A 144,179-nucleotide genomic window follows, 5' to 3' on the forward strand; every position below is an offset into this window, starting at 1 on the left:
TTACAAATGATAGATTTTGTATTTGCCTTAGACATGAAAAAATTTTACCTATCAAGCTAACACATGGATAATCAACTGTTAGTACTTAGTAGTCCAATTGTGGAAAAATTAAATAAGATTAGTGGATGAATTGGGTACAGAGAATTAAGGATTACTAAATTTTCTAACTCAGCATTTTCTGATTTGATCTTTATCATTATAAACTTAGGAGTATATATGTAAAGTCATAAATTTGTCTAAGGAGTTTTGAAATATTATAACTACATCTACAATTCATATCATAAGTAAAAATTTGGATTAGAAGGATTGTTATATATAAATAAAGTTACTTAAAATAGCGAAAGCATTGTTTTTTTAGTTAGAAATATTTAAAAAAAATTCTAATAAAACCTATATATATACTAATATAAAAGTACTTTTTAAATTTTTTTTCTTTAAAAAAGTCAATCCAAATGATGATGAGAACAAATACTCTTTTCATCTTAAACTAACTATTTAAACATAAAAATATATACATATTAAAAAAAATAATAAATACGAATGTCTTTAAAATTATATCATTAGAAAAGTTGTTCTTTAATTAGTACTTATTTATATAAATTAAAAAATATTTAGTCATTAAATTTAGTACGTTATTAAAAAAAATTCATATATAAGTTTAATTTTTAAAAAGATGCAATGATTTTCTTCGATAAGTTAGTTATAATTAATAAACAAGAAGATCAGCACAAATTAAATGAAAATCATCGGAAAAAAATTCTATGATTATAATAGATACGCGCTAAACTGCAAAATCTTCCATTTTAATTAAGGAACTCATATTCTTAATTACCTTGTGTTCCAAGCAACTTTACAAAACATAAATCCTTCACTTGATAGGGTTTTTCTTCACCTAATCAACAATTTTCTGTTAGTGTTGCATTCTACTGACTATGATGTTTTGTGTTCCAAAGCCTTCAACTTTTGTTCCTCCCAAGAAATCTTCAGATGTTACCAACAAAAGGGTACCCAAAAAAAGAGTTTTTTCCGAATTATCCAGCCATGTTGATCGATTCAACAACAACAACAACAACGGTAACAGCGTTGTTCTTGATTCTCGTGCCAACAAGAGAGCAAAGGTGGAAAAGAGTGAAGAAAATTCAAGGATGAAGAAGGGTACTACTACTGATGCCGTAAAGGAACATGAAGACAAGAAGAAACGAGGTTCTTCGAGTATGGATTCATTCAAGAACATGCAGTGTTCAGCAACGCTGAAAAGGTTATTGCTTCATCCAGATGGAGTGTATTTCAAGAAAGGAAAGGCTTTGATGGATTTGGAAAGGGTTCAGCGGAAGCTATGGAACAATTTGTACAACAAAACTGATCAATTTGCTGCTGATATCAGAACGGTGTTTCGCAATGTCATGTCCCAATACCCCTCGGAGCATGAAGTTCATCAAACCGCCGCGAAGTTAAGCGATCTTTTCGAGACAAAGTGGAAGAATTTGGAGAGAAGATGGCTACCTGAGAAGGAAAACAAGTTAGAGAAAGAAGAGCCAAAGCCTTTGAAGTCGAATGCAGGGGAGAAAAGAAAACAACTTTCTCATTCAGATTTCTCAACTGCTATTGCCAAAGCTAGAGTTTACTTGCAAAGGAAGAAACAGAGGGAGATGATGCAGAAAATGGAGAGAACAATTTCCTTTGATGATGCTTTCAAGTCCTTTCAGGATTTGGAAAAATTGTGTGGCCATTCCCTGACACATTATTGGACAAAGAAAAATCCATTGTTGAAGAACCTCACAGGTTTGGTTCTTAGGGAAGAAGATTTTGAAGACAACAACTTTCTTAGTAAGGATTTGGAAGAAGGAGAAGTTTTTTGATATTGTTCAATTTTAGTTGTAGTTAATTTGGAATTGACTTGAAACAATTGTAAGTACTATTATGTTAGCATCAATGACATTGTTTATATGTTTATATTCATTAATGTTACTCTCATCAATGCTACCTCCTTTACTACGTTGCCATTAAGCAGATGCAATGAGTCGCCTCAAGTATTTACACATCTCACATTGTTCCTCCCACATCAAGTATTTACCTTAGCTTCTTTATTTCCTTTTGGAATCCACCCTTTTGAACATTGAGACTTTTGGTTTGGTTTCTGTTTTCTAGAAATTTTAGGGTCATGGTTTTTTTTGGAAGATTTATGTTGGTACATTCTGTTACAGACATGTATTTGAATTTTTGGGATTATTGAATTTGATTTGAATGTGTCATATGCTACTATATTGGTGAATTACCTTGACATTTATATATTGCAGCAGTATGATAAATTGTTTTGCACCATTAAGCCTAAATACTTCTAATCAAGAACAATAATTTTCTCATATTCTTTTATTAGTATTTCATGAAACTAAAAGTCTTTGCTTGACAATGTCAATTTGAAATTATCAAATGATGTCACCTTAACTCAGAACAGTTAACTACTTAAACATATCTGTATAAAAAATCAAAGAGCAAAAATATTATTTTAGCGTATTCAGTTACATATCTGCAAGAGAATTGGATAACTTAAATCTAACTAACTATAATAATCAATACACTATCAGCAAGTTTCCTAATTAACATTGAGCTAACAAACTGCTAAATTGGGAAACTATACAACTAACTGATATAAGGGGAAAATCATGTAACTGTAAAGTTTTCACCCCAAGCCATCAAATAAAAGAAGCAATAAAAAAATAGGAAGACATGTGAAGGCATTACTCTGTATTATGCAGAGTTACATACTTAGATTCCTTTCCTAATCCTAAGCATGTGATTCACACTTACATGTGCATCCACCAATAGTTTTTCTGATAATGTTCAATTTTGAGTGATTGTAGTTAATTTGTAACTGTCTTAAAACAATGATAAGTAGTTTATATGTTTATATGTTTATATTCATCAATGTTAGTATGTTTTTCTTATAAGTGCTGATTTAATAGGTCAAAAAATTGTTCATTTATGTCCAATTCTATATGCTAGTTGGGCATGTTCATGTTTTTGCATATGTTGGGCTCACCAAAAAAGAAAACCTGTCACATATAATCATTATAGAACAGTTCCAGAAAAAGAAAAAGATAGAGATAATGTTTACATGAATCAACATTTCAATTGCGCAGAATCTATTACTCAGTTGTAGTATTGCATGATATTTAGGGTGTTGTATGTACTAATTAGATGCTCTGATTCTGTTTTATTAGGTAAATTAGTTATAGTTCTATTATAACAATTTTTTTGTATAGATGTGAATAATTACTAGGTTTTCTTATAATTTGGATGATGATGCAGAAATACATTGGCCTTTTTTTGTTATGACTATCTTATGTGATGAATGTTATATTTGCATGAAAGGACTTGAATACAGTGATAATTGCCAACCTAACCTAATATTGTTACTTAATCTACAAATGTTGCTTTGTATGTATTAAACTCTATGATGATTTGTATATTAGTAATTTAGTATGACATATCCCCTGAAATGATGTACTTAAATTTTTAGTTATAAAAATCAAAAAATTATTTGTACATTAAAATCAGCTACTAAAATCAGTTATCAATGTATTGTATATAAATATATGTAAGATTTATTTTTAATGTATATTTATATTTCAACATATATTTTATACTAAAAATATATTAAAATTAAACTTATAATGTATTTTTCTAATTTTTTTATATTTTTTATTTTATCATTTTTACCGTCTTTCATTTTGAATTATTTGCCAACTCTGTTTACTTTGCCCTCACCATACCCTTCTACAAGATTAAGATATATGCACTTTTTAAAGTATTTAGATTTAGCGTAAAATACGGTGTGAAATTAAATCTATAAATAAATATGTTTCCACTACATACAATATTGGACTAAAAAAAATGAAGAAAGAAACTCAATTATATATGGTTTTCCAAAAATGGAAATCAGCGCATCATCTGCATCATTGTCTATAACGTAATATTCCATGCCAGGTGATCATTATAAATAAATTAATTAAGTAGTTACGCCAAAGCTCTAAGCCTCTGAAACTCATATTTAATTTTTTTTTTTTTTTTTTTGCCACCGTTTATATATCGGCACAGTTAGGCCAATGACTTCAACACTTCATTGCCATAGGTAAAAACGGATACAGCGAAAAATTAATAGTTCACTTATTATTGAATTTTAACGAATTTGAATTGGTCTAGCACTCTAATTATTAATCTGTTTAAATAAATATTAAGAATGCAAATTTATTAACTAGCCGAGATCTTTAAATAAAATTTAAATTTGTAATAAATTAATTCTTAATCTATCTAATTAAAAGATATAATAAAAAAAAATTTAACCAAAAATAAGAGACTCAAATCTGCAATCTCTTAATTAAGTATGGAGAAATTATGTCATTTGAGATATAATAAAAAATTAAAAAAATATTATTATTAACTTTGTATTTTATATTATATGTGAATTTCACTATTTTGACCCCCTTTAGATCGGCGCAGTTAGATCAATGAATTCAATACTTCATTGCGACAATGCTATAGGCAAAAATCGATTCAGCGAAAAAATAATAGTTCAATTATTATTGAATTTTAATAAATTTGAATTGGATAATTTTAAACAAATATTAAGAATTTGAATCTCATTTTTTATATGTAATAATTTATTAATTAGTTATAAATTTTTAAATAAAATTTAGATTTACAATGAATTATTAGTTCTTTATCTATCAGACTAAAAGATATTGTAAAAAAAATAATTAAATTTGTACTTTATATTATTAATTAGAATTTGAGTTCATCATTACTTTATCAGTCTTTTTAATTTAAAAAAAAATTAGGATTAATTTTAATTAATTAAAAAATATTTATTTTTTATTATTTTAAAAAGATTATTTTTAATATATAAAAGTTATTTTATATTTAGATACATCTTTAAAAAAAAAAAATAAAAACGTCTTTTAATTTTTTTTAAATAAGATATGGTTGGCTTTTAAAACAGTAAATAATTTTTTTTAACAAAATTACTTTTTAAAAAAAATATATATCCAACCATGTTTAAAAATTAAAAAGTATTTTATTATTTTAAATATATTTTTATTTAAATAAGTCAATTTAAACAACACTTAGGACCGTTTGAAAATTTTAAAAATTATTTTTTTAAGTTTATGACTTATAAAAAGTAGTAGTATTAAAGTCAGGTACAAACATAAAATAGTATCTCCTTTTTTGAGCTTATAACTTAATTAAGCTGTTTATTCAAATTGGCCTTAATCCAAATATAAAATAGTGTCTCCTTTTATACATTTAAAAATATGTTTTACATTTTAAATAATAATTAACAAGTCACCCGTAAATAAACCAATTCGTGAAATAAACCGACAAACTCATTTAAACTATTTATTTATTGAACTTTGTTAGGTAGATAACGAGAAATCTTGACAATGTGTACAATGAATTTTGAATTTGGCCCAATACAAAGAAAAAAAACTCAAACAGTTATTTCAAAAAATTAATCATTCCAACCTTAATTTACCAATGGAATTTATCTAAACACCCTCTCCCCCCCTAACCGTCTACTATCTAGTGAATTTATCCTCATCAATCATCCCACTTCTCCAGCATTAGAGGCTCTCTCACCCTCCGTCAAACAACCATTTACGTAGTTATTAAAATAATCACTCGATTACCTAGTGAAATGACCATCTAGCATTTGTTAATTGTATATACTTAAACTGAATCAAACAAAATAACCTTCCAATTAAGAATTAAAATAACCATCTACATACCTAGTAAATTGAATATCAGCATCTAAATTCGTCAATCTTCAACCCACTCGAAATGAAATACACAACAACCCGGACACGAAATCCTCAATCCTCTCTATCAGCCTCTCTGCAAAATTTCCTCCCTTTAGTATCGTCAATCCGAACACTAATGCACTGAAGATCGAGTGGATCCTGATCAGGACCGTCACGAATCTCTACATCATCACTCTGGCGAGGGTTAAGCATCGCTGTGCCACCAGCTTCATCGCCGGTCAGATAACCGTCATCATGAAGATGACGAACGCCAAGCCGAAGAGGAGAACCCACACGGACACCAGGGGACTTTTGTGGCCGCTGCTGCTGTCGGCCTTCCTGGTGAGTGCTATGGCGAGGGCAAGGAGGATTCAGGCCGTAACGTCGTTCAAGGCGGCGACGGCCATGGCGGTAACGGACGTATCGTGCGCGAAGGGGGTGTCTTCGTCGGACGTTCTCGGACAGTTGGCGGCATCGGGTTGCGTTATGGCGGCGGATGGTGGTGATTTTCGTGGCGTTAGTTCGGAAAGAGTGGAAGAGACGGTCGGATAAGAATAATCTGCAGCACGTTCTTCGCACGCGTAAAGTGAAAGAATACGTAACTTTCTCATAACCAAATCCTTATGTTTTTAAAATTTAAAATTCAAAATTATTAAGAATTAATTAAATTAATTATTAACTTATTATAATTTCAAGTTCATTTCTATTATACACATTATACACCAAACTCATTATCTTCCCATACTTTCTCTTAATTTTTTCGTTCTTTTCTCCCATTTTTAACAATATTTTTAACAATCTAAGTCAAATTTCTTAAGTTTTAACCAAAATATTTCAAATTTTAACTCAACAATCTATTATAAAAAATTGGCTCAAAGTTGATACATTAGCCTAAAAATTGATTTTTTTTAGTTTTTTAATAAAAAAATTTTATTTAAATAAAAATAAAAAATAAACAGGGTTGGTTTACACTCATTTAGCTTAGCAGATTTTTCTTAAACAAGTTAGACTTTTATTTTAGAAATTTGTGTATATTTAATATATAGTTGCCTTCTTAATTAAACCAATAAACTTAAATCCATGAATTTGACAATTTTTTTTACAAAAATATAAAAAAATAAGTTTAATTAAACCTAATACAAGAAGTATGGAATAACTTTGACCGTACAATATAGTAGGGTAAATGATCCATAATTCCATATCTACAAATTAGTTCTGAGTTTTGGAACCACATTACCTCCTCATCTTTTAATCTGTATTTATCTATTTGTTTTGTTTGGGTAGCTACCATGCAGTTAATGGAAAATTCTGTCTAGAAACAAGTATCATCAAAAGTTTCCCACTTAATAAATGAATGGTTGTGATTAACCAAAAAGTCACATTTTGAAGCACTTGAAAATGTTCATCCCAAAAGATGAATGAGCCCCTTCTACCTTTTTTATAAACTGCCTATTATATATGGTCCCATGTAGAATTTTGAACACTAATTGAAATAATTGTCGTATACTTGATTCTCTATCTCCATGGCAAAGTGCACAAAAGAAGTTTGGCATAGCATAGAATAAATATAAAAGTGAGTACATGCAATATGGGTGACAATGTGTGTGATTCTTCAACGGGAGATATTTGTCTTATAAAACTTGGTAAAGTTCTTCGTTGGGAATTTATGCTTTGTTTAGTAGAATTTGTGAAAAAAGGAAAAGGGGAAAAAGAAAGTAAGGGGGGATATATAGGAATTAGGAAAGGATAAGAAAGAAATTAAAGCGGTTCCTTCATATTCAATAGAGAAAATAATTAGGTCAAGCATTGTCTGATTGGATTGAATTTTAATTTTATTTTTAACATTTAAAATATTATATTTTTATTTTAAATATTTTATTTTATATTTTTTTAAATAATAGCAAAAAATTGTAATTATAGTGATTGATTATAGTATTGGTTTTAGTCAGTAGTTTGAAAGTAAAAATAATAAGAAAATAAGAGAAAAAAAAAGAATATTTTTAGAAAAAGATTTTAATTTTAAACAGAAAATAAAAATAGAATAAAATAAAATGTTTTAGGATAAAAATAGAATGTTTTAAATGTTAGAGGCAAAATTATGACTTAATAAAAATATTAAAAACTAAAATAATATTTATTTTTAAAAAGTAAGATTAAATTATTATGTTAATTTCTTTTTAAAAATTTAATTCTTGATAAAATGATACTTGAATAAAAGAATAACAGTTCATCCTAGCTTAAATGTTTTTTATTAAGTAAAAAGTACTATATTATTAATTAAATAAATATTAATTCTTTATTTATTATATTTTATATCAAATGACTTAGATTTAGAATTTAGAATCTAAGATTTAGGATTTAGAGTTTAATATTCAATATTCAAAGTTTAAAATTTAGAATTTAAGATTTAGATTTTAGAATTTTATGAAGCGTCGCATTCTTTATTTTATACGGAGCGTATTAGGCTATTAGTATTCACTATAAATAACATCGTAACTCTCTTAAAGGTTAATTTTGCCCAAAATTAAAAGTGTACAAAAATATGGAAGACATTCTTAAAAAAAGGGATCAGGAGATCAGATTTTGATCATTTTTTAAAATATACTTGAAAAAATAAAACAAATTTTCTATCTTTTAAATTTGGTGAGACTAAGTCAAGTTAATTAGTATAGAAACCAAAAACAAGATAAACTAGAATAAAACCAAGGAAAAGGAAATGTGAAATATATGGAACATTATTATGAAAGTATATAACCGAATAAATAAAGTTTAATAAAGCATGCAATATACACGGAAAAGTGCAAAGTAATAATTTCATTATTTCGGAACTTTAATTTTCGTCCTTAGTTTATGCATTTCTTTTTACTATACCCACTCTCATCTCTTTCACCAAACTCTTTGTGGTTATGATTGTAAAAAAGACTTTGATTGAGCACCACAATAATCCGGGAAATTTTAACGTTTTCTTTTTTCTTTTTTTGCAAAGGAAATTGAATGTGCAAATGGACATGTCAATTGCATGAGGGATTCCATGAAGAATAATATTTGTTAAAATAATGAAGATTGGAGTCACAAAATGTTTATTAATGATTATCGAATATGAAATTGTCTTTTGAAATTTGAAATTGACTTTCTAATATTTTTTCTTTCACTTTTGTCCATTAGTATTGCTTGGTGGTTGTTTTTGCTTGATAAAGATAAAGAATTGGGCGTTTGTTAATTATGACATAAGTTTATATTAGAAAAAAAATGGTTTAATTTAGTTAACTTGAAAACTAGATTAATGGGTTCCAAAAGTTTTATGACTTAATTAAATGAGAGCTGTTATACATCTAAATATTTTTTATAACTAAATTTAATTAAATTAGTCTAAATTCAACAAAAATTATTTTTATTATATATAGCGTATACACACGCGCTTCACTAATATAAACGTAATTTCGATTCACTTTGTGTTTATTCTTCGTGCGCCTACTCCTCATTCTTCTATTAGTGATGTTGTTACTGTTTTTTTATTTTTATTTTTTCTTTTTTTTATGTTAATACAGTCATTTTTTTATATTTTTTCTTTTTTTTTCTTGGTTTTATTTTTTTCAAGAGAGTAAATTAAGAAGAATTTTGAAAAAATAAAATAAAAAAGAGAAGATGAAGAAAAAAAGATGAAAAAGAAGAAAAAGACGAAGCGAAAGATGAGGAGAAAGTAGAGAAAGAAGAATTTTGAATTGTGCAGGACAACGAGATCAAATGCACTATGAAATTACATAGAGATTACGACACAGTTAACTCAGAAAATATACCGAAATTACAGGAGTTTCTGAGTTTATAAAACGTACAATTTTTTATTCATTTGTTATTACACAATGGTGTTGTTATAATAATATTTTGGTTCATTTGTCCAGGTGTGTTGTCGATGAACAATTTGTCTCAAAGGTTGGGATGACTTTCAAGACAAATTGAATGGAATGGAATCTAATGCAATTGAATAAAGTGATAATGAATAATTTCATTTTTCTTTGCTAAAAAATTTGGCCAATACTTATCAGTAGCATAAAGTAAACATCAATTAACACACAAATGAACCGAAATTAGTTCAAATTTGAACAAGCAGTTAAAAAAAACTCAATCATCAAATAAATGCATCGAATTTATTTTTGGATCCAATGAACCCCAATTAAACTAAGAAATAAACTGAAATTACTTAAGGAATAAAAAATTTGGTCAATACTTATCAGTAGCATAAAGTGAACATCAATTAACACACAAATGAACCGAAATTAGTTCAAATTTGAACAAACAATAAACAAACTCAATCATCAAATAAATGCATCGAATTTATTTTTGGATCCAATAAACCCCAATTAAACTAAGAAATAAACTGAAATTACTTAAAGAATAAAAAAGTTGGTCAATACTTATCAGTAGCACAAAGTGAACCTCAATTAACACACAAATAAACCGAAATTAGTTCAAATTTTAACAAGTAGTAAAAAAACTCAAACATTAACAAAAACTCATCGAATTTATTTTTGAATCCAAATGAACCTCAATTAAATTAAGAAATTAACTGAAATTAATTAAAGAATAAAAAATTTAGTCAATACTTATCAACAACATCAAGTGAATCTCATTTAATTCACAAATAAACCAAAATTAGTTCATACTTGAACAAGCAGCAAAAAAGATTCAATCATCAATAAAAATATATCGAATTCATTTCTGGATCCATATAAACCTCAAATAAACTAAGAAATGAATCAAAATTATTTAATGATGGCACCAAAGAAAATCAAAACCAATAAAGATGTTAGCAAAATGTTGGTATTATTGGTGATGATGATAACAAAAGAGAAAGATAATGAAAAAAGAAAAAAAGAAGAAGAAGACGCAGCATCAGGGAGGAAGATGCAGCATACACGAATTTGAAAGAAGAAGAAAAAGAAGCGACTGTAGTTAAACATGCGTTCGTGAATTTAAAATACATGGTTGGACTTGATTAGGATTATGACTTGGATATAGAACTTTATTTTAATAAATATTTTGAATTTTTTAATTATTTACTTTTTAATATATTTTTTTTGTTAGAGAGAATAATCTTATATAGACTTACAAAATAATTTAATGGCATCTATTTTTCCCTCTTGGATTTGATGTTTATATCTTAATTAAACTTAAACTTAAAATGAACTTCTAATCAAATTAGCATAATCTTTTACCCGGGTATTTTTATTTGCAATCACCACTTAAAAGATTATCTCTCCTATCAAATGAATGTTTGAAATTTTCATTAAGGTAAATTACTAATTTGAAGTAAAATTTTTCACTTCTATCATAATTAAATTGTCAGATATATTATTTTATATTTTTTATTAATTTAAAATTTTAAAATAAATGATTTCATGAGATGATATTAAAATTTTTACACCCATAAAGACATAAAATTTAATTTCTTTTATTCCAAAAAAATAATTTTAACATAAAACAAATAAAAAAATTTATGTAAAATCCGTATTTCAAATTCAAAAATAAAAAAAAAATCATAAGAAGAATATATTAAATATAACTATTCATATATCAATTTAAGTTTTTGCACAAAAAAAAAAAATGTCATGCCATAAACAAACCATAAGTGGAATAACCTAATCATAGAGGGAGTTCCTTAATAAGTTAATTTATTTATTTATTGTAGTAAAAAATTTCAAATTGAAAGTCATATATAAGATGGTAGTATCTATCTTTTGCCCTCTCCATCCGAATGGGGACACTTTTTGAAGGGTACTTTAAACATGGACCTCTCGTGGGTGCACCTTAATTAACCCATTAACCCCCTTTCACTTTTTGACTTCTAAAGAGGTCGTCATGGGATGAGCCATGAGCATCGCCTCCCACCTTCTTTTTCTTTTTCTTTTTTAAGGAAAAAAAATATCATGTATTATGCATATTAATTGTTATGGGATGTTGATGTATGTTGTGATATCTTATAGGCAGCGTTTATTTATAGAAAAATAAGAACACGGAAATGTAAACAAATGTTGATAGACTATTTTTAATGAGAAACAGGGATAAAGAGAATATATATATAGAACAAATGTCTTTTTTGCAGCGGTTTTGAGTCAAACTGCCGCTAAAGCTTTTTTATATTACAACGCCGTCGCCATATTTTTTTTGCAGCGATTTCGATGAATTGTCGCAAAATTTCTGTTGCTATCTGTCGAGTTTGTTGTAGTATTTGTCCAATATTTTCTTAATAATTATAACGTGTTTTCTTTATTTTATTAATTATTAATAATAATATTTTTTATAAAAATCAAAAGTATTTAGTGTATTAATGTATAAATAGTGTTATTGTAATATATATAGTGTGTAAATTACCATTTAAAATGTTTCACATATTATTTAATAGTAAGTAAATAAATAATAGTAAATCGGCATAATATTCTTTACTTTATATGTAATTATAACAGCCAATTAATCTTTTTTTTTAAAGTTACATGCTATAATGTCTATAGTTATGATGTCCATAATAGTTATAGAATTTTAACACTTAAAAAATATTACTAAAATTAAAATAACATTTTTTTATTCTTTAATAATTTTTTAATTTAAAAAAATTATTACAAAAATTAAAGAAATGTGATTTTAATTTTAGTAAAAACATTGCTAAAATCATATTAATCGTCATCATAACCTCCATAGTCATAGACATGGTAGATATTCTACCTCACTAAAATATGTCTTGTTCTTAAAAGTCAGCTTGTAGTTTATTACCTTAGGCTCTCTCAAGAGTCAAGAGATTGATTAGCCATGAAATAATGGAGCCATTATTTTATTTTTTTTTAATCTTTCATCAGAGGATGGTTTTCTTTTTTATAATATGAATTTCAGTCCTGCTTGTCACCTAAGAATCTAATAATACAGAGTTTCTTTAAATTATAGGTAGAAATAGTTTCTAATAATAAAGCCTACAAAGTCAGCGATGTTGACGAACTAACAAAAATGTTAAAAATAAAGAAAAGGAAAAGCATGCATGTTGTCGTCAAGATTTTTGGCAACAAGCTATTTGTACATTGAATAATAAGGGTTTAATTAATTTTCACACACTATTATTAACATCAAATTGTTGCAATATCAACTAATCAATGCAAAAGAGATATATATAACGAGCCCCTCTGTCCATTGTAACACCCTCACTATCAGAAGTCACGCTTCCGGCTGCGCTACTCTGATTAGCAAGAAGTATTACGACTACTTTACATACTAAATATTAAAATAGGAGCCTGTGACTCAACACTGTATTGCTGATTTCTTAGAAAAACCGAAACAAAACACTTTATCTTAAGAAAAATACAAACAGGCATAGATTCATATACAAGACTCCTTAGATAACAACTCATAATATAATATACGTATAAAACATACAATTCCTATCCCTCTTACAAACTCGTAATAACAAAGACGAGGGAAGAAAATAATCTAATTAATACAACATTTTATAAACCAAACACAGTATATTTCTTCTTAATGCTTCTTCATCCGGTTCCTGAAAAGGTAAAGCTGTAGGGGGGTGAGAACCTAACCACATGGTCTCACCACGGAGTTTCAAAGTTGTCATAAGAAGATATCTAATGAGAAATCTGCTTTCAAGCTTAGTGATTATCATTGCCTTATGAAGCTTTTAAAAAAACCAATAGGTAATCATTCAAAACCTTTTCGAGGAAACAATGTTTAATCTTTCAGAAATCCAAAATCTTTCTTTTCTTATAAGAAAATCTCAATCAGAAATCAACCACGCAATCAAACAACACAATCATTAATTCAGCATCAAAGTTCATTCTCAAATGTAGCACGCCAGGACAAACACAGACAAGACAGACAAGGAAAGCACAAGTAGGTAGCAGTTACAGCAAATAGTTCAAGTAGCAGTTAAGAATAGTTTAGCAATTAGGCAAACCAAAACAAGTTCAAACCCAAGCAAAGCATACAAATGCATATGATGCATGCCTGTCCTATGGCTGATGAGGCTCATCTGTCGGTTATCCAGCCAACCCGACAAGTCTGAATTGTCCTTAGACTGTCCCCCGACGTGCATCCCCAAGAGTCTATGCATAGCTTTATCTCAAATAATCAGTATTGCTCAATGGGGGTAACATTCCCGGGAATTTATATAGTGCCCGGTCACACTTACGTCGTAGGGTCAACAGAGTATCGAGTTCTCAACCTGGTACACGTGGTGGCAAGCCACGGCACTTAATCCAGGGAACCTCGTATCTCAGATATTTCAAATTCATAAGCCAATGAATAATTCAAAGATCATATCTCAACATTCTCAACATCATAATCATTCATTAATCCAAATCTCATTTCCAAATTCATTCAAAAACCATGTTTCAAAGAAATCCTCATCATCTTTCTTTCCATTCCGTTCACTAACAATTCTCAATCCAAAACATAACTTTTCCTTTGATAAATGAAGTAATCTTAAATCATATAATGTTTAAAATTAACATTTTAAAATAACTACTTCAAATGAAACTTCTAATTTTATAAAATTTCGGCAGCATCTCCTCTAAAACCCGGATTCTGCCACCCTTTTCGGGTCCCATCCAAACATTTCTCAAACCTTTTCCAAACCTCAATCATTTTCCAAGATTCAGCTAGTTCCATTATCAAATTATTTTCAAAGCGAATCAGTGCCCATAATAAATCTCTTTTTAAAATCATACCAGTTCAAATACTAAATCGTTTATAAAGTCATTTATAAAGTCACTAACTCAAAATTAAACCATTTTCAAAGCCAATTCCTTTACATCATCAAAAATAGCTTCAAAACCAAGAAAAACCAGTTTTTATAATAAACAACTAAATAGTCTTTCAAACTAATTTCTTTTCAGCAATCACAAACTACTCAAGCAATCAAGCAATCAGTCATTCAGTCCAACAAACAACCATATTTAGAAGACAATTCATAATCACAGACATATGTTCTCTCACATTAATATCTATTTATCACAACTTTGTAATATAAATTATATTTTAATAAAAACCCCTACCTCAGTTAGCTGAGTCCACGTAACTAATCGTGATAATTTCCTTTTCTTTCAATTCATGGCGACAGTGATAACAATAACCCCCACGGGAACAGCAACAGCAACTTTGGAAGGAAATTTAATAGAAACTGAAGCAAATGCAAGGGCAGAACAGAACAGATCATCAAGGGAGCAATAATCAGAATATTGGTTGTAGAACAAAACCAATCTTACCCAAAAGAAATACGGGAATGGAGCAGCAGCTCTGGTACTCAGAAGAACACAGACCAAAGACCAAGGCATACATCCTAGGGGCAGCATTAACCGGGTTAATAGCGACGTCAATTCCAATGATACTCCAGTAACAACGACATCAATAATTCTCATAGCAGTAACCAAGGTTGCAACAAAATAAAGAGTTCAAATTCAATGGAATCGGAAATGGAAATGAATTTAATGGAATTGAAAATAGAGATAGCTTACAATAGGGTTTCCGGGAAGCTCCATCGTTGGTTCCCAACAACCCCAACGGCAATACCCATGGCAGCAGAGACTTTGGCAATTGCAAAACCAGAAGCAGGGGCAGAACAGAACAGTATAGAGCAAGGACAGCAGTATCTTCTTCTGACAATAGCTCCTTCTCTGACGAGCTTCAATGGTGGCAGAACAGTGATCCTAATGGTGGCACAGAACTCACCAATGACCTTGGCAACGGCGGAGATCCTTTCTTCCTCTTCTATGTGTGTGTGTTATGCGATGATGACGGCTTGGGCAGTAGCGGCGGTGTCAACCCAACAGCAGCGACGGCATGGCGGTTCGGCGCTGATGGAAGCACGGCGGGGACGCAGCAGAGGCTCTGTCCTCCACTGGCTCTCGCGCGGTTCTCAGCGGCGATTCACAGCCCCAGCGACGGTGACCGACAGGGCGAGTAGCTTCTTCCTCGCGGTGTCTGGCTCCCTTCGTTCTTGACAGCGTTCGGTGGCAAGGAAGGCATGGCGGCGACGCTGTGCGGTGGCGGCGCGACGGCGGGCTGAACGTGGTTGGGTGTGGTGGTGCGTCTTCTTCCTCCTCTTCTCGCGGATCTCTCTCTCTCTCTCTCTCTTGCCAACAGCGGCGGCGGCGGTGGCAGTGACACCCACTGCGCCGCCTTCCTCTCCTTCCCCTTTCCCCTTTCCTGCATCTCCCTTCCCCTCTCTTCCCTTTCTTTTTTTTTTTTTTTTAACTGATGTTGGGTGTGGTCAAGGGGAACATGTGATGTGGTTAGGGTTAGGTTAGAAGGGGTTAGGGTTTTGGGGTTTAATTTGGGAATAAGGGTTTAATTTGGGACAAAAATGAAATTAAGAATTCTGGGTAAATTGGGGTTTGGTCAATTTTAATAAAATTAAAGTATATTATAAAAATTTGAAATCTAATTTGATCTCTTAAAATTACTTTAAAAATACTACTTAATTATCAATTTACTAATCAGCTTTTAATCATATATTTTAGTTTAAAATTAGAAATAACATAATTTATTTTCTGTTTATAAAAATTAAAATATTAAATTCTAGAATCTCTATTATTTAACTAAATTGTATAAAATTCTTATTCTTTTGCAACTGTTAAGCTGTATAATTTTAAATATAGAAAATTATTCAATAACTATAAAATAAAGTAAAATTTCTAATTTAATTGTCAAAACTTGATTTAATTAGCTTTAATAAAATAATTTCAGGAAATAAAATTTTTAATAACTAAATGAATTGAAATTAATTTATAATAAGATTTATTTGAAAATCCTGGGTCTTACATCCATAAGATTGAGATACCTGTAAAGAAATATTGCAATATAAATAATGCTGATACAATTAGTACAAGTATTTTTTGTAACTAAGTTGGTTTAAATTTAGCAAAAATTACTTATACAATGTAGGTGTAAATTACATATGAATCCCGTTAAGGAGTCAATGGAGTATCTATACAATGTGTACAATAGACTATTTATTTGGTCCAATATGAGTTAAAAAATGAACATCTAGAGTAAAATACTACTAATTTCTCAAACACAATATACATATTATCCAGAATAACCATCCGAGTACCAGAGATAATTCTGATATCCTACTGAATCGAACATCTCTAAACCCTCCATTGTACACATTGTATATATATTCCATTAACTCCCTATATTTCCTCGTTACATATTTATTGTAGTTTTTCTTTTATTTTTTTTGTTCTCTTTTTCTTATTTTTATTCTTCTTATAGAATGAAACAAAAAGAATTTTAAGAGAATGAAACAAAAAAAAGAGAAGAAAAGAAATAGAGGAGGAAGAAAAAGAGGATAGGGTTATTTGGAAAAAAACATCAAACAGAAAAACAGCATTAAAATTTCTTAATTGTGACAAAAAAAAATTTAATTAATTAAAAGTTATCAAAAATAAAAGTAGCCATAAAATATGTGACACCAAAAATTTTTTAACTAATTAAAAGTTATTAGAAATAAAAATAAAATCGTAATATCTTAACCGCAACATATGGAATATTTTAACTATGACACATATTTTTTTTAAATAATTAAACGTTTTCAGAAATAAAAATGGCATTAAAATTTCTTAATCATGATATAAAAAATTTCTTACCCAAATAAAAATTGTAAAAAATAAAAATAACATAGAAATTTTTTAACTATAACATAAATTTTTTTAAACCATAACACAAAATGTGCAAAAATAAATTTATATTGGTCAAAATTTATAAAAACACAATTTCTTTTCATGATGATAACACAATGTTTACGATAATATATATTCTTTTCTTTTAGTTTTCATATCTAACTTTTATTTTATTAAATCTTTAAACTAATAATGAATATTTTATTCATGATATAAAAATTTAAATATTGCTGCTTGATTTTTTTTTTCCTCCTCTCTTCTTGTTATTGTTCTACTTGTTAATAATTGAATGGAACTATAATATATATCGACTTGTTGGTTTACTGAAGAGATAAAAGATTTATACCTATGTACACAATTTGTAGGATTTGATTGTGACTTATAGTTAATTAGAGAACGCTTTTTTGTTGGGTCAATATGGTCACGTAAATTAAAGAAACAGAAAAACATATCTACATGTTATCATTGGCCAGAAAGCATGCATGCCTTAGCTTTCATAATAATTATATTATATTCTTTTCTTCTTAATTAATTTCATCTTTCTTCAAACATGCAATGTTCGCTCATTGCATTGTCAAAATCCCTTTGGAATTTTGGACTTTCGAATAAGCCACCATAATCAATTATCAATCAAACATAAAGTGACGTGAAATAAATGAATAAATAATAATAATTCTTATATAATAATAATAATGAATCAGTTTGAAATAAAAAATAATGCTGATACCATATATTAAATTTAATTTTCATACATCCAGCATAAAAAAATTTATACAGACAATCAATAGTATATTATCACATCAATGAAATAACTAATTTTTAAATACATTATTTAAAAAATTATCTAAATATATAAAACTAATTAAATAATTATATAAAAAAATTTTATACTATAAATATATTAAAATTAAATTATATAATAATGCAAAATTGCACGACGGCTGGATATCATCAGCTGCAAAAAATGTTAGTGTTAAATATCATTATTACCCAATAAATAATTTTACAACTTTAATTTTAAAATTTTAATTACTTAAAAGTTTACTATATATTTAACAATTTAATATATTTGAATACAATTTATATCAAAATACGTTGAATTTTGCATTATAAATATATCAAATTTATATAACGTGACAAATATATAGTTTAAAATGAAGGAATTAAAATTCAAGTGGGATAAAAAAATTGAATTTTTGTAAGGTTAATTATATACTACATTTTATTATTTATTGTTATAATTATATACATTTTTGTTCGTGATTTATAGTAATACCAAATCATCCTTTTGGTGTCTAAACTTTGACAACACTACAGAAAAAAAAATCCTATATCATTATTGATTTGTGATATTATATATACATGTGTGGTTTTTTGAAAAAACAAAATTAAATTGAAAACAACAGGAGGTGGAAAACCAAGATTCTTTTTATTTAATATATGACTCATCACATTATGTTATACCTTCTCTATTATATATGAAGTTATATATCAACAATCATTGAATTGTTTACATTCATCATCACAGTCATGTTAATTATAAAATCATATAAAAAGTGAACGAATCTCTTCTGTTTTTTTTTTTTCCAAAGAAGTTAGGAATAAGACTAGAATCCGCGACTTTTATATGAGTATAAAAAGAATATGATATTTGAATTATAGTTTAGTTGGCTTCTTTTAATATTTTTTCACAAAAAATCAAGAAATATTATATATATGTTTGATTCCTCTACGAAATTGTTTATTTAATTTTTAGTTAGAACTTGGACAGTATATCATAATTTTTTAGGGTATATATATATATATATATATATATATATATATATATATATATATAACGCTTCTTCTTGTATTCCTTTTTTTCTTTTCTCCTCTATAAATAAAGAAGACCAAAGTGGGAAGAATATTTCCCTTTTGAGTTTCATAAAGCAATTTGGCAACTTCTCTCCTTTTTTTTTTCAAGTATGGAATAAAAAAATTTTGGGCAACTTTTAAAATTTATGGTACAAAATTGTGCAACCTTTACCTTACCTGAGGAAAAGCTTAAACAAATAAACCAAAATTCTGAAAAACTTTATGGACTAAAAAGCAATAACAAAGGGAATAAGAGACAGCAAACCTCTTTCTAAGAAAGAAATCCAGAGAATCCCCTTTTAATTGAAAGGAAAATAAAAAAGGATATAAAAGTTTTTTGTTTTTAAACTTTTAGAATATAATGATGATGAACCGAGCAAAACATATATAATAAAACTTATCGGATGGCTCATTTAATTTAATGACTGATTCTCAAAAAATTTAATTATTGAAAATTAAAATAAATAATAAATATTAGAGACTAAACTATGTTTTTATTTTATTAGAGAATAATTTATTTAAAAATTTTGGAACAATTTATTTTTAATTAAAATCTAATTTGTCCGAAATAAATATCCATACCACTCAAATTTAAATAAGAGGAGTGTTAGGGCGCCAGCAGAATTTGTGATGTTTAGTCATCAATTAATCATCATCAATATTTTTAATGGTGTGAAATGACATCTAATTGTGTAAGATTAATCATTTTTCTTTTAATGATTAAGTACTGACCAGATTTCAACAAAAATGCTAGCCTCCTGGACTTTCTGTTTAATACTGTCATCCATTTATAGTCAATACTTGCATGAGTTGCATGCTACAAGTAAAATAATAGTTTTACATTATATATCATGCATACCAATGTAAACAATTTTATAATAAACATTGTCATATAAATGACATTAGTCATTTTAACTTTAAATGAACTTACAACAAAACATATGAGAGCCTAAATAAGTACAAAAGAAACTAATAAGAAAAGGAAAAAAAATAGATAATCTAATAATGTTGCTGCTGAGCTATAAATATAACTAAACATATGCATGTAAATTGAAGTGACATATTTATAATAATCACTTAATAAGAGAACTAAAAAATTGCATGTGCGCATGCTAGCTAGGTACCAACAACTACAATGGCACAATGCACATTGCACTCCAACAACAACAGTAGTGGTCTCAATCTATCTCACATGTAATAATTAATTGTAGTAACTATAAATTTTATGTATCCAATTCAAATAAATCTTTATTATTATTATTATTATTATTATTGATCCAATGTATAAATCAGAATCATCACATTTTTCCAATTTAAAAGCCAAATTGCTACTAGCATATGAGTATAGAGAACTCATGTGAGACTGATGAGAGAGCTTAAAAAATGAAAAATAGAAGTACATATTACCCATATATTTTCACATATATTTTCCCTTTTGCTTCTTATTTTTTGCTCTCCTACATAAACTACATACACATATCTTCGAGTAGGAAGAACATATTATTACTTATTAAAAATCAAAGTATATTTGGTCCAAGTGGTAAGTAGTCCTATATCATTTATATAAAACTAAAACATAGTTTAATTTTCTAATTGCTTTTTTTATGAACACATAAATTCTTAATTAAAATAAAATAATAAGAAGTTCTTGATCATTAGAAAAATAAAACACATAAATTCTTCGGTTGTTCTTAAGTTTAGAATTTAAAATTTTAATTAAAACTTTATATATGTTTATGAAAAATAGTCAATAAGGCTGCGTTTATTTACGGACACGGAACACTGAGACAGAAATAAAGAGATACCAAATCGTGTATGAATAGAGACCGTGTCTAATAAATTAGTGTATTTTATTTTTATCCTGACAAAAAAAACATAAAAATACTAAAAAGAGACATAATTAATTTATTTTATTATTTTTATTAAGTTTTTATAATTATATTTTTTTATTTTTTAAATAAAACATGAAAATATAAATTAAAGTTTTATAATTTATTTTAATTTATTACTAAATAAAATATAAAAATTACTCTTTTATATCTTATTCTCAATATTATATTTTATTCTATTCTTAGAATCAAACTTAGGCGGACTTATTTATCCTTGCAAAAATTTAGATACCAGGCAAGCATTAAAAAAAAAAAAGTTTAAAAATAAAAAAAGGGTCATGTGAAGGGTGGCTAATGGCTTTACCTCTTTGTACTAGTGTCCCACACATACCTTCCCTTCATGGTCTTATAAGTTAGCAACCAACAATGGAGGCTCTTAGATTAACCCCACCACTTTCAATTCACACAAATTCACCACCTTCAACCCCTCCATTCTTCACTAATGGTGGACCTCAATTTTTGGTCCCACACACATGGGGTCATATGCTTTTTTCCTTTTTATTTTATTCCTCCATCTCATTTATATTATATTATATGGTATATATGATATAAATTAAATGCCAATTTCAATTCGCCGTCTCAAATCTCCAATATATTGATCTTGATTTTCTTTTTGTTGTTTAATTGGGAAAAAGGTGAACTCGTTCGTTGGAAAGTTGAGTATTGAATTTCAAGTTTGCTACCTTTAATTTCTTTTTTCTTGTTTTAATAAGAAAAGAAAACATGTGATTTTAGTTAGAATGAATTTGTTATCTTTTATAGCCTCCTTCAATAATAGAAGAGGAAAAGAAACTAAAATATAAAAAAATTATTGATTTCGGTTTTATATACACCCACAAATTTTATAAAATAATTAGAGAGAGGCAAATAATGCCACATTGTAATAATTGATGAAAATCATGTTGTCTTAACAAAACATTGGGATTTGGGAAGAACATGCAACATTTCATTGGGTTCCGAATTAATATTTTGCTAAGCCATGGCTGTATTCTGAAGAACATATATACAATATATATATATATATATATATATATATATATATATATATATATATATATATATGTCCTCTGTTAGATTTTTCATTAATAATAACGTAATTTTTTCCCCAAAAAATTAAACTAATAGTTTTCTAATATAAAGGGTCCGTTAATCTATCAGAATTTTAAAATTTGATTGTGTATGTACATTATGGACCAAAAACAAAAAAGAAAGGAAAAAAGAACGAAGAATATCTTATTTTTCATTTAGCTTTTTTTTTCATAAAATTCAAGAAGTAAAAAACAAATGTCAAATAAATCAGAATTATTTTATTTAATATATATTAATTATTGTCAAGTTCTGATTTTTTTTTTGTTTTCCTAGTATTATTAATATTTTTTAATCTTTTATCAAGACACAGGTTAGCAAAATATAAATTTAATTACATATTTACATTGTGGAAACATGATACAAATCTCTAAAATATTCGATACTATATATAGAGCATTAGAGCCTAACCATTAAAGGGAAAAAGAAAAATAAATTGTAAAAAAAAAAAGGAACTAGTTTTGATGGTTGCCACGTCAAATGGCGTGTGGAAGCAGAAGGAAACCTGTACGGACAAGAGTGGACATACATAATACACTCAGACGATTCATTTCCTACTCCAAAATCCCTATAATCCCCCTCAAAAAATAAAATGAACTAAATTAAGAGTTGGAACTTGGAAGACGAATTAACGTTTTAATATACTTGTGAAATTTTTTCTATTTGATAATAATAATAATAATAATAATAATAATTGTAAGGTAGGTGAAAATATATGGTTAGTATTTATACTCAAATTAACATGTCATGCCTTCTAAGGTTTAATAGTAATAAAATATAAGCGTTTTACTTTCTTTTTTTTTTTCTAGTAAAATTTAAGGATTAAGCTCTTCTAAAATAAAAAAAATTAATAAAAAAGTTAAATTATTTTAATAATCCTTATAATTTTATTAAATTTATAATTAAGTTTCTATATATTTTTTCGTTTCAATTGGATTTTTACATTATTTTTTTATTTTGTAATTAAATCTTTTTGTATAAAAATATTAAAATTATTGAAATATACTTTTAATTTATAAAAAAATATTATATTAATTTTAATATTTTACATTTTCAATTGAAAAAAATATAAGAATTTGATTACAAATTTGATAAAATTATAAAAATCAATAGAGTAATTAAATCGTAAAAAAGTAATAATTATATTCTTGATTAAGATAATAAATTTTACATATCGTAAAAGATACAAATTTAATAATTATTAATTTATTATTTTATTGCTTAACAATTTTTTTTAGTTTAGAATATTTTTAAGGTTTTATTTTTATCTTTGTTATTCATTTTCTCTGTTAAATATAGTATTTGACGTGTCAAAAAATAGTAAATAAAATAGTTATTATATATATTATTTATTCTGTTAATAAAATAATCAATCTCTTAATAATAAAATATTTTACAACAGAATAATCAAATTTTTGTTCTGATAAAATAATAAAATTCTCTTACATGGTTGTTAATTAAATTATTACTAGATATTATATTTGTACCACCTAGCCAGTAGCTTGCAAATATGTAGACAATTTGATTAAGACTTGAATTTGTTGTGGTGACAATTTTTATATTTTTTTTTTAAATTAAATATAGTTGTAATTCTCCAAAGCCCATACACAGAACACAGAGAGACACAAGATTAAAAATGAAGCACTCTCATATATAACTCATCTCCTAAACCTCCTTTTCATTCTTCTCTTCTCTTCTCTTCCATTATCATCTCCATGTCTCTCTAAAAAAACACACACACAACAAAAACAACCTTCACTCTTCAAACCTCATCATCATAAACACCATCTCGTTGTTCTTATAATCTCCATCATCTCGTCAACCGAGATTTCGGCCCAAAACACCATTGGACCATATATCTCGGATCACCAAAAAAAAACAAACCTTCAAAATCTCGTTTCAAGTTTCAAGTTTCAACCATTTCCATGGCGGCTGGTCCAACCGATCGAGCTGCTCCCGCGGCGGCGCCTCTCCACAACCACCTCCACTCTCCGCCGGCGGCGCCGCTCATCGTTCCGGACTCATTCGCCAAGGACGCCATCCTCGCATGGTTCCGCGGAGAATTCGCCGCCGCAAACGCCATCATCGACGCTCTCTGCGCTCACCTCGCGCAATTGAGCTCCGTCTCCGGAGACGACGGCCGTTACGATGCGTTGTTCTCCGCCGTCCACCGCCGTAGGCTCAACTGGATCCCGGTGCTCCAGATGCAGAAGTATCACTCCATTGCTGACGTGGCGCTCGAGCTGCGAAACGTCACCGACCGAGAGAAAAATATCGCCGGAGAAAACGCCGCCGGTGAGATCGCCGATGAGAAGGAGAAGATCGGAGAAGAAAAGGTGACGGAAATCGAAGAGAACGGTGGCGAACATAACGAAGAGTATGAATCTCCGAAGAGCGAAATCACTGATTCAGGTAAATTGCGACTTAAGGCTGCGTTTGGATATAAACTTAACTAATTCACTTTTGAAAAAAAAAATGATTTTGCTTCTCAGTAAATAATAATAAGTGATTATTATTAATTATAGAAACGTGCTCATTATTATTAGAGTGTGAAAAAAAAAAACACTTTATTTTTCAATGCCGTAGGAAATTTTCAAGTAATTCATTCGGTAGCTCCCGGTGGATGGTGTGTTTTGAATTTTGATCAGTGAATTTTTTTTCCTTTTTCTTTTTCTTTTTTTCATAAAAAAAATCTTTAATTTTTTCTACTTTGCATATTGAATGAAAATTTTCACGGATTTTAAGTGTTGATTTTTTCATTTTCTCTCGTGATTCTCATACTTCTTCCAGTTAGTTCTGTTTGGCTTTAAATAAAATGTCAGAAGATGATGGAGTGATTTTTCCCTTTTTTTTTTTGGTGAAAAGGTTTCTCTAATTTTTATTATTACAACTAACTTTTTTAGTTTAAGCAAAACGAAAGGGTAAAACTTTATGCATGTCCTTTTTAAAGACAAAACTTTTATTTGGTTATTTTTCTCGTTGATGCTTTTTTTTAATTATTTTTTAAAAAATATTACTGTTGTATATGTCTGCTTGCTCTACAGTTAAGAAATGGATTCAAACATCAGATCCAATTTTGTGATTTCTTTTTTAAAAATATTTGTTTATTGCTTTGAAGTCAAATTCTGTTGCGTAATCATAGTTAGTATAACATTTGGGGCCTATATCAAACTCTGATGACTGTTCCATTTCATGATTTAAGAATATGAAAATCATTATTATTGTTGTATTGAATGATTTTAATATTAATACAGATCATAGTATTAAACTAAATAAAAAGTAATTACACTTTGAGCATATAGACACTACCTTCGTAAAATAATTATTGAAGTGAGAATATTGATATAATCAATAATTAATATATTTAAACATAAATTATACTATTTATATCATTAATTTTGCCAACTTTTGCCAATGAGAAATCTAGAAGTACATCTCTTTAAGAAGCTTGATGTAAATAAATCCAACATTAATATTACTAAATTTAATAGAACTGGTTAGCATATCTTTTGTAGGAAAGTATTCAACTATATTACTAAAAAAAGTAGTTTTATTAATTTCTTAAATTAAGTTAATGCCAAAAGGTATTCATAAATACAATGATGTTATATCTACTCATCATATTGCTAAAATTTTCCATTTAATTGTTGATTGAGAGTGAAATTCACTTTTTCTCTTTAATAAAGTTTAAAAATTATATTACTTAGAATTATTAATGCTACAAATTAAATTATCATAACCAAAAGTAGAAAACCGTATGATTCAAAAGTGGGCTCTGTAAGCTGTGAGAACACCTATGCAACATGGAATGAGAAAGAGGTTGGTGGAGACCTTCGTTGTCAAGGTTAGTTAAGGGGGTGACACAGAAAAATGATAGGTGGAATATATAAAAATATTAATTTTATAATAAGAAAAAGAGAAAAATATAAAGAAATGTTATGTTACTGTTTTATTATAATATTTTTTGACATATTTTAAAACATTAATATATTATTTGAATATGTAACAGTAGTTTGATTTACTATAAAAAAATTATTTTGATTATTTTGTAATCAATATTAAGACCAAAATAATGAAAGAAAAGGTTAAAATAATTTAAGAAGTGATCTAGAAACATGTGCAATGATTTTTTATTACAAGGGGTGGGAAGGACCACTAGCAAGCGAATGCGTGACGTCATCGGAGGGTGGGTTTTGGGGTTGGTTAGTGTTGGTGGCGAGGGTTTTTGGGTTTTTGAGTTTTGGGTTTTGACCAATTCGGGTGGCAATCCCTATGACCTGTCCCAGTTGGAGGGTCAACTTTGTCTTTTTCTCTCTTCCTACTACTCTGGTGAGGGATCCAATGAATGCTTCATTCATTTGTCACTCAATTGCTGAATTATAAGCAATGAGCCACCCTCTTGAGATTTGGAATCCTGAGAGTAATAAAAACAACATAAATGTCCATCAAATGTAGTGTTTTTTCCGTTTTAATTTTTTTTAAGATATTAAAAATTCAATATATTTATATTGCTACTATACTTCAGCAGTTCATTTAGCTAACCTTCCTAACCAACTCTTCACACATTATTATTATTATTATTATTATTATTATTATTATTATTATCTTTTTTGCTTTGAAATCCACTTTACACTAGCCATGTAACTTTCACAAGGCTCATGGAGTTTTTATGGATCATTTAAGTTAAAAAAAAATTCACACGACCGTGCAAAATTACATGCAAATTGTGTGGAGAGTTGTTGGAAGGAATTGTACATATAGAAATTCTACTTGTCCTAGTAAATTTTGGGATAAGAAATCAAATTTTGAAAAGTAAAAATCTATTTTAAATATCAAATTTATTGAAAACTTGAATTATTTTTGGTAATTATTTCACCACCAAAAATACATATGTACTAAAACAATCAAAATGAAAAAAAAAATTCTGTTTCCAATGTCTCAATGTCTTGACTCTTGAATAGACCGAAAATATTGGGAATAAAACTACAAAAGTAATGAATATTGTATAACATATGAATCTTATATATAATGTCCTGTATTGTTGTCTGTCTAACTCTTCAGAATATCACATTGCCAAAAAACATATAGGTGAATATAGAAACATGCTAGTGCAGCCGAATGCATTTTGTTAAGACAGTAGTCATGTGATGTTAACTTAACTACTGTTATCATGTGTTTGTTTTTGTAGCACTGCCTGCCCCCCCTTGTTTTTTGGAAGTATTTAATGTTCTAACATTGGTGTGGGGAAACCAAAGTAATGTTACTCACTTTGTTGAAGGACGGCAATAAAATGTTTCCTACCAGTCAAACATTCAAAAAAGTGTTTGTCAAATTGGTGAAATGATTAATGAGACAGATTTTGTTTGTAAATGTTTTTTTCAAAGTCCAAGTATATTGTTTCAATACTTAAATTCCTTATTTTTTCCTTGTAAATTTTGTTAGCGTTTTGTTGATACTTACTTTTGCATATTCAAATAATGTTACTCAATTGTTTTAAAGCTAACTCCTCTATGATTGTGTGCATTAGCCATGGTTAATTTATAGTTTAATATATATGGGAATGTGTTTCAGTATAATGCTCTTTTCTGGAGTACTAAAATTTGCATCGATGTTTTATTTGTTCCTTGTGCAGGGTCTCAAGAAATGCAGGGAAGTTCAACGAACAATATTAACATATGTTCCAATCATGAAGAATGTGAAGGAAGATCATCACAGATCAAGTTAACTAAAGGTTTCTCAGCAAAAGAATCTGTGAAGGGGCACATGGTAAGTTACTTTCTTTCATTTCATCATCTTTTTTGTGTATAAACGACACAATTCATAAGAAACAGACAGCTGTTGCTCCATTGGTGACATGCTGAATGCATTTGGCAGGTTAATGTTGTGAAAGGTTTGAAGTTATATGAAGATGTTTTCACTGAATCAGAACTTTGCAAGCTGACAGATTTTGTGAATGAGATCCATGCTGCCGGCCAGAATGGAGAACTCTCAGGTAAGACACCACTAACCTTTGTGTGTGTCTTGTTCTCATGTTCTGTTTCTTTATTTCATGCTGACTTCTATGTTGTCACTTTTTCTTTGGTGGTCAAGTATTAATCAAAACTCAAAAGTTTGTACTTCAATTCTTTACTTCCTTCAGTTTATTGTTGCGGTTATATAATAATGTAAGATGTTTTGTTGTATGCATTTTTTCAAAGAGTGTTAACCTGTTGTTCTTGACTAAATGTAGGTGAAACCTTCATTCTATTCAACAAACAAGTGAAAGGAAACAAGAGAGAGCTGATTCAGCTGGGTGTTCCATTATTTGGACAGATAAAGGAGGACACTAAAAGTAAGAAAGGAAATCTATATAATAGGTTTTCTTTCATTAACAAAAATGTAATTTGGCTTCTACAGTGATGCTGTGTAACCCTGTTTTTCTTTTTCTGCATTTTTGTTATCAGGCAATATAGAGCCAATTCCAGCACTTCTTGAACATGTCATAGATCACCTTATACAATGGAAGTTAATTCCAGAGTATAAAAGGCCAAATGGGTGTATCATCAACTTTTTTGAAGAGGTAAATGTTACCTCCTTTCCTTTCCCTCTTACTCCTCCTTTGAATAAGTAGGTACTACAATCATTTTAAGGCCATAATTGCTCTAGGAAAAAATACAGAGATACTGAGAAACACACACTTGTTTGCATAATAAGACAACACATAAAATATCTCTATCCTAGAGCAAAGTTTGTAAAGACAGAAATACAATTTTTTTTGAATTAATGAATAATGGCATAGCCTTTTGCCAATGTGTATATGATTTTCCTTTTTTTTTAATAGGAGGAGTTTTCTCAGCCATTCCTGAAACCACCACATCTGGATCAACCTGTCTCCACTCTTGTTCTCTCTGAATCAACTATGGCTTTTGGGCGAATCCTTATGAGTGAAAATGATGGAAACTACAAGGGTCCACTCATGCTCTCATTGAAGATGGGGTACATATTAAAGAACTTAATACTCTTTGCAGTCCTAAAATCTTCCATTTATTAATTAAGATTCTAGTCACAATGCTGGATACAAAGGAAGAAGTACCTTCAACATTTATATGACAGCATGTAACTGTAAGTGAATAATGGGAAGTGCAAGCTTCGTAATCATAGAGGATGCATGCTACTATATGTTGATAGACTTGTTATTGAATTAGACTGCTTCTCCTTCTTCTTCTTCTTCTTTCCAGTTTCTTGAATGACAGTACTACACAAGATTATCAGTAGATAATAACTTACATTAGCAGAGTAGCATCTTGTTCTAAGTATCAAGGTCTACAATGTAAATGGCTGAAAGCTTCTGATTGTTAAGGAGTGTGGTATGCATGTGTCAGTAACATTTGACTTCTGTCTATGGATTCATGCCTTATGGTTCGTTGAGCATTTGGTCCTGGTGCCATTCATTTTAGGGCCTGTACACTGTGTTCTTTGTGTTCCTATGATTATCATTATTCTTAGAAAGTTAGAATCATCACTAGAAATGCAATTTTTTCCCATTTTTTCTTCTGCAACCTACTGTGTCTTGTGCAGTGAAATACTGAAGTTTGAAATGATCATATGAAGTACTATTTATGTTTTAAACTTATACTAGTATGGTTCAAGACAATTAACAATATGTGATTAGATGACTAAATAACTTAACATTGCAGGTCACTTCTGGTGATGAGAGGGAACAGTGCTGACATGGCAAGGCATGTGATGTGTCCATCTCCTAACAGAAGGGTCAGCATCACCTTCTTTAGAGTGAGGCCAGACTCAAACCAATCCCAATCACCAACCACTCCAACAATGACTGCAGGTGCAATGACCCTTTGGCAACCAAGCATTGCTAGCCCATATGGTGCTGCTATAACTGGTTATGATGGTATGGAAATGATGATGCCAAAATGGGGTATGATCCGTGCCCCGATGGTGATGCTAGCCGCTGCCCCTGTGCCCCCTATGGTATTGAACCCTCGCAAGCTTGCCGGTGGTGGTACTGGTGTTTTCTTGCCATGGAATGTGCCATCAAGAAAACCTCCAAAGCATCTTCCGCCGAGGGCACAAAAAGGAAGGCTTCTAGCTTTAAGTGCCCCACCAGTTGAACCACACATTGGTGAGTCCACTTCAGAGCCAAGCATAAGTGTTGAAGGATAGGAAGAGACAAGTTAAGTTTTTTGAAGCAGCCTTCAGCTTCAAAGTCCAGAGTAATGTGCATTCAAGAAAAAGGGCGTTGCTAATGCCTTGGCTCTTTGCTCTCTCTACACTTTGGAGCATTTTCTTTTGTTGTACAAACTAGACATGCCTCAAGTGCAGCTAGAGAAGTTTGGTTAATTTTTCATTTTTTCCCCTTCACCCCTTTTAGCCCTTTTATTTCCACAAGAGTAGCGAGTAGTGGTGTCCAACACCTCTACTTTCTTTTTTTCTTTTTTCTTTTACTTCTTTTTGAGCTTCAGTAGAATAGTCAAGCTTTCATATTTGAAGAGTGTGAATTATCTCGAGGGTAGAATTTTGTAAGAATTATAAATTTAAGTTGATCATCTTTTTTTTTTAGACAAATCAAGCTATCACAGTCATGGATTCACGATCCTCTCTACTTTCTTGCTGTTGTTATATGTGCAGTATTGTATTAGGGTTAGTCTTCATCGTGTATTGCTTTAAAGACTGGATCCATCTATGATTCTCAGCTCTTGTAATTACATGTCGAAAATATTTTATTCAGGAAACGTTTTCAACATTACTAATACTCCCAGTGAATTTCTTACTTTGAATCATTATGTCCAATCCTGAGTTTGTTATATTTTATTATATACATGAATAACAGGCTTTGTTCAATAGAAATACTCAGCATACAAATATAGAATACAAAAAAGAGAGAGCAAATATAAGGAAACTTACATATACATATTTGATATTTCTCTTGAGAAACGAACAGAAAGAATTAAATATTTCAAGCCTTAGCACTAGCAGCAGGCTCCTCATCTTCTTCTTCAATGTCCCAACTCAATTCCTCCTCTTCTTCTGCAGCACTAAGTCGCTTCCGCAAATCGATCTTACTAATGTTTGTACTACCACTCTGAGTTATTTTCTTTTCATCAATGCTACTAAGATCCTCAATCTCATCCCAACCAAGTTCCTCTTCCTCTTCTTCCTCCTGATGAAACAAGTGCTTACTTCCATCACTCTTATCTGAAGATTTCACATCATCAACCTTCTTCCTTTCCATTACCATTTTCTCATCAATCTTATTACTCCCAGCATCGTCCACTTCAAACTTTGGCACACCATCAACATTTCCTTCCTCAATAGTTTCCTTCACTCCACCATCGCCGCTACCCACCTTCCGAACACCTCCGGATCCGGATCCGGATCCCTCAACAAACTCATCTACCCTGTTGCCAAGTTCCTTACTTTCCAACAAATTCTCTCTTTTCTCTGTCTTCAACCCTTCCTCATCTGAACTCTTTACCTCTTCCATATTCAATCTCGTTCTTCCTCTTTCATCTACACTTTCACCACCACCAACACTACCCTCGTGTTTAGCTTCAACCCCATCAGTATTATTACCATTACCATCATCATTATCATCATCATCAACTTCCCAACTCAAATCCTCTTCTTCTTTGTTCATCCCCTTCACAATTCTAGCCCTAACATCATCCTCATCTTTCTTCAATCTAGAAACCTTATAATAATACCTTAACCAAAACATATCATGATCAACAATTTTGGGAACAACACTCTTATAAACACCTTCCATTGCCTCATTCTCCTTCAAAAGCCTCTCCATTTCTTCATTCTTCGCATCAATGGAAAACCCTAATTTCCACTCGTTGAACTCTTCCAAATCCTCAGGTTCATCACAGTAAGTTCCAGCATCACCCTGAATATCACGAACTGCAGCATCAAATCTACTGAAGAAGCGTCCACTTCTCTTCTGATCCGAATAATCGGATTGGTTATCAACGACTCGGATCGCATCCTTGCTTTTGGATATGATCTGAGACGTTCCTTTGGCCACGGTGGTTCCGAGCTCGTCGATGACGTGGCCAACGGAACCATGAGCTACCTCGATCTCCTTCTTCAGTCCGGTTCCGAATTCGTGCAGGTCGCGGCGGTAGGTTTCGATTATCGATTCAGATTTAGAACTTAGGGTTTTGATCAGGTCGCCAAATTTCCACGCGCCGGTGTCGCCGGTGGTGGTGGCGGAGGAGGAAGGGGAGGGTTGCGGTGGCGAGGGATTAGGATTGGGATCAGGATTCTCGGAGAATACCGATTTGAAGAAATTCATTGAAGGAATTTGTGGAAGAAAAGTGAGAGATTGGAGTCCGAAGTAACAAACAAGTCAGCTAGAAGAACTTCCAGCTAAGTGTTTTCAGTAGTCAACACAACCTTATTTATAGTCAAACTGAAATGTCAATTTCTTTTATTATTATTATTATTATTATTATTATTATTATTATTATTATTATTATTATTATTATTATTTGTGAAGGGTTAATGTATTAGAAAATTATTAAAATTGCATAACTCAAAACAATAATTTCATTATTTTGATGAAACAATTCTTTTTTTAGTAATTGTTATTTGTTACAAATTAAAATATCATCAAAATGAAATTCAAATTATAAATATTAGTTAATAGTTGAATACCATATTGTTGAAATCCTAAAAGACACAAAATTATTGGGCAAATTTAAACTTTAAAATATAATTATTTATACTTTGAATTTAATTAATCTACTGACAATTTAAAATATTTTATATAATCATCAAGTTATATTTATTTTTTAAAAATTATTTATACGATTAATATAAAAAATAATTATTTTTAGTAATATGATTATATGCAATTAGATATGTCGTGGATTAAGATTAATTCTTAAACTTTAAAGTAGTAGTTATTGCCATCGTTTCAATGAAATTTTGTAAACTTTAATTTTTTTTATTAAAAATAGGAATATTCGAACTCGTAATCTCTTAAATGAGTATAAAGAAATTATGACATCTAAATTATAATTCATTGACTAATTATTCTTTTAATGTATATAAATTTTATAATAAGATTTTAAATATGATTATCGCCTTGTTGGGACACAAATTGATAAGGACATGCATATATATATATATATATATATATATATATATATATATATATATATATATATGGTCAAATGTAAAAGAAATGGCTAATAAAATATTTCCTACCTGAGTTGAGTTTAAAAATTACAAAAATTCTCAAAGCATTAAGGAAATGTTAAAATTGATTGATATATCATGTTCATCAAGGTTAGTGAGGGAGGCTCATCGACCTTGCAACTATATATTAGTCGCTGATGCAAATGATGCCAACATCCAACCTTAATGCCCATGCTTGGAATGTTTCTGATACATCCCAAAATTCAAGTCTTACGAAAAAAAAAAACAAAAAAAAAGGAAAAAAGAAAACATTACAAAAAAAAAAACAAAACAGAACCAACACTTCTCAAAATACTCTATTGCCTTTTGCATTCCTTTGAATGAAAAAGCCTTGATCTTCTTTCTCCCCTTTTAGTTTCCACACCAAACCGCTAAAAAACCTTATTTACTTTCACTTATGCCAGGTTAATAAAAACAATTATCTGCACACCAAAAATCAACCATCATATATTTGAATATATAGCGTTGTTTTACATAATTTCAGTAATCTCCAACCTTGAATTCTAACATAGATTCTATAAGAATGGTTTTTCGGTGGCTGATTTTTGGTGTACAGTGATATAGTGACAAATTAATATAATGGAAATACAAATTACTTGGCATAAGTGATGAATTCATATCCATCTCTATCCCCTTCATGACCCGAATGCATTTTCATGATTCATTCTTCAAAATGATGAATATTTGGACGATAGAGATCATAGGGTGCCCACAAATGATCCACAGTACAAGGCTTTCTTGAATCCAATCTCAACCAAGGCTTACCTTTCCCACTCCAATGAAGCAAACTAATAGGGCCAGGATGGAGGCTCCTACATTTACCTTCAAGGTTGTCCCCTCCTAACCCATGTTGGTTCCACCTATGATCTACACTCTTCAATTCTCCAGCCAAAACAAGAAGAAATGGTGGCAATGATCCTAAATGGTATATCCTCTTTTGCTTTTGAACCGCCATCCACTCCTCCACCTTTTGTGTGTACTTTCCTTCCCTCCATTGATCAACATCCATCACCATAACCCCGGTGTTGAAGTAGCAAGGCTTCCTTCCTTCAAATGTCTTTGATAGAACAGGATCATTCCAGAACAAGTCTGTGAAGTACTCTGTGAAATTCGCATGGCAATACTCCGGTGCAGCGAGTACCTTGCCTTCCAAGTCAACCTCCCAAAGCTTGGCAATGTCATCCACAACCACAATATCTGAGTCAAGGTAGATTACCCTTTTAACATAGCCAGGGAGTATGTCTGATAGGTAAATTCTTGCATAGTTTAGAGGTTGATCCAACGCTTGGCGAATGGATTTCGATATCTTTCCACGTACCCTGTTGGCTTCAAAGCGATATATCTTGAATTTGAGGTAAGGGAAGGTGGATTTGATGCTAAAAAACACTTGGGGTTCAAACCTTGACCATAGGAAATGGAACTCAACGTTTTCTGGGCATGCAGAATGTTGCAAAATGGAGAGGACTGCTGCCATGGTGCCCCTCAGGTAGTTTGAGTCCAATGTCATGGAAATGTGGATCCTATCTTGGTTGCATGTGTCGCCATTGCGAAATTCTGGGGCTTCCCTGAACGAAGGAATATCTGGTACAATCTTCTTAATCACGTCAAAGTGGACACCTATAGCAGTAACGAATCCAGAAAATTTAGATAGCCAAAAACAAATAAGGCAATATAATTATACAAACAAAATATTTTGAGAAAAAAAATTATCTAAAAATCTAACAAGACATTTTGTCAACATGCATGCATATGCACGTATAAATTTGTCTCTAGAAATATACTACCTGAGGTATCAGTGGAGGTAGTGGTGGTGGTGGCAATGACGGCGGAGATAATAGCATGATGGGGGGTGGTGGTAACAAGAAACAAAAGCAAAGGGAAAGGCAAAGACAGGAGGCCAAGAATTGGTGTGTTCTTCCTAAAGGCCATCCTGTCTTTTTCTATGTTGATGGGTGCAAACGGTGGAAGTCACCTCAAGCTGTCTAAGGAGGTGAGAGAGTTGGAGCCATTATGGGTTGCACGTATGTGCTGGCTTGAGACAAAGGGGTTTGGTGTTTTTAGGAGGGAGATTAGAATTGGTTTGCTTTGGTAGGGATAACAGAATTAGGAGGGTTTGGATTAGGTGGTTGGTGAGATTGTAGGGAAGGGAATGATCTTCGGAAAATAAATAATATGAAAGGGTTTATACTATCAACTATGGGGGAATAAGTTGTTTTAATTTTTATAGTGTATACAAAAAATATTTGTTCAATAGAATCTTTTAGGAAGTTGTTTTTGTTATCCTTAATTTTTGCTAAAATAGGTGATGAAAATAGACTAATACTCTAATAGGTTTCTTGGCTAAGGATTTATGTCCCTACCGCTCAAATTTTGGGTTATTAGCTCCAAATGGTTGTTTTTCTTTTTAATGAGAAATGATTTTTACTTTTTAGTATTCTCTTAATAAATATATTACTTGTTAGTTGTTACTATTTTTTTTTTTAAGGTATGGTTTTCATTCCAATTCTTTAAATATTATTTGTTACTTTACCTTTTGATAAAAAAGACCTCTTTAATGGTGAAAAAGAAACAAAAAATTGTGATTTGAATCGGGCTTAGAGTCGTCATCGTTTTTTTTTTTAAGTCCAAAAATAGTTCTATTATTTGTTTGCACTTAAGCAAATGTCAGCTAAAAACATCACTGGTTAATGTTGCCAATGTAACTAACAGCTAAAGATAGCAAAGCATTGAAATCTATCTTGATAAAAATATTCACATAAAACTGAACAACAGAGTCATATCAATTTTGAACTTTTAGATGAAAAAAAAGTACTTAACAAAAAATTGTGACTATGAACTATAGTTCATCTTTTTGATTAGGTGCTTGATAACATTTCTCATCCCAATAATAGGGGAATTTTAACCTTGCTGCAGAGTGAGGCATGGACCAGTCCTCATATATGAACCTAATTAAGAACCAAAACAATCATAATGATTAACAAGTATGATAGATACAGTGCAAAAGAATAAACTAAAATCATAATAAGTTTAAAATTTGAGCTGAGTCGTCAACAATCATCTGTCACCAGAATGATTTAGTATAGTATAAAGATCATCGCAAGATATGAAATGGTTCCTCTTCAGTTTCAATTTATATGATGCATTATCTCCACAATATGGTATTATAAAAAAAGAACCTAAGCATATGGAGTTGTTAATAAACTTCACATTAAAAGGTGAAGGAGGGAAATGAATGACTCGATGAGTAAAGTGAAGTTCATTTTACTCATCAGGCTCCTTCATTCCCCTCCCTTTCTCTCGAAAATCCCAACTTACAAACACATCCTGGGAACATTTTCTGTTGGGGGATAAAAATGAGGTAGTGATTTTCATGAATGACTTTGAGGTGTAACATAGTCCATGAAATTTCCACCTAAATTGAACCTCCAACCAAACATACAGAAAGCCAGTGTGGGAATCCAGTAAATGTGGTTTCTGTGATAGGGAAATCATGATTCCACTCCCATTTTTGATAATGCCACTCCACATATGATATTTTGCATTGTATGTTTGCATGAATTCGTAGGAAAAAAGAGTGACAATATCCATTCCCTCGTTGATATTGTATTTGTTTCCAAAAAAAAAAAAAAAAAAACCTTTAGCATAGAAGAAGCATGAGAAGAAGCCAACACAGAGAAGAAAAAGCATAGCCATGTAGTGCAAGTGTCTTCATTATGGAGGACGCCGCATACTAAGCTACTCAACAAGAAGAATGCATATGCACTTATCAATACGAAAAGAAAGCTTCATTTGTTTGCCATATTTAGCATGATTTGATTTGTATGCATTGTCAAAGCCAAAAAGGGGAAAAAAACGCTTAGATAATCAATCATGTATTGCCAATCGGATTGAATGAATGTAAAACTCTTACAAATGCAAGGACCTGATTGAATGAATGTAAAAATCTTTTCAAATGCATATTAACAAACACTAAATTTACCACTACCAACTCAATAGGAGACATGAAGAAGAAGGGTAACATAAGTCACATACACTTTAATTGGAGGACGAGATATCACAACAAGCACTTGTAAATCCTCCTGCTCATTGGTATTCCAAAGCTGCAATGTAGTTTCTTCATAATTATTATTGTATCTACATCTATTTTAAGTTATGATCCTCATGCAGCACATAAAAAGCTGAATCTTAGTTTCTTTTTTTTCCCCCCAAAAACAAAATTAACCTGGACAAACATCACAGAGTTTGTTTATACGATTTACCTGATGAACATCATTAATAGGAATATGGAATGTGCTATTTTGAAAGACAAAGTGCTCCTTTGGGTTTCCAGGGTATTTTCCATTTGAATCTGATGCAAGATAGAGAGTGCCACTCCCTTTGAGGACAACAAAAACCTCTTCACATGAATGCCTATGAATTGGGGTGTGTGATCTTGGCGCAAATGTTTGAAGCCATACTTCAACCTGTTCCAGAAAATTGCAGCAAGCTGACATGTTATAATCTACCACTCTACCACACGGGTGGATGCAAAACCGGAGTCAATACCGTATAATGACTGGTTTTGGCCTAAGAAATAGTAAAAATCCCGTTTTTGTCTAATTAGAAGTTATAAGTTTATAACAAATTTTTTAACATGAAATCTTAAGTTCCAATAAATAAGAAGGCACAATCATCAAGTTAAATACTATGTTCACATTTAATACTTGAAACCTATCATGGAAGAAATTTGACAGCATGTTTGCCTTAAAAAGACATTTAAGCATAAAGGGGCTGAGTTTAGAGATGACTTAAGACACGGCGCAATTATGTTGTTTGATCCAAGAAGTTGACCTAACCTAGTTGCATAAGGCTTTGTTGTTGTAGTTGTTGGTTGCCTTAAAATTTCTATTTTAAATAACTTCTTTACTGTTGATATATGACTTTTGTTGTTAAATACAATTTTATGGAGTTCAATAAAATGGAAATGAAATTCCTAAGTGACCTCTTTCATTCCATGCAACAATGAACCTGCAACCGTCATATGAGAAAGACCAGGCCGGGCATAGTTATCTTGAGGAATCTCACTGATATTTCGCACAAGTGGTAGCCCTACACATTTGTAGATTTGGAAAAAGAAATGATTAATCCTCTTCGGGGGTCCTTCTAAATATCCTCCTAATTAATAAATGAACAAATAACCCATTGCTTTCTAAAATTTGAAAGACATTGAAAATATATGCTGTTTAATTAATTTAGTACTTAGAAGGATATTTAGCTAAAAAAGCAAAGGGGGGAAAAAGGATACTAACACTACATCATACTCATTCAGAAATAAAAAGGGGAAGGAGGGGGGAATGGTCTAAGAAACTAAGCAGACTGGCATCACAATCCCTCTATCAATTTTAACAAATCATTTTCTTATCCAAAACATGATATTATGATAATCATCATTCAGCATAAAAAAATTGTGGGAGTGAACAAATGAAGACGAAAAGTCATATCTGCAAATGGGTGTATTATATCTAATTATGCTAAAAAAGAGTATCACACGACCCATTTGATAGAATCCACAAAAAAAAAATGCTAGTTTGCACTTTGCAATGAATTATTCAAAATTACATAAGAGACAAATCATATACTAAAATTTAAAGCCTTTATAACAAAATAATCAGCTAGCCATCAAAATTTTCAACTATAGGCGTGTCAAGTCCAATCATCAAACACATGGTATGCAAAGCAAAAAGAGCAAGCTATTAAGTTCACATCAAAGTTCAAAAGGCGTCACAACAGAGGATAACGGTGACGATGAACTAAGCATGAGTAACAACTGAAACTAACCGGTGATAGAGCATTGAGAAGAAACTAGAGCAATTGCAGAGAAAGAGAAAAGCGTCAGCAACAACAGAGTCAGATTCATGGAACATGCCAGCATTTTCTGAGAGTTTCTGCAAAGCAAACTACAGAGTAACCACCACTCCACCTCTTAGATTTGTTTAAGCTATAGTGCACGTGCAAGTCACGTGATTTTTACAGTTTTTTTTTTTAACAAACCGTGATATTTATAGCGTTTTATTTTTTTTCTTTCTTTCTTGGGCTGGATTCTTTTTGTCATATATATATATATATATATATATATATATATATATATATATATACACTATATTTAGGGTTGGGAGTGACTCGAATTGAGTCGAACTAGACTAAACTCAAGCTTATCTCATAAAAAATAAATTTGGCTTATGGCTTGACTCGTTAACAATCGAGCTTATTTTTAAGCTCAAGTTCGGCTTACTGAAAGATCTAGAGTTGGCTTGAGCTCATGAGCTGTCTCAAATAATAAGAATATAATCTAAAATTCTATATCAATAAATTATAACTTATATATTTTAAAAAATATTTTAAAAAAATCGATTTTATATATTATTTATCTATCAATAAATTATAATTTTTTTATGTCTTACATCAAAATTATATATAAAAAATAAATATAAAATTTTAAATAATTAAGATCATTAATATATATAATTATGTATTACTATTTCATATGTATATATAATATTAAAAATATAGATTAAATATATATAGGATATGTGTATTAATAATTATATATAATATATAATCGAGTTAACTCACGAACTAATGAAATGAGCTTATCCAAGTTCAAGTTCGACTCATTTAATTTATGAGCTCAATTTCAGGCTCAAGCTTGGCTCACCAGTTCATAAGTTTAGCTTATCGAGCTATTAACGAGTCGAGCTCGAGTTAGCTTATGAGCTGTCTTAACTCACTTTCAGCCCTAACTATATCTATCTATATTCTATGAGAATATGAAAATATTCTATATATAATTTTCTTTCTTAAAATATTTTTATTATATATAATATATAAAAATATATTTTTATTATTTTCAAGATTTAAACCTAATATCTCTTAATTAAATTATAAATAATTTACCATTTTAAATAATTTTATTTTTATTATATATATATATATATATTTATTAAACCATATAGAAAATTAATAATTACGTTAGTGTTTATTGATACATTTGTATTATTTAAGAAAAAAATTCTAACTTCTCTTCTTGGTCTAGAAAATATACTCATAAGATGTCCTAATTTTGATTTTTATATATCGAAGGCCCAATCAAGTGGCCCAATTTATGCCCAATGTTTTTTCAAAATTCTGAAACTTGTTAATATAAAATGCCATTTTACACTTTTCCAGCATGATCCAGGAAAGGGGGGGAAAAAAACCTTTTAAAGCAACTACATTTTATTGAGTTCCACAGACAACAATGTTGGACAATTGGGAAATTCTTGATATCTTACAATTGAAGGTAAATTAAAATTCTAAAAACGAGGGGGGGGGGGGGGGGGGGGGAACTAACAAATTAGACCATACTTAGTTTTGCACAAAAAATTAATGAAATAAGATTAAACAAATATACCGTCATGTTCTTGCAATTAACGTTAAACCACTTTTTCTTTTTTTTTTATTATCAAAATTTGGTCAATATTTGATTGGTATAAGTATCAAATTATTTTTAATAAATAAATTTTAATAATTCATACACACAAACTTTAATAGATATAAATATAAATTATGTTAATTTATATGTATAAATTTAAATAAATATACGTGTAAATTATGTGTTTTATATATGTAAATATCTATTAATATGCATATAAATTTTTGTTGGTGAAATACTAATTTAAAATAATAATATCAGTTGGTTATGTAGTATTATTATTTCTTAAATTTATTTTTTCTTTAGATTTTTAATAAATGCATAATAAATTTAAATTTTTGTAAATTTTTCTAAAAAAAATTTAATTGGTAATTTTATCATGTATCCTGTGTTAGCAAAACCAAAAAATTAATTATCTCTATATTCTATTTCAACTATATTTCGATATGTATTATGTTTTTAAGGTAAATAAATTTGGTGTAAGAAACGTTTATGCAGGGAGACCAATTGCTATATATTGGATGAGATTAAGAGGGAGATTTATGCTACAAAATTTTGGTTACATCTAAAAGTAGAAGACAAGATTATTATTTGGGTAGATTTTTCTTTGAGAAAGTATACTATCTCTCTTCTATAAATAGTTGGGTTCTTCAATAATCGAAGTTAGTTTCTCAGCTGTTTAATTGGAAACAAATTTAGCGTGCATGGCTCTATAATAATAAAGAAACAAATGTATTCACCCGTGCCATGCACGCGATAAAATTAAAATTATGATTTTAAATTATTTTGTTAAGATTAATTTAAATTATAATAATTTGATTAATAAAAATATAACATGTTATGTATTATTTGTTTTTTCTTAATCTAGTGTTAAATATATTTACTCTAAAATAGTTATTAATTAGTTTTAGTAATCTGTTTTTTTCAATAAATCAAACATATATACTCAATATGACTATACGTAACTTAATAATACTTAGACCTACCAACAAAATTTTATATGTTGTTTTACTTTTAAAACAGAACATATCAAAATTAACTCAAAATAAATATAAATTATTAGAGAATTCTAATGCACAAAATTCTCTAATAAATAATAAATAATTTAAATCTACTAAAAAATAACTCAATATTTTTTTTTATGTCTGCAAAACATATACCCGAAATAATATTATATCAATGTTAGTATACAGTTTTACAATCATCGACCGTATTTACTATACGTGACTCCTTCTTAAAAGTTATTCTACACACTTGTGCAGTTGGAAGATAAATTACTGAACTTTATTTTATTTTTCTAAATTATTATAATTATGCATTATACATTAAATGCTAATTGTAATATTGTAATATAATTATCAATAATGATATTTTTCTAAAATAAATTTAGAAGAGAGAATAGTACTTTCATTTTGGAGGAAAAATGAATTCATGAGAAATTGACACCTCACTTTTATTAGTTGATAATGTATTAAATATTGATTTATATAATTATAATAAAAATATTTCTCTTAATATAATCATGCATTATTCGTTAAATGTTAATTGTAATATAATTATAATAAATATATTTTTCTAAAATAAATTTAGAAAAAAAATAGTGATTTCATTTTTGAGAAAAAATTCATAAGGAATTAACACCTCACTTTTATTAGTTGGAGGAAAAATCCGGTTTTAGTATATTTTGTCATTATTATACATTTTTCTCTAATCATATATCAACTGTTTTCTTTTCTTTGTTTCAGCATTTTAAACCTGGGTTTAACTTTTCGTAGTTCTCACTTCTCAGTCATTCTATTAGATGTAGTTGATAACTATTGAAATTCTTCGATTAATATAGGAGAAAAATATATTATTATATGATAGAATTAATATGAGTATATTTTATTATTAAGTAAACAAAGTTAATATAAAATAAAATTATACATAAAAAAGCAAAGAAAATAAAATTAAAATAGCAAAAGTGATAAAAAGATTATTTTTATAATTTTATTTTGTCATTTTTATGTATAGAAGATTAGAAAATAGTAAATTTTTAATTAAATTAATTTATACTTGTTGTATTCAATTTAAATAAGTAATAAATTATCTTATTTTAATTTATTCATTAAATTTATATATCATAAAAATTAAATCAAATAATTAATATACATAATTTTAAATTGTGTGATGCTTAAATATCTATTCAAATCAATTAGTTGATATAATTAATTCATCATAATGAATTGTCTTTAATGAGTTAAATAAAATAAAGCAGAAGCATGCTACGTTGATTCTATCATTAAAGGTAAAATTTCGATTTTTATATAATAGAATAGATAATATAATAGACGGCGAAAAAGAGAAAGATAAACATTTTAGATCTTAAGTTGTTTTATTTGGATGTTGTAATGTGGGTATCACATTATTTTACTTATTCTACTTTATGGACCTTTTTGTAACTTTATTTCAGTATCAATAGAATTTCACTACCTTTGAGTACTAAATTAAAATTCAAAATGAAACTGACAAAAAAAGTAAAGAGTATAAAATTATTGATTGAAAAACACTCTAAATAATAAAAAATAAAATTAACTTTAATATTAAATTTATTTATACGATTTTAATTTTATATAATAGTTAGATAATAGATTAGTAAAAGTAAAGGGAAGAATGACTTTAATTAATATTTTATAAAATATTCATTTAAAATAATTAAAAAATATAAAATTATGATATTATTAAAAATAATACATTTTTATGTTAAAAAATTATATTTAAATAAAATATTTATAAAATATAAAATTTAGAGTAACATAGTTTCATGAACATTAATCATTAATCAATTATGAACTAACATAAAATTATAATATAATTTTTTTATGAAAAAATAATCAATAATTAATATTAATAAATATAAAAATCATCCAAACACTTTGATTAAAAGTATGAGTGGTTAATTATTATTCATTATTAATAATATTTTGTTCATAACAAAAACTAAAAATATAATTATTCAGATTTAGATTTTAGAAAAATAAACGTATAAATAACAAATGATCTATTTTATCATGTATATGATAAATTAATGAATTAAACTAACTGATATAATGAATTATAATTAATTAATTGGTATAAATTATAATAAATTGTATGATATTTAAAAAGAAAATAAAATGAATAAAAAAATAAAAATAAATAGAAGAATAGAAGACTATAATAAAATAAATTGAATGTGAGTTTTTTTTTTTACAAATTTTATATCACATCCGCTTCAATAATAATAAATAAAAATACATCAACTTAATATCTAAGAGAAAATGATGAGATAAAATCATAACACAATTCTAAAATAAAATCTTAAATTAAACCATAATATCATTGCACAACACAAATTGAAAGTAATTTCACACTACAATATACCACATAAATATGCAAATGACTTAAGCTTAATTACGGATTTTTTTATTTATGCATACATGATAACACCATAGTCTATAAATATTTAATGGATAACATATCATATATTGCTCTAAATGATGAGCATGGGAATTGAAGAGTGTGTGCTGATTTGTGTTCATGATAGTTACTTTCTTGTGATGACGCCTCGTAGGAAGAAAAATAATTGTTGTAAAAGCTACTCAATGAAAGAGTAATTGGTAAATTAATGATATTTTTTTCTAGCATATATGATCTTTTATAGTGGTAAAATAAAAATGGAAGGAATAAAATTTTGTATTTTTATATTAGAAATAAAATTTGATATTTATCCTAATAAAATTAAATAACTAATTAGTTATATCTAAATAAATTAAATAAATTAAATAAAAATATTTTTAAGAATTAATCAAATCAATTAGTCAACACAAATAATTAGTATAATTAATTTTATTTGATATATTGAATTCAAAAAATAAATTAGAAAATAATTGATTGAATTAATTAGTTGATATAATTAATTTATTATAATTGATTGGATTTAATGAATTAAAAAAAAAATAGGAAAATATAGGAGACAATGATTTTTTTAACTAAATTAATATGTATTTATTGTATTTAATCAGTATAAGTAACAAATCATCTATGTTATTATGTACCTTATAAATTAATGAATTAAAATAATTGATATAATAAATTATAATTATTTGATTGATATAAATTATAATAAATTGTGTGATATTTAAATACCTAATCAAATCAATTAGTTGATATAGAAGTATGCCACGCTCATCATGAAGTGCAGAAATTCAATTTTTATATAATAAAAATATATATTCTTATATATATTATAGAAATATGATTTGATTCCATTAACTTGCTTATTTTTTTTTAACTTGCCACCTATATTCAGTATGGAATTTTAATTTTTCTAAAATAAATTTAGAAGAGAGAATAGTACTTTTATTTTAGAGAGAAAATAAATTCATGAAGAATTGAAACCTCCCTTTCATTAGTTGATAATGCATTAAATATTAATTTTATATAATTATAATAAATATATTTTCCTAAATTAGTATAACCATACATTATTCATTAAATATTAATTGTAATATAAATATAATAAAGATATTTTTGTAAAATAAATTTAGAAGAGAGGAAAGTGCTTTCATTTTAGAAGAAAAATGAATTTATGAAAAATTGACACCTCACTTCAATTAGTTAAGAAAAAATATAATTTTAGTATATTAAATAGAAGTATATTATTATTATTATTATTATTATTATTATTATTATTATTATTATTATTATTATTATTATTATTATTATTAGAATAATTAAAAATATTTTCGATTGATAATTGATAAGTAGTTTAATAGTGTATTAAATATGAATTTTATATAATTATAATAAAAATATTTTTTTAAATTAGTATAATTATGCATTATTCATTAAATGCATTCATTTTGGAGAAAAAATAAATTTATGAGGAATTCATACCTCACTCTCATTAGTTGAGAAAAAACTCAATTTTAATATATTAAGTAAATTATATAAATAGAAATACTTGCTAAGTATATATAAAAAAGGAGATATATAATTATATATAATATAATTTCTATATATGTAACAGATATAAATTGTTATAATTATAGAGACTTACTATAATTATATTAAATTTAATTATGAATGTAAATAAATAAAAGTGATAATAATTAATATTATTTTTTTCTTTTTTATATTTAATATTTACTGTAAATATAAAAAATATTGAAAAAAAAAGTAGGTACTGACTTTATTTTATTTTATTTTACGTCATGAAATTTTTTACTAAAATTAATGGAGGAAAAAAATCTTTATGATTATATATCAATCTCAATCACAATAAATAAGATGAATCGATTGAGCAACTAATAAATTTAATGGATAAATGTTATTTTTCATTTATGGAAAAAATGAGGTAACATGCATGCGTATATTAATATAGGAAGAATATATACTCACAGCTTTAAAATCTTCAAGAATATTTGATTGTATTATCCTTCAAGTCAAAAAATCCATCCTTTATTTTCATTAAATATTTATATTAATTCAATTAAATAAGTGTTTTAATAAAAGAAAAGATTATTATTATTATTATTGAAGAATAACGACAACTATCGTTATTAATATTAAATTGATTATTAATATATATATTGAATTATCATTCATATTAAATTAGTTATTTATATATATATCTATATATATATATATTTAAACTTGATTATTTATATTAAATATATTTAATGATTATTAAAAATTAATCATATAATTATCATTATTAATAACCTATTATTAATAATTAATTTATGTTTCTCTAAAATATAATTTTCTATCTTATTATTATTATTATATAGGTCACTATTAAGATAATAACTTGTCACTAATAAAATTTTAGGATAATGAATAAAAAATATAATTATATCAATATAATTAAAATTAATATAATTAAAATAGTTAAATTAAGTAGATTTGTATAAATTATAATAAATTACACAACATTTAAAAAGAAAATAAAATGAATAAAAATAAAATAAAAATAAATAAAATAGATAGAAAACTACAATAAAATAAATTGAATGTGAGAGTTTTTTTTGGTACATTTCATATCACACCCGTTTTTCAGTAATAATAAAAAATAAAAATACGTCAACTTGATATCTAAGAAAAAATGATGAGATAAAATCATAATACAGTTATAAAGTAAAAGCTTAAATTAGAACACAATATCGTTACACAATACATATTGAAAGTAATTTCACACTACAATATATACCACAAACAGGTAAATGACTTAAATTTAAATATGAAACATTTTTTATTTATGCATACATGATAACACCATGGTCTATAAATATTTCATAGATAACATATCTTATATAGCTCCGAATGATAAGCACCTAAGTTGGAGAGTGTGGTAGTTTGTGTCCACGATAGTTGCCTTTTTGTAACGACACCTCATAGGAAGAAAAAAATTTGTTGTAAAAGCTATCAAATGAAAGAGTAATTGGTAAACGAATGATATTTTCTTCTAGCATACATGGTCTTTTATAGTGAAAAAAATAAAAATAGAAGGAATTAAATTTTATATTTTTACATTAGGAATAGAATTTGATATTTATCCTAATAAAATTATTATTATTATTATCAATATAATGGGTTAATAACTTGCCACTAATAAAATCATTGGATAATGAATAAGAATTAGAAGGATATCAATATAATTAAAATAAATATAATTAAAATGTTTAAAAATATTTTTGATTGATAATTAGTTTAATAATGCATTAAATATTGATATTATATAATTATAATAAAGATATTTTCCTAAATTAGTATAATTATGTATTATTCATTAAAATAATTAAAAATATTTTTGATTAATAATTGATAAATAGTTTAATAATGCATTAAATATTGATTTTATATAATTATAATAAAGATATTTTTCTATATTAGTATAATCATGCATCATTCATTAAATGTATTTATTTTGGAGGAAAAATGGGTTCACGAAAAAGTGACACCTCACTTTTATTAATTAGGGAAAAACCCAGTTTTAGTATATTAAGTAGATAGATATATATTCTTGTGATTTGCATTCCACTATTCAATTCCCACAAATAATTTTAAGAGTTAGTAGAGAAATTGTTAGTTATGGTATTATTATTGAAGTTTGGGATCTCAAAAAATCATAGTTATCAAATTCGGTTCGACTTAAGTTCATCGAATTATTATTCGAATCAGTTAAATAATTAATCACCAAATCCAGTTAAACTAAAAAAATATTATTTTCTATATATAATTTTTAATTAAACATATTACGTAAATAAAATTAAATTATATTTACAAATTAAAAAATATTTTATTAATTATAATATATTTTTTATTTTTATAATTGTTATTTTTATTTTTTTTATAAATACTTAATGAGTATACTTGTTACGGTGGATAACCGGAGATTGATGGGTTGGATGACGTTGGTTGGTCTAAATGTGTGAAGGAGGAGGATTCCGAATGAGTATGCAACTCGGGAGACTCCGTCCGACCCCGTCCGACTTGTTTGTACGAGGAGATGGGGTGGTACCTGCAAAGACACTCCGATGCCTAAGTTAGCAAGGGTGTGAGCAGGTCTAGAGAGTATTGGGCTTAGAGATACCTGAGGGGTGTCAGTGTATTTATAGTGGTGAGCCAATAACCACCGTTGGAGTAGTGCCATATTTTTAGGGTGTTAACCGTCCCATTATCTTAGGGAGGTTAAGATACGGCTTGATGAAGTGGTTAGAGAGATTTTAGGGACAGTTACTCATTTGAATGAGCATTTATCTGCCAGCTAATCTCGTGCCCGACTTCTTCAGGACAAATCGTAGTCAACACCGACTTCTTAGTACGAATGTCGGTGTTCAGCAAGGCTCAATCTCTTGGACTAAACCTTTCTTTTGGACCTGGGCCTTTATTATTGGGCCAGGGTATGAACAGTGCCCCTACTTGAGCCCAAGATCTCTTTAAGACTTGGGTTCGAGTATTTAACTCGGGTTCGTAGCCGACTTTCTTGGAGGAGACGCGGGTTTTTAAACCGACGTGATTTTCCCGACCTTTTGTTTCTGACAGTTACGTCTATTCAAGCGTCGTGTCCGTTAGGGATGCACTTAGGGATTGATGGCTTTGGTAACGGTGCACTCTCATTAATGACTGCTCCGTTTTTACCATTATGCCCCTAGGGTATTTATAAATACTTTCCCTCTCTTTCATTCTTTCGTTTCTGCAATTTTTCAAATTTCTTCTTTCTTCGTTCGTGCTGCATTCTTGCGTTTGGAGACTTCTGCTTCTTCCAACCTTCACTTTTGGATAAAGGTTAGCATGACATGCTTTGTGTTTGCATGCTTTTATTTTGTAGGTAGATAGGTTGGTTTGTAGATTTTTGCTCCGTATCTCCTCCCTTTAGAGACCGTGTTTTTTATTTTTCTTTTCTTTTTCTTTTGTAGGTTTTTGTCACCCTTTATAAGAAACAAGAAATGGCTTCCGTAGATGTTCTTTCTCAATGGGTTGATGTCACGGTCCTAGGGGAGGAACCCTTGGTCGACGCTGAGTTTATTACTCATCTTCGTACTCACCACAGGATTTGTACTTCTGAGGAGGACGAGCCAAAGTATGAGTTGGTAGTCCCGGGTTTGTTTTGGGAGGGCCAATGAGGCGGCCCCTCATTTTTTCTTTATGTATGAATGTATGATCACCCGTTTGGGTGTTTTTCTTCCTTTTTCGGATTTTGAGATGTCTGTTTTGCACCACTGTCGAGTTGCCCCTACCCAACTTCACCCCAATTCTTGGGGTTTTCTGAAAATTTATCAATTTATTAGTCACGCTTTGGACTTTCCGACCTCTTTGAGGATTTTCTTCTTTCTTTTCCACATGACTAAGCCCTTTAGTGGGCTAAACAACAAGCAGCAATGGGTGTCTTTCCGAGCCATACAAGGTCGGAGAATTTTCACCCTTTTTGACGAATCCTTCCACGACTTCAAAAATTATTTTTTCAAAGTGCAAGCTGTAGAGGGTCACCACCCCTTTTTCTTGGATGAGAATTCTTCCCCTCGCTTTCCCCTCTATTGGTTGGAGGCCTTCCCTTGTGAGAAGTACGGTCTGGACGACCTGGATGAGGTGGAGGCGGCCATTGTGGGGTTTTTCCGAGAAGTGTGGGGGAGGGCCCCATACTTGGATACTAGGAAATTCCTCCAAGGATCGCCGACCTTTGTTCGGTCGCAACTAGGTAGTTTATATATATTTCTTATTTCCGACTTGTATCTGCCGACTTGAGGTTTGCCGACTTATGATTTTTGCTAATTGTTTCTTTTGCAGACATGGCAAGGAAGAATGCTCAGGAATCTTACCAGAGAGTTCAGGAGGCTAAAGCAAAGTCGCGGGCCAGGGCTGGTGGTGCCAGGGCAATCATCTCTCTTCCTCCTCCTCCTCCTCCTCCTCAGAACGTGAGGACTCCCTCTCAGCCCATTGTGATTTCTTCTTCAGCCTTATCTCGGCCGCTCCCCTCCGCCCGACTTCTTTCTGAGCCAGAGAAGAAGAAGCGCAAGACTTTAGAGTCTGGCTCTTCTTTTGATGGTGGGGTTAAGGCGGATGCTCTTGCATTCGTCCGAAAGAACATCTATCCTCATATAAGTATGGATGATGTTTCTGTTCGAAACCACCTCACCACTCTGGCTGAGGAGAGTTTTAGGGCGGCGGGTGTTTGTGGCAAGCTTTTGGATATTTTTGAGAAGACTCCTCTCAGCTCTTTGGGGTTAACCTCGAAGGTTAAGGAGCTGGAGGGGAGGTTTCTTTCTTACCAGGAGCATGAGAGGGAGTTGAAGGAGGAGGTCGCCAAGCTGAGGGCGGAGAGAGATAGCCTTCGGGAGAAGGAGAGTAAGTTGCGGGCCCAATGCAACATGGAGGCGAGTTTGAGGAAGACAGCACAGGAGAGTTATCAGAGTTTATTTCAAGATCTTGTGTCTGTGAAGAAGGATTTGCTGAACTCTCGAAATGCGTATGCCGAGTTGGAGGACTCTATCGCTGATGGTGCCGAGGAGTCTTGGAGGATTTTCCTGGAGCAAGTCAGAGTTATTGCTCTCGACTTGGATCTTTCTCCTTTACATCCTGACAAAGTTGTTATTAATGGTGCTATTGTGGATCCTCCTGCCCCCGTAATCGTTTCCGAGTCAGAATTGAAGACTCGGGGGCAGAGGATTATTGAGTCTCCTCCTCGTTCTAAAGACGCTCCGAGTTCTTCAGTTGTTCCTCCGACTTCCTCTTCATCTCCTGTGGATGCCTCTCTTCCCGGTCCTGGTGGCGCTCCTCCTGATTCTGGTGGTGGTGATCCGTCTACTCCTCTGCAGAAGTAACTTTTTTATGGCTATATGGGGGCTCGGCCTGTGAGTTCCCCTTTTTTAAACTCTTTATATGTTGTTTGTTGGTGGTGTTTGGACAATTTCTTTTGGCCTTTTAAGGCCGTAAACAAAATATTTTAGAAAGTGCCCTTTTTTAATAAGGGTTTTAAATTAACAAAATAAATACCCTTTTTTGGATAAGGGTTTAAGTTACCTTATGCGTGTATGCTTTTCTGATTTTGATTTTTCGAAGTCCCCTTGATCTTTTTCCGAAAACCTTTCCCATTGGCTTGTCTGTTTTTCTAAGCCTTTTTGTTTAAGGACTTTTAGACAGCCTGTAAACTTTTTCCTAGGTTTTCCAATCTCTTTTTTGTTATTCCTTATGCTCAACTATGTTTTATTGAGTTCTTATGACTTAGGTTATTTTTGCGATGTGTTTTTCTTCTGCTCGGTTCTTCACTCCGACTTTTGAGTCGAAGTGTTTTCGAGCTTTTCTACTCGGAGTTTTGTTTCGACTTTTGAGTCGAGTTGTTTCCGAGTTGTTTACAATCGGCTTATATAACCTCTTTACACCGACTTGTACCTCGTCGTTTTATCCTGACGACCATCTAGGTCGGTTAATGGGATTTTCACGTTTTGTCGAGCTTAAGTCGGCGCGTTTCGTAGAAAGACTTAGAAAATAGAAAGGAGTTTATAAGAGATATTGTAGATAAAAAAGATCTTTATAAATTGGGGAGGTACCTTCTTGCTACTAAGGGTTTTAATAGCCTATTTCCCTTAGCCTCTACTATGATGCCTCATTAAAAACCCTTCTCCAGAAAAAACCCTTTAATTTTGGGAAAAAATCATGAAGTTGGGAAAAGAGTACATCAGGGAGTAGAGTTCGCTTTTAACTGTAGTACATTTTCATATTACAAGCATGCCACGACCTTGGGAACTCAGTGCCGTTCAGGTCGGTTACTTTATAATAACCTTTTCCTAAAACTTCATTGACTTTGTATGGTCCCTTCCAATTTGCGGCGAGCTTTCCTTCTCCTGATTTGTTGACTCCAATGTCGTTTCTGATTAAGACCAAGTCATCCGGGGTAAATGTTCTTCGAATGACTTTTTTGTTGTACCTTGTAGTCATCCTTTGTTTCAATGCTGCTTCTCTTATCTGGGCATCTTCTCGGACTTCGGGGAGCAAGTCGAGCTCCTCTTTGTGCCCCTGTATGTTTCCGATCTCGTCATGGAGAATTACCCTTGGGCTTTGTTCGTTGATTTCTATTGGTATCATTGCTTCCACGCCATAGACTAGTCGAAAGGGCGTTTCTCCAGTGGCGGATTGGGGCGTTGTCCTGTAAGCCCATAGCACTTGAGGGAGCTCTTCAGCCCAAGCTCCTTTTGCTTCTTGCAATCTCTTCTTTAGCCTTGCCAGTATGACTTTGTTGGCTGCCTCGGCTTGCCCATTGGCTTGTGGGTGCTCCACCGAGGTGAACTGATGCTTCTGAAGGTAGCATTGGTGAATTGGGTTCCATTATCTGTAGTAATGGAATAAGGTATCCCATATCTTGTGATGATATTTTTGTAGAGGAACCTCCGACTTCTTTGAGCGGTGATGGTGGCCAATGGTTCTGCTTCTATCCACTTTGTGAAGTAATCTATTCCCACGATCAGGTATTTGACTTGTCCTGGCGCTTGGGGAAAAGGACCTAATAAATCCATTCCCCATTTTGCAAAAGGCCATGGAGAAGTGATACTGATGAGCTCTTCTGGTGGAGCCACGTGGAAATTTGCATGCATCTGACATGGTTGACACTTTTTCACAAATTCTGTGGCATCTTTCTGCAAGGTCGGCCAGTAGAATCCAGCTCGGATTACTTTCCTGGCTAGTGACTTTGCTCCGAGATGGTTTCCACAGATCACACTATGCACTTCCTCTAATACCTCGGCAGTTCTTGAGGTCGGTACACACTTTAATAATGGTGTTGATATTCCTCTTTTGTAGAGAATATTTCTCACCAGGGTGTAGTGTTGTGCTTCCCTTCGGATCTTTTTTGCCTCTTTCTCCTCTTCAGGGAGGATGTCGAATTTCATGTATTCGACCAGGGGGTTCATCCATCCGAGGTTTAAACCGACTACCTCAAGTACTTCTTGTTTGTCTTCTGTTTTTACTACCGAGGGCTCTTGGAGGGTTTCTTGGATCAGGCTTCTGTTGTTCCCTCCCGGTTTGGTACTTGCTAACTTGGACAGGGCATCTGCTCTGCTGTTTAAATCCCGAGTTATGTGTTTAACCTCGGTTTCTGCAAAATGCCCAAGGTGCTCCAGAGTTTTCTCTAAGTACCTCTTCATATTTGGGTCCTTTGCCTGATACTCTCCGCTTATCTGGGAGGTCACTACTTGTGAGTCGCTGTATATCATCACCTTTGTAGCACCGACTTCTTATGCCAGCTTTAATCCAGCGATCAAGGCTTCATATTCTGCCTGATTATTTGAAGCTGGAAATTCAAATTTTAGGGAAACCTCCATCTGGGTTCCTCTTTCATCTACCAATATTATGCCTGCGCCGCTTCCTGTTTTGTTGGAGGATCCGTCTACATAGAGTTCCCATGTAGTTGGTTTTTCCTCCTGATCCCCTGCGTATTCTGCAACAAAGTCGGCGAGGCACTGGGCTTTAATTGCTGTCCGAGTTTCATATCTTAAGTCGAACTCGGAGAGCTCTATTGCCCATTGAACCATTCTCCCTGCAACATCCGTCTTTTGGAGGATTTGCTTCATGGGTTGGTTCGTACGGACTCTTATTGTGTGAGCCTGAAAGTAAGGTCGTAGCCTTCGTGAGGCTATTACTAAGGAGTAGGCAAACTTCTCTAGTTTGTGGTACCTTAGCTCCGGGCCCTGTAGCACTTTACTGATGAAATAAACTGGATGTTGTCCGACCTCGTCTTCTCTTATTAGGGCTGATGAAACAGCTTTGTCTGCTACGGATAAGTACAGGACGAGGTCTTTTCCAGATACTGGTCGAGTCAGAATAGGAGGTTGGCTTAAAATTTTTTTGAACTCCTGGAACACCTCCTCGCATTCCGGAGTCCATTCAAACTGACATCCCTTTCTCAATAAAGAGAACAGAGGAAGGGATTTTAGTGCCGATCCTGCCAAAAATCTGGAGAGGGCTGCAAGTCGGCCATTCAGCTGCTGGACTTCCCTCAAACAAGTCGGGCTTTTCATCTCTAGGATGGCTCTACACTTATCGGGATTGACTTCGATCCCTCTTTGTGTTAGCATAAATCCTAGAAATTTTCCTGCCTCCACCGCGAAGGCGCACTTTACAGGATTTAGTCTCATCCCATGCAGCCTTATGGTGTCAAAGACTTGTGAGAGGTCTGACAAGAGGTCGACTTCCTTCTTGGTTTTTACCAGCATGTCGTCGACGTATACTTCCATTAGATTCCCGAGGTGAGAGGAAAACACTTTATTCATCAACCTTTGATATGTGGCTCCTGCATTCTTCAATCCGAATGGCATGACCACATAGCAAAAATTAGCTCTGGGTGTGATGAATGATGTTTTTTCCTGGTCTGGCTCATACATCGGGATTTGATTATATCCCGAGTAGGCGTCCATAAATGATAAGTATTGGTACCCCGAGCTGGAGTCCACTAGGGTATCAATACTTGGTAGGGGATAAGGGTCCTTGGGACATGCCTTATTTAAGTCGGTATAGTCGACACACATTCTCCATTTGCCATTCTGTTTTTTGACTAGCACGACATTGGCTAGCCATGTTGGGTACTTGACTTCTCTGATGAAGCCAGCTTCCAGGAGCGTCTGCACTTGCTCTTCTACTATTAGGGCTCGTTCTGGACCGAGTTTGCGTCTTCTTTGTTGTACAGGTCGGGATCCTGGATAAACCGAGAGCTTGTGAGACATGAGCTCCGGGTCTATCCCAGGCATGTCAGAGGCCTTCCAGGCGAAGAGGTCGGAATTATCTCTTAGGAGCTTGGTCAATTCTTTTTTTAGGGTTTCCCCTAGGTTGGCTCCTATATGAGTACTTTTTCCTTCCTCTTTGCCGACCTGTATCTCCTCGGTTTTTCCTCCCGGTTGTGGTCGCAGCTCTTCTCTGGCCCTTGCGCCACCGAGCTCTATTGTGTGAACTTCTCTGCCCCTTCCTCTCAGATTTAGGCTTTCATTGTAGCATTTCCTCGCCAACTTTTGGTCTCCCCTTACCGTTGCTATTCCCGCTGAGGTCGGGAATTTCATGCAGAGGTAGGGAGTGGATACCACTGCTCCGAGTCGATTAAGGGTAGCTCTGCCGATTAAAGCATTATATGCTGACCCCACATCAATGACTATGAAGTCTATACTCAAGAGTCTTTGATTTTTCCCCTTTTCCAAAAGTGGTGTGAAGGGGCAAAAATCCTAGTGGTTTTATTGGCGTGTCCCTTAATCCATATTGGGTGTCGGGGTAGGCTCTTAATTCTTTCTCATCTAACCCTAGCTTGTCAAAAGCGGGCTTAAAAAGAATGTCCGGCGAGCTTTCTTGGTCTACTAGGGTTCTGTGGAGATGGGCATTGGCTAGGATCATAGTTATTACCACTGGATCATCATGTCCAGGGGTTATTCCTTGCCCATCTTCTTTAGTGAATGAGATGGTGGGGAGGTCAGATGACTCTCCTCCGACCTGATAGACTCTCTTGAGGTGCCTTTTTCGAGAGGATTTTGTGAGTCCCCTCCCGCAAACCCTCCTGAGATCATATGGATATGTCTCTCTGGTGTCTACGGTGGTGGGTCTCTTCTATCCATATCGTCTCGCTTTCTCTTCCCATGACCGTCCGACCTTTCTATGAGATATCTATCAAGCCGACCTTCCCTGGCCAGCTTTTCTATCACATTTTTAAGGTCGTAACAATCGTTCGTGGAGTGACCATATATCTTATGGTACTCACAGTAGTCGCTGCGGCTTCCCCCCTTTTTATTTTTGATGGGTCTAGGGGGTGACAGTCTTTCAGTGTTACAAATCTCTCTGTATACATCCACTATAGAAACTTTCAGAGGAGTATAAGAGTGATATTTTCTTGGCCTCTCGAGACCGAGTTCTTCCTTTTTCTTGGTTTCCCTTTCCCTCTCTTTTGTTGCGGGAGGGGGCCCAGGTCGCTAACTCAGGTCTTTCAATTTGGCGTTTTCCTCCATATTGATATACTTTTCAGCTCTTTCCTGTACATCACTTAGAGAAACGGGGTGTCTTTTAGATATGGACTGCGAGAAGGGATCTTCTCTGAGTCTATTGACTAACCCCATTATGACTGCCTCTGTGGGCAGGTCTTGAATCTCCAAACATGCTTTGTTGAACCTTTCCATATAGGCTCGTAAAGATTATCCGACCTCCTGTTTTATTCCCAAGAGGCTCGGTGCATGTTTCACTTTGTCTTTCTGGATTGAGAACCTCATCAAAAACTTCCTTGAGAGGTCTTCAAAACTAGTAACCGACCTTGGAGGGAGGCTATCGAACCACTTCATCGCTGCTTTCAATAGAGTGGTCGGGAAGGCTTTGCATCGCGTAGCGTCGGAAGCATCGGCTAGGTACATCCGACTTTTGAAGTTGCTCAGGTGATGCTTTGGATCCGTGGTTCCGTCGTAGAGGTCCATATCGGGACTTTTGAAGTTCCTCGGAACTTTTGCTCTCATTATGTCCTCACTGAAGGGATCCTCCCCACCTAAGGGCGGTTCTTCTTGTTCGTCACGGGAGTTGCGACCTTTGAGGGAGGATTCTAACTTTAAGAGTTTTCTTTCTAACTCTTTTCGTCGTTCCATCTCCTCTTTTAGGCTCTTTTCAGTTTCCTTTTGTCGCTCCCGCTCTTGTTCTAACTGTTCAAGGCGGCTGTGGACTAATCCCATGAGTTCAGTTACATGGGATTGTCCTTCTTTTTCTGACTCGCGCCCTTCTGAGGAGTTTACCTTCGGGTTTTTTATTCCGGAGGTGCCTTCTCTGTGCTGATTATCAATTTCCTGGTGGAGGGTGAGGTCCACATCGTTATTGCCTGTGTCCAGATTCTCTTGCTCAGAATCGGTCTTCACATGACCTTCTTCATGGGATCTGTCCGCCATCGGTGGATGATCTCTCGGGTCCCCGGCAACGGCGCCAATGTTACGGTGGGTAACCGGAGATTGATGGGCTGGATGACGTTGGTTGGTCCAAATGTGTGAAGGAGGAGGATTCCGAATGAGTATGCAACTCGGGAGTTACTCATTTGAATGAGCATTTATCTGCCAGCTAATCTCGTGCCCGACTTCTTCAGGACAAATCGTAGTCAACACCGACTTCTTAGTACGAAGGTCGGTGTTCAGCAAGGCTCAATCTCTTGGACTAAGCCTTTCTTTTGGACCTGGGCCTTTATTATTGGACCAGGGTATGAACAATACTAAATATAAATTTATAAATATTTAAAGAGTATAATCAATATAAATTAATTGATGAATTATTAAAATATAAAAATAATAATTATACCTTTTTTTAAGGATTATTTTAGTATGATTATGACTATAATTTTAATTTTAATGTTATTAAAATGTAAAAAATATATATATATAATTTTAATCTTGAACACCACATTCCATCCTTGGTAATCTGCATCAACTAATTGCAAAGTATGAAAAAAACGGTCAATTTATTTTCATTGAGAACCTCATTATTTGTGCTTTTCTAACTCCACCATAGGGTGAATAAGAATTCGTATTATTGACACATTGAAGGATATCTTGTAACTATTATTTGCGTCCCTAAAGCTAAAAAAGGAGTTTATAGATATTCTGATGTGATTTCAAATTTTCTGAGCTATTTATACGTAAGGTGAATGAGTTTTTTTTATAGTTATTATAATTAAATTGATAATTAAATCAGTTAAATTATTGAATTATTGGATCATTGATTCAATCAGTAGATCATAGATTGAACCGATTAATTCGATCATAATTAAATAATTATATAAAATTTTATTTTATTTAATTTATAATAAATGTCTTTTTTTCTAGTTTTTTTTTCTATAATAAACGCCTTTTTTTTAGTTTTATCTTGTATTCAAGAAATAGCTTTTGTATTTTTCGTCAAACTCCAAATCATATTATGCATTTACAACAAAATTTACAACGATACAATAATTGAGGAGCACTGTATTTGTTTGTTTTTTTTTTTTTTAATTTCCGTAGCACCAAAATAAAAAGAAAGACCGGTAGGTTAACTAACAAACTAAACGCTTATTGGGAAATATTTGGTGTTCATTTTCCAAAAATTAAAATCCATAAAACGCAAATAATTATTTAATGACTTAATGTTTTAATATATGTGAGCGCCACGAGTTAGATTTTCAAAAGCGATTGGCACCAAAATATAAATACCTACCAAATGACCATTTTAGCCCTCCATCAAACGCGCCACGTGAGCCACCTTAAAATCTTTAGCCACAAGGAGCGCAATCACGAAGCCACAAAATTGGAAAACCAACGCGAAGTCGCATTCACTTTAATATTAAATATTAAAATATAATAATACCAGAAAAATTAAAAAAAAAATTCAACCATTGGACAAACGCAGCATAAGAACAGGATATATTTAAAATATTTTTTCCATAATTGATTTTATTTTATATTTTATTTATTTTTGTTGATGATGTTAACTTTTGTTATTGGCTTTTACGGATGAAACTGAAACTGAAACTGAAACTGAAAGTGTGAAACCACCATTTTCGATTCTCAGGATTTGATAGCAGTTTCAGGAGATTTCTCTCTCTTTCTCAGTTCTCACTCCCTCTCCACTGGAAAGTCCTTTTCTTCTCGATTCAGAGAAAAAAATAAATCGGTTTTAAAGAGAAAGAGAGAGGAATCCGAATCTCCGAGCTGAATCTGTTTTTCGAATCTTCGATGTGATCGCCAGGTTTGTTTCCCTTCCGATTCCGATGGGGAAATTTCTCGCCGGTTTCCTTCTCCCTTCGCTGCTTCTAGCAGGTGCTTTTATTTTATTTTATGTTATTTTTTGAATAATTTATTTTCGATGTCATGCGCAATTCGTGTTTATGAACTCACAGTGAGGTGAGGTGCGAATTAATTCTATTTTTGCAATCCTTTTATGTTTTATGATATGTGCTTAGCTCGTAATGATTAGTTTCCTGTGTCACTGACGGATTTGAGATAAGGTTTTGTTAGTTTCGATGAAATGGAATTCAAAATTTACATTAGATTGCATTTGGAGAATTGTTCCTAGCGGAGCTGATATCCTTAAACAAATTATTTGAAGTTAGAGACTTATAAGAGAGAGTTATTCTGTCATTGGTTGTCGTCTTTCCAAGTGAGTGTAAGTAGAAACTAGGTAGAGTAACTATTATTGAGAATCTGCATCTGTATACTGTGTGAATTCTGATACATTACGATCAACTTCTAAAGAATAAAGAATGACTTACACGATAAAATGCAAAAGTAGAAGCAGCCAGTTATCTACAACTTCAGAAGTTTTTTTTATTGTTTTTTGAAGATGGATTTATTTATTTATTTATATAACATGGTTATTTTAGAAGCTTACTCAAGCATGCTACAGAAGGTTCAGAAATATATAATAACTTCTAAGTCCAGCAAAAAATATATTGAATTTTATTGCCATAAACGAAGAGAAGCAAACACACCCTTTATTGGTGAGAATCATAAGATTAAGATTCAACATGATTATTAGAGTGGCTAACAGTGGAAGGAAGAATGTTAGATGTGTTTTTGTTCTCGAATTCTGTTGTTTCTTAGCCTCTGACACTTATGTTTGCTTTCTAGTTTCTATATAATATATATAGAGACATGTATGGATGACTATACTCCATTTTCGAAGTATGTGCTGATTTTTAATTTTTTATGTGCTATGTTTTATGCAGCTGCTCTAATCAACTGGAGTTTGATATCACTTGTTGATTTGATAGCCTTTCTTGTTATTCTGTACAATGTATCGCAATTAGGTAAGTGACTTAATTCTTTTTGTTGGCATTAAACTGCAATTTGCTGTTTCATCACAATGTGCAAATAATGTGCCTGCTCTGGGAATTCTGTATGAAATGGAACTCTTTCTCCTTTTGATTGGGTTAATAATTGCTTAACATTCGGTTTCAGTTTTTGATGTATAATACAAGTAATGGAGTCCATATACCATTTTTTAGTGGATTTAAGGAGGAACAAAAGAAAATGAAGAATAAGATTTTTTTACTCCGGATGTATGATTGTGACAATCTATTGAGCTGCATCTGTTAAATTGTCGCTAAAACACAAAACTCTGAGAGATTCAAAGTTGCTTCTATTTGATGGAAGAGTTGGTAGATTTGTTTATCAGCTTGGATTTGGAAACTTGTTCCCTATGTATTTGTTTATAATGTTGGATGTTAAAACTTTGTCCTCATGAAAAATATTATTCTATAATCCATGGACATATCAGTTAAGTGCTATGACCATGTGTGCAGCATGTGTCGGTGTTAGACCTTGTATGATACACATGCAATAGGCATGTATGTGATGTTTATACTGTGATTTAGCTCAATATATTCATATTGTCTCAATGTTTGATCACTAGATATGTTGCTTTTCTTGTAGGATTTCATTTCCGTAGGAGGCTTTTGTTGCTGTGGCCAGTTGTTATCTTTTCTGTAGTTGCAATACTTTCTCAAGTGACTTATCTGTTAATATGGGCTGCCGAGCCAGTTTCCTGGAGTATACCTGATGCCTGGTGGGCAAAGCTCATTGGGTTTATGATGTGAGATTGATTTATTTATTTTCTTTTCAATTATTGTATGGTTCGTCATTTTTGTTCCCAGATGTACTGATTAGTTCTTTTCCTGATGTACTTTTGCAGAGTTCAGTCTTGGAGATCTCCTTATGCAATTTATTTCTTGGTTATTCAACTACTTGCACTTATTGTTGCTTTGATTGATATATACTGGAAAAGGTGTCTTCAGGATACATGGCAAGATTCATCCCGGGGTCATTTATTATCAATTATTGAACATTTAGGTTTGTAAGTAGTTTGTTTGACCCTCTTGTTTATGTTTTTCTCTTCCTTTTGGATGCTTTTGGTTTAGATACAGGATATATATATATAAATGGGAGAGAGAGAGTTTGTGTCCTCTCTGTCCCAGGTTTAGATAAGTACAAAAAAACTCAACATATGTCCTCGGGCACATTGTTATGTTCCTATCTGGCTATTTTCAGACCCCCTTGCATTCTTCTTTGAGGGAAACAAAATTTTCTGTATCATGTTGAATGACATTAATTACTCTGGAGTCTTACATTTTTCACTTTTCAGTAAAATCTCTAAGTAACTCTATATTGCACAAAATTGTCTATATATAATACATATGTTTTTCAACCAAGTTCTTCAACTTGAAGCATTTTGTGGTAAAGTCCCTATACTCTAAGGTTTCCAGAAAAATAATGATTATATCCAATATAAGGGCTTAATCACAAAATTTTCAAATAGGAGGACCAAATTGAAAAATATTTGTACCGTATAGGAACTTGTTTTGAAATATTTAGTCTACAATAAACCTGATTGATAATTTTATACACTAGAGACTCAATGACTAACTTCTAAGCTATAGGTCTTAATTGAAAATTTAGTAAAAAACCTTTACTAAAATAAGCAAAATCAGTATGTCTCATTTTACTTTTATCTAGTTACTTGCTTTAGTGTTTATGTACATTCATTAAGTGAAATTACCGGAGTCTTCATCTACTTCTCTTATATATAAAAGGGATTGGGAGGAGTTTGGTGCCCAACGCTTCTTTCCTAAAATAACCTTTACATATATATTCATAAAAAACTTTTTGCTATTCCTAAGATTTGAAAATAAGACCATTTATTAATATGACAAAGTGCTTATGCTTTCACATTTGTTATTATTACACATATTTAATCTTTTGATTTTTGCTCTTGATATAAATAATTTTTGTTTCTTTGACTGAAAGATTCTTAAATACTGGTAGAATATTGTTGATTTTGTATCATTGTGTCAACTAAGTATTAATATTTATATCCATGTATAAAATTAATGTATTGATGAGTTTGTGTAAGTATTAATATTTATATCCATATATAAAATTATATCTATTGATGAGTTTGTGTAATGATTATTTGAAGATAGCTTTTTTTTTTTGGGTTTCTTTTGGTTTTTGTCTCTCTTTTTTCTTAGTTTTCATTTTGTGTAAAAGCATTCATTACTTGGGAAATATTACAGGGCTATAAAATTATTTGTTTGAAGTTCTATTATGTACAAGTTAATACTTAATAGTGTCATTTAACTAGTTGTATATTTCAATACAGAATAACATATACAGGCTTAGCTGTTACAGGAATTGGGCATTAACCTGTTACTATATTCACTGTTTTTAAGCTTTCCTTAGGTTTCTCTATAACTTTTTCATCCTCACCTTCTCTGCAATGTGTTTATTTGTAACTGTCATTCTGTTTTTTCTGATGCCTGTTGTTTTTGTAAATGATGCAATTCAAACCCCATTGAAAAAGTATGTTCTTTCGATCAATGGAAGTATCTTTTATTCATTAAAAAAATAAAAGATAAAAACTCCCAATTAAAAGTTTGTTCCCTCTTTTAAATTTGATTTTATTATTTTTATGGTTTAATTGAAGGTTCTCATCTTCGGGTGGCATCATGCTTGCTGTTACCTGCAATTCAGCTAGTTGTTGGAATTAGCCATCCTTCCTGGGACTCACTACCTTTTTTTATTGGTAGTTGTGTTGGTCTTGTGGATTGGTCTCTAACAAGCAACTTTCTTGGGCTTTTCAGGTGATTTTCACTGATGATGTTTCATGCTCTTACTCATCCCTTTCTTCCTTTTGGGTGTATTATAGTCTCTTTTAATGTCCTTTGCACTTATGGCTGTGTTCATTGTTCTATAGGTGGTGGAGACCTCTTCATCTGTATGCAGGTGTTGATATTTTTCTGCTTTACATATATCAACTTCCTGTGGAATTTCCAACTGCAATTCATCGGATGGCTGATATAATTGGTCTTTACAAAATTTCTGCAAATTCTGAGTGGACCAAAATTTGTTCTAGCATTTCAATCATACTTTACTACACAATGGTATGTGTCTGTTTTGTAACTTTCAATTCAAATTTCATATGGTATTAGAGTTAATGCAGGTGTAACTGAATGTACAACTGTTAGTAATAAAATGTAACTACTGCTGGATGTAATTACTATCCTACCTCAGCCGAAGCTTGCATTGCAAGTTTCTCAACCCCTCTATATAGACTTAATGTACAAAACATTCATCAGAAATCACATACACAAAAATAGGTCAGAATTCTCTCTCCTCGCTCCTCGTTCCCCCGCCCCACTGCCTTTTATATTATTCAAGTGAATAATTAATTACATTATGGGTTTTCACTACGGGACCACTGTCGCACTTCTTGTGATATATTTTGTTGTTAAATTAGTGAGCCTAACATGTTGAGTGTATCACAGGTTAACAAATAGTTAGCCTTATGATTTATCGTTGAAAGTATGTAGATTGCATTCTAACCAAATACTCCAGATAGTGGCATATATGGCTCATTGCCAAAGGTATTTACCTCTTTCTTTCTCCCACAACCTGTAAACCTCATCAAAAGAAATTCTGAAATTGATCCAGTGATGCGGGGCACCGGGGGACACCCAAGATTCTCCAAAAGTGCCAAACAAAGAATTCCACAAAGAAATGGCCCTGGGCTGGTGTAAAAACAAATGCGAGACCTGTTTCTGAGTCTCCCCAACACATAACACAGACATTTGGGGCAATGGCCCCTGTAATTGTCATTGGTGTTAATTCTGTTAACCATAATAGTCCAAATAAAGGATTTGGCTTTAGAAGGAGCTTTAGATTTCCAAATGAGTTTATTGAGGAGAAAAGGTGCTACCGTGGAGGATTGAGATAAAGACTGAAAATATGACTTGCAGGTATACAGACCCATAGAATCAAAAGACCATAATCTTTTGCCAAGGTTAGAGGACAAAGGGGCATTTTAAGTAGACCTAAAAGGTTACCTAACTCAATGGATTCTCTATCATTAAGGTTTCTAAAAAAGTGAAAGTTCCAATAGTAGGAAGATTCCTGTATAGATAGAAATCCCTGATAGGAAAGTTATGCAAAGAGGATAGGCAATAAAGACGAGGAAAAGCCAAGTTAAAAGGAGCATCACCTAAGCAATGATCTTCTCGAGAAATTGAGAACGATTACCAACCTTTGAAGAAAGCAAAGGTCTGAAAGTAGCATAACCACTGGAAATAAATTTCCAGGGGACAATATCTGTTTTATGCAAAATTATATATGACTGTGAAATGTTTTTCCCTCTTTTAGCTATTTGTTCAATTTTTTTAGTTTGATTTTGCTGTGTCTGACACTATTTTGTCTTATTCTTTTTCTGTGATACAGCTGTCTTTCATTAGATCTGATTTGGAGGAGATGGATTTTATTGTTTCCAGATCAGATTGTAGCCTGACTGAACAACTTCTTCCCTCCAAGCATTCGTTCTTCATTCGTGAATCAAGGTAATCAAGTGAAATTCCTATGATTTATTTTGCTTTAGTTATATCTTTCAAGAACACATTTAAATATTTCTTTATCAGTGATCAGTATATTTGTATGAAGAAAAAGTTGTTACCCGATTCACTTGATTGAGAATCAGCCAGAATCCATGGAACTATATTATATAAATTGTCCTTTCAAATCAGTTTTAAATTCTAGTTGATCTACCTAGAGGTCTTTGTAACCGCTGCCTCAGCGCCTCTAGATACCATGTAAGTTGATATCCCATTTGAAAGACTAATCAAGAGTCAAGACGCAGATATGTTTTGGTAAATCTCCTCATTACCTGTTGATTTGAATTGTCATTCAGAAAGAAACTTTTGGCATGGTAGGATATAACATAAATTGACCTATCATGACAAGGATCTTCATGCTTGAAAGTAGACTGGGTTAACTAAAAAATGATGGCAAGCTTAATGCATATGATCCATATGTTTCAACTTGAGACAGAGTGCTGGGAATATTCAACATACACTCTCAATTTAGGATGACTTTTCCTAAGATTGTGATATAGGAAATATCTCATGATCATTATTGTTGTCTGTTTAATAGTAGTTGTTAAAATGTACAGGCTATTTCAAATATATATTTTTTCCTGCTAGTTTAATGAAAGATTCATAGTCACAGAGGGTTTCTGTCTTCCTCTCTTTGGTTTCTTGTTACAAATTCAACAGGTAGTTCTATTACGTTGATTTCCTCATTTTCCTTTCTTTTAATAGTTAGCTTTCCCCTTCGTCTTAATGAATTGTTTCTTGTTATAAAAGCTAACTATGATGTCTATCAACTCAAAATAATCTAGAGTTCTACATTCAATTTCAGTGAACAATCTTCCATTTTCAGTTACCGGAAAACATTTCAAATATGCCTTGCCTTGCTTTCTTCATCGAATGACGTTGCTCATGTGTTTAGTTAGTTGCAGGCACTATGGTGTTCAGCAACATATTTCTCATTTAATCACTCTAAACTATTGGCATCCTTATTGTATGAATCTGTTTTGTATTTTGCATACATTACGTAATAATGATGCATGGCAATGTAGGCTCAGATTTAGGCCACAAAGACCCACAAACATTTAACCACTACAATAACAAACTTTCATATACAAGCACATACGTTCTATCATGTGAAACCATGTGCAAAATCTTTTGAGTTTGAATATTTGTTTTGGGTAAGGAGAAGATATTCAATTAGCCAAATCCCAACATGAGATTGGTCAAGGTAGTAGGTACCTAGGTTCCTTAACCACACCTTAGGTTCAAGCCCAAAGAATGATTAAAATTCTCATTGGTTATCCCGCTCCTTTTTTTCTGGACATCAGTTGGGTTGGGCCAGGTTGGTTGGGTTCCTTGTAGTAGGATCCTGATGCTGATGGTTGAATTTGGACAAAAAACAGATGAGAAGTAAATATATGCCTAATATAGTGAAACATATTCTTCAAGAATTTGTCTATTTTTTAAGCATTCTATATCAGTAGCATTTGTCTGATTTTTCAGTTGATTAGGAATTTGTTAGGAGCTTTTTCTTTGAGATGATGTTTCAAACTGCGGTCGAAAGAAAATAATTGCTTATTTTAATCATTTATCGCTTTCCTTGAATATTTTAAGTCTTTTGCTTCAATTTTGTTACAAGATTTATTTGTTTATTTATTTTATCAAGGAATATTGAATGTGGCCTTCTGCTGAGTCCTTTAATCAAATATGCAGTTCTGGTGTGAAGCACACAAATGTTTTACTCAGAGGAGGTGTTTTCCGGACTTTTAGCATCAACTTTTTCACGTATGGTTTCCCGGTATATATTCCTTAAAACGTATTATAATCCATTTAATGTTATTAACAATGATCTTAGAGTCATTACTGTAGTTTCTACCCTTTCTGTCATTGATATTTATTAACTTCTGCAGAGTATGAAAGTTCACTTGAGCAAATTCATTTAGTCTCTCTCTCTCTCTCTCTCTCTCTCTCTCTCTCTCTCTCTCTCTCTCTTGTGTTGTCTTGTGTGTGGATAATTACATTCTAAAATTTTGAACTTCTAGAAAATATTTGCAAATTTTGGAGCAGCTGACTATATTAATTAGTTAATTAAGTCAATCTGTGGTTTATTGTACGACTAACGACTCTTTGCTGTCATTTGATCTTTGAAGTTAACTCCACTTAGTTGGAAAAAGGCTTGGCTGCTTTTGTTGTAGTAACTAACTGTAGCAGTAGTATGCTTATGGCTTATCCACCTAACCACCCATTGGACACTGTTCGCTACTAGTACAAGTGATTTTTCCTAAGTAGGCCGTAATGTTTAGAAGTCGTGAATGGTAATTATGCTGTTCTTTATTATTATTATTATTATTTTTTTTATATGGGTTCAAGAATGGAAATTCTTTTTATTCTGTTTTTTGTTTGTTTCTTGTTTGTTTGTTTGCTTTTCTTTTTTATTTTTATTTTTTTTTTAACTTTGGGGCAACTCTACTAATGGGACTTTCATATTAGGTTCTCTATCATGAAATTAAACTTTACAAAATAAAATGATTTCTTTCATAATTGTATAATTTCAATCCAAACAGAAAATCTCATAGTAGTTGTGCTAATGGAGACTAACGTCTTCCATGAATGTGCTTTATTGTGCACATAACCTTTTTCTAGTTATCCCTTTGATGCATTTACAGCTACTTGTTTCTGGTGTCATAAGCATATGCACTAAATCGTGATTTAGTAATGATTTGATTATCAGTTCCCTATATCATATATAATTTTTTCAGGTCTCCTTGTTTGCTCTTTCCTTTTGGAGCTTTCATTTTGCAAGCTTATGTGCATTTGGGCTACTTGCTTACGTTGGCTACATTGTCTATGCCTTCCCTTCTTTATTCCGTTTGCACCGCTTGAATGGGCTGCTGCTTGTCTTTATTCTCTTCTGGGCTGTTAGCACCTACGTATTCAATGTGGCATTTACATTTTTGAATTGGAAACTTGGACGGGTAATTAAAAATACTAGATGACAATTCTTATCGAAGTTGATCCTACATTTGAATTATTTATGATATTTTATACTCGTTTACAGGACATGAAAATCTGGGAGATGGTGGGTCTGTGGCACTATCCGATACCTGGTTTCTTTTTGCTTGCCCAATTTTGTCTAGGAATTTTGGTTGCGTTGGGTAATCTTGTGAACAATTCTGTATTCCTCTGCTTGTCTGATGAGGATGGGCAATCGTCAAATGAGCAGTGCTCAGTAGAAGGTATTAAGTTACAATGTTTTCATACATGTGATTTGTATATGCTAATGCTGCTGAGTATCTACGTGTATACTCAAGCATGTTCTTTTGTTCCAAGCTGTTCATTTTATGTGTCAATATTATATTATTTTTCCAACTTATAATTTTCCTGTTAACTTTCTCCTAGCTCCTATGTACCATTATATATTTTTATTTTATATAATTTCACACCGTTTCTAGTGTTATAGATATAACCATTAATGTTACCTTCTCCTATCAGCTTAAGCTTTTGGGATGAGTGGTTTCATGACATGGTATCAGAGCTCTATGTCCGAAAGGTTAAGAGTTCGATCCTTGGAGAACCCCAAAAGTGAAAAAGAATAAAAAATCAAGCAAACCCAAAAGAGAGGCTCTTGCTTGAGGGGGAATATTAGAGTATAACCATTAATGTTACCTTCTCCTATCAGCTTAAACTTTTGGGATGACTGGTTTCATGACATCTAGTATGGGAAGAGAATATGCAAATTCCTCGAACTTATATCTTTATGCAAAATACTACTTTGACTTCCTAATTGTTCCTTTAACTTATATCTTAATGGATCCATCAATTTGCTAATTACTAATGGTAAGATATTTTCCATTCATTAATATAAAATATTAATTTGTAATATTATTCATCAGATTGTATAAAATTAGTAATAATAATAATAATAATAATAATAATAATTGTATATTATAATTTATTTTGGTTTTCAATTTTAGTAATTTTTATTATCAATTTAGCTATATGAGAAGCATTTAAGACTTGAACAGTAAATAAATTGATCAATGGTTTAAGTTTGAAGTAAAATGATATTACCATTTTCATCCCTGCAAAAATCATACTTTTTTTTTTGTTTTAGTCCTTGTAAATTTTTTTGGTTTTGTTACACTCAGTCTTTGCCATTAGTTTGTCTCCATTAAATACTGACATGGCAGATGAAACATGTTAGCATTTAACAAAGACAAACTAATAGTAGGGACCAGATAAAACATGTTAGCATATTAACAAAGACAAACTTAGGGATGGCAAAAATCCCCAGCGGGGCGGGTATCCGCGGGGATTTACCCGTCACGGGGCGGATATGGGGACGATTTTGTACCCGCGGGGATGGGGGACGGGGCCCCGTATATTAAACGGGGCGGGGGCGGGGATAGAGGTCCCCGCCCCGTGGAGACCCGTTTAAACCCCGTTTATGTAAAAAGACTAGAATACCCCATTTGTGTGTATTGTGATTTTGTTAAGTATAATTTATATGATTATAATTAAGCATTTGTTATCATCTTCATTATCTTTGTTTGCTTTTTCTGTTATAATTATTATGATTTGGTTAAGCATTTGTTATAATTATTTTGAAATTTTTATTATTTTACTTTGATTTTGAATTTTTGGTTAAGTATTTGAGTGCTATACATGTAATTCATAATATTAAAGTAGATATTGATGTAAGTAAAATACTAAATTATATACAATACACTATTTTTTTAATTTTTTTCTAATTTTTTTTCAATTTTTATTATTTTTTATAAAAATCCGCGGATATCCACGGAGACCCGGATCCCCGGCGGATACGGGGCCCCGTTACCCGTCGCGGGGACGGGGCGGGGATGGGGACGGATAATGGAGGCGGGGGCGGGGGCAGGGGGCATGTCCCCGCCCCCATGGGGACCCGTTGCCATCCCTAGACAAACTAATGGCAGGGACCAAAATGACATTTTAAACTTTTTTGGACCAAAACCCCAAGAATGAAAATAAAAAATAAAATTACAGGGACCAAAACGAAAATTCATGAATATGGGGACAAAAAACCTTATTTAACTCAATCTTATTTTTTTGATCAGTCTAGAAGAAAAACCACCTTAATTGTTTTGTGATTACTTGATCCTGATTCTTTTCTGTTTTAGGTGATTTATTTCGTCAAAAATTTTGGCTGAATACGTTATATTTACTTTCTATTTGTTGCTTTCATATTAATCCTTAATCCACAGAGAAGGGAGAGACTAAGGTTTTGATTGTGGCAACAATAGCATGGGGACTTCGCAAGTGCTCTCGGGCTATCATGCTAACATTGATCTTTCTTATTGCCATAAAGCCTGGTTTCATCCATGCTGTATATAGTATGTTTTAACAAACCCTTACATGTCTGTTTTACATGCAAATGTAGTCCATTTCAATAATGTGCGATGGAATTATTTACCTTGATTCTTGTACACCATTAATTTAATTCTGGTCTATCAAACAGTTTCTTTTGCTAGTTTGTTGATTAGCTTCTATTCTGTCTGTTCCTCAGTGATATTCTTCCTGATATATCTTTTGAGCCACAATGTCAGCCGAAAGCTACGACAAGCTCTGATTCTTCTGTGCGAGATTCATTTTGCACTGTTGTACGCTCTTCAAATTAATTTGATCTCTAATGCTTTGGAGAAAAAAGGTTCTGTAAGCATGGAAGTTGTAATGCAATTAGGTATTGATGGAATTTGTTGGTTTATACTTCTTAATATTATAGCAATAGCAAGTATGTGTCACTTGCAGCATATTAAGCAATACGGAAGGGGAGATTCACTGTCTTTCAAAAATTTGTTGCAGGTCTCGTTGGAGAAGATAGTGACTGGGATTTCTTGGAAGTAGCTTTGCTTGGTTGCTTCTGTTCAGTTCATAACCATGGTTTTGACATGTTATTTTCATTCTCTGCAATCATACAGCATACCCCTAGTGCCCCTATTGGATTTGGCATCTTGAAAGCTGGTCTTAACAAATCTGTTTTATTGTCTATATATTCATCCTCCTCTGTGAGACAAAGTGATGACAGTTTCTCTTATGGTACCTTTCAAAAGTGCTCTTATTTATCTGAAATGACATTATTTTCTATACATAGTGAATAACACTGTTAGATGCAAGATAAATATATGATTATATTCCTAACAATTTGTAGGGAACAATGCTATATTGCTGTAACTATTTTGGCAGCTATTGTTTTCACTGATTGTCGTCCATATTTCATCGTGTTCATTTTTACAGAAAGAAGAATTGCATCATACCTCAGTGCAATTGGGCAGAAGTTCCTCTCTATATACCGATCTTGTGGCACCTATATTGCTTTCTTGACTATTCTTCTCACAGTATATATGGAGAGGCCCAATTACATAGCATTTGGTTACATATTCCTTCTTCTGCTGTGGATTACTGGAAGACAACTTGTTGAGAGAACAAAAAGGCCGCTTTGGCTTCCATTGAAAGTGTATGCAATTTCGGTGTTTATCTTCATATATAGCTTGAGCAGCTTCACAAGTCTAGAGATGTGGTTATCCAAGTTGATTGATCTCTATTTTTATCTTGGATTTGACCCAAAAGCGTCATCTTTTGAAAATGTTTGGGAGTCTCTGGCAGTCTTGATTGTTATGCAACTTTATAGCTATGAGAGGAGACAAAGCAAGCTGCACAAACAGGCTTACATGGATCAGTTGGAGCCAGGGAAAGTTGGGTTTATCAGGCGATTTCTTATTTGGCACAGCCAAAAAATCTTATTTATTGCCCTGTTTTATGCATCTTTATCCCCAATTAGTGCATTTGGTTTCTTGTATCTGCTTGGATGTGTTATCTGCTCCATTTTACCAAAGACATCTAGTATCCCATCCAAATCATTCTTAGTATACACAGGGTTTCTGGTGACTGCTGAATATCTTTTTCAAATGTGGGGTAAGCAAGCTGAAATGTTTCCTGGACAGAAGTACTCTGATATATCTCTCTTTCTGGGATTGTGTGTATTCCAGCCAGGCTTTTGGGGTCGAGAATCTGGATTGAGAGGAAAAGTACTAGTTATTGTGGCTTGTACCCTTCAATACAATGTCTTTCGGTGGTTGGAAAGAATGCCAAATACAGTCTTGAATAGAGGACACTGGGAAGAACCTTGTCCTTTGTTTGTCTCCTCGGAAGATTCATTTCAGCATACTGATACATGTAATGAGGCAAGTAAAACATCATGCAATTCACATCATCCAACTGAGATTCAAGAAGGGGATTCTAGCAAGACACTAAGAATTATAACCTCTGGTCATTCCCATATACCTGATACTCCAAGTTCTAAAACAAGAGGTTCTGACAGTAATAGAAGAAAGTATTTTGGATTTATCTGGGGAAGTAGCAGGGAGAGTCACAAGTGGAACAAGAAGCGGATTGTTGCTTTGAGAAAGGAGCGGTTTGAGACCCAGATAGCAGTCTTAAGAATATATTTGAAATTTTGGGTGGAGAATATGTCTAATCTATTTGGTCTCGAGATAAACATGATAGCATTACTTCTTGCAAGCTTTGCCTTGTTGAATGCAATATCCATGCTGTATATTGCACTGTTAGCTGCTTGTATTCTTCTGAATCGGCATATTATACGCAAAATCTGGCCTGTATTTGTCTTCCTGTTTGCATCTGTTCTCATCCTTGAATATTTTGTCATCTGGAAGGATAGTTTACCTTTTAGTTCCCATGTTCCAAGCGGGGTTCATTGTCATGACTGTTGGAAAGCTTCAACTCGATATTTCGATTATTGCGAAAAGTGTTGGCTAGGTACTTCTCTCCTCCTTCTCTGAATTGCATCTTTTTGGAAGATTTCATGGTAATGCCTTTATATTTGGTTCTATTGGTGAAAGTATTTGGTGTAAAGGGGTTTCCTTTTTAGCCTGAACATTTGGTTCATTATTTCTTTATCATTCAGACAAGTGGATAGTCCTATTTAAAAGTAGTAATAATAAAAAATGTTAATGAAAAACTAAATCATTAAAATTTAGTATAAAAACGAATTGTATAATTTAGTGTTAGTTAATTTATTTATCATGTCTACAATAGTTATCTGTTAAATGTTAGATGAAGGGTATAATTGAGCAAAAGTAATTATGACAACGATAGATGCTATTCTCTCACTTTGTTAGTAGTAGATAAGTGGAGAAGCTAACTCTCAATGTTAATGGAAGGGCACAATTGGCCAAAAGTTATTGTTACCAAGGTAGTTGTTCTATCCTACTGTCATTATTAGTAGAGATATTTGAATTATACGGTGTTTTCTTCCTAAATGTAGCATGTCTCTGGTACAACTCAACTAGTGACATCTGTTTGCAAATTTTGAGCTTTCCACTGATGTATTTAAATATGATGCATTAATTAAATATTATTTTGTGCATTGAAGCCTTCAATAAACTGTTCATTTCATTGGTGTTTCTATTGAAGGACTTGTTGTTGATGATCCCCGCATGCTGATCAGCTACTTTGCAGTCTTCATGCTGGCTGGCTTCAAGCTTCGGGCTGATCGCCTTGGCAACTTTTCAGGATCATCAACATATCGTCAGATTATGTTTCAACGTAGAAACACGTTCATTTGGAGAGATCTCTCTTTTGAAACCAAGAGCATGTGGACCTTTGTCGACTATTTGAGGCTTTACTGCTATTGCCATTTGTTGGATCTTGTGCTCATTTTAATATTGATTACTGGTACACTCGAGTATGACATTTTGCATCTTGGTTATCTTGCGTTTGCTTTGGTATTCTTTCGCATGAGACTTGAAATATTGAAGAAGAAGAACCAAATCTTCAAGTTCTTGCGCATTTATAACTTTGCTGTTATTATTCTCTCTCTTGCTTATCAGTCCCCTTTTGTTGGTGGACCAAGTTCTGGGAAGTGTGAGAAGAATTACATTTATGAGATGATTGGGTTTTATAAATATGATTATGGGTTTCGGATTACTGCTAGATCTGCAATCGTAGAGATTATCATATTTTTGCTTGTAGCACTTCAGTCATACATGTTTTCCTCTAAAGAGTTTGATTATGTATGTCGATACCTGGAAGCAGAGCAAATTGGTGCTATTGTGCATGAACAGGAGAAAAAGGCGGCATGGAAAACTGCACAGTTACAACAAATTCGTGAAAGTGAGGTCAAAAAGCGACAGCGTAATATGCAGGTTGAGAAGATGAAAGCTGAAATGCTCAACCTACAAGTACAACTCCATAGTTTGAACACGTCAGCCAATTGTATTGATGGATTTTCTCACAGTGGTGAGGGTCTAAGAAGAAGGCGGAGCAATTCTATTATTTCAACCCATGACATTAGAATCCCTGACAAAGAAGAACAGTTTCCTGAGAGACTCGATCATGCAATGAGAGAGGATTCTGTTCTCCCAACTGAACTTGAATCATCATCTACTTCCATGAATGTGGAAACTTCATTCACAGAGGAGTACAAGCATTCAGTGGATTCTCCTGTGTGTGAAATTACTGAAATAGATATTGACAACAATTCTAGTGATTCAGACAAAAAGGGGAAGGGGCAAGCAAAAGAACACCCATTGAGATCTGCTGTGCAACTAATAGGTGATGGTGTTTCCCAGGTACAGTCCATTGGAAATCAGGCAGTTAATAACTTAGTGAGCTTTCTCAATATATCTCAAGAAGATTCTGATTCAAATGGGCACACAAATGTTGAGGATCAGATATATGACGAGATGGAGAGCCAGAAAAGCCGTGATATGTATGTGGATCGATCTTCATCTGCGCTATCTGATAGGAGTTCAGAAGCTGCAAGTCTGCAGTTAGGAAGGATATTTCGTTATATATGGTACCAGATGCGCTCCAATAATGATATAGTGTGTTACTGTTGTTTTGTTCTTGTGTTCTTATGGAACTTCAGTTTGCTATCGATGGTGTATCTCGGGGCTCTTTACTTGTATGCCTTATGTGTAAATACAGGTCCAAGTTACATCTTCTGGGTTATCATTTTGATATATACAGAAATTTACATCTTACTCCAGTATCTGTACCAAATTATAATTCATCACTGTGGGATGAGTATTGATCCTGTCCTGTTACGAGAATTAGGTTTCCCAACACACAAAATTATGTCTTCCTTTGTTGTCAGTTCATTACCTCTCTTTCTTGTCTATATTTTTACCCTCATCCAAAGCTCCATAACACCTAAAGATGGTGAATGGATGTCATCTATAAACTTCAGGTTTAAGGGGAAAGATCTCCATCGAAAAGATGATCCCGCTCGATATAACTGGCAAGAGAAGGTAGGGGATCTACTGAATCAGATGGCTAATATGGTTAAAATGATAATCAGAAGCTTCTTTAGATACTGGAAGTCACTCACACAAGGAGCAGAATCTCCTCCTTATTTTGTCCAGGTGTCTATGGATGTCAACTTCTGGCCAGAGGATGGGATTCAACCAGCAAGGATTGAATCTGGAATTAATCAGTTGCTCAGAGTTGTCCATAAGGATAAGTGTATGGAAAAGAACCCAAACCTTTGCCCTTTTGCTAGTAGGGTTAATGTTCAAAGCATTGAAAGAAGTCAAGAGAATCCCAATGTTGCGTTGGTTGTTTTAGAGGTTGTCTATTCCTCTCCTGTAACTGATTGTTCGTCAGCAGAATATAACTTTTCTTTAACTCCAGCAGATGATGTAGCAAAGGAAATCCTGAAAGCTAAGCGTGCAGGTTTTGTGGAAGAAGTGGGATTCCCTTATCATATACTCTCAGTTATTGGTGGAGGCAAGAGAGAAATTGATCTGTATGCATACATATTTTGTGCAGATCTGATTGTATTCTTTCTTGTTGCTATCTTCTACCAGTCTGTCATAAAAAATAAAAGTGAGTTCCTTGAAGTGTATCAGCTTGAAGACCAGTTTCCGAAAGAATTTGTCTTCATTTTAATGGTATATCTTTAATTTGTCTTTTGATTTCATCCTTCTTTTATTTTAACTTGCCTGGAAAAATTTAGTTAGAGTTATATTACTAAACTAAAAATGGGGTCAGCCATAACCTAAATTATTTGACCCGAATATTGAGTCAACGAAGCAGGCCAAGTATGATAACATTTATGTAGTTCTCTAATAATTTATGCTCTGTAAAAGTGTCCTGGACCTTTGAAATAGTTCAGTTTATTATTCCTTTCTTGTTAAATGGAATGGAATTTTAGATTCATTTTTTTCCCCTTGAATGACTAAGTTCTCCAATGCCATGTTTATGAAACATTTTATATAGACGTGAGAATGGTCAGATGATTTATTTGTTATTTTGTTGCTAGAGTTACCATGTCATATATTCTTCTTATAAGAGTTTCTTCTTCTATTCAGGCTATCTTCTTCTTGATTGTGGTTGATCGAATAATATACCTCTGCTCATTTGCCACGGGCAAAGTGATTTTCTATATTTTCAACCTCGTGCTTTTCACATATTCAGTTACGGAATATGATTGGCAGTTAGACCCATCCCAGAAACATGCTGCTCAGTTTGCTCTCCGTGCTATTTTTTCAGCAAAAGCACTTTCTCTAGCACTTCAGGCTGTACAAATTCGTTATGGCATTCCTCACCAAAGCACATTATATCGTCAATTTTTGACTAGTGAAGTTTCACGGATCAATTACTTAGGATATAGGCTTTACCGTGCATTGCCATTCCTTTATGAATTACGATGCGTACTTGATTGGTCATGCACAACCACATCCCTCACCATGTATGACTGGCTGAAGGTAAGATCTGTAAATATTCATTTGTAAATCCGGTATCTTCATATGCTGAAATTGCATTGTATTTCAGAATGAAAATGCACTAGGGAATTATCTGTATATTTCTTGCTTTAATTCTTGACTGCAGGAAAGCTGTTTTAGTACATAGGCAGTCTACAACTTCTGAGTGCTGACATTTTAATCGTCATGTTCCTTTTGGAGATTGAATTTCAGCTTTATTTTTTGTTGTTTTTTGCCTCCTCTATTATGTCCCTGCTCCTCTAATTTTAATTGATTTTGTGGTGTTGTGTGCTTCAATATTTCTGCCCTTGACGAATTTTGCATAACGTCATTTATTTTTCTGCCCCAAATAGCTGTCAGGAAAATAAACACTCAGACTTAATGAGATCAATAAAAATTAATTTAAGTTCATATTGAATGAAATTCTTTTGCTACACATCATTCAGTTTAAAAATGAATGCTACTTGAAAAAGTTATGATGATTCCACTGGTAAAAGATAGTCTGAAGTTGTTGAGTCCCACACTAACTAGGTATTTGTCTTCATATGCCCCATAATCTTGAGATGATATTAGAGACTCATAATTTCTGTTGGGAAACCCACAAATGTCTTTTCCTTTGCACTTCATATAGCAAAATCTAGTCCTAGGCACGAGAGGGTGTGGTAAGTTACATCAACTAAGCATATGACCTAGACAATCTTTATAGTCTCTTGGGTAGTCCTTCTTAAGCTAGTCTTTGGGAAGGAGTTAATCCCACGTTTGACAGTTGTAAGTTATAGAAGCAGTATTTGGTAATTATGGTATGCACATTTCATTTGATAGTATCAAATACAATTTGTTGATTATGGTATGTACATTTCATTTGGTAGTATCAATTACAATGTAGAAGGTTTCTGCTGTTGCTGAATTCATTAAATTGTTTCTGAAAGAGCAAAATGGAAAACTATGATGTTGCATTATGAATTTTAAAACCATGTCATTGATAAGACCTTTTTCTTTTTTCCATTTCGGCCTTTGCATGTCCTTTATAGATCATAGCCATCTGTTAAATCTCATATACGGTGGTAGCAACACTATTAGTTTATCTTATATCTTAAATTCATTTGGAAAATAATATTTTTCAAGTTGTGATGTTTTCTGATTATAAATTCCACTTAGTTCAGAAATTAACCTCTGCATCCTTTTCCCCTCTTTGTGATAGCTGGAGGACATAAATGCAAGTTTGTACCTTGTCAAATGCGATTCAGTGTTGAATAGAGCTACACACAAGCAAGGGGAGAAGCAAACGAAAATGACCAAATGCTGCAATGGGATATGCTTGTTCTTTGTATTAATTTGTGTTATATGGGCTCCAATGCTGGTAAGAAGACAACTGAAGCCTTTGATTTCCTAATTTATTAATAGTAGCGGTATCTTTTTCATTCAGATACCAAACTTAATTTTCAGACACATCAGTTTTATGCATTTGCTAGTGTTTGCTTATATATGACCCTCAGTTTAATGAGTAAAAAGGTGTTCTTATTCTTATTACTGCTTAAATAGAGTTTATTAAATTTTGGGTTTTGTGTGCTCTTATTAACGTTTTAAAGATGGTAAGTTTCAACTTCTCAAAACTAAGAGGAGCTTTGGAGAAAGGGTTAAGTTGTCTCCATGTGATTTTAATGTCACAGGTTCGAGTCGTGGAATTAGCCACTGATGCTTGTTTTCAGTTAGTCTGCTTACATTTCCTTCACCCTACATAACAAAAGATGCTTGTGTACTAAATTGCTTTTCTTCTTCAACTTCTCAATACACTAAATACATTGAAAACTTTAAAATAAATAAAATCTATAATATATACTTTTCCCTTGAAAATTTATCTTTTTAGTACATCTTAACTAGTGTCTCTAGGGCACTTGATAGAAAAATCAATGTCTTTTTATCTTCTCTTTTTTGGGGTTTTTTTTGGTTTTGGGGTGTGTGTGTGTGTGTGTGTGTGGGGGGGGGGGGGTGGTTCCTGACCCTATATACATGTCACAAAGTTAGTATAAGTACACACGTTCAAAGACATAATTAATGATGGCAATCATAGCTACACATCCCAACGCCACATTGCGTGAATAATTTCTAAGGGTAACATTCCAGTGAGTACGTTTTGATGTTCCCCATAGTAGTTGGCCTTTATATTACAAGACTGCAGGTTGGACGATTGATCTTATTAACTTGATTTTACTTCTGGAATTGGATGATGTGATTGTCATATCATTTAAGAACCTAAGTCTGCGTTATCATTTTACTGAAGTTCAATGTAGACTTTGTGCATTTTATCAAGTATGCTTACTCATGCATATACTTGATCCTTGGATCACGATAGCATGTAACAATTCATTGGTGTTTGTTTATATTGTTTGTTTCTTTTGCTTACAGATGTATAGCAGTGGTAACCCGACAAACATTGCCAACCCAATTAAAGATGCCAGCTTTAAGGTTGATATCAAGACAGTTAGTGGAAGGTTGAATTTGTATGAAACTACTCTGTGTGAAAGAATCGAGTGGAATAAACTCGATTCTGATGCCAATCTTGATCCTCATGGCTATTTGGACACATATAATAAGAATGATATCCAATTGATATGCTGTCAAGCTGATGCTAGTACATTGTGGCTTGTCCCAAGTGTTGTTCAGACAAGATTGATTCAGTCCCTTGATTGGTATGATGACATGGAAATTTTTTTTACCTGGATACTTTCAAGAGACAGGCCTAAAGGGAAAGAAGTGGTGAAGTATGAAAAACCTGTTGATCCTCAGTATCTTCCAAGTCAATCTGATGTTCAAAAGGTTCTGAATGGCTCTATGACCAGCTTTAGGGTTTATAAATTTTATCCGAGATATTTCCGTGTCACTGGTTCTGGTGACGTTAGAAATTTGGATGAGGTAACTTGTCTTCAGCATTTTCTCTTTTCCTCTGCTAATGAGACTTTTTTATTTGTTTGAAAGTAATACTCTAATAGCGTATCGGCATTACCTATGTGACTGGTAGAAGCTGATTATCTTCTATATTTATTGCTGTAATCTTCCCTCTAACAAAGCAATCTTTGCTTTTAATATACAATTTAGTTCTAAAATCATAGGGAAGAGACATGGCATTCATTTCTCCGATTATTATGATATATTTTGTACCTTTTGCCTCATGCTCCTAAATTATCATTAAAAATTCGAATTCAATTTTTCAGGATAGCACTGTCAGTGCTGATCTTGTTTTACATCGTGAGCAATTTGAGTGGTGGGCCTTCCAAGATATTCAGCCATCAAATTTGAGTGGATTGTGTGGAGGCGACACAGGACCTGTAGCAATCGTAGTATCCGAGGAGACGCCACCACGTAAGTTGGCCGGGGAATTTATTTAAAATATAAGTACATGTCATATTTCACTGTTTTATCTATAATATGCTATTATAATATTTCTTAAGAGTATCTTAATTCTTCTACAGAGGGTATTCTTGGTGATACACTCAGCAAGTTCAGTATATGGGGGCTCTACATAACCTTTGTTCTAGCTGTTGGACGTTTTATCAGACTCCAGTGCTCTGACTTAAGGATGAGAATTCCCTTTGAAAACCTACCTTCGTGTGACAGGTACTGCAGATTTATTTCATGAAGATGTAAATCTACAAAGTTCTTCCTCCATTCTCATGAGAATTTGTTGATAACCTTCTAGACAAGATTTGCACCATGTGTAATTGTATCAACGAGTACTATAGAGTGAAAGAGTGTATCATTGGCACTGGCACGTTATTATTCGTCAATTTCACCACAACTGAAGTCACTTAACATGCATCATTCTCCTAGGGGATCATTAAAATCCTCTTCAAGAAGCTTCTTGTGATAACTTACATTATTGTTGTTCCATGATTCTGATGTAGGTTGATAGCCATCTGCGAGGACATATACGCTGCAAGAGCGGAGGGTGAGCTTGGAGTCGAAGAGCTCCTTTACTGGACACTGGTGAAGATATATCGGTCACCACACATGCTGTTAGAGTACACCAAACCCGATTAGACAAGGTTGAACACTACCTTCTGGTTACTAACAACTAACAAGGGGAATTGATGTTCACACATCTGGTTTGACTGCCACGCATATTGAAAGAGGTGCCACCAACGTTTTGTTGGTCAGAACTCGGAGTAGGACAAGTGTCAAAGCTCTCGGGATAAAGATTAACCGCAGTGTTACCAGACTTCTGTTGCCGCAGGCATTATCTGGTTTTGGAGCATTTTAACAGATTGGTGAGGAGCAGGCGTTGTGATTTGAGATTTGAGAATGTATTTATACACGACATTGATCTTCATTATTTTTAGGGAGGATACAATGTACAATGCAGCAGTCAAGTTTAGTTAGAGTCTTAGAGAGGAAAATATATTTGTTTTCCAAGAACAATGTCTTCATTCTCCGGATCTCTCCTTTTCTTCAATCACAAAACAGTATGATTATCGAGAATCGATTAATCATTTAACTAACAGCGTGACTAATTTACAAAATCGAGATAAAACAAAGAACCTGGGAGAAATTTATCAGGTAAATTTGGTGAAGCTAACTATTGTTGGAGCCATGTGATCGTCCAATTTTATTTTATGGTTGTTTAACCGTTTCAATTTTAGTCTCTATTCTAATTAAACTGTTTAATTGTTTACTGAATTATGAAATTTGCTTTTTATTTTGTAATAAATAAATATTAAATAGTTGACGTGAATGGATACTAGTTCTTCAATAATTGAAGCTCTCAATTAACCACTTCCCATCTTGTGTAACCTTAGAGTGCCCATGTTCTAATGCCATGCTAAGCTTAACACTTTATTTTTTTCAAAAATATTCCTAACATTTCATTTTGTTCAATTTTGTAATGTAACCTTCTACACTTGTGTATTACTCTCCCTTAAGTTAGCTCTCAAAGTAGAATCAGAACCAAAACATGTTCTGCATTAATACCTGAGAAAGATATATGATTATTATTTAACCTATCTCACCTTACAAGCCTTTTAATAGAGTTAGATTCCTGTTCTTAAGTGTGTTATTGATCCTTAAAATTTTGTAAAATTTTTAATTAAGTCCCTGTATTATCTTTTTCTTTTAAGTCTTTGCACTAAATTTTTTTTTTAATTAGGTCTCTACACTTTTTTTTCCTTTTATTTGGATCCCTGCACCAATTATTTTTTAGTTGAGTCCCTATAAAATTAAATCAATTACGGTTAAGAAGGACCTAATTGAAAAAAAATTGCTTTAAAAACCCAATTAAAAGGAAAAAAAGTATAGAAAGCTAATTGAAAATTTCGCAAAATTATAGAGACCAACAGAGTAATTAAACCCCTTTTTTTTAATAATAAAAATAAGCGAGACAAATCATAAGTTGTCTATGTGCACTACTGGTGTTGGTTAATCCTAATATATTGAAATGCTGTCACCAAAAAAGTTACAATAACATCAAAAAAACCATAATCACCATCTATTACAGCATGCAAACTAGCATGATATTTCTCAAGCTTCATCTTTGACTACCACCTTAGGCCTTTTGGTAGCTGAATCCTTCTGCTCAAAATACTCCGGGACGGTGTCTTGCATTACCTTTGGGGATGAAAAATCAAAATCTGTAACAGACACGCCTTTGTGTTCCGGATGATCTTTCAGATACCCGGCAATTTCATTGCGGGTTCTTAGCTTTTTCCCTGTGGGAGTGATGTAGTAAGCATCCAACTTAGAGTAATCTTTTCTCAGCACCAAGGTTCTCCTGAAACCTTCTGGAGCCTTAGGGAGGTTAGGCTTGTCCATGACCCATGTCCGAGTTGAATCATATTCCAAATCAGCAGGGTCATCACAGGACTTGCCCCTTTTACTGCAATAAAATGGTTCATCAATGAATTTGCTTCGAATCTCCTCAAACTCTTCCTGAGTATCAATCACTCTCCATTTCATGCAATTCTTGCATTGTGCAGCATACTCATCAACTGAACCAAGGCTTGATCCTGATCTCTGTCATAAAAATTTGCCAACAGTTTAAAATCATCAATCATTTCAATTCCATGATTAACATCCATTAATAAGTTTTAAGGGGTAAAGTATGTGTTTTGTCACTAACGTATGTGATTTTTTTCAAAAATACCCCTAATGTTTAGTTCCATTCAATTTTGTTCCAAACGTTTTTTATTTGTGTCAATTACCATTAGACGTCAATTACATGTAAAACATTAGGGATAAAATTGAAAACTTCTTGGGGTAGTTTTGACAAAAATCACGTTAGGAACAAAATTGAATGAAATTAAATGTGATGGGTAGTTTTGACAAAAATCACGTTAGGACAAACAATATACTTCATCCATAAGTTAAGAATCCAGTTTCTGTTTTCCTTTCTTGTTTTCACTTCTAGTATTATTTTTTGTTTTCAAAATTATTGTAAAGTGAAAGTGAAAACATAAAAAATAAACAGATTTTGATTGTTTTTAATTTTTCTTTCACAAAATCAATCGGTATTTCAGCCTTACAAATATGCACTATTTCATATCAATTTTCAATCTATGCTATCAACCTATATTTCTATGACAAAAGCTGCTTTTCTTTTGGTTAAAAAAAATTCTGGTATGAACTAACTACCCATATGAAACAGCAGCAGAACAATCTATATCTATTGCTCATTCAAATTCAGCGGAATGTAATTATATCAAACAATTTGTTCCTCATTAATTTTCTATCCTATTATAAGCACATTCAAAACAGCATATTCATCAGCAAAATTCAGCCAAAAAAAAGGAAAAAAGAAAAAGGCAGATTCATACCCATATTGATCACACACACATGAATCACTCACAAGAACAATTAACAACATTGATGAAAAGAAATGCAATTTTTCACTTTGAATCCATGCAAACTGAAGGGAAATAAAATGAATCATCAGTGAGAGTTTGAAATTTTGGGTATCGCAGGAGAGCGAAACATAAAACCCTAAGAAATTAGAGAATGAGTATCGGAAACTAATAAGAGAAATTGAGAGGGGGAGATAAAAAAAAAATTATACCTTAGTGGAAGTAGATGGGGTTTTGGAGTGAGAGTTTTCTTGAGCTCCCGTCATTCATTCAGAGGAACAGATTCACCCAAAATTTTCTTGGCTTCTCAATACCTCTCCCCACTAATAAGTTATCTAATTCACCAGTGTGCGGGATAATAAGAATGAAAACCATATTCTAATAATTAATATGTTTTTTTCTGTAATATTTTAAAATTTAATTTTAATAAATTATCCAAATAAAATAGTTTTAAACACACGTTTAGTTATGTAATGCAGCAAATTTTAACTATTTTTATATTAATTATATAATAAACAACCAAAAATATTAATACAATCAAAATAATTATCTAAAAAGGTTATATTATGAGGCATAGGAGCTCTAAATCTAAATACATCATCAACAACTATGAAATTAAGTAAGGGTGGAGGTGCACCGCAAGGTTTGGTTTAGTGGCAATTATGTTTGTCTTGTTAGGAGGTACACCAGATTCAAATTCCAGCTGAAGTTGGATGTTGTTTAAAAACCCATAATACTCATGGTAGTGTGTGTCAGTGTGTCAGTTTGTTGTATAGGTGTGTGAAGCATGGGCTTAATGTCTATGATTGAGGTTGTCCAATATGCTTGACCAAAAAAAAAAAAGTAAGGATGGAGGTGAGTTTTAGTATCTAAGGCTGTATTTGTTTACAGAGACATGACACTGTGAGACATGAACACATAGACATGAAATTATGTTTGGCAGAAGAGACATGGACAAAGACAATGTGTCCAGAGACACTGAATTAATGTATTTTGTATCCATCCTGACAGAAAGGACACATGGACACTAATATGGGATACAACTTATTTTTCATTCTTTTTTCATTATTTTTGTTAATTTTTCATAATTATATTTTTTATTATTATATTATTCATCTCAAAATTTTTGAATGAAAAAAAATTAGAATAAATTAAATTTTCATAATTTGTTCTAGTTTATCACTAAACAGAATACGAGAACACAAAATTTTGTATCTCTATCCATCAGTGTCTTGTCCTATTCTGTTATTAATGTCTTGTCCTGTTATCAGAAACAAACGCAGCCTAATCTCCCAGTTCTGTTCGAGGCTATGGGTAGCAAGAGTGCAAGACAATCCGCACATCTATTCGCTTTTCAATAGATATGTATGAATCTAATTTTCTAGTCTCCTTATTCTATGATATAGCGCTGAGCCCGAACCCGTATTCTCATTGTGACTCAAAATGCTCTCCACCACGGCTTTTGAATCGCATTCCACCCACACTTTTGAAAAATCCAGCGTCTTTGCCGTCTCCAAACCAATACACACTTTCCAGAACTCAGTTATGAAGGCTGTGCAGAAGTCAATATTTTTAGAAAAACCTATTAAAATACAAATTTTTTGTTTGTTTGATCAACGAACAAGATATTTTTAATGGGGAGTGGATCCTCTCCGGTGAAAAAAATTAAATGGTGTACAATGTTAAATATAACCCTTTATAAGATTAAAGGTGAGAGATTACATTTCATTTTCTCAAGTGTTAAAAAAACTGGAGAAGGTAAAATATACTGGAGGCGCATGAACCTTACCAATTGAAAAATTGTGGTGAGTCCCAAAATTCGAAAGATTTGGGAATTAGAGATCCAATTTGAACTAATTTATCTCTTTTAGGCAAGTTAGATTGACAAATTTTATATTACCCAGACAAAAAACAGAATCTCATGTCAGACAAGGGAAGCAATGGCTCCTAAATTTTTATTTTTCTTTATAAAATATATAAAAATTTTAATTTAATTCTCTTAAAATATTTAGTTTAATTTTTTTTATATTACAAAATTAATTTTTGTCTCTTTCTAAAATTTAGTCTAACTTCACCATTCATTCATACAAATTTTGAGGGTCACTTTTGCAAGCAAAATACAATAAGAACCAAAATCAATTTTTTTCATCTAATATGACGAAGGAATTTCACACTTTAAATATTGGCCTATTCCAACCGTCTTTTTGGTTGACAACTCAAGAGGAGATAGTACTATAGCAGAGAAACCAAATTGTGCGCATATGTCGAATATGGAACTTTGTATTAGCAACCTCTGGAAAGATGATACGTAAAATTTGGCTGATGTTGTTACCCACTACCTTAGAACTTTAAGTAGAGCCTTGATGCCTTTAATTTTTTTTTTTATTCAGTATATTGGACAACTCTCAATTCTAGATATTCTATATGGATTGAATAACCCCCAATTTTAAATATTTGATGGGCTGGAGATGGGCTTCTTTAACTTTAAATTCATAGTCATCTAGCATTGGATACAAGTGGTTAAATAATTGCAAGTTCAATTGCGATAAGCATGAAAATTGGCTTCGTCTTCATAGTGTGGTTTAACTACTAAATTTAGATTTAAGAGAAACCTTGCAACCTCCAATCTATGCATGAGGTGTTAGTCTGCGTTGAAAATCGTTCTGCATTACTTTAGGAACTGACAAAAGGCCAAAAACATTTAGAAGAAATTAAATTTTGATCTGCAGCACTTGGATCTAGTTTTTTGGATTAATAAATTTTAGAGTACCAATGTGTTCTTATTTTTTACTTGCATTTAGTGGATAAGTGAATTTAAAGGGATGAGAATAATAATGTGTTCAATTTCAATGAAGCCTAGTTTGTTGATAAAGCGATGATACTTATCTATACTTTAAATAATGAAATTTGTAATATTTTTTTTAAAAAAGCTACTTTATATTGCTCACTTCATCAGCTTTACTTAGATGGGTCACTTCTTCTAAAGATTTGGTTAAGGTAAATTATGATGCAAATTTTTTATGATAATAATGAGACAGAATTTTGATGTGTTATTAAATATTTGGATGGTTTTTTTATTAAGAGGTTGCATGAAAACTCTCCTTTAAACGAGTTACTCATATGTGAGTTATTTGCGATCTAGCAGTGATTATTATTATCCTGGGAGGCTGGTCATAGAAAAGTTGTTTGCGAAATTAATTGCTTGAAAGCCGTTAATTTGATTAGTGATGTAAATATAGGTGCTCATTGCTTGGGCAAGAATTTGGTTAGCAAAATCCAGAAAATCTTAAGTGGAGATGAAAGACTAGCATTGATCTTATTCAGCGGAATGCCATGGTGAGATGTGATGTGATAAACATGAGCCCTCAAATTTAAGTTCGACTCGTTTTATTAAATAGGTTATTTTTGGATTTTTTGAAAAGCCTATTAGTTAAGAATGTTAGACTTAAAAAAGTCTACAAAACTCATTGCCACAATTCGTCAAATTTTTTTTGTAAAAATAAATTATTTTTAATTTTATTTATATTAAACACAACACAAAAAAAATCAATAATCACGACTAGTTAAGATTGTAGTTTTTTTTGTTAAAAAAAATTGTAGATCGTAAATATGATTATAATATGTAATTAATTATTAATATATAAATGAATTATTGTTTACAAATTATGAATTATAAATTTTAGAATGCATTTAATGTCCATTTATATTTTAAGTGTATTTTTTTTAGTTTTAATTCATGAAATAGACTTTTTAAATAGGCTCGCGAGCTTGTCAGATTTTAAATAGACAAAACTCGAGTTTGTTTAAAAAAAAAGGCTATAAAAGATAATAGGTCCAGGCTAAAGTCATCTATTTATAACATGTGCTAAATTCGTTAAAAACAAAGTTCGGCTTAATTCAGCCTATTTTTATTCTTGTTGACAAATTAAAGATTAATTTATTGTGAATCGAAATTCTATTTAAGAATTTATTATTAACTAATAAATTATTGTATGTTCAAGACCGATTTCGAACTTTCAAAGCTTATTTAAGAGGAGCTTCTTCCTCTGTACTCTCTACTAGTCTCTATAGTGTTATCAACACCAACTTTGCAAAAGGAATATTCCTATCTTTGTTGCCTGCTTGGCTGCTTCCATTTTGGGTTCCTAGTAACTATACCTAGATCTTGCATTTTGTTTATAACATGTATGCTTGAGATTATGTGATGCACCAACCAATCATTGTAACATTAGATGTTATATAAGCCTAATATAAGTAGGGGTACTTTTAATCTCAATTCAAGTGTGTTTTCTTAATAGTCTAATTATGTTTATTCAGAATAAACTTTTCAGCTGTTGATGGTGTGTTTGAAATCGAGGGGATATCAGAATAAAATAAAAAAAAATTAGAGAAAAGAAAAACTAACACATAATTGCAATCATTATAAAAAAAAATAAATTGATAACTTTCCTAAAAAATATTTTTTAGTTTGTGAGAAATATGATTGAATGGTAATTGGTATATAAAGATAATATTTCTCCTAACACTATATTAAAGTTAAATTAAATTATAAGTGTTGGCACATAAAGAAATACTAATGAGGTTTTAATTTTCAGGACATAATAAGAGGAATATAACGTTGAAAAATTGGCAATTTATTTTAAGGTTCAATGCTGAATACAATGCACTGAGACATTGTTATTTATTTATTTATTTATTTTGAGTGTATCATATCAATAATCTTTCTTTTTAAGCTTAGATATTCACACACGCGATTTGGATTTTTATGTTGCAGTTACCAACCCACCTTGAATTTCAGGTTAGCAACAAAACAGGAAAACATAATTTTGGTCAATGTTGAATTAATTAAAAAAAAAACGGGACTGTTATATATCATATATATATGGGGTAATTTTGGCATATTTATATGGTTATACTTTTGCATAAATTGTACGTATTGTAAATTTTATTAATTAAGACATTTTATAATAAATTAAATGTCTAAAATTTTATAAAATTTGGAAATAATTTGATATTGTATAATATTACTTCTTTTTTATACACGATGTTTTATTGTTACCAAATAATTTGTATTCGACTCCTCTAAAATACATAAAAAGATAAAAACATATAACAAAGAAAAAAAATACATCATTTAGAAAATCTTATATTACATACAATAAAAATTCTTAATTAATTAAATGTACTTATCTAACTTGTCATTTTTATACTTTCCTATCTTTTGCAGGAGTCAAATCTCAATAATCTTTCCATACATTGGCATGGAAATTGGTTGTGGTAGTATCAAAGAAATTGGGGTTGGTGAATGGAATTCCCACCTAGCTAAGGTGGCTATATAAAACTATAAATGCCAAAAAAATATGGTTTATGTGCAATTTAGATATTTTAAAATAAAAAATTAATTATTATTAATTTTATAATTTTTATAAAATATATATTCTATTATTTTAATTTTAAAAAAATTAACTCTTATTTTATTACTTTTATCAATTTTTTTTACTTAAAAGATATAAGTAGGTTTATATGTATGACTTATTCATAGAGTGGTAGCTAAAGCCTAAACCAATGACCGTTGCCCAATAGCCGCACTACACTCTACATACCCTCTTACCTTCTAAAATTGCTAAGTGAGTTAAAAAAAAAAATACTAAATCATTCCTAATATATATATATATATATATATATATATATATATATATATATATATATATATATATATATATATAATTTCAGTCACCAAAAAAAATATATAATTAATTTAAGTTAATCTAATAATTAATTTTTAATTTATTTAAATAAATATTAAAAATTTTAATTTTATTTTTTGTATATAGTAATTTATTAATTAATAATAAATTATTAAATAGTATCATAAAAAAATATTTAATTAATTTTTAATATAAATTGTATATTTTATATAAATGAATAGATAATTTTTTGTATATATATAACATGATTAATTTCCTTAACACTATTCCTTCCAAAATAAGTGTACTATTGCATTTTATTATACAAAAGAAAAAAAAAAGAAAAACGGACTATTAGTATGATTTAATTCAAGTTTTATTATTCATTAGGTTCTTATAATTTTATTAAATTTTTAGTCAAATTTTTATAATTTAAAAATTAATAATTAGATTTTTATATCAGATAATAATTGTTACTTAGATTTTTGCAAATTATTTTATGTTAAGAATATTTAATATTTTAGAATTATTGCATTATTTTTTGAAAAAATTAATATTGATCTAATCACAATTTTTTATTTAATACAAAAATTTAATTACAATCTTTTTGAACGATAAAAAATTAATTTAAAATTTAGTAAATTCGTAAAGACTAAAAGAATAATTAAACTTTTATTTTTATTTTATGAAAATATTTTATGTTAGTAAAAGTATTATTTTCTTATAGACTTAAATATTTATTTAAAATAAGAGTAATGTTATTTATCCAAAATTTTGTATGAATCTAATTTAATTAAATTAAATAATAAAATTAGAAATAATATTAGTCATAACTGATTTTTATAAAAAATATCAATTTAATTAGATTTGATTAATTAATAAAAAGAGTTGGATATATAATATTATTCTTAAAATAATAAACTTGATTGAATTATAATATGAAATTATTTATGCTATTAATAAGTCAAAATCCTAGTAAGGGAAAAAATTAATATTAGAATACCTTTTAATTTCTTTTTTTTTTTCACTGCTCCATGATATTTAATAGTAATTAATATTATATCATTTATTTTGACGAGAAAGTATTAGATATTTTTTTATTACTTATTCGTTATTTACATAAATAAATTAATCGTTCATTCATATTTGATTATACTATTAAATATTTACAAGTTTATATATATAAATGCAGAGTGGACCTTTCATTTGCCACTCCAAAACCCAAAACCCAAAGAGAGTGTGTGAGTGAGTGAGTGAGTAGCAGACACCACAACACAAAAACGCAAACTGAGAAAACCAAAACTCGCCACTCTGATTCCTTCAACCACCAGAACAAGAATCACCCAGCAAGAAAGAACCCATCTTTCATTATTATTATTATTATTATTATTATTATTATTATTATTATTATTTGGGTATCAACGTTTTCATAGCTGTGACGGATGCAAACATTGTTTGCTGTTTCAGGGTACGATTTTGTTGTTATTTTTGGTTCCTTTTCGTATGAATCTTCAAATTAAAGGTTTTGACCTTTTCTGTGATTTTCTCCTCAATGTGGGGGGCGTTAACTCGTTTTCATTTTGATGATTTTTTTATTTTTTTAACTTTTGTTATATAAAAGAAAGTAATTCAGTGATTTTTCTCTTTGATTCTTGAATCGGTTAATTTTATTTTGTTTTTTTCTGGGAAATGTTGTGTCAGTGTTCTATTGGCATGTGGTTACACTTGTCTTTCATGCTTGCATTCTGTGTTGGCTTTGATGTAAGCATTGCTCAGAAGGTGTTTGTTTTTATGTGTGTTAGTTCTAACAAGCTCTTTTTTAATTATTTTTGTTTCTTTTCTTCTGACTTTTGAGTTTTTGATGCAGGAGATTTCTCATTTTGGGTTCAACTCTTCAGTTCTTAGCAAAGGTATGATTTCTCTTTGGGTTCTTTTTTTATATGTTTACTTAACTTTAATCTTTTTTTTTTAAATGGTCTGATGCTGATTGAAGTGGTTCTATTGTTATTGGCGTTAGTCCTCTGTGCTTGTTCTCCCAATTTTACTGTGTTCCTATTTTCTTTTTGGATTCCCTCGAACCCCACAATCAGTTTCTTCAACCTTTTTGGGTTCATAGCTTTTCAAATTTGACATGTGGCTCCTATTTGTAGATAGAGGATTGTTAGGCAGATAAGGATTCTGCGGGGTTTAATCTAGTTGTTAGTGAAATGGATAAAGCGGTTGATTCCAGTGGTGAGAATAAGCAGGATCAAGGGTGTAAGAACAAGCGAAAATCGGTTCATCCTTCCGTAGCTGTTGCCAGTGCCCCCACATCTTTGATTGAGTTCCCTCGGTATGAATTACCGTCGGAGCTTCCACAAAGCTTAAATGGTACTAATCCATCTGAGGTAGTATCAGATTGGTATAGAGTAGAATCAGAAATGCGTATGAACGAGCTTGTGGATTGGAATGATCCTATTGCAAACCAGCTTGAGGAATTACTGTTGTCTAATTTGCAAGCTGTTTTTCATGCTGCAATCAAGCAGATTGTTGAATTAGGATATGGTGAAGAGGTGGCTCACATGTCCATTTCAAGGAGAGCCTTATACATAGAGGAAGGAGACCCTGTCTCAAATATTGTACAGGATACAGTGAATATTCTTAAGGGAAAAGATGTTGCTGGTTCGGATGTCGTGTTTGAAAATTTTCAGCATTTGCTGTACTACACCATGTTGGAGATGATCAGTGTACTTCGCGAAGTTAGACCGTCCTTAACATCTGGCGAAGCAATGTGGCTTTTGTTGATGTGTGACTTGAACATCTCACTAGCCTGTTCAGCAGAAGATCGCCCGAGTGGTGTTGTTCAGAATGGGGAAAGCTCTTCTGGTTCTTCTGTTCCCCAGTCAAAGCCAGAGGTTCAAATCTCTGAATCTGACATAATTATTGAGCCAACTGTCCCAAAGGAATTGCCCCATAGTCACCAGAACAAGTCTGAAGCACCTAAGTTCGGAAGTTTCCAGAATACCCCGAACAGTCAAAGTCTTCTTGTTTCAGAAGGGGGAAAGCTTCATAAGGGGAATGCTTCTTTGCTGGTCACTACAGAGAAATCCACAGGAACTTCAGTGGGTCCTGCTAAGGAATCTAAACCCGGGTCTAGTTCCAAGCGCCATAACAGAAAAGAAATAGTAGCACTTAGGCAGAAGTTCCTTCATATGGAGAAAGCTTACAGGGCTTGTGGAAAAGGTGGTTTTAAATCAGGGAAGCTTACAAGTGTAAGTAGTTTGGTTGTTGAAAAAAGAATCAAGCAACCATCTGAAATTCCTAATCAGCAAATGAAGTGTGGTTCCTCAAATTCAACAAGCACAAAAGGAGTTCACTCAGCTGATGCAGCATGCTGTGTTTCGACCAATAGTTCCTCTACTTCAAATGGAAGAGGTAACACCGGAACATTACCTACAAAGGATGCAACATCTGCTTCTACTGTAGTCAATTCTACTACAGTGTCAGACACTACATCCAAGCCTAAGTCTGAACCTAGTTCCACTGACAATCAAAAGATTCTTGATTTCTGTGCCGGTATTCCTTATGATGAGTCTTTGGGTAAGTATGTGCCAAGAGATGAAAAGGATGAACTAACTTTGATGTTAATAGCTCGCGTGCAAGAATTGCAGTTTGGGATGCAAAGCTGGAACAACTGGACAAAACAAAAAGTTATGCAAGTTACTGAGAGGCTCGGAAAAGTGCAGAGTGAGCTTAAAGCTCTTAGGAAGGAGAAGCAAGAAGCCGACCTATATAAAAAAGATCAGAAACTTTTGGAGGAGAATGCAGTGAAGAGAATCTCTGAGATGGAGAATGCCATGGAGAATACTAGAAAGCAAATTGAGCATGCTACTTCTGCTGCAGTTGAGCTAGAGGCAGAGAACGCTTCGCTGAAGAAGGAATTGGATGATGCGAAGTTGTGGGTTCTAAAGTCGATGACAAGCCATCGACAAGCACTTGAGAGAGAGCAGATTGTTCTTAAACAGCTTCAATCATGGGAGAGCCAAAATGGTTTACTTCGAGATGAGCTTGATGGAGAGAAGCACAGTTTATCTAACCTACTACAAGTGCTACACAAGGAGAAAAATCTTCTAGCCAACATTGAGGTATGTGCCTTTGAGTAAGAAACGCAGCATATTTACTATCTTGTCTACATTGATTTCACTGTGCTTGGTTTGTTATGAAATCTATTAGCCTGACAATCTAACTAACCTTATCACCAAACCGGAATTAATGCACAGGCTCCTTAAACTGACATGGATACTTTATGTTGACCTCCTTTTCACAATGAAACTAATCAATTTTTAATTTATGTATAGATGCTTGGAATTTATAGTTTTGTACTAGAAACATGGGTGAGGTGCTATAAGCTAATGCTACCTGAAGGTTTTTCCTTCAGTCTTCAGCTGTAATTTTCATTGTTAGGCCCCTTAAAATGTTATCTTCCATTAAATTGAGTTCAAGGGGTTCTGAATTCTTTTGGAGTGGCTCTGAATTCAAGGGGCATATTTGTTACCATGTGAAATGTAGGGTTAGTTTAAGTTTCTTGGTTTATTTGATGATTTGATCCAATCATGCTTGAAACTGAAGTAAGATTTTTTTACTTTTTAATTTATGTGTTACAATAGTGGTGAGAGGGGATTGAATCATTCATCAGGTATGTCTTTGGTGATCCGTTTTATGTCAACTCTAATTAGTTATATAAAAAGAAGGACCTACTTTACAAACAAAGGGAAGGTTGTTTCCTGGGAACCTTGTAACCTTGCAGTTCCCGGTAAATGGCCGGGAAAGAGTATCCATCCCTTACGGGAATCAAACCTGTGTCTTCGACATGAAAAGACGATGTGCTAACCACCGGACAATTACCTTATTTAAATAGCAAGATTTTTGTTATCCTTGTTCTCATTTTTCATATTTGGTACTTGATTGGCCTATAATTGTTGTAAACCTTACAGGGTAGACTGGAACAAGAGAGAGCTGTGAAAGAAAAGCTCCTTGCACAGGCAGCATCCATTAGAAAGGAAAGACAACAACTCGAAGCGCACATCAAATCTGAAGAGGATACTATTAGAAAAAGGGCAGCTAATGATATGCAGAAATATGTGGATGATATTGCAAGGCTTGAGAAAGAGTTGATTGAGTTAAAAATAAAATCCGAGTCTGAACAAATAGCAGCTCTTCGCAGGGGTGTTGATGGTAAAAATGACAAGTTCTCCAGAACCAGCAAAAATACTCTTACGGTGAAGGAGAACAAGAAATCTAATGCGTCCCAAACGATGGTTAGCAATCGAGATAAAATGTCTACCGGAAGCTTGAGGCGAGAGCAGGAGTGTGTCATGTGCCTATCAGACGAGATGTCAGTGGTGTTTCTGCCGTGCGCACACCAGGTTGTTTGTCAAGACTGCAACGAACTCCACGAGAAGCAAGGGATGAAGGATTGCCCTTCATGTAGGACCCCAATCCAACGGAGGATTCATGCAAGATTTGCCGGACATTCGAGGGCGTAGCTCTGTTTTGCCAGACATTTTAAGTTCATTTAATCATCATGGCTTTCCGTGTCCCTGCTCCATTTATTAATTTGGTTCTGACTTCTGAGTTTCAAGCAGTTCATAGTTCATAGTTCATACATGATGTGTTTCCCTGTTTCCAAAAACACAGACAAAAAACAGCATAGAGAAAGAAAGAACTGCCCTAACTCCATAGAGGCAGTTAGATGTAAAGTCCCTTTTTTATGCTTTTACATTTATAAATATAATCGGTCTCCAATGAATTTCAATATGACAAAGGCTCAGATCAGTTTGTTCAAGCATTTTTACATGCCTGGCGTGTTGGGTTTTCCAACTCTGCTCCAGTTTCTTTTGATTCAGATAGTCCTCCACTCTTCATATATTCTTGAAAAATGGGTTATTGATATGTTTGGTTAAGGTTAAAATTGGTTGGAAAGTACACTTGGACTCGTTCGTGAAAATTTTCACTTGAATCAATACAAACAACTATACTTTGCTCACAATCTTATAAAATGTTTCACATAAGAAACATGGATTGTGTTTCGGATAAAACAATAGTGGTGATGTGGGGTATGTGTTATGTGTAGCTAAAGGTGTGGATTGTGGAATCTGATTCTGAATGTCAAGAGTACAAAAATATCATGAAACATTTCTAAACTTATGTAGATAAAGACACATTCTTCTTTTCCAACTTAAATACATGTTTCAATTTGATCATCAAAGTATCAAACTGTTCTTTCATTTAGTGTATAATTATTTATCCTTGCTGAAACCTTTATTAGTTTATAAATATTTTAAGTTGTTAAACTCAGCAACAGTCGATATGTCCGAGTGGTTAAGGAGACAGACTTGAAATCTGTTGGGCTTCGCCCGCGCAGGTTCGAACCCTGCTGTCGACGTTTTTTAATTAATTTATTTTTCAGTTAATATTTGCTCTAATAAGACTTGTAAAATTCATTGCTATTTTTCTTCTTTATGTAATTAAATATATTCTTTTTGTTGTGACTTAATGAGTTCTTAAAAGTTAAAACTCTCTTATACCATTTGAGAATCACGATCATCAGAGAGTTAAGAGGAAAATTCAAGAATCAGATAAAGTAGTAAAATGTAAAATTGTAGTTCACATCTAACTGCCTAACTAACTAAATAATAGTATCTGTGATAGCCATTAATGGCACTCTCTTAAATCTTCAATGTATATGCTCATCAATGCTGTCAACTTGGGGTGCTCAATTACCTGTCTTCCCATAATAATGTATCATCAACACTATAAAAAATAGTGATTTTATTTATTTATTTATTTTGGAACGAAGAGCCTTTTAGATCAGCCATTGTAGTAAATGAAATAATAAATGATGAGTTTTGTGTTCCAGTCACTAAAATATATAAGAATAATGCTGAGAAGACAATAATGTAAAGTTATGTTATGTTATTTAATATTTATAATTTTAAATGTATAATATTTACAATTATATACTTATTACATATAATATTTACCTGATGGATGTTGGTTGAAAGGTTGCACTGGAAAAGTCGAAGTGTGCAGTGTTCTTTTTGCTGAATTGTATGCAATTTGGAGAGGTTTGCTTCTTGCTTGGGAGAGTGGATTTCGTGAGGTTATTTGTGAAACAGACTGTTTAGAAGCTCTTTTCTTGGTAAACCAGAGAATGCTTAGTAAGGATATTCCGGAATGGGATTTGGCAAAGCATATTCAGGAGGTTATGAATTGGAATTGGAGAGTCTCTATTCTTTTAATTCAGAGGACTGCAAATAGTGTTGCAGATTGTATGGCTAAAGCAGCTGCTTCTGTCGCGGACATTCACTCGAATTGGAGCCAACCATGGAGTGAGCTTCAACATCTAATAAATTTAGATATGACCCTAGCCAATTAATTTGGTTTTGTCTCTTTTTTCTTTCTTTTCTATTTAGTCACCAAAAATTCCAACAATAATTAATAAATTCAAACAAAAGCTAAAAAAAAGTAAATTATGATTATCTATGGTTTCCAAACTATGATCCCCAACAATTTTCAATATATAATTACTTAATTAGATTAGTCAAATACTTTTGAATATCTGTTGCAAATGTTAATGAACTCTAAAATAAAAGTAAAAAGTGAAGTATTTTTTTAAAATTAACGTATTAAAGATTAAAAAAACAAACAATAAAACACTCTAAATTCTAAATTCTAAATGTTAAACTATAAATTCTAAATTTTATATCTTAATTTTTAAATCTTAAATCTAGACTGCTAATATAAAGTATAAAAAATAAAAAACTAATATTTATTTAATTAACAAGGGATGAAATACTCCTTACCGAATGTGTACATATATTCAGAAGTTAAATAAACATTTCTGATAAAAATACCGTTTTAAACTCTTGCTTAGGTAGTTTTACAAGACTCATAATCATGGTCATTATTAAGAGTGAAAAAAGAAAACACTTATAGAAGAGAAGCTTCAATTGACTCCTCCAATCGTTTTCATATTTATTGATATTGATTATTGAATAGTGAGTGACCACAAATTGGGTAGAATAAATGAATGATTATTATTTTACCATGCAAAAAAGGACCTACTAGACTCATTCACATCCTGAAATAGTGAGATTAGGTTAAAAGAAGTACTTGTAATGTCTAAAAATGTGACAATGATAAGGATAAAGAAATTTGTCAATTCAATAAAATTTTGCTTTGTAAGCTTCTAATAATACCAACTCAATGCATTTGACACAAGACACACTAACTCATCATCTACAAAGATAATGTTTGTTTTTAAAAATTGAGACTAAAATTAAAAAATTAAAAAATTAAAATTTAATATTGTATTTCGTAACTAGAGAGTAAAATTAAAATTTTAGTCTCGGGACTCAAAATTTTAATCTCTTTATTACTTTTAGAAAGTAGAGATCTAAGAGATTAAAATTTTTTGAGACGAAAACTGAAAATTTAATAATATTTTTTTTAAAATCCTCATTTAATTTTCTAAATTTTAAATTTATCTCTTAATCTTCATATTTATTTTAAATTAAACATACTACTAAAACATAATTCAATTCGGTATATTTTATACCAAACACAATACAAAAATTTAATTTAATCTATGTTTTTTATTTTTCGTCTCCTAATTTCAGTTTATCAATCTTTATCTCCCCTCCAAATACATTGCAAGAACCACATTATTACAAAAACTTAATATAATCTCTATTTTTTAGTTTTTGTTTTTCAATCTCAATTTCTATCTCCCTTCCAAATTCAGTGCAAGGGCCACATTATTACTCTATATATCAACACACATGTGGTGCCTTACCTAATATTTGTTTATTCTAATTAAAATCAATGATCATCATGCATTGACTTCAATATTTGTCAACATATTGGTGTCGGTTTTCACTTTCTATGGTACCATCTTCACTTTTGTGCAATTTAGGGATTAGAATCACTCAAATTGTGAAGAGGCCATATATATACATCATGAATAGGCCATTCCTTGTGTCTTTATCTTTCCAAAAATCTTATTCTTGTGCTTCTTTCCCTATAGAAAATGACACTACATGATGAGTAGTGCTACATTATAGTGGAAAATTATGTATATTCCTGTGCCAAAGTGCCTCTTGTGTTGTGTAGGGTACATTTTGAAATAGATGTCCTTAATCCCTATATCTTTTATTCATTAGCTTTATGCATGTATTAGTCAAGTGTATAGTGTAGTTTTGCTTCAAAATGGATTTGAATATTCAATTTTTCTGTTAGAAGATGTCACTTCCAAAACCGTATTATGGCTCTCTTAAAAATTTGTGGACCTAGATAATGAAATTTCATTTGCAAAAATGTGTATATATATATATATATATATATAGATGATTCTTACTTTATTTTCACTACTACAAAATTTATAAGTTTATCGTAATAGAATTTAATTTTGATATACTAATATGTAAATAATTTTACACGTGTTTAATTATATAATATGTGAACAAAAATACAATTTTTTATATTGATTCTATAGAATCATTTAAAAGGATGAATATGATTAAATAATTGTGTAAAATAATTTACACTATCAATATATTAAAATTAAACTCTATCAAAATAATATTTTGAAACAATACAAATAGACTCCTCCTTGAATAATACTAGACATTTAAAATGTAAAATTTATAGGATTGAACATTAACAAACATAAAATAACGTCTAAAATCATATTGAATTCCAAAATGTTGGACTTCAAATGATCACTCTTGTCATATCCCTAGTATGAACCATGCTTATTCAGTTCAAAAATAGGTATCATATATTGTTGTCCAATTCAAAAATAGTTTAAGATGATAAAACAGAATGAGTATCCATAAGGGTTAGTATGAAGAATTATTTACCACAAGAGGCTTATCTTCTTCTAGCAGATGTTATATCCCATGTTTTGTATCTTCATGAATAATTTTCAAATCTGAAAAATCTAAGTCATAGGAGTATACATATTAGGGGGAAAAACATTGAACATAAGAACAGTATGGCACAGAAAGGTGAACTGGCCTATACAAAGGTGTTTGGATCCATTCCAAACTTCTAAGGTTGAGGTGATGAGGTCCCCACGCCAACTCAGATTGAATAGGATTTTCAATTATCACTGAACACAAGGTTTCACACATCAATAGGAAGAGTTTTTTTTTTTAGTATTTTTTAATGGTAAATACTCAAATTAGTCCTTAAATATTTTTAAAATAGATATTTTGTTCTTCAATAAATTTTTATTTGTCTTTAAGAATTACTTCGGTAAGACAAATTGATCTCTACTCTATTTTATAAGAAATTAATGTGTCTTATAAAAATATTTTTTTAAATCATTTAATTATTTTATAATAAATTTTATTAAGAATTTATTTATTCAATATATATATTAAAAATAACAAAAAAATCAATTAATTTGACAAAGTAATTCTCTAAGAGTAAACAAAATTTATTTAAAGACTAAAATATCTTATCTAATATTCATTAGATCAATTTGTATATACTCATAATTTAATATTTTGACTATTACATTAAATGTAACTAAAATAAGATACTGCAAAAAAAATCATTACTAAAAAGCTGTCACAATTCTTCAAATCCAATTAGTTGAGTATTTAATTAATTAGTAATAATCAAAATATAAAATGATAAATGCCAAAAAAAAAAACACAGAGCAACATTTAATCTGAGCAATATCTGACACAAAATCATATTTAAAACAAAAACACCTTAAAATTTTTTTTCTCTATAATGGTCAACACACATATTGTTCAATGATATATATATACATATATATACTCCTTAGTTAGCTTTAGGTTATTAGTAAAATTGTAATAATGGTAGATTCATGGGAGATAGAAACGGCGGTTTTCTTGTGAAATGTAGTTCCAAATAAGAATAACCTCACTTGCATGCCCATGAGGACCAAGAGTTGTTGGCTCATTAATTATTATAACTACTATTATTATATGGAGTTATTTATCTTGTGTCTTATTAAGATGACATGTTAAGATTATAAATTAAAAAAAATATTAGAAATATAAAAAGTTTAAATTTTTAATATATTTATTTTATATTTATTAAATAAAAAATTTAAAATTTTTCACTAATAATAAATTTATCATGTAAACTAAACTCTTGTTTCACTTTGCTCTTTCCATTTTATCCACTGGCTTGTTAGTTTATCATAGTCAAACTAGGAAAAATAAAAATGATATTACCTGCTTTAAGAGCAGTTGGTGGTATACAAATAACTAAAAGTGGCTTCATTTGTCTCCATTGTATTTGTACAATCCTCCAGTTTGCTCAATTGGATTTTCAATGCAAATTATATATTTAAATTATATTAGTAGTAAGCTTTGCATGTGTAAGCAACATCTAAACCAAGCTAACCCTCTATATTTTTATTTTGTAGTGGTTGGAGAAAATGACATTGGCAATAGACATTTTTTCCATCTCATCTTTTTTTCTTTTCTCACTCCTCTTTTGTTTTGAGCTAAAGTTGGTAGTCCCTAACAGCTATTTCTATTTCAGTAGATTTCCTTTGGAGAATAGAAATTGAAAGAAAAGAGAAGTCTTTTGAGAATAAAATAAAGGAAGCTAAATGGCACCAATTCAATTCCAAGAATGTCCTTCCCCTTTTGTAACTCCTTTGGTTATAGAAATTGCTCATGTAATTTTGGATTATGGGATGCAATCCTCAAGTAAGTCTTGTATTAAGTGATTGTTTTTAAATTCTAAATTTCAATATGACAAATAAAATTGTAATGCATAGCAACACCTTGATTTCTCTTTAAGAAAAAGCAAACGACGGCGGCGAGCAGAGTCCGGCGGTGCGTTTGTTTTTGGTCTGGAAGAGAACAACGCTGATCAAGATTTTTGTTGATAAACCAGCGGTGGTGAGAAGGATTCTAGCGACGACAATGGAGCTGGTTGGCGACCAAGCGATAACGGCGACGGCAGAGAATTTGAAAGAAAAATTGGTGTTTTAGTAAGTCAGGGTATAATAAATGGTTAAAATTTTTGAATTATTGAATGAAATTTATTTGTTGGATAATTTGGGTAGAGTTTATTTTTTTTTTTAATTTATTGGGCCAAATTTTCAGTCCATTATTTACATTGTTCAGATTATATGTTGTCTACCTATGGAGCCAAAATTTTAAATGTCCAAATATAATGTTGGGTTTTATTAGTTAAACAATGACTTTTGTAAACAATGTGAATAATGAATTTTAGAATTGATTCAATAAAGTAAAAAAACACTTCACTCCAAATTATCTCGTAAACTTTAACATTAGGAATTAGGATAATCATTTGGACACTTAGTGAATTGAACATCCAACTATTATCAATTGTGTATGAATAAATCGAATCAAAAGAAATAACCATCTAATTAAAAATAATAAACATAATTAACTATATTCCTATTGAATTAAACATCCAACATATTCATTATTCACATCATTTAAAATTTTTATTCTACCTATACTTTTTGTATTTTCTATTCTCCCATTCAGATCATCTGCTCTAATAATAGATTAATTTGGATGAGTTGCCAAAATGCAATGCCCTTTTCAAAAGGTTTCCTTTAAAAAAAATGAAACTTTCATCTATAAAACTATTTTCAAATTCCAACTGAAAATTTACTAATAAAGTGTAAGCTCACTTCTTCTTCTCCTTCTTCTTCTTCCCACTTCCAATCACAAAAACCCATGGAATGAAAAACACAAACAAAAGGCAGAACTGAAAAACACAAAACAGCTTCAACAACTTCTCACTACAAACACCACACAAAATGAACATTATCTTATGATCCCAACACCACCCACTTCTCCACCATGCTCAAGCTCCTCAACACCAAGCTCCGCCGCTTCTTCCTCCTCCGGTGGTGGCCACTACGCCGCCGTAGTTCAAGGTGCAAAGTAGTCATCACAAAGAAGCCCAAAAACGACAACCCAAAACCCCAAAACGACCCAAGCTCGAATCTTTCCACCATTTCCGATCAAAACGCCCAAATGGGTACTCAAAAACACGAAAAACCAATTCGCATCGCAACCTTCAACGCCGCACTGTTTTCCATGGCGCCAGCGGTTCCATCTCAGAGAACAGAGAAAGCTCAGAACTTTGACGACCAAAACGGCGTCGCTTCGAGACAACGAAGACCCTTTGACCAAAATTCGAGGCTAAAGTCAACGAACGAGAAACCGAGGAGCATTCTGAAGCGTTCTCATTCTCACTCTCCCCTTCATCATCACATACCCTGTTCTGAAAACAGAGCACTCTGCATCAGCAACAAGCATCAACAACAGCAACAACACCACTTTTCGAAATCGAAGCTAAGAGTTTCGATTAATTTACCGGATAACGAGATCTCCATGCTGAGAAATCGCCAACCGAGCTTCTCGGAGCACGAGAAGGTGGTGGTGAGCTCTGACAAATTATTGCATGTGTCCAAGAGAATTTACAAATTTACAATCACTCCTTCTAAGTTTTTTTATGCAAAATTTTAACGTTAAAGATCGACATAAGTTGTTATAAACATAAAAAATACTATAAATATATATTTTTTAATATATTTTATATTAACAGTAAATTTTGATAACTAATTGTAGTATATAACGGTTGTATGAATATTTCTAGAACATACATTAAACTGTGTTCTTAAGGCTGTGTTTGGATTTCTTAAGAGATAAGAATGTGAGACACTTTTTCTGTGCCCATACAAAGCTTCATGGAATTCTTAAAAGTCCGGATAAAAAAATCTGTCTATCTTTATCTCTTCGTTTTTGTTTCTATTTAAAAATCCAAACACCAAACCTGGACACCTAAAATATTGGTACATTATTAAATTTTGTGAAAATGGTGGCATTTATGTAACATATTTAGTGTTATGCAATTGAATGGTTGTATTGGTATGTGTGCAAGATAGATTGCGGCGCGAAACGGGTGGCAGAGGAAGACGGTGGTGGAGGTGCTGAAAGAGGTAGGTGCTGATATATTGGGTTTGCAAGAAGTGAAGGCAGAAGAAGAGAATGGGATGAAGCCACTTTCAGATTTGGCCAAAGCATTGGGAATGGATCACTTTGTGTTTGCAGAGAGTTGGGCACCTCAGTTTGGAAATGCTATCTTATCCAAATGGCCCATTAAACGTTGGACTTCCATCAACCTCTTTGATCACTCTGATTTTAGGTTTGTTTTCTTTTTTAGACCTTTTATTTTGCTTTGGTGAATTTAGAGAAAATGACAAATAGGTACTGAATTTTAACTCGAAGACAAATAACTCCTTGAATAATTGAAAATATAAAACTTCTAACTTTTCAAAATGTGATACATTTAGGACTTATTTGTTCTCCTATATTTTGGACGGAAAAACTTAGATATCTCACGTTTTAAAAGATGAGAGATGTTTTTATATTTTCAATTAGTCAGAAATTTATTTATCTTTGAATTAAAAAGTCTATGACCTATTTGTCTTTTCCTTAAATTTAATTTTGGACATTATTTCTTATCAAGTTTAGTACATCAAAGTAAATAATAAATATTACAATCATGTTATACATAAAATATATGTTAAATTACAAGATACATATTAAAAATAACTAAAATAATACGTGATAATTGATTTTTTGTGCACGCTTAGTATTTTTATAAATATTAATACTCCTGTATTTTTACCTCTTAATGCTTGTTGCTTTAGCAAAATGTTTGGTAGTTTTATAGAAATCAAAATTTTAGGTTAATTAATATACTTTTATATGTTATTATTTAACAAAAAAATGTTTTCTTTGCTATGATCTTTAAAATTGTGTCAACAATATAATTGAAATCTTAATGATGACTTTTTTTTTTTCCTTTTTGTGTATAACAATATAGTAGTTTAAAATTGTGTCAACAATAAAATTGTATGTTACCGCATTAGAAAAAATATTTGACTTAACCGTTCGATATATTAAAAAGTTCTACAAATACAAATATATAATTAAATGATGGCGTAAAACTTATAGAAATTTTGAAATTTTGTATCATATATTATAATTCTGAAAATATAAATCTTACTAGTTAATACTTTTTTATTATTTTATACTGCATTTGGCAATTTTGTAAAGGAATGTATTGATGCATTATTTATCAATCAAAATAATATTTTCCTTTTTTCTTTTTCTTTTTCTTCTCTCTAGAGAACCTTCAGCATTTTCTTTTCAGAGAACTTCAGATTCTAGTAGCAAATGCCAACAATACTGGGTTGTAAGCTGAATAAAAATTAATTTAAAGTATGGTATCTAGGAATTTTATATGGATGAATTTTAGGTACAATTTGTCATTATCTTTGAGGAAATGCTGCCATTTGAAGATACAACTGGACTTAGACTTAGAATTTGTCTGGTTTCAAAGGATAGTCAGAAACTCAGAATAGAATAGAATATTATTCCTATTATTGCCAAGTTCCATCATAACAAAATTCAAGAAATTTTTGTCTTACTTTCAACTAAAAGTTCTTCTTTCTTGCTCATTACTAGTATCTATTAAACAATGAAAAAATGATGGGATAAGAAAATAGAAAATATGACCTAAATCCTTGTACTCTTTGTGGACACCCCACTCTATTTCCTTTTAATTTTAGTGTGGTCCTCATCTTAATGCCTAAACTCTTGTACTTTTTAACCTTTGCATTGGTTGACACCTAATTTTTTGGCGTATAAATGATGTCTTGAACGGTAATTTCGTGGCGGCAGGAATGTTTTGAAGGCTACTATTGATGTACCTCAAGTAGGTGAACTCAATTTTTATTGTACTCACCTTGATCATCTTGATGAGAATTGGAGGATGAAGCAGATAAATGCAATAATTCAATCTAATGATGAGCCTCACATCTTAGCAGGAGGCCTTAATTCATTGGATGAATCAGATTACTCCCAAGAAAGATGGACAGATATTGTTAAGGTATGTCTATCCAAAACTTTGATTTATTTCTTAACTTTTCGCTTTCTCGCGTTAAGGTAGGGTTTGGTTAGTAGACTAAGACAAAGCCGATGGATACGTTGAGGACAAAAAACATAGTTGCTTAGAAAATATGGAGACGAATTTTAAGATAATTTATGTACTTCTAAAATAGAGAAACGTGAAATGTTGAGGAAAATTTTTAAGCAAATTTCTAAAAACATGTAAAATTACTATCAACTATTAGGTCTTAGTGTCTTTCTTGAGGTTTTCTCTTGGGTTAGATTATTGTTAAGTGAGATATTAGTCCCGTTTCACCTAAATCCTAAATCCTATTTAAAAAAATTGGTTTATTTTGTATACAGTACTATGAAGAGATGGGAAAGCCAACACCAAAGGTTGAAGTGATGAAATATCTCAAAAGTAAACAATACACAGATGCTAAGGACTTCGCCGGAGAATGCGAATCGGTCGTTGTGATTGCCAAAGGCCAAAGTAAACACAAAAAATTCCTTGAAATTTCAAAGTTGAACCCCTTAAGCTTCTAAACTTTACAAAAGTCAACATGTGTTCTCATACCATGCAGGTGTTCAAGGGACATGCAAGTATGGAACTCGAGTCGATTACATATTATCGTCGTCGAATTGTTCGTACAAGTTCGTCCCCGGGTCCTATTTAGTCCTCTCCTCAAAAGGGACTTCAGATCATCACATAGTGAGAGCTGATGTGATGAAGGTAAATAGCAATAATGAAGGAAATAATGTGACAAGAAAAACTAAACAAGAAAGAAAACAGAAAGTTATAAGAATAACACATGAAACTCCCTCTAAAGGTATATGGAAAACACACCATGGAGAGATATATTAATTTGCTTTATTCTCTTTCCTTTTTATGTATAGTTCGAATTAGTGTTATGAATTTTTGAATTTTGGAAATGGGGTTAGTTTTGGTTTTGTTGGTGCTTCCTAGTCCTATGTTTCTGTATATGGTGTTCTTCAAATAGATTTTGCATAATAATAATAATAATAATAAGTGTGAGATGTGATCTATGGCTTTTGTTTTTACCCCTCCAAATTTTTAGAACTTTTCATTAATCATTTTAAAAAGTAGTCTTTAGAGTGAATTCTTTGACAATGTTCACACATTAGAATAACAAAAAGAAAAATGTTCTATGAACACTAAAAAGACACTAAACCATGCATATATATATATAAGAATAAAGATTTTGACTAAATTCGGAAAAAAATATGTACATTGTACATGATAAAATGTTTTTGGTGGGTTTTTTTTTTTACTAAAAAAGTCATATATATTTATATATATTGTTTTATATATTTTTCTTAACAAAATAATTATTTATATGAGAATAATCTAATTTTTTTACTGCAGAATAATTAAACTTTGTTATAACAATATAATTATTTTTTTACTATAAATATCTTCTACAATATATCACAAACCAATAAACCAATCTATGCAAAATCTCCTGTCACAAATAAATTGAGGCCACCATTTATGTTGAAAAAGATATATTTCATCTGAATTAACTACAATTACTATTTCTTATCCAAGGATTATTGATATCTAACTAACTATGCATTAATAATATTAGTGAATAATTGAATGGGTCGCACTATAATACAGATACTATTTGGTACAGATTTACAGATTTCATCTGCATCAATAGCATATCAACACATGGCATTGATAGATATAGGTCTTGGCAGGGCTTGGATAATGGCTCTGGCTAAGCCAAGCCTGATGAATGAAAATGGTAGCTACTAAACTTGTAAAATGGACTTTAGTAACAATGGATCACCGAATTGGGTATAAAAAAATAAATATGAACTTGAAGTGATTTTGATTTTGATAATAAGAACAAAAACAAGTGAAATCCATCTTTTTAGAAGGGCATTTCAGTTCAATTAAATAATTTTTTTTTAAATTAGTTCAATTAATTTTAAGCTTTTACTAAAACATAAAAGATTTTAGTTGATATTGTTATAGAAGAAATGCACACAATGATTTATTAAATTAAACATATTAAAAATTATTTTTATTAATCAATACTTTAAGGTTCACTAATGATACTAATTTATTAATAATTTTTTTAATTAATTTAATAATATTAAAAATTAAATATCTAACTACCTTGCGAGTAAATTCAAAAACTAAATTTTTGTTAATATCTATTAATCTAACCAAATAATTATTAATTTATAAATAAAGTTTAAAAAATTATAATAATGACAGCTAAGTAAATAATTCCCAAACTTAATATATGAGCGTTATGTCAACATTTTAAATTAATTCAATAGTATTAAAAATAAAAATTAAATTTTTAACAACTTTGCTAATAAATTCAAAAACTAAATCCTTATTAATATCTAACAACCTAACCAAATAATTTATTGTTTATTAATTTGTTAATAAAGTTTTAAATATTTCTAACGACGACACCTAAGAAAATAATTCCCAAACTCAACATATGAGCACTATGTCACCAAAAGAACTTTTTACTTGTATTACTACTAGTGTTAAACCCGTGCGATGCACAAACTTATATTTTAATTTGTCATCTTCGTCCAAAATTAGAACCTTGAGACCACTAGAACTCTTAACTCTTGACAAAATAACGTAAAATTGTTCATGGATGAACACTGATTTTGGCAAATAAAACCCTACATGTGATAATGATTGCGATAATAACCACCTAAGCAAAACAACTTAAAATTTAAAAAATAACAATCTAAACAAATAACTTAAATTTAAAAATAACAATTTAAGCAAATAATAATTTATAATTTATAAATAAAATTTAAAAATTCAAAAGAGTAATATACAAATAAATTAAAATTAAAAAGTAACAATTAAGCAAATAACTTCAAAATTTTGAAAATAGCAATTTAAGCAAATAAAATTTATAATTTTTAAAAATTTCTAGTGACGACACCTAAGCAAATAATTAGTTCAACAACATTAAAAACTAAATACTTAACAACCTAAAAAAACATAATTTAAAATTTTAAAAATAACCAACTAAGCAAATAATAATTTATAATTTATAAATAAAATTCTAAAAATTTCTAATGACAACACCTAAACAAATAAAGTTCCAAACAGCCAAACTCAATATATGAGCACCACGTCAGTGTAAGAGCTCCCCATTTGTATTACAAAGATAAAGATAAATATAAAAAAATACTCATAGTAGAAAAAATTAAATTTACTATTTCATTATATTTATAAGAGCATAGATGATTCACATAAGAGTTATGATATTTTTAATTTATTTTTAAAGTAGTATTCATTTTTTAGTGTAAACTAATACATGATGGTAATTACTTGGGATCGAAAAAGAGAAGGTGGAAAAAGAATAAGAAAAGGGAGAAAAGAAGAAAGAACAAGTCAATATACAGTGGTCGTGAGACAACGATAGATATGTATATAGAGAATAGAAGAAAAAAGAATAATAAGAATAAAATTAAAAAGTCTAAAAGAATAATAATAGTATGGTGATAATTAGGGGTAGCAATGGGTAGGGTAGGGTAGGGTTTGGAGCCAACCCTAATCCTACCCGCATATTGAGATTTTTATATAAATTCGACCCTACTCTACCCGCGGGTTGAGAATATCTCAATCCTAACTCTACCCGCTCTTAACCCGCAGGTACCCAACCCTATCCGCGGGTTACAAAAAAAGATGCAACATTATTATACAACTTGATGATAATTTAAAATAGAAGTGACTTTTATGTAAAAAAAGTTTATTAAGTTATCAATTAATGATCTTCTTTTAATGACTAAGGATCTTTTGCATTTAGTGAGAGGTCTTTGGTCTAACATCCACTTAAAACATATTTTTATATAAGTATATAACATATACATATATATAGAGTGCGGGTTGGTCGGGTAGGGTTGAGGCTCAACCCGCACCCTACCCGACCTGCACCCTACCCTACCCGATGCGGATCGGGTTGACAACCCTACCCGACCGGGTGGGATCGGGTTGGGTACCCACGGATAGGGTACATATTGCCACCCCCTAGTAATAATTAATTGCGGTTAAGGTGAATAGATAAAAAAAATAAGAAAAGAGAATAAAACAAGGCAATATAATAATGACAGACTGATTGTGAGATAATAATAATTATACATGTATAAAGAATGATAAAAAAAAAAAGATAGTGTATGATATGATTGTTGAGTAGGTGTGGTCGATTGTGGTGTGATGTACTATAATCTGGTGTGTCATCATTGATGCTCTTATCTGAATTTTAGAATTGTGCCTGCAGTTGGGTTCATTTAGTGGTGTATCATATTAATTTGCTTTCTTTGTACTGTGACAGGTGACTGAATTGCCATATTATTGAAGATGGACTTTAGTTTTAATTAGCGGTGAAAAGGAGGAGTCTGTTTCAAGGAGTTTAGAAAAGATCTGTAGTTACACTTCCTCCGATACAGAGAAAGACGACGATAATTTATACCTCAAACTATAATTAGAAAAAGCATAATAATAAATTTGAGCAAAAAAACTCATTCATATAAACTTCAACTAAATAAGTTCATTATTTTATAATAATATTTTAATTTTTTATTAAATTTGGTTTAATATGTATTTTTATTTATATTTTAAGATACAAATTATAGTTTAATTTTGATGTAGTAATAGTATAAAATATTTTCATATAGTTATTAGATTATATTTGTTCCTTTAAATGAGACAATATAAGAGTTTAATTGTATTATTTTTTTTAAAATAATTTATTGCTCTTTCATTTATGTTCTTCCAAAAATATAATTTTACTATCTTATTATTTTTTGTTTCTTAACACTATTATTATCTATTTTTTATTGTTATTATTATTTATATTATTATTATCATTATTAAATCAAAATAAAATATAAATGAAGAACTATTCAATTAGTCAATATTTTAAGATATTTTACTTCGGTAAAAACTATTTATTCAGCATAAAATTAATTGTGATTGATTTATTTTTTATAAAAATACTTATTTTGTATTGAATATCTAATATGAAATATATATATATATATATATATATATATTTAAAAGAGAATTTGTTAAAGTCTCTTTAATTTCTTAAACTTAACATTTTTAATTTAAAATAAAATAATTTGTTATCATTTCATTTTAAATATTTATAGACATTCTTAGAATTTCATAAAAAATAACAAAAAATTAAATACACATTTAATATAATATTTTTTTTTCAAAATAAAGTTCAATCTAACCAAATAAAAAAATGAAGAAAAAAGCCTATCTAATTAAGTACCCACTACATGACCAAAAAAAAAAACAAAAAACAAAAAGAAGAAATTCTATAACCAAAAAGAACGGTTCGCTGGTTATTCTCCTCTAAGCCGTGGTCTCCTTGCAAGTTCGTAATAAATAATATGTTATTTACGTAAAAAATAAAATATAATAGTCATTATTACATATCCCCTTATTTTCTTAAAAAAAAAAAAAGCACTACTAGTGTATGTATACATTACAATAAAAGGCCATCAAAATTATACTGCCATAACCTCACACCCTTCATTGGACACTTCCGTTCATTTTATAGGCGCTCATCCATAACGGCTCACAGAAGAGAAGCCAGCCTCTACCGACAAGCCCTGCAACAACACTGAATGGTCTGTAAATGACTTAGCAGCTCAACTACCGTCCCAATACGCGTCAAGTTTTCCTAGACTCAAAAGGAATATTTGTAACTCTGTATGATATTCATCTGTACCGTATAATTTGTCTAATTGAATATGGTACACATTTTGGCATATGAAACTATTGGTATACACTTCTTTTTGTCTACAACTTAGATTCATCTTACTACTAATAAATAGTTTTTTCATTAAAAAATAAAAAAAGTAAACATACATCAAAGAGAAAGAAATAAACATGTATGACTAAAATGAAAAATAGATATGAAAGGCTGTTAAACATAAACAACACTAAAATATTTTTATATAAGTTATGCACACTTATTTCTCGAGTTAAATACCAAAATAGTCCCTAAGATTCATAAAATGCACTGATTTAATCCCTGAGTTCTCAATTGCACAAATTTAGTCCTCCAGATTGAAAAAATGCATCACGTTGGTCCCCCGTATATTTTCCGGCCAGATTCCTTACTGCCGGGAGTGACGTGGCGAATGAGTGCCACGCTGGAGTGTCCAACGGTTGGATGATGTGGCAAATGAAACTTGATGCACCAATGTTGTCCCTGATTCCTTTTTTAAACCCTAACTCCGAATTGGCACAGCACATCTTCGTCTTCTTCTCTTCTTCGTCTTCTTCTTCTTCCTCTTTTTATTCTTCTTCTTCTTCTTCTTCTTCCCTGTTCATTCTCGTACCCATTGCTTTGCTAGTTGGAGGATGGTTGGACGTGCAGATGAAGGAGAGGGAAGTTCTTTGCGATCATGCACAAGGAGGCCAAGTCAGAGTAGAGGCACGCGAGTACCAGAGCGGTGTGGGTGTGGGAAACGTCCTGTGCTCCGATGGTCTGGAACGGAAACCCATCCAAATAAGCCCTTCTTTGGATGCCCGAATTACAACGTGAGTGTTTCATGAAGATTTGTTGCTGACTAATTTGATGGTAACAGTTAAATTTCATGTTCACAGAGTAGTGGAGGAAAATGGTGTGGCTTCTTTCGATGGGCAGACATTGGAGAAGATGATAAAGGAAATTTGGAAGACACTGCTGCATACAACAATGAAAAAGTGAGCGTTAGTCTTGCTTTGAGGATTGGCAATTTGGAGGCTGAGTTAAGGACCCAGAAATATATGATACAAATGTTAGGATTGTTGTTTTTTTCTATGTTAGTTGTTGTTTTAGGTGTGATGTTAAAAATGTAAGAACTTGTTTCACCTGTGATGAGAAAAGTGTAAGAACTGTGTTTGGAAGCATCTGATAATGAATGTATGGGAAATGTTTAATTTATTGGTGTGTTATTTGTAGATAGATTTTACAAAAATAGAAACCAAACTGAATGAACATAAGATGTAAATTGATAATAGTAGCTTTGTAGATTATAAACAAGACATTGTCAATGTAACATAGTTGCAGTTGTCCACATAAGGATAAACAGACTGAAACAGCTACCTTCAAGCATAAACTCTGATAAATTATCTACTACCAGAAAATCAAAATAAACCATACAGTCTACATAAGAGCCATTCCCTAAGAGAGGTAACAAAAAATCCAAAATATCAACCAATGCCCAAATCCCATATATATTGTTAAAGCAGCTGCTACAACATCCCAATCAAGGGTTTTTCTTCCTTGGTGCCTTGAACTGAGGTGTTGGAACCATCTTCATGAACCTTTCCAACCTTGAAGCTGTGGCTGCAGTTGCTCCTTGCATGGGATCGACACTGGTTGTGGTGTGATCTTCCGTTTAGTTGGTAACTTAGGTGGCCTTGTTGCTGGTGGTGGTGGTGCCTGCTTGAAGTGTAATAAGTTAAATGAGTTACTGTGAAAAGGGGAGTTAAATATAGGATTATGAACAACAAATCATTTGGGACATTTTATACCTCATCTTGTGTTCCACCATAGCTTGGTTGGAATAATTCAACCTCTTCAGCTTGCGGTCCAGACACTGGGGGTGGAATGTCAGCTGCCGATGTTGCCGGATTGGTACTGTTGGTTGCTTCAGGTGCAGGTGTATTCCCAGTAGCAGTAGCTTTGTCCTTTGAAGCTGCCACAGCTGCTCCTGCAGCCGCAAGAGCAGCAGCAAGCTCATCAGCTCTCTTCTGTTTGCATCCCCTCTTGGTGTGGCCCTTTACACCACAATATGTGCATGTGAATGGCTTGAGCTGTCTCTTTAGGGTAACAGTCTGCTTAGCTTTCTTGTTTACACTAGGACCCTCATCAGCGTCCTTTCTTCTTTTGGTTGTGAGCTTTCCTAGTTTCCGTTTGATGTTAGGAGCCTGGGGCTTACTATATGCTGATTTTTCCCACATGGATTGACCCGGAAGAGGATTGATATAATGTTCGTAGGTCTTCGTGTATAAATCCATTGTGACCAAGGGGTGGCAGAAATCCTTTGGTCTCTTGTTCACCCGTGCAAGAGCAGCACAGGCGTGGACACAGGGAATGCCTACAGCACACCAAACAGAACATGTTAGTTAACAGTTCAGGTAAAAATTACACTAAAATGAATCTAATGATAATGCAAATGAAGATAAATAGAAAGAAACAGAATTAGATGTAAATGTAACAAAAATTACCTGTTAACATCCAGAATTGGCAGGTGCAGAGTCTTTTGCCTAGATCGACAACCATGTTTGTTGGTTGTCCATGGACCTCAAACTTCTCATAGGCTTCATCCCCAGTCCATATAGGTACCCAGTTCTTTGACTCTTTCTTTACCTTTTCTAACCGGCTCTGAATAACTGGAGGAAGTTTTCCGATGTGATTGTTCAACTTTATCTTGTTCTTTGCAATGGACCTCATAACGAACATCCTTACCTCTTCAAGCAGGGTGATGATTGGCTTGCTCCTAGCCTCTTTGATCCTTGCATTGAATACCTCACATGCGTTATTGCATATATTATCCAGCTTTGGCCTGTGGCTAAATTGAGATTTCGTCCATGAATGCCTAGGCCACTTGTTAAGGTATGTCCATGCTTCTTCACTGACTCTTTTGATCTTGTCCATGTTGCCAATAAAATCTTGAAAGGTGGTTGACCTTGCAGCATCCCAAAGGAGTCTCCGCAGCTCAAGATCCTTCCACTGTTTGTTAAAGTTACGCCACAGGTACCATACACAGAAACGATGGTGGACCTGTGGCATGACCTCTTCCACAGCCGAAATCAACCCTTGCAATTGATGGACAGATATAGCAGAAACCAAGCAATAACTAATACCCAATCAGCCTAACTAATCAATAACCAACCACCCTAAGTCATCAATAACCAATCACCCTAAATAATCAATAACCAATCAGCTTAAATAATCAATAACCAATCACCCTAAGTAATCAATAACCAATCATCCTAACCAAGCAAACCATCCTAACAAATCAAACTACTTAGTTAAACAAATACCCTGAATATTCACACATACTACAAGTGATTCCAGCAACTTGCAATTATCAATACCAAATAAAACATAGAATCAAAATATTGCATACAATGAACTAATATACATTTTGCTTCCAATATAAACTGGCTAACCTTCTGCATATCAGAAATGAAACACCACCCGTTAGCCTTATAGTCTCCCAAGTCTTCGTGGAGTAACTCCAAAAACCATTTGCAGTTCTCCTTATTTTCAATGTTGACTATAGCCCAAGCAACCACATAAATGTGGTGATTTGCATCTTGTGCGACAGCTGATAATATCTGTCCACCAATCTGCATCTTCAGAAATGCACCGTCGAGGCCGATTAAAGGTCGACAACCAGCTTTAAACCCGTTCTTGCAACCACTCAGGCAGATATACATTTTTTCAAACATTACTTGGCCGTCAGGCAGTGGAGTAACCCCAATCTTTACAGTGGATCCCGGATTGGTCTTTAGGAGCGTTTCAGCATAATCCCTTAACAAGGCATACTGTGCCTTTTCATCCCCGTAGACAATATTTCTTGCATCAGCCAAGGCTCGGGCTAATGAATTCCTATGCAGTATGAGAACACACTTAGACCTGAAGTATGTTGCAGCCTCACATTGCTTGAAGTTGGGGTACTTTCTAACCTTCTTGACCAACTTACTTGCCAGCCAAGCTCTGTTTGCAGCCCTATTAGAATTCTCTCTCGGACATGTATGATCGTCATAAAAGGTCTTGATTTGCCAGCAAGTGTCCTCGTGATCCCTTGAGGCATAAACAACCCAGCAGCACTCTTCCACCTGGCACACTGCCCTACACCTCACATTGTCATTCTTTACAAACTTAATCCTTCTACCCTCCTGAATGGTAAACTCTCGCACAGCATCCCTGAATTCTTGTTTAGTGTTAAACTTCATTCCCACTTGCAGTTGCAACTCACCAAATCTCTGTCCCTCCTGGAAGATTGGAAATTCATCCGATTCTCCATCAGATTCCAATTCATCTTCAGAATTAGGAGGAGTCTTCATCTCCTCCGAGTGCCAAGAGTTGGCACCATCAGACTCTGCACCCGGGTCAAGAGCATCATACATAAATCCCCCTCCTGGACTTCCTAAAAAACCAAGGTCCACCTCTACATCAGATAAGTCTGCCACAATTGCATCATCATCTTGCATAATAGTGTCTTTATACAACTTTTCCTTTCCCTTGGCCATGGCTGAGGCCTTCTGAACCTTCTTGATCTCTTTCCTAATTGGTTGTTTAAGCAATTCATCATCACTACTAGAGCTGGCCTCCTGGACAGGGACATAAGAGTCATCCTCTGAACTCCCTTCATCACTGCTGGATCTGTTTCCAGTTAAATCCACATGAAAAGTTTGCTTCCCTTTGTTAGCACTCTACTGTCCCCTTGCCTAAGATCTTGTGATTCTTTTAGGTGGGTTAAATTTGGGCTTGGTTTTGGAAGTAATCTTGGGCTTGGGCTTTGGTTGAGTCTTCTTGGGCATCTGGTTCTGTTTGGGTTTTGGATTCTGATTGACAGTTGGGGTTGTATTGGGCTTTGTAGTGGGTTTTGGGTTGGATATATGATGGAGTTTGGGGTTCTCATGATCAGCCATGGACTTGGTGTCATCATGCATAGGTTTTCTGATGGGAGTGTTAGCAGGAACTGGGATTGCAGTTGGACTGTTTGGAATGGGGATTGGGGTACGAGGTTCTGGGTCAGGATCAGCTTTATCATGTGGCATTTCATTTAAGGTTTCCTCAGGGGTGTTCTTCTTGTTTAACTCACCACCAGGCTCCTCTTGTTGAATATAATCGAGACACAGCACATCTTCTTTCCCCTCCAACAGTTTGGGTGTCGAAACTCCATGTTCGAAATAAACATCTACTAGGCCATCATTCATCTGTGCATGGAAGCACATCTCCCTTAATTCATCATCAATGGTCAGAGCTCTCAATCCAACCTCCAAGCTCCTCTCCGGAACCAGCCACCAACACTCAATTACCCTGTCATATCCCAACTCCTTGAAATAGTTCCTGATGAAGAAGACATCAAGTCTATCCTCATCTAAATCACCTAAGCAAGCTTTATTGTCAGGTGAGTAAACCAACTTTCCATCAGCATTCTTCTTAAACGTTCCATCATGATGGAACATTATATCCAGCAACTTCTCCATCTGTATTGAAAAAAAAATATACAACATTTTTACTAAAATATAGAATCCACAATCAACAACAGATCATATGCCAAAATCCCTAACTAACAACTACTTCAGTCACCATGCCATTATAGAAATTTCATATTTTCGGTTTGAAAACAAAGCATTCCGATTACCCCTACCCGCACCACCCAATGCAAAAACCCTATCCACTAACATAGCATCCATGGTTTCCTATCAATCTACACCAAATTCCCAAGTAAAATCCATAATGTACGATACCTTACCACTACGTAGAACAGAAAAATACTATGTAATATTCTGCATGCCTACCTCTGTCACAGGAGATTCCAGGCAGAATCTTTGCTCCTTCCTTCATCGATCTTCAGCCAACGATGAAGAGGTTCCACTGAACTCCAGATTGTTTCACTTCGAAAAGTCACGCCAGGAGTCTAGAATGCCAGGGTTTGATGGTTTCAGTTCGCAGGAGATGAAGAAGACGAAGTGATCTTTGAATATTGGGGGAGAGGGTTTGAAAGTTTTGTAGATGCTGAGTTGAAACGGTGTCGTCTATTACTGGGTTTAGCGCCAAAACCCAATACGACGTCGTTTTCGTTCATCCAGCATGGCACTCATTCGCCACGTCACTCCCGGCGGTAAGGAATCTGGCCGGAAAATATGCGGGGGACCAACTTGATGCATTTTTTTCAATCTAGAGGACTAAATTTGTGTAATTGGGAACTCAGGGACTAAATCGGTGCATTTTGTGAATCTCAGGGACCACTTTGGTGTTTAACTCCTTATTTCTCACAACAATTAAAAATTTATTCTAAAAAAATTGTAATGTGCTCGCTTTAAATTTTATATCATTTTGGTCAATGATATTGTTTCAAAATAAATAATTCCTTCTCTTGTCGATATTCTTTTTATGAAAAAAAGTTGGAAAGAAAGAAAATTGAACCTCTGAACCAATACAGAAACAGAAATGGAAAAAAATAAAAATAAGAGAGCATATGGAACAATACTGTTTAATCTTTTTGCTGGAAATCTTTGAATTAATATTTGTTGGAGAAAAATTCAAAACCGGGGGAATTCATTGTGTTTTTTTTTGGGCATAGTTTGGTAATTAGTTGTTTTGTTTTTGTCTATGTTAATTAGTTATGTTAATTTCTTCTGATTAGTACCATCGTTTGTTGTTAATCATACTTGGGCCTGGCCTGCTTAGTTTTGAAGCCCAGCCCAATGTCAACATCCTTTATTATTTCTCTTATAGCAAAATATTATTAAGTCGAAAAATTAATTAACGAGCTATATTTAAGGATTTGTCGCTGGCCAATGAGTTGCTGCATGTACAAGGCGAGATTCAAACTTCTAACACTTGCTTAAGGAGACTAATGAGCTAACCACTAGATCAAGCCAACTTGATTGATGGCATTTTACTCCTTCAATTGTTAAAAAAAATTGAGAAGATCGATTTTCAATCTTTTCTTGACATATTTGGGCCCATATTTTATTCATGTTAAAGGCAAAATTTTGATTTTTCATGAACAATTTATCTTGCATTTCTTTATATATATATATATATATATATAAGATATAGCTCGTCTGTCATGTCTGTCATGACTAATTCTTAGGCTTTTATCAAAGGATGTTAAGACAAAAAAAAAAAAAGATGTTAATCTTCAATTGTCTTAAAATACCATCGGAAAAAAAAGTTGCATTGTGCAATAGTTAAACGTATTTTTGTTCGTAATATCAAAGAATAAGATATTAATTAAGTTCTAAATTTTAATCTTAAATATTAAATTTTAAATTCAAAATTATTATTTTTAAATCGTAAATTTTAATAGTATAAAAATAAAATATTTGTGCAAAATATTAATTAAAAAATATTATTTATATATTAAAATTAATTATTATGTATTTATGTACATATATTATGTAACTCATTTTTAACGTGTACTTTATATTTTAATATATATTATATTAATAATTGATTTAAAAGCCTGATTTAGTAAAAAATATTGACTGCTAAAATTTTTCTTCAACATTTCTCTCCTAATAAATATAGTCTTTTCTTTTTATAAGGATGATTTTTCCATTTTGGGACAAGAGGTCTTAAAAGAAAATGAGCTTAGTTATTTATTATTTATTATTTGACTAGTCCGATATTGGCGAGCTACTAGATTTGAAGATATTCCATCATAATTTTCTAGAATTTCTGGTATTTCAATCACGGCGGTTTGAATTCTTAAATTTTGACACTGAAATTAATTAAAAAATAAAACCAGCCACAATACTGAAGAAGTGAAGATTATCATTGACTTATTGTCAATTAGTATTTTCAGAATAACACCAATCAAATCACATCATAAGAAAAGTTTTATAAACACTTATTTATGTCGGCAAATGTACCAAAATAGTACATGAATTATTATGTTGTGAGAACCATTTCTTATACTATCCAAAACAAGATCCACTACTCATGTGCAATAACTTAAACCACATATTAATAATTTAAAAAAAAGTAATATTACACATAAGTTTTTTTAATGATAACTACTCATAATTAATGTAATCAGATGCAACCTGTATTAACCCCAAAAAACAAGCCAAAATGTTTCGCTTTACTTGACAGAGACATTAAACATTAATACCAGCTTCTCTTATTTTAATTTCAGGGGAATGACAACTATGATTTAATAAATATATTGCTCGTCTCTTCTTATTTATTTTATCTATCATAATTACTTTTTAATAAATTATTTTTTGATTTTCTAGTATATTCTCAGTCCTCTCGTTTTAATTTATTGTGAATATAATTTTTATTTAAGAGTTTATAATTAACCAATCCAAATTAATTACTTTTTAGTAAATCACTAGATCGATTTGTTTAAATACAAAATATATTAGTCTATTACTATAATTTTTTTTACATTCTTATATTAATATATTTAAGAGTTTAATTAACATGTATCTTTAGATTTTGTTAATGACAAATTTTTTAATTTTTTATTTTAATAAATACAAAATAAATATATTGAAATTTTAAATTTTGTATTTTTTTCTATAAAAAAATTAATTGATAACTTTATCATCTATCCTTAAGACATACACCTATTAGCCAAATGCTATATTTAAATATAAGTAATTTATATATATTAACCAAAAAATGATATATAGTAACAAATAAATATGAATAGAGAGAATATTAAACATGCAATTATGCCCAAAGGTGACAACATGATATAGTTAGCAAAAACAAAACCGAAGTGTAATTAATTGGCATTGAAAACAACCTACCAAACCAAAAATCATTCCCCTTCTTTCATATATTAAGAGCATTGACATATTTCAAGATTCTCAAAAGTGTAAAATTGAAAAATTAGGTCTAATATCTAGCACTAGAATTCATGAAAACTTGATCAAAGTATAGCTCAAAAAGAAGTATCAAAATATGTACATTTGATTCTATAACAGATAAAAGAAATTAAATTATAAATGTATAAACAAAATGTTGCTAAAACTAGCCAGAATTTGAAGAAGAAAAATGTCATTCTTCTATACTCAAAATCTTGGAGCTTGAACTTCCATCTTCCTTAGAGTTATTAGAAGAATGCTTATTACTTCCAATTGTATAAGCTTGGTACCCTGTAGGACTAGATAGTCCACCAGAGCCGCCGCTGCCGCCGCCGCCACTACTACTGGCCGATCTCTCTATATCAACCCTTCCGGCCACCAGAGGGATCGGCCGATCCGGTATAGCCGGCACCATGTTCTCCTCATTATCTCCAACATCTTGATCCGTTTCCATCATCTTAACAACTTGATCCATAGTAGGCCTAGCATACAATTGAGGATGAGAACAGAGCACACCAATCAAAACATATTTCTCAAGAATCTTGGGTGACCCAAGTTCAGGCATTCCATCTTCAATCACATCTAAGGCCTTGTTTGTTCTAACCATTGACCATGCCCAATCGGTCAACGCAGAAGGTTGACCGTCATTGCTCATTGAAAGTGCTTTCTTTCCACTTAGAAGCTCAAGAAGCACAACACCAAAGCTGAAAACATCACTTCTCTCTGTTAATTGACCATACAAAGCATATTCCGGAGCCACATAACCCATTGTTCCAGCTACCCTTGTGCTCATATGTGTCATACCTTCAGGATTAAACTTTGCTAGACCGAAATCGGCTACCTTAGCCTCGAATTTTTCGTCTAAAAGAATGTTACTTGCTTTGATATCTCTATGAATTATGGAAGGTTGAGCACCATAATGCAAATAAGCAATTCCTCTAGCAGTTCCTAGTGCAATCTTTTGCCTAATTGGCCAACTTAGCTTATTATTAAGCCCAATTGAAGAAGAAGAACCGCCGCCAAATAAATGGTCATGAAGGCTACCATTTTTCATTAAATCACAAACAATGATTCTTTGGTACCCTTCTAAATTTGTTGTGGCACTGCAATATCCTCTTAATGCAACAAGATTCACATGCCTAACACTTGCAATAACCTCAACCTCATGCTTGAAGCTGGAATCACCAGCAGCAGAACAGTTCTTGAACCTCTTCAATGCAACCTCAGTTCCATCATTTAGCAACCCTTTGTAAACGTTGCCATAACCTCCTCTTCCAATTATGTTATCTCTTGAGAAATTCTTAGTAGCTTTCTTAATATCCTCAATACTGAATCTTATCAAAGTAGTGCTCTGATCCATAGAAGAATAATCCAAACCCATAACACTTGAAGAAGAAACCAAACCCATTTCAGCAACACTAACATTTTTACCACTCAACTTTTCATTCAACTTCCACAATCCCAAAACCACGAAAACCAAACCCGAAACACAAATAAAGGTGACAACGACAGAAACAACAATCTTCTTCTTGTTCTTCTTGTTGTTAGAATCACCCAAAGGCGTGAAATCAAGGGAGAACAAGCACTTTGCAGTGCCAGGGTCAGAAGGGCCAAAAGCGTTGCTAAAAGCAGCAGCATAAACAGAAGGCAGAGAAGTGCAATCACTGAGATTCCCAAGAGATTTACCAGAAGCTGGTAAAGAAGACAAGCTTGTAGTGCAGAGTGCGCATGGCGAGTTATTCTCAAGGGACTGGTTACAACTAGTATCCACATTTTGAAGCACGGAAGAGGATACCAACGATTCAAAGCGTTGCCTTGTGGTGATGTTGACGCAACCTTGGGAAATTGAAGCGTTGGAGAATCCGCATGAGGATTGAATATGGAAGGTGGGGTCGAAGGAGTTGATGTAGGATTGGAAGTTGGACCAGCATGAGAGGGAGGCGGAGAGGGGTGGCATGAAGTTGTCGGTGCGGCGGAGGAGGTCGGACTGGAGGAGGCGGAAGGATTGGCGGATGAACTGGCACTTGGTGTTTGTGACGGTGGTTCCGGAGGCGGCAGAGTAAGAGGTTGGGGTGTTTCCGGTGCCGGTGAGGGTGTAGAGTGTTGGGAATAAGACACAATTCCCCCTTGAGAAAACACCTTTGACAGAGAAATAAAATAGACACAATCACAACACAAGAATTTAACGTGGAAACTCCAATTACCGGAGAAAAAACCACGGCCGTTGTCAAATGACAACCAGAGAATATCACTATGTGAAAATTGTTACAACACATAGACTTCTTTCTCTCACCGGCACCCCAGTACACCCACACTCTTTCAAAGCAAATATCTAACTACACCTCACAACACTCTCTAATCAAAGAGTACAGAGGAAAAGAAAAATCAGATACAAGCTTAAAGTGTTTCTGACTGGTGCAAAAACAAATGGAGAACTTAGCCTCATATTTATAGCCTAGGCCACCCACTCCATTTGCTATCCTAAGCAATGTGGGACTAATTCAACCAAATCCTAACAATCTCCACCTTGATTGAAATAGTCACACATCTTCAGCTTCCATTGTCAACACCGACAATTCTTTGCTGCCATTGTCTATACCGACAATCATAGTTCAGAGAACTATCATACTCCACCATGAAAGTATACTCACTTGGAATTAGACCACTCCAAGAATTTCGCCTTGGTACAGATCGAAACCTTGCTGAAAATTCATGGTGCAACTTCCAAATTGGCTTTTCCTGGAAGTTCTTCAGCCATCGACCTAACTCCGCCACACACCTTGCATCTCAACGCCAACCAATGCCCGTGTGCAATTGTGGACCTGATTGCCACAACTCATCCTTATCCATGGCAGTGCGGTAATACCATGAGGATACTTCTTGTCTTCTAGAGAACATCATCTTCTCTCATAGAGAGAGCAACCAGAGATCTTCTCCTTCAACGCCTTGTGCAAACCTGATTGTATCAACACATCCTTGACTTGTACTTGCCACAAGCCAAAATTGATTCTTCCATCAAATTTCTCTATTTCAAGCTTCACAGCACTTGAATATCCTGACATTGTTGCAACCGTATACTGGAATATTATAACTCAACTGTAGACCGTGCACTAGGAAGGGTCCCCAGGAAAGAGAGGTGGGTCACAATGGACACACTTAAATACCAAGTCTTTCCTTAGCCAGAACCTTTTCCAAACTGCACTCTCACAGAGTCACACTGCCTTCCAGCAACAACAACAGCAACCAAAGATCAACCTCAAGCCACAGGACAAAATTCTTTTCTGATGTGGAAGGTCAGACTAGGCTGCAACCACAGAGCATACTAAGAATAAATCCCACCGAACCGAAGCTCTGATACCACTTGTTGGGAATAAGACACAATTCCCCCTTGAGAAAACACCTTTGACAGAGAAATAAAATAGACACAATCACAACACAAGAATTTAACGTGGAAACTCCAATTACCGGAGAAAAAACCACGGCCGTTGTCAAATGACAACCAGAGAATATCACTATGTGAAAATTGTTACAACACATAGACTTCTTTCTCTCACCGGCACCCCAGTACACCCACACTCTTTCAAAGCAAATATCTAACTACACCTCACAACACTCTCTAATCAAAGAGTACAGAGGAAAAGAAAAATCAGATACAAGCTTAAAGTGTTTCTGACTGGTGCAAAAACAAATGGAGAACTTAGCCTCAACCTTGGGAAATTGAAGCGTTGGAGAATCCGCATGAGGATTGAATATGGAAGGTGGGGTCGAAGGAGTTGATGTAGGATTGGAAGTTGGACCAGCATGAGAGGGAGGCGGAGAGGGGTGGCATGAAGTTGTCGGTGCGGCGGAGGAGGTCGGACTGGAGGAGGCGGAAGGATTGGCGGATGAACTGGCACTTGGTGTTTGTGACGGTGGTTCCGGAGGCGGCAGAGTAAGAGGTTGGGGTGTTTCCGGTGCCGGTGAGGGTGTAGAGGATGGTGAAGTTAAGAGGGCATGATGATGATGAGGGTGGTGGTGGTGGTGGTGGTGGTTGTTGGGAGAGAGATGGTGGTGGGAGAAAGAAGAAGAAAAGGAAGAGGGGTAAAATGGTCATTTAGAATAATGGTGGTGGTGATGACTGATGAGTATTGAGTTGTTGTTTCTTGTTTGAAGAAAGAGTTGGAAATGGTGGGGTTTTGAGGCTTCAGAATATAATCACATGTTTTTGAGTGTTTGACAATTCACTTTATACAATCTTAGCTTATTATGTAATCAAAGGTACTATTATAATCAAAAGTGAAAACTCAGTATAGGCAATTTTATATAAGATTAATAGTATATTAAATAATTTTTAATTATTAATTTTACAGAAAATTAACTGTAAATTTTTATCATAATAGAAACAACAAAAACTAGCACACAAATATCATATTCCAAAGTTTAAAAATATTATTTATATATCAAAAATTAATAATTATTTATATATTATTTAATTTATTTTTAATATGTATTATATATTAATAGTTAATTTTAATATATTTATTATAATTATTCTAAGTTAGAATTTTAGTTTTTTTATTTATTAAAATGTAAATTTAAATTTAAATTATAAAAATAAAAAATATTAGTAGATTAACACTTTTTAGTATTAGCTAATATTTTAGATTAATATTTTATTTTTATATTATTAGAATTTAATGTTTATGAATTGATAATTTAATTAATATATATAAAAAAATTAGTGGCCAAATGTTAATAAAAAATAATAAAATTTGTTAGTTATGTAATATTTCTCATAAAAATAAATTATAAACTTTAATTTCAATTGGTGATACTTGAGAATTAACTCTTAGTTACCTTTTTTTTTTTAAATCTGTCTTTGATTTTTTGTTTTGCCAATAATGCTATTTGCTTGTTAAAATAGATATAACGGATAATGTTACAAAATTATCACAATTTATTATTTTTTATTAACAGCTAATCAATAATATTTAAAAGTGTTGATATATATGATGCTAAATTACTGAACTAAAAATATAAACTTAATGGCTAAAAATACTGATTAACATAAATTAAAATTACTGGCCTTTAATTTTTTTTTCATTTATAAATTAGGTCAGTGCAAATGACGGGCAATTTGATGTAATTGTACCAGTGTGGTGGTTGAATTGATGTCAAATTTTTTTAATGTCCATATTAATAACGTTGTAGAAATTTTGCGTGTAAATGAAAGTTGCATTTAGATTTTACTCTTAGAAATTTTATTGATCAATTCGATTGTGAAACAAAAAATTATTGATTTTTTATGAAAGAATATATAAGTTTAATTACGTCTAAGAGTTAATTAGTGTTTTCCCCTTAATAATACTAAGAAGAGAAAATACCTTACAATAAACACGGAAAAACATTGAAATTCATCCATTAAAGTGCTTACAAATAAATAAAAAATATTTATTATTAAAATTACCATATTTAATAATAAAAGAAAACGATAAATAAATCTCTGTTCTTTTAATTAAAAATACAAAAGTATTTTACAATTTTTAAAACGCGAGACATCTAAATATTTTTGAATGATCTATTTGTTTTTGTATATTCTAAATCGATAGATTTAAATATTTTGTAGTCTACAAAATGAGAGATATTTTTATATTTTTAATTAATTAAAAATATATGTGTTTTCAAATGATAAAGACAGATATCTATTTATCTTATTTCTCTAAAACTAAATATCCAATATGGTGCATTATTAGTGTAACAGAAGAGGGAGGATAACCACCTTAGAAAACACCTGAAAAAATGACTTAATAGCGAGGTGTTAAATTATAGAATCATATGTGATAATATTACTTTATTTTATTATTTATTTCTTTTGAGAGAGCTTAATAATTGGTGGTTGACTATGGAGGGAAGGTGTTACATTGGTATGGAATAAGAACCTGAGAGCAGCCAATTAAGTTGACTAACTTATGTGAATATGAAGGACAAAATTGGAGGCACAGAATTAATCAAAAAGGTTCCTTCCTCGAACCCAACCTTTGATTAAGTTTGTGTGAAATTGATGTTTTATACTTTTATTAATTGATTGAATTATTCATCATCATGTTTTTTTGGTATGCAAATAGAGATATGGTATCTATCACTTTACTAGTTATCCACTATCCACTATCAATTCATCTCTTCAACTTTGTCTTTTTTTGTCATTTTCTCCTATCTATTCCTTTTTTTAATATTATTTTAATAACATCTATTTTATTTTTTTCCCACACAATCTAGAAGGTAGTCACTAGTCAATAGTAGATCACAAATATTAATTTGCTACCTACACGTGCAATATCAGCCACCGAAACAAGCCTATGAAAATTGAAAGGAAATATTATTCAACAATATATATAATTATATTATAGAGACACACACTACGTAACTAGGATCTTATTATCAAGAATTATGATTCTTTTCAAACCTCAAAATAGACTATTACTAAATAATGGAATAGTGTTATCGGCGTGGTTAAGAGAATTGGATCAAACCTTTCATAGTTCGATTAGACTAATCCAAAATCAGCGATTAAATGAGTCTAGTTTTTAAAATTAAAATTATTTGACAGTAAATTAATTAAAAAAATAAAATATAAATTAAAATAAATTATTATTAATTTTTTAAAAATATATTTTATATATAAATATATTATTTTATTATATCTAATTTAATTATAATTAAATTTTAGTTAAATTTTTAAATTTCTAATTTTATTGGTTGGTCACAAATTCGGTCCTAAAAACCTTGGTTATTTCTTATCATTCTATCAAGATTATTAGATATATAATTAAGTTGGATTTGGTTTAATAATTAATTTATTAATTTATTTAAATAAATATAAAAATTTGAATTCTATTTTATATATACAGTAATTTATTAATTAATAATTAATTCTTAAATAAAATTTGGTATGATCATATATAGTTGTGAATTAATTCTTAACCTGTTGCTGCTGAGTTAGAAGATACGATATAAAAAAAATTACTATATATATTCACGCACATATTAATTAATTCCTCCCTGTTAACTCAGTTTCAATCCACATATATAAACCACGTATTGATACATCCACACATGCAATTTGTTTATTATTGGATAGATCAGATCAACTGAATAATTAATCACAAGCTATATATATATATATATATATATATATATATATATATATATATATATATATATATATATATATATATATATATATATATAGTTTTTCTTATATTCTTGTAATTAAAAATAAAATTAGTTTTTTTAAATTAATATTATTTAAATTTAAATATGTATATATTTAATATTATATTATTAATAAATAGTCAAATTATTTTTTAAATTTCATTATTTATATCTTCTTATTCTTTCACTTTAAATGTTTAATAAATTAAAAAATATATTATATACTTTTTATACTAAAATATCTTTCTAATTTATTATGAAAATATTAACATATTTTTTTGAATAATTTTGCAAAAGAATTAAAGTACCACTTTCAATATTTTAATAAAAATAATATTTTATAATTAATTTTTAAAGACTAAAATATTATTTTCAATTTAAGTTTGTTTAATTACATGAGGAATTAAAATTTAAAATTGATTTTAAAAAGAAAAAATACTCACAGAATTTATTATAAGAGACCAAAATGGCCATTTAGCAATAATGACTAAAATATTGTTATAATATTGATTAAGGTTGTTTGATTGTATTAGAAAATAAGAATTTGAATTTTATATTAAAACGACTAAAATATCTTTATTATTAATACCTAAAATATTAAAACAATTTTTAAGATTAATCTTAAAATTTAAGTGTCACGACTCATCTAATCATGACTGGCGCTTAAAAAAAATCTTTTTAAACAATTCTCAAAAATCGATATTACAGAAAATAAAAATAAATAGAATTTTTTATCATACTAAAAGGTAACACATCCTCACATCATATTTAAAACATATTTAACATATTTAAAGAAAATTCGACTTTAATATTTATAACAAACTAAAACATGATTTATTAATTTTATTTATTAAATATTTACAAAACAGTATACTCAAGTCACTAAAATTGACTTTTGTCTGTGTTACATAAAGCAGTTTAACAAATCTAAAGAACTTTCAAGTTATTTATTAAAACATTAAGTCTTTGAATTATAAAGGACTTACCAACTCAATAAAATTAGAACGAAATTGATGAAACAAGATTAGAATCAAGACCTATATCAAAAAAAGAAAAAAGACAACAGAGTGAATTTTACAACTAAATGATAAATAGAGTATCTATAGCCCTACAAAAAACTATTTATAAATAATAAATTCTTAGTTAAAATAAATCCACTATAATAATAGTGATAGAAATATATTCAAATACATTAATAATTAATTATAAATATTAAACACTCAAACTTTTTAATTTTATATATGTAGCAATTTATTAGTCAATAATAAATCTTTAAATAAAATTTAATACCATAATTATAAATTAATTCTTAACCTGTTGAATTAGAAGATGTGATAAAAAAAAGTACTATATATATTCTCGCACATGTTAATTCCTCCCTGTTAACTCAATTTCAATCCACATATATAACCCACGTATTGATACATCCCCAAACACACACACAGACATATATATATTGCATTTTGTTTATTATTGGATAGATCAGAACAATGAATAATTAATTATGTTCATTTTGCCGGGTGACGGAACGGGTCAAGTGAACGAGGTGGAAAGAGATGTGGAAAATCTGGACCTGGTTGAGGAGTGGATGGACCTCCCGGGTTCGTGCTAAAAAGTGAATGTCTGAGATCTTCATATAGATGACAGTAAGGTGAGGAATAGTGACGTATTTCGAGAAAGAGTAGGGCCTTCTCCTATATACCCTAGATCTAGGGCAAGTCCCACAAGAGCAGATTCGTCTTTTAGAAAGTTTTCTTTTTCACTAACTGTCAGGTGCTATGCTGGAGGGGTGGAGGTGTTGGGTGGCTCTCCCGGTTTGGGTTGTCCGTTGGGACGGCCGTCCGAGTCAGAACAGTGTCCCCAACGCGCCAGCTATAGCCGTGAGCGTCGTTGTTGGCGCGTTCTGATCAATTGTATTGTCGGAATTACATTACCAGGGAAGTGTGGAATGTTTCCGAACAAGAAGATGCAAAGGAATTCGGGAAATATTTATTACGAATGAAAGAGAAGAATCAAAAATTTTTTTTTGAGCTTGAACTCGAGGAGGATCAATCGATTAAGCTGACTTTTCGGGCCGATACAAGAAGTAGAGCTGCCTTTGAGTATTTCGGAGATGTTATTTCATTTGACACCACTTACAATACAAACAAGTAACAAACTGTCCCGGTTTATGATGCTAAATTAATGTATTTTTATGAATCTGCCGCAGAAGTGTATACTGGGTGTCTTTTGGGTGTATAGAAAGCATTTGTTGGGTGTACCTAATGATTTTTCATTCTGCACTATGGTAATTTGCTTCAGATATAATTTGGTTTGTAATTCTTTTGTCGGAGTGAATCGCCATCGTGCTCGTCACTGCTTTGCATTTTCTCATCGTTGCTTCTGAAGTTGTCTTCCTCTCTGCTCGCGCGCCGTCATGCTCGTCTCTGCTCGCGCGCCGTCGTGCTTGTTGCTGCTCGTGCGCCTTCGTGCTCGTCGCCACTCGCATCGCCGTCGTGTTAGTCGCTCTGCATTTTGAGCTTCTGAACTTTTCTCTGCTCGATTCCAATTTGCTCGTCTTCTTCTACTTGCGACGTTTTGCTTGGCCCCTGGCTGGGTGCTGATATGCTCTGCTCCCCCGTGGTGCTCGTGCTCTTTCCATCACAGATAGGCTCCTTACTTTACTCAGCTTTGTTATGGCTGAAGTTGACGAAAAATTTTGGTAATGAAAATTTTTCTTCTTTTATGAGAAATTACTGTTTAATTAATTATGATCCTATTAATCACTGCAATGTTTTATTTTTATTGTGTATTCGCCGGCCTATACTTTAATCACTAAATTATGTCAATTTTAGTGCTTGAAAAATTTAATTAACATTAGATTCATAGTTATTGTAGGTGTTGGAGTTGGCTGAGAATGCTTCCAGTTCAATCAATTTACTGCTAGGTTTTTCACAATGCTTCCAATTACCTTCACTTTTTCTTTTTCTCTGCGTAACTAAACTTACTTCTTCAGGGAGGAGGAAGAGGTTGATAGATTTAGCAAAATTTAAGAGAGTTTCTTGACAAGTTCTTCAACTCTCAGTATACTTGAATTCATGTTAGTGGTCCAAACTTTTATACTTTGAACTTTCAAGAAAATAAAGCAAGCCAATTAGTGATGTGTTGTGTGCAGTAGAGATTCTTTTTCTCTCCATTTTTTACATTGATAAATTCCTATCTATAAACTCTGCTTCTCCATGCTCGGTGCTTTAGTTTATCGGCATTTTTTTCATACTCATTGCATCGTAGGCATTCATTCAACGCCTTTCTTTATCATATATCTTATCAAACTTCATAATTCTAATTAATTGATTAATTAATTATTGTGTCTTTACTTTCTTTTTTCTGTCTGGTCATTGTAAAGTTTTCAAGAGACAATAATTTGCTATATGTATAGGCAGGTAATTTTTTTTTTCCTTTCAAGAATTCACACCAGATGATGGAATTCTTTATCTGTATTAGTTCATCATGGTTTGTAAAAACTTCAGGTGATGCTGAAAATGAAGAGCAGACATGTTGCAGGAACCATTACCAAAAAGAAAAAGAGTAAGCTACCTTTGGCTTCACAAATCACATAATTGTTTTCCTTGTATATAGGGATAATCCTGATCATAAATAGATACTAAATTCTTTGTAATATTGAATTTGCAGTTGTTGTGCTAGATATTTGCACAGACTTACCAGCATGGCCAGGGAGACAGGAGGGAGAAGAAGAAAGAAGAAACAAGAACTCACAATGCTCAACTGCATGCTACCATCTCAGAGCTGCAGTGGCTTCTGCTGTGGCAGCCATCCCGGCTGCAATGGCTGCTTCATCTACACCAAGCAAGGATGAGAGGATGGCCAAAACTGGCGTGGCTGTGGCCTCTACAGCCACATTGGTGGTCGTGCAGTGCGTCGAGGCTACTGAGGCAATAGGGGCTGAGAGAGATCACCTAGCTTCTGTGGTTAGCTCAGCTGTCAATGTCAGCTCTTAAGATGATATCACTACTCTTACCACTGCAGCTGCAACAGATAGCACTCCTTGATGACACTGTCAAGAATCAACAAGAGTATAGTTGAATTGTCAATAAGCCGCTTCATAGGACAAAATGTGTCTTGTGTTCATGTTGGCATGGGTAGTGTGACACTAAGAGATAGTAATGATGACCCTGATCTTAATTATTAATGTTTGTAACTCTAAGAGGAGCAGCTACCCTGAAGGCAAGAGCATTGAAAGAGGTATGGAACATTGCTGCAGTGACACCATTAGAGAAAGGCAGGGGAGGATTGGAATTTGTGGCAAAGGTACTACAATTACTAATAACAATAATAGCAACAATACTAGCACAAGTGATGGTGGGGAGATTCTTAATGGAGAAAATTTTCTAGGCGTCTGCAGCCAAGAGCTACTTGCTAAGGGAAGTGAATTACTCAAACAAACCCGCAAAGGTAACACAACATCAATCACAAATGTTGCTGCTAGTATTAAATCAATTTTATTTTGTTGGCAAAATGACTTGACATAGTAATGAATAATGATGAAAACTGCAGGTGATCTTCACTAGAAAATAGTTTCTGTTTACATACATCGAATAGGCCAGGTAATTTTTTTCCTTTCAAGAATTCACACCTAATGATGGGATTCTTTATCTGTTTCAGTTCATCATGGTTTGTAAATTTTTCAGGTGATGCTGAAAATGAAGAGCAGACATGTTGCAGGATCCATTACCAAAAAGAAAAAGAGTAAGCTACCTTTGGCTTCACAAGTCACAACATTGTTTTCCTTATATGTGGGGATAATCCTGATCATAAACAGATACTAAATTCTTTGTAATCTTTGAAGTTGCAGATGCTATGCTAGATATTTGCAGAGACTTACTACTGCTTGATGATGGCGAAAAGTGGAAATACTTTGGGTTGAAGACAGATGCAAGGGGAATTGTAGAGATTGAGTGTAGAAATCAAGGGGACTATGATATCTGGACTCAAGGGGTCTCCAGGCTTCTTTCCATTGTTGCACAAAGACAAAACAGATTTGAAAACTGATCCATGCATCTTACACTAATTACTATTAATTGAGTCTCTAGTTACTGCTGACTACTGAACTAAATTCAAATTATATGCATTATAATTCATTTTGCATATGTGTAACCGTAGATAGACAGACTGAACTCGAGTGAACTTTGTAAATTAAGCAAAAATCGTCTACTGTCTGAATTTGTGCAATTGTAGGAGTTTTATTTATTTATTTATTTGGGTAACTATGCCTTGTCTCAAGTCCCTATAATTCTTAAGAATTTCAGCTGAGGATTTATCTCTTTTTTTAATTTTATTGTGTACAAATTTATTTAATAATTAAATGATTATATATGTCTCTTTTGTATTTTCACTACAAAAACAACTCTTATTTTTACCTTTCAATAGTTGCATATTTAGTTTAGAGGCAACATTTATATGGGTTGCATAATTAGAAGAATAAGCAACGTTTCCAAGGGTTTCATATCAATCTGACAGATAACACTTTAGTAGGTAGCTAAGTCAAATTAATAGGCAACATTTTAGCGTGTATACTAAAAAGAGGCAACGTTTTTTGCTAGTAGCTGAAGCAGCATGACAGTTAAAAGAACAGGTGTAAAGTGTTGCCTAAAACACAGTTCAAGAGTTGCCTACAGAAGCGTTGCTTTTAAAGCAAAAAACCTTGCCTTAACCTAAGGCAATGGCCGCATCAGCAAGGTCTCCAAAAACGCTGTCTCAAGTCTCAAAATGTTATTATAGATCAAAGGCAATTTTTTTTTATCAATTTTTAGACAACATTTTTTAAATATTGTCTCAACTCTAAAATGTTATAGTAATTTTAGGTTATTTTATCTTTAATATATAGAACCCTAATAGTTTAATATAGCAATATAATTCTACTTTTAACTCCAGGGGAAATTAAAATAATGAATGTTATTTTTAAACCACATAACTGAGCATGCACTATTTGAAAAGCCTAAAATTGATGGTCTGTACACTGACATTTGTATATAAAGAAGGTGGTGACGGAGGAACAGAAAGAGATGCAATACGTGTGTTTCAAGACGCTAGACAAGTTTTATGGAATCGACGTCTGCAATTTGCTTTCTCCGCCGAAGGAGTTGGAGGACCAGGCGGTGCTGACTTGGGATTCTCTTCCTCCGATTCCAGCTGCTTTCAAGGCTGATCTTCCGCCTTTCTGCGTGCAGCTTGTGGAGTTCGACTCCAACTTCTATCTCGTCGGAGGTCTTCAAAATCGTCCTACCGGCGATGCTCGTATCGGTCCTCCTTCGGTCAAAACATTCGAACTTCGTCTGGACGAAGATAATGAGAAACAGAAGCAGAAGCAGTTAACGTTCAAGGAGGTGGACTTAATCCATGAACCACCAATTTGCTACGCCAAGAGGGTGTTCGACTACGAAAAAATTAAGGGGGATTATTATTTCATCCAGTTCGATCCCATGATGCCTAAAATATCAAAGGATTCCTTCTGGGTTCTGCGCTCACAAACACATGACTGGCAATCTCTACCGTCTCCTCCCGACTTGGGCCTCGATGTTTATGATGTATTTGAAACAAATCATTTTGTGTATGGTGAAAGAATATATTTTCAAACCATTTATATGACAGATGATGCATTTATGGAATTTATGGAATTAAAGAGCAAAACTCCTTCACCCAATGTTAGAGACTTTGAAAGCGTGCTCTTCTATTCCTTTGATCCATCCTTGGGAGGTGGGACATGGACTATACAGGGGGGAGCTGATGCATTCATAGAATCTTTCAGATTTACTGTTCAGGGCAGACAGCGCTTCCACCGTCCCATTACACTGCCTCTTCCAGGTATCATTGTCAGCAATTTCAATCATAATGACTTAATTCGTTTGTTTGTTTCTCTAATTTATTTATCTTTTTTATATGGTGGATCAAAAGTTATTTTTCTCAGCATAAACATACTACAATCGATACGGAATTGAATTGAATTGAAATTTTTATCTGCTTGGCCTGGGATAGTTGGTTAAAGTACACAGTTTAATTGAATTGAGTTTTGTTAGATCATTAAGGATATTTTCAGCAGTGAAACGTATAATTGAATTGAAATCTAGTCCTTATGTTTTTTGTTGCAGTCCGCGGGGATTATAGTCTTCATCTCTCTACTTCTCACATTGAAAGATCCGATCATTTTGGTGAATGGGAAAATGGGTATAAAGCAATCTTACATGCCTTGTTTGTGAACGAAAGAGGTGTTCGATTTGTTCAGCCAATCGAGGGTTGTTTTGAGGGCATCCAACCTGCATTTTATGCTGCATGTCCGGCTCTCGTCTACCTTGGTAACAATATGGTTTGTGCCATGTTAATTGGCTTTCTAGATGAGCATCATAGACGTAGATGTCCATTAATTTGTGTTTCTATATTTTATTTATCTATCATGGAGGATGCTATTGATATGGATTACATTAACAGTTCTGCTTCTCAAAAGGTTCATAATTTTTTAACTGTTAATGTAATGAGGAGAAATGTCTATTCCATGGTAGATTATTTGGAAACACATTTAATACTGAGAGACGTGTACCCATTTATAGATGAAATTAAGGAATTTCTTTGGAAAGAGTCAAAGGATCCTCTCTCTCCTGTGTCAAAGAAGCCAAAGCTCATCTAGAGTTATTTCCATTTTAACATCTTTTATTCATGTTTTGCTTAGGTTTTCCTTGGATGTATTTATGGTTTAAGAATTAAGAAGACATGATACTTCCAACTGTATTTTGTGGATTTGGAAACTTCACACTGAAAGAATTGGATTGAATTTTTGAAAGAATTCCTTTGTAATTCAATTCTCACAACAATTGTTTAATTTGGGATGAATGTAATGTTATTAATAGTATTTATGATTTCGTTTACTTTCGAGTTGTGGCGTTGCTAGCTCTGGCTGTATTGAGGCTTGCTTGAATATGGGCCATGGCTTTTGGTGAAGTGATAGCAAAGCTGAGCAATCTTGGTTACTTTCAAGCATTGAGATTGTGAATGTTTTGGCTTGATAAGCACTTGGCTATGGTTATTGCATAGATTCAATTATTCAAGCTATGAATATAGTAATTGCTTGAGATTGTGGCAGCAAAACAAAGTGCAGTTTACCATATGGAATTTTAAATTTTGCATGCAAAGAAAGTCTCATTAGTGAGAGATAGAGGAATTAAAAAAAGATACATAATACTATAGCTCTTTGATTACTTCATAAAATAAATTGCGTATAAATATAATCATACTTAATAAATGAAGTTTTGTGTTATATCAATGCATTGTTTCAGATTTATTTGTTGTCTTATATTGCTTTGCACTAGAGAGATTGTCACTGAAATTTACTAATCAGGTTAATAATCTGTGTTTTCACAGTGATAATGCTGGCTACTAAATTAGATAGCTTAATTCGGTACAAATAGTTTTTGTTACTTGTATTGTCACAAATTATAACAAGAGTAACTTCATCTGCTATTTGCCGGAGCAATCATTTAATAAGCATGCCTTTTTGACATAGATTGATGACTTAAATATTTATAGTGTGACAGTGAATTAAAGTGAGATGAACATGTTTTAGGTTATCAAACTCTGACCTTAGTTAGTTATTGTTGTGTAAACCAAATGAATGTCTACAATTTTCAAGTGTGGAATTCGTGTTTTGCTGATGCAAGCAAAATTTTTCTCCAAATGTTTTAACCTTTTCAATAGAATATAGAAGCAAGCATTACTTTATAAGCATAAATATAGTGTAATGATATGGGTGTCATGTGTGTGCGTTTAATTGGAATTTTGGTAAATGTTCATATTGTTACATTTAATGTTTCTTAAACATTAGTTGAGATTTTCCGTGGATATCCTATTTTCTTAACTGGCAGGAAGTATTGTTCTTATGTAGATTCTAGAAATTAATGATGCCTATATATGAATGCTAACAAGAACTTTTGAAGATTGCTTCACAAGGAGCGAAAAATAGGCATTGTGTTTGTGACTAGGTTCAACGGAATGTTGGTATTGATTGAATAACTGAATGGTTGGTGGATTTACTAGTAAGATAATGCTGGGAACACAGTATAGTGGAGCAACAAGAGTCAAGAACAGAAATTAAAAGCAAATTACACACGTTACTACCAACCCCAATAATGGTATCAACCTTTTGTTATTTTCGGCATTGCCATCAACAACTAGAGAGAGTACCACCAAGCCATTCGTCAGAGAACATGAAGAATTTGTTGATTATTTCCACGACTCCTGAACCATAATTATTGAATACTTGATCATTCCTCTCTAACCAAATTGTCCAAATGAATAATGCTGGAAATTACCAATAGTTAAAAGCTGAAAGAAGAAATCCTCTTAGAAACTACATATCCTCAATCAAATTTATAGATACTGCAGATATCTTACATTGCTCAAATCAAGGATCTAAATAGCTATATTATAGCCATAAATATAATTGAGTGGACGCAATTCATTCTCTAGTCTCTACACACTACAATATTATATTGAGTGTCAATAAAATCTGTTATAGCCATTAATATAATGTCTATGATCTTTATCATAGAAATATATATAGACTAGAATACATGAATACAGATTAACTAAAACTTGTGTACATTTCTATTACACTGGAGCTGATTTTTTTATTTGGGTCATTTTTTTTCCCTTATGCTTCAACCAATGCAGGCTTGTGCTCATTTGGAAGTTAGTATAAATTTGAGCATTAATGTAACGTGTTTTTTTTTTCAAGTAATATTCTAAAATAGTTTCCGAATAATTTTTAGTCAAATAATTTAATCTTCAACAAATCTTTATTACTAAATTGGTCTCTAACTTTTTATTTTATCAAACATATCAATCTCTATGTTGAATTTTAATAAAAAAAATTAGACAAATTAATCACTGTTATTATTTAATGAAAGACATGACAGTTTTTAGATTTTTTTTTTAAAAATTTCTCAAATTAGTCTCTTTATATAGATAAATAATTTAATGTTAAAATTGATTTATCTAGCACAATAAAAATTTAAAAACTAATTTGATGATTAAAATTTATTGAAGGTATAAGTGTCTGATTAAAATTTTCTTAAGCACTGATTTGAGATATTATTCTTTTTATGTAAAATAATTTTTTTTGTCATTTCAAAATAGGGACATTAATTTATAAAATATTAATGATACAGTACATACATTAGTTTTTAGAATATTTTTAAGTTGAGTAAAAGTTCAGAATAATTCATGAATTTTTATTTTTTATTCAAATCGGTCATTAAAATATTAATTAATTTAATTTCAATCTTATAAATACATTGACATCTTTATTAATATTTCAAACTCGATCTACAAAAAAAAACTTACATAAATCTTTGCTAACTTAAGTATCGGAGTCTTTTGTAGGTACCATTCTTCACCTGTTTACAAGAAATTCGAATGACCTCATCTTTATACGAGAAGACGTCTGAATTTTCACCATAAAAGCATCTAAATCTCACGTTCAGTCTTAAAGCACACTAATTTCAAATAAGCCTTAAAATATATGTTTTTATTAGATATGAATAAATATTTATTTATCTAATATTTCACCGAAATTTGACAAAATAATTAATTTCTGCAACAAAATAAAAAACAAATACTGATTTAGAATTAAAATTTATTGAAAATGAAAATATCCAAATATTGGTCTCAATATTCAAATGTTACTCAAAGTCAAATGTAGTGGCTATCGACGTGCGAGGACAACCAGATAAATAACGACGTTAAATTAAAATTCGGTTTGGCTCGATTGAAAATCCAGTCACTCAGTCATCTAGTTGGGTTTGCCATCTTTTAGACTGTTTAAGCATTTGACCGAGTAAAAACTAATTCGACTTGTCCAATTTTTATCAAAATCGATGATCCGGCCCATTTTTTGAATCCAGACATGGTCATGTTTATTTTTTTTCTATTCGAAGAACGACCCGTTTACTTTTCAGGGTTGGAAAAAAACTAAAAACCCTCAAATATTTCTCAAGGTCAAATGGAGTTAAACCCCATTTTGGTCCCTGAGATTCACGATTTGCACCAATTTAGTCCCTAACTTACCAATTGCACCATTTATGTCCCCGACTTTGTTAAAATTGCACCAAGGTCGTCCCTAGCCTCATCTCCAGCCAAATTAAGTGGCTCTGGCAGTGACATGGCACTGAGAAGCCACGCTGGGTGCCACGCTGGAGTGCAATGTTGGCGCTAAAACTCTGGATGGATGGAACGGCGTCGTTTTATGTTTGTTTAGAAACAAAACCCAAATAACCCAAGTTCTATGATCACTTCATCTTCCTCTTCGTCTTCTGAAAACCAAAACAATGCACCATGAAATCCTGAGTGCTGGCCATTGTATAGGATTTGAAGGTTGAAAACGTTTGGCTCCGTGGAGTTCGTTGCCACTGTGACAGTGTTGTGCGGACGTTGTTGGTGAAGGAAGGAGAAGCAGTTCATTGCGATCACAGGAAGGTACGTTTGAATTCAAAAAAAATAATGCTTTTCAACAAAAAGAATAGCATCAATGTCTGTGTTTGTTGAAAATTTGATTTTGGTTGATGAAAGTTGAAAGTTTTTTATTATTTGTTAGGGTTTTTGTGTGTAGTGGTGAAATTTTTTCCATGCTCTGTTTTGAATGCAATCTTAGTTGGGTTGGTTGATGGGTGTTTCTGGTGTTTTATAAGTGGTTGAATGTCAATGTTTGTTTTTGCATGTGTGAATCTGATTGTTTAGTTCCTCAATTTGGTTTTTTGCATAATGCAGATGGAGACTTTGATGGATATCATGTTCCATCATGGGGGAACATTTAAAAAAATGAAGATGGAATACTAGTGTACTCACCAGATAACAGAACTTGCTTAGGAGATTTAGACGAGGACACGTTGGATGTGTTCTTCGTAAGGAACTATTACAAGGAACTTGGGTATGACAACATACTTCAGTGTTGGTGGCTGCCTCCTGGGAGGAGCTTAGATGGTGGACTGAGGGCTCTTACATCTGATGGTGAATTAAGAGAGATGTGTTTTGCTGCACAGAATAATGATGGAGTCGTTGATGTGTACTTTGAGCATGGGGTGTCCACACCAGAGGTGATTGCAGGGAAGGAGGTTGTGGTATGGGTTGATGATACTTGTGAGGGAGACTTGGTGAGCAAGAAGACCACAAGTGAGGGTCCCGAAGCTGATGGTAACACCTCGAACACAACTACAGAATCGAATCCTATCCCAAATGCAAACCCAAGCCCCATAAACAATCCTATTCCAACCCCCCCTGAAACCAACCCTGTCACTATTCCAAACCCCATTGATGATAACACAACCCCAAATCCAATGCCTGCTAAGGCTCATGAGACAGCCAATCTGAAAGCCAATTCTAATCCAAAGCCTAAGCCTAAGTCAAAGCCCAACCCAACATCCATCTTCAGGCCCAATGTGAATAAAAAGCCCAATCAGAAGCCCAATCAAAAGCCCAACCCAAGGCTGAAAACCAAGCTGAGAGAGACTACCAAGGCATGCTCCACAGCCAAAGATAAAGGCAAAGCAAAAATGAAGTCCAAACCTCAGTTTTTACCTAGGAGAATTACAAGATCTCAGGCTGTTGGAACATATAGAAGGTCTGCTAATAAACGCAAGGGAGCTCTTCATGTTCACTTAACTATAAATGGTGATTCTAGTGATGATGATAGTTCAGAGGATAGTTCCTTTAAGCCAATACAAGAACATAGCTCTAGCAGTGAAGATAATGCAAGTATGTCCAAACCAAGAAATAAGAAAGTAAAGGACATGAAGAGAGCTACATATGCTGCTGCTAAGACAAGAGAGAACATAATGCAACCAGATGATGCCTTTGTTGAAGATGTGTCAGATGGAGAGGTGGACTTGGGTTTTGTGGGAACTCCAGGGATTGTTGAAGGGTTTGAAGCACTTGACCCAGGTGCAGAATCTGATGGTGCTAATTCTTGGCACTCAGAGGAGATGAAGACTCCTCCTAATTCAGAAGATGAGCTAGAATCTGATGAGGAGTCAGACGAATTTCCAATATTTAGAAATGGGACAAGATTCGGTGAGCTACATCTACAAGTAGGTATGAAATTCAACACCAACTATGAGTTCAGAGAGGCTGTAAGAGAGTATACTATCTAAGAGGGGAGGAGAATTAAGTTAAAAAAAATGACAATATTAGATGCAGGGCTGTGTGCAAGGTGAAAGGTTGTTCCTGGGTTGTGTATGCCTCAAGGGACTGTGATGACTCATGTTGGCAAATAAAGACTTTCAACGATGACCATACTTGTGCGAGGGAGAACACCAACAGGGCTGCTAATAGGAGGAGAAAAGGAGAAAAGATGCTGATGAGGGCAACAATGGTAATAAGAAAGCCAAACCAAGTGGAGGTTTGAAAAGGCATTTGAAGCCATTCACATGTAGGTATTGTGGGGTAAAATGGCATACCAAAAAAGGGTGCTAAAAGAAGAGACTGGATGAAATAGCTGCTGCTATTGCAGCTGCAAAAGCTGCTGCAGATAAAGCCAAATCAAATGTTGCTGCTTCTGCTTCTAAGGCTGGCCCTCCCCCTCAAACTGATATTGCTGCTTCTGCTTCTGAGGCTGGCCCTCCCCCTCAAACTGATGCTACACCAGCTGATAACCCTCCTGCTGTGGAGATTGACATATCACAACCAAACTACGAAGGATCACAGGTAATACACTTCTCCACGTTACAACAGCACACAAGTATAATTTTTTTGTTGTCTGGACTGATGTGTTGCACTCTTTATCTGCTGTAGGACATAGCAGGACCTGCTGCACCTGCACCACCAAGGCGACAGAAGTTACCCACCAAAAGGAGGAGCTCACCACCACCTCAATCCATCGGTGTGGATCCAATGCAAGGAGCCAATGTGGCTACATCTTCCAGATTGCACAACTTTATGAAGTTTGTTCCAACTCCCGGTTTCAAAGTACCAAGGAAAAAGAACAATTCATGACTTTGACATCAGGATGTTTAGGACAACTGTCATAACTTTTGTATTGCCAGCCTTGATAACTATGCTATGGCCTTTCTTTTGTTTCTTTAATGTTTGCAACTCAAACAGGCTACTGTTTGCTACTCAAATATATTTATCTTTGCTACTTTTGTAATTATGCATTATGCAATTATGATATTAGATGATCTATAATTATTTCTCTTTATGATAACCAGTCAATCAAAAATAGGGCATATATCTCAAGATAAAAAATCACCTCTTACTTTCATTCATCCATGAATACATTACATACAACATTGTCAGAACTTCAAAGTCATAATCAATACAGCAGCTACAGTAAAAAACACCACTATGCCTAAGAATTGTATCATAGATTTTTGGGTCCTCATATCAGCTTCCAATTTTCCAATCCTCCATGCTAAATTCACTCTCACTTGCTCATTGTCAACTGCAGTTGCATCCACTCTTCCTTCATGTTCCTCTTCTTCTTCTACATCATCAGCCCAGAGAAAAAATTCACACCATGTTTTGCCCCTAGTCTGAATATGAGATATCATAAGAAGGAAAGAACAGAAAACAACTAATCAATCTTTTTTACCAAAAACTCACATTGTAATTTGGACAACCGAAGAAGGGCTTATCTGGGTTGGTAGTTGTTTCGGACCAACGAAGCACCGGCCAGCAGCCGCACCCACACCGCTCTGGTACCCGCGATGGTCTGGTCCTACTCCGTGTTCTCGTCGTTGATCGTGTAGAGCTTCCTTGACCTTGGCTCGCACACCCAATCATGGTTTTCTTTGCAGTTCAACGAGTAGGAACAACGAAGACAATGAAGAACGTTGCTGGGCAGCGAGAAGAAGATGAAGAGGGGTGACAATGCTATGGTATAAATTGGGATTAAAATTAGGTATAGGGACCACATTGGGTCAAACAGTTTCAATTGCCACCTCAGCTTGCCTTTATCTACGCCAGCCTGGCTTCTCAGTGCCATGTCACTGTCGGAGCCACTTAATTTGGCCGGAGATGAGGCTAGGGACGACCTTGGTGCAATTTTAACAAAGTCGGGGACATAAATGGTGCAATTGGTAAGTCAGGGCCTAAATTGGTGCAAACCGTGAATCTCAGGGACCAAAATGGGGTTTAACTCGGTCAAATATAAATGGCTCGGTACGCGCAAGAGCAGTGGGACAAATAACGGCTCTAAATTAAATAAAAGTTTTTGTAGCAAAACTGCAAAAGCACAAAAAGATTTAGAGTCTGACTATAATAAGTTCAAGTCTTTTGAACTTTTCTAATATGCACAAAACATAATTTATAAACATAATTTATAAATATACCGCATATGGAGGTTAATAATAATAATAATTTTTTTATATTTTATCCCAAACATTTTTTAAATTCATAAAGTGGAATCCTAATTCTTTTTTTCTTCAATCCATTCAGAACTATCACCACCCACTCCACCCTTCTCTTGTTTTTGCCCTCGCGGTCGCTGTCTAGCCAACACTCACTGCCGGTCTCATCTTATCTCCCGGCGTCAGTTCCTAGGCTCGCTTTTCCCTCTTCTCTCTTCTCTCTTCGAGTCGTCGTCAGCACCGTGATGCTCGATCTTCCCCTTCATCCTCCACTTCCAGAGTTCCAATAGAACCTCAGTCTCAGGTATAAATTTGCTTAATTGATTTCATTTTTTTCTTTTGTTTCAATACAAATTAAGAATGCTTGTGTATATTCATGAAGCATGCCAAATTATTTTCCAATAACACGAGTACCTATTAGTCTTCTTCGATTCTTCTTCTCTCGTTTCGTTCCTTTCATTTCCTCTCTCCAAATCCACGATTTTTCACTTTTTTTTGTTAAATTATGATTACGATGAAATCTGTAACCTAGAACAGTGAATAATTTAAGATTATGAACAGGAAAGTATGTGAAAATTAGGAAATGTTATTTTCTTCCGTTACTTATTTAGAGATTTTGTAGATATAAGATAAATGCATTTTTTAAATTAGTTGTTCATGAATGAAGACAACTAAAATAAAATTGTCTCATTAATTTTGCTTATTTGATTCTGGAGTTTAACTATATGGAATTCATCTCTTTGTTTTAACAAATTTTGAGATTCTTTCATATAGGAAAAAAATAGGATCTATCAATTTATTTATATGTTACACTCTGAATTTAGAAATATGTAATATTGAGTTCTTCGATTAATTTTTTTCATTATTTCAAGCCAATGTGAATTTAACGTGAAATTTGTATAGACATCAAAACATTTTTAATTTGAAGGCCTTGACTTATTAAGCTCTCACTTCTGGGTTAAGTAATTTATCTAATGCATTTTATATATATGGTAAATTTAAGTTAAAGTAAATTAAAACTTGGACAAGACTTTTCATAATACCAAGAGTTCAACAATGGCAGTATGGAGTATGAAAATTATGTTTTATGGTATGTTATCACTGTCAGCTGTTAAAACAAATATGCTAACTATCTCTTTTTGATGGCTAAGCAGCACTCTAGTCCAATTTTATACCATAAAATAGACACATCGTTGTACATAAAAAGGACAAAATATCAAAGTCAAGAAACTTCTAACATATATGAGAGCCCGTCGTCATTGATATTCCTTTTTCCAAAGATCCTTCCATTTCAAATATTCTACTTTTGTCTTTCACATTCTACCTTTGCAAACTTTAGACTCATTTCTGAGTATATTTCTTGCATCTCTTTCAGCTCATTTTCCATCAATTTGTTTCTTTCCTTCAACAATAACAATTCGCTTAACATGTCGCTGCAAAGGTTGCCATCCCCATTATCCACTCTGGACATATATGCTTCTTTCTTTCAGGAATTTGCATTACTGCCATGACAAGAAAATGATCAATAATTAAAACAGTTAATGTACCAATGTTGTTCAAGCCTGGCCAGAAATCTATCAAAGTTAACACAATTAAGAGAATCTAAGTTACAAATTAAACATCTCTATCACAAACTTACAAATTCAGATATAGTAAAAGTCAAATATGAACAACAAGTTCTTATTGATAATATTCTTCAACAAAATTGCTAGTTGAAAATTTCATGAAGATGTCTAGTTCTCAGGTATTATTCATCTTGAGCATTCATTGCTTTTTCCGTCAGAAATTGAATGTAAACTCTTATTTTGACCCCTCTTCCAGCAATATAGCATGAAATTTTTAGAGTTAAACTTTGCACATCTTATTGTTATCGTACCATCTGCAATTATGAAAAAATTCTTACAAGATTTGA

General features: G+C 32.2%; 10 protein-coding genes, 2 long non-coding RNA genes, 1 other non-coding gene and 1 pseudogene across 18 annotated transcripts; 8 read left to right on the forward strand and 6 right to left on the reverse strand.

Moving 5' to 3' along the window:
* Positions 1–13,097: 13,097 nt before the first annotated feature.
* On the reverse strand, positions 13,098–16,113 carry LOC140180439 (uncharacterized). Its single transcript, XR_011874716.1, has 4 exons — positions 15,305–16,113; positions 15,056–15,129; positions 14,846–14,970; positions 13,098–13,349 (listed from the first exon to the last, which is right to left on the reverse strand). It is a non-coding gene; the product is annotated as an uncharacterized lncRNA (long non-coding RNA).
* A 7,794-nt stretch (positions 16,114–23,907) lies between these two features.
* On the forward strand, positions 23,908–30,867 carry LOC112755271 (RNA demethylase ALKBH10B). Its single transcript, XM_025803255.3, has 7 exons — positions 23,908–24,714; positions 27,935–28,068; positions 28,177–28,294; positions 28,532–28,633; positions 28,746–28,861; positions 29,123–29,277; positions 29,979–30,867. The coding sequence occupies exons 1-7, from the start codon at positions 24,228–24,230 to the stop codon at positions 30,463–30,465; spliced, it is 1,599 nt and encodes a 532-aa protein (XP_025659040.1). The 5' UTR covers positions 23,908–24,227; the 3' UTR covers positions 30,466–30,867.
* Positions 30,868–31,082: 215 nt separating this feature from the next.
* On the reverse strand, positions 31,083–32,689 carry LOC112755280 (uncharacterized). Its single transcript, XM_025803266.3, has one exon. The coding sequence runs from the start codon at positions 32,597–32,599 to the stop codon at positions 31,259–31,261; it is 1,341 nt and encodes a 446-aa protein (XP_025659051.1). The 5' UTR covers positions 32,600–32,689; the 3' UTR covers positions 31,083–31,258.
* Positions 32,690–33,925: 1,236 nt separating this feature from the next.
* On the reverse strand, positions 33,926–35,577 carry LOC112755289 (probable galacturonosyltransferase-like 4). Its single transcript, XM_025803277.3, has 2 exons — positions 35,292–35,577; positions 33,926–35,124 (listed from the first exon to the last, which is right to left on the reverse strand). Exons 1-2 carry the CDS (start codon positions 35,434–35,436, stop codon positions 34,169–34,171), a joined length of 1,101 nt encoding a protein of 366 aa, XP_025659062.1. The 5' UTR covers positions 35,437–35,577; the 3' UTR covers positions 33,926–34,168.
* Positions 35,578–36,223: 646 nt separating this feature from the next.
* On the reverse strand, positions 36,224–39,517 carry LOC112755297 (auxin-binding protein T85). The gene is made up of 5 exons (XM_025803288.3): positions 39,325–39,517; positions 38,489–38,595; positions 37,767–37,970; positions 37,540–37,607; positions 36,224–36,452 (listed from the first exon to the last, which is right to left on the reverse strand). Exons 1-5 carry the CDS (start codon positions 39,416–39,418, stop codon positions 36,344–36,346), a joined length of 582 nt encoding a protein of 193 aa, XP_025659073.1. The 5' UTR covers positions 39,419–39,517; the 3' UTR covers positions 36,224–36,343.
* A 19,232-nt stretch (positions 39,518–58,749) lies between these two features.
* LOC112755304 (piezo-type mechanosensitive ion channel homolog) lies at positions 58,750–81,108 on the forward strand. Of its 4 annotated transcripts, none has more exons than XM_025803298.3 (21): positions 58,750–59,259; positions 60,168–60,248; positions 60,874–61,033; positions 61,133–61,290; positions 62,924–63,080; positions 63,194–63,380; positions 64,711–64,826; positions 66,567–66,651; positions 67,613–67,828; positions 67,912–68,089; positions 70,094–70,222; positions 70,396–70,569; positions 70,692–70,925; positions 71,124–72,662; positions 73,320–75,799; positions 76,220–76,615; positions 77,814–77,972; positions 79,019–79,525; positions 79,825–79,972; positions 80,083–80,227; positions 80,515–81,108. In XM_025803298.3, the coding sequence occupies exons 1-21, from the start codon at positions 59,211–59,213 to the stop codon at positions 80,648–80,650; spliced, it is 7,434 nt and encodes a 2,477-aa protein (XP_025659083.1). In that variant the 5' UTR covers positions 58,750–59,210; the 3' UTR covers positions 80,651–81,108. The 4 variants fall into 4 exon arrangements, with proteins under 4 accessions (XP_025659083.1, XP_072077687.1, XP_025659107.1 ...); XM_025803322.3 differs by having other exon boundaries at positions 58,988–59,259; positions 66,520–66,651; XM_072221586.1 differs by lacking the exon at positions 66,567–66,651 and having other exon boundaries at positions 58,937–59,259.
* Positions 81,109–81,944: 836 nt separating this feature from the next.
* LOC112755329 (methyl-CpG-binding domain-containing protein 4) lies at positions 81,945–84,063 on the reverse strand. Its single transcript, XM_025803344.2, has 2 exons — positions 83,655–84,063; positions 81,945–82,615 (listed from the first exon to the last, which is right to left on the reverse strand). The coding sequence occupies exons 1-2, from the start codon at positions 83,706–83,708 to the stop codon at positions 82,124–82,126; spliced, it is 546 nt and encodes a 181-aa protein (XP_025659129.1). The 5' UTR covers positions 83,709–84,063; the 3' UTR covers positions 81,945–82,123.
* A 6,274-nt stretch (positions 84,064–90,337) lies between these two features.
* Positions 90,338–94,953, forward strand: LOC112755333 (putative E3 ubiquitin-protein ligase RF4). 2 transcript variants are annotated; one of them, XM_025803358.3, is made up of 4 exons: positions 90,338–90,597; positions 90,997–91,039; positions 91,280–93,253; positions 94,103–94,953. In XM_025803358.3, exons 3-4 carry the CDS (start codon positions 91,337–91,339, stop codon positions 94,652–94,654), a joined length of 2,469 nt encoding a protein of 822 aa, XP_025659143.1. In that variant the 5' UTR covers positions 90,338–90,597; positions 90,997–91,039; positions 91,280–91,336; the 3' UTR covers positions 94,655–94,953. The 2 variants fall into 2 exon arrangements, with proteins under 2 accessions (XP_025659143.1, XP_072077686.1); XM_072221585.1 differs by lacking the exons at positions 90,338–90,597; positions 90,997–91,039 and having other exon boundaries at positions 91,147–93,253.
* Positions 94,954–95,471: 518 nt separating this feature from the next.
* On the forward strand, positions 95,472–95,553 carry TRNAS-UGA (transfer RNA serine (anticodon UGA)). The gene has a single exon. It is a non-coding gene; the product is annotated as a tRNA-Ser (tRNA).
* A 6,125-nt stretch (positions 95,554–101,678) lies between these two features.
* Positions 101,679–106,150, forward strand: LOC112755340 (uncharacterized). Of its 2 annotated transcripts, none has more exons than XM_025803379.3 (5): positions 101,679–102,580; positions 103,093–103,352; positions 104,897–105,104; positions 105,467–105,596; positions 105,688–106,150. In XM_025803379.3, the coding sequence occupies exons 1-5, from the start codon at positions 102,002–102,004 to the stop codon at positions 105,966–105,968; spliced, it is 1,458 nt and encodes a 485-aa protein (XP_025659164.1). In that variant the 5' UTR covers positions 101,679–102,001; the 3' UTR covers positions 105,969–106,150. The 2 variants fall into 2 exon arrangements, with proteins under 2 accessions (XP_025659164.1, XP_025659155.1); XM_025803370.3 differs by having other exon boundaries at positions 101,807–102,586.
* A 13,484-nt stretch (positions 106,151–119,634) lies between these two features.
* Positions 119,635–123,909, reverse strand: LOC112755352 (probable LRR receptor-like serine/threonine-protein kinase RKF3). The gene has a single exon (XM_072221587.1). The coding sequence runs from the start codon at positions 121,645–121,647 to the stop codon at positions 119,884–119,886; it is 1,764 nt and encodes a 587-aa protein (XP_072077688.1). The 5' UTR covers positions 121,648–123,909; the 3' UTR covers positions 119,635–119,883.
* Positions 123,910–128,370: 4,461 nt separating this feature from the next.
* LOC140173089 (uncharacterized) lies at positions 128,371–130,727 on the forward strand. The gene is made up of 4 exons (XR_011874717.1): positions 128,371–129,582; positions 129,750–129,960; positions 130,391–130,448; positions 130,554–130,727. It is a non-coding gene; the product is annotated as an uncharacterized lncRNA (long non-coding RNA).
* A 192-nt stretch (positions 130,728–130,919) lies between these two features.
* Positions 130,920–132,145, forward strand: LOC112755359 (VAN3-binding protein-like; annotated as a pseudogene).
* A 718-nt stretch (positions 132,146–132,863) lies between these two features.
* On the forward strand, positions 132,864–134,781 carry LOC112729256 (uncharacterized). The gene is made up of 2 exons (XM_025779553.3): positions 132,864–133,742; positions 134,027–134,781. Exons 1-2 carry the CDS (start codon positions 132,944–132,946, stop codon positions 134,557–134,559), a joined length of 1,332 nt encoding a protein of 443 aa, XP_025635338.1. The 5' UTR covers positions 132,864–132,943; the 3' UTR covers positions 134,560–134,781.
* The last annotated feature ends 9,398 nt before the right edge of the window (positions 134,782–144,179 follow it).

This window comes from Arachis hypogaea, chromosome 2, assembly GCF_003086295.3.
Source record: "Arachis hypogaea cultivar Tifrunner chromosome 2, arahy.Tifrunner.gnm2.J5K5, whole genome shotgun sequence".
In the NCBI taxonomy this organism is placed as follows: domain Eukaryota; kingdom Viridiplantae; phylum Streptophyta; class Magnoliopsida; order Fabales; family Fabaceae; genus Arachis; species Arachis hypogaea.

What these genes read in the sequence shown, in the direction of transcription:
- LOC112755289 (XM_025803277.3), bottom strand. Translation starts at nt 35,436, where the DNA reads ATGGCCTTTAGGAAGAACACACCAATTCTTGGCCTCCTGTCTTTGCCT. An exon ending in TACCTCCACTGATACCTCAG is followed by an intron (nt 35,125 to 35,291) that starts GTAGTATATTTC and finishes TTACTGCTATAG; the next exon opens with GTGTCCACTTTGACGTGATT.
- LOC112755352 (XM_072221587.1), bottom strand. Translation starts at nt 121,647, where the DNA reads ATGCCACCCCTCTCCGCCTCCCTCTCATGCTGGTCCAACTTCCAATCC.
- LOC112755333 (XM_025803358.3), top strand. Translation starts at nt 91,337, where the DNA reads ATGGATAAAGCGGTTGATTCCAGTGGTGAGAATAAGCAGGATCAAGGG. An exon ending in ATCTTCTAGCCAACATTGAG is followed by an intron (nt 93,254 to 94,102) that starts GTATGTGCCTTT and finishes TAAACCTTACAG; the next exon opens with GGTAGACTGGAACAAGAGAG.
- LOC112755340 (XM_025803370.3), top strand. Translation starts at nt 102,002, where the DNA reads ATGCTCAAGCTCCTCAACACCAAGCTCCGCCGCTTCTTCCTCCTCCGG. An exon ending in TTTGATCACTCTGATTTTAG is followed by an intron (nt 103,353 to 104,896) that starts GTTTGTTTTCTT and finishes TCGTGGCGGCAG; the next exon opens with GAATGTTTTGAAGGCTACTA. An exon ending in GATGGACAGATATTGTTAAG is followed by an intron (nt 105,105 to 105,466) that starts GTATGTCTATCC and finishes TTTTGTATACAG; the next exon opens with TACTATGAAGAGATGGGAAA.
- LOC112755271 (XM_025803255.3), top strand. Translation starts at nt 24,228, where the DNA reads ATGGCGGCTGGTCCAACCGATCGAGCTGCTCCCGCGGCGGCGCCTCTC. An exon ending in AATCTGTGAAGGGGCACATG is followed by an intron (nt 28,069 to 28,176) that starts GTAAGTTACTTT and finishes TGCATTTGGCAG; the next exon opens with GTTAATGTTGTGAAAGGTTT. An exon ending in CCAGAATGGAGAACTCTCAG is followed by an intron (nt 28,295 to 28,531) that starts GTAAGACACCAC and finishes GACTAAATGTAG; the next exon opens with GTGAAACCTTCATTCTATTC.
- LOC112755329 (XM_025803344.2), bottom strand. Translation starts at nt 83,708, where the DNA reads ATGACGGGAGCTCAAGAAAACTCTCACTCCAAAACCCCATCTACTTCC. An exon ending in CCCCATCTACTTCCACTAAG is followed by an intron (nt 82,616 to 83,654) that starts GTATAATTTTTT and finishes TTTTTATGACAG; the next exon opens with AGATCAGGATCAAGCCTTGG.
- LOC112755304 (XM_025803298.3), top strand. Translation starts at nt 59,211, where the DNA reads ATGGGGAAATTTCTCGCCGGTTTCCTTCTCCCTTCGCTGCTTCTAGCA. An exon ending in TGATGACAGTTTCTCTTATG is followed by an intron (nt 70,926 to 71,123) that starts GTACCTTTCAAA and finishes TCATTTTTACAG; the next exon opens with AAAGAAGAATTGCATCATAC. An exon ending in ACGTTAGAAATTTGGATGAG is followed by an intron (nt 79,526 to 79,824) that starts GTAACTTGTCTT and finishes TCAATTTTTCAG; the next exon opens with GATAGCACTGTCAGTGCTGA.
- LOC112729256 (XM_025779553.3), top strand. Translation starts at nt 132,944, where the DNA reads ATGCAATACGTGTGTTTCAAGACGCTAGACAAGTTTTATGGAATCGAC. An exon ending in CATTACACTGCCTCTTCCAG is followed by an intron (nt 133,743 to 134,026) that starts GTATCATTGTCA and finishes TTTTTGTTGCAG; the next exon opens with TCCGCGGGGATTATAGTCTT.
- LOC112755280 (XM_025803266.3), bottom strand. Translation starts at nt 32,599, where the DNA reads ATGAATTTCTTCAAATCGGTATTCTCCGAGAATCCTGATCCCAATCCT.
- LOC112755297 (XM_025803288.3), bottom strand. Translation starts at nt 39,418, where the DNA reads ATGCTGGCATGTTCCATGAATCTGACTCTGTTGTTGCTGACGCTTTTC. An exon ending in TTCTCAATGCTCTATCACCG is followed by an intron (nt 38,596 to 39,324) that starts GTTAGTTTCAGT and finishes ACAAATGTGTAG; the next exon opens with GGCTACCACTTGTGCGAAAT. An exon ending in TGTTGCATGGAATGAAAGAG is followed by an intron (nt 37,971 to 38,488) that starts GTCACTTAGGAA and finishes TTTCTGGAACAG; the next exon opens with GTTGAAGTATGGCTTCAAAC.